The following is a 116,717-nucleotide window of genomic DNA, read 5'->3' as shown; positions in this document are numbered from 1 at the left end:
AACAGATTCAACATCCACAACCATCATAACACAAACTCAACACCCACAACCGTTATAACACGAACTCAACATTCACAACCTTCACATAAACATTAGAATAACGAAATATCCAATCAAACTGAATTAAAACAAAAAAGACCAACCAAACCCAACCGCAAATCAATCTGTTAACGCTCACCGTCCCACGGTGGTTTTGCCAACCCTTCTAGAAACTGCGTACGCAATGATTAACCTTTGCGTGGATAATGCGAACGCGTTCGCAGGACAGACAGCCACGGTGATTGTATATAACCCCTCCTAGGAAAGGTAAAAAGGATTATATCGCGAAACATTCTTTAAACACATTATCCCAACGTTACAGCTGTCTACCAAATTTTAAATACACTCAATTTCGCCAAACGCTGTTTTGCACTGTAACTCCAAACGTCTTTCTGCAACTCCGAACACACAAGAAAGAATATGTTTCTTTGGTAAATATTTTACCTATCTTATAACGTATATGACATACTATATCTTGAATGTGAACAATGCTTAAGAAACCGGAACTTAAGGCGTCCATCGTATATCCGGCCTCTCCAGCTTTAATGATCGCGGTAACACAATAGCTTTCCTTTAGTCCGTGAGCCAAGCGCTGAAATGTGATCAAACCTTGGTGCGCCCATTTGGTACCGGTAACTTGGCTGGCTCATGGACTACTTCCGGCATAGGCATGCCAAGCTAATACAGTTTTTGCGTCGCCGATCTCTGTTTTAGTAAGTTAATTGTGCATACAGTTAAAGTAAATTGAATTTCCAACTTACAATTCAGAAAACCGAGGTTACAGGCTGCTAAATTATATTGCTCTAACAGACGCTTCAATAAAACTTCAGAGGGTCGGTACAGGTAACAGTGGGGCCGATCCCATGGGGGCGGCGGGGGTGAAGCCCCCATTGGGAAAAATAAATGTGGGCTTTGCCCCCATTGGTAAAACCACCGATGTTAAAGGCCGTTTACTTTTAAGCATCCCTAACAAGAAAGTGTTGACAGCAGCCTCATTCCAAGTTTATTAGTGAGCTTCGGCCCCCGTTGGGGAAAAATGCGATCGGCGCCACTGTCAGGTAAAATCCCAAATTAAAGATTTGCCTCCGGACCACGGAACCTGAGTTAAACCGTCGGGACGTTTACCATCATCGCGCGACCGGCCCACTGGCTCCAGTTGGCACGGGACCCCGGCTGAAACAAGAGAGCGTTTCAGAATGTCGTTTACAGCGGCATGGCGAGAAAGACGGCCGGAGCTCTTTTTACAACTTAACCCGTGAGAGCCAAACGAATCGACGTGGCTGCCACACGAACAGGAATGTGGAACACAGATCGGGGCACCCAACCTGAGACCAACAGCTATCCGAAAAGAGTCGTCATCCAACAGCGTACCAAGCGAGGGGGACGGTAAAGCGTTCAGCCAACACCCGGATTCCTTCGTGCTCACGGAGAGAAGCCAGGCCTGTTCCCTGTCGTCGGAAGCGAGTTCAGATAAGAAAGCGACCGATTTATCCACGAAAGAGGTTTCCCAAGTACGCTGGTGGCGCCAAAGGTCGGGAGACGGTAAACGAGAATTAGCTCGAATCTCCCATTGGAGAAGGGCGTCGCGAAATACCGAATCTTCGGAAACGGAGATATCCACAGGGAGGATGTCGCGCACTAGATCGGAGACACTCGAAAAAGAGGAGAGGAAGGCTGGAAGGGCTAGGTCCGAAGCGTGTCGGATTCCGAGTCCACCCTTGGAAACGGGGAGCGAGGATTGCACCCACGGGGCACCGCCCAATTCTAGAAGAGTGTTGGTGACTTCCTGGAGCGCGAGGCGTTGAGTATTGTCAAAATGGTTAAGGCCAACGTCGTCCCTCCAAACCAGGGAGCTCCGGAGAAGATATAGAAGTTTAGGGATCGCCAAGGAATTCTTGAACAAGAAAAATCCGTGATGGGTGGAAACGTGTTCGAGGTTAGTGACCATAGTAGTCAAAGCTCACGTTTTGGAAGCCAGGCAGTCGGAGATAGCTTCATTCGAGAGAGGAGTGCCTAGGAGTACATATTTGTCACGCCTGATAACTGCAATACCCGGGACAACTGGTGCAAACATGGATTTGTAGTGGGCTTCGTCTAAAACGCCCGGATTAAGTATCAACAGTTCGCATTTCGACGGATTCAGCTCGAGGCCGATTTCTGTGCTCAATTCTTGAAGTACACGAAGATCAGCGAGGACGGCGTCGCGGTTGCCGCCTAGAGAGGAGTCATCCAAGTACCAGACGTTGAACTCTGATGTCATACGAGAGGCGACGCGGTTTACGATTAGGCAAAAAAGCGCTGGACCCAGGGGGTCACCCTGTTGAACGCCCCTTTCGGAGGAAATCAGAGCCTCCCCAAAGGCAAGATGGGAGGGAGCCTGATAGCATTGACGCAGATACAAATAAAGGTCTGGGAGTTCGTTGTAAACGGTTTCTAGTAGGCGATCCCGACGAACCATGTTGAATGCGTTACGAAAATTCACCTTGACTAAGACCTTAGCGTTGCCATGGGTATGGATTACGAAACGAATAGCGGCGTGGACTGCTTCGGACGTAGGAGAGGGCCCAGAGTAGGCATGATATGAGAACCGCCCAATTTCGCGACAAGCTGACGGAGGGTGCAACCAACAGCTATGGGACGGATCCCGCCATCCTTTTTCTTGAGGGCGCAAAGAGAAGCCGAATATAGAACCGGACAGATCTCGGATGGGGCACTTCCCGAGAGCAAAAGATTGCAAGTGCGGGTGAGAGATTTTAGCAGACAATCGCCAACCGGACCGGTGCCGGGCCCAATCAAATCCTTGAAGTGCTGAGGACTTAAGCAGTCCAAACCAGCCACCGAGCCTTTCGGGAAAGACATAATCGCAGAACGAACTTGAGAATCCGTCACGTTGAGAGGTTGGAGAAATGAAATATCGTCGGGTTCGTATGAGAAATCCTGATGGCCCGAGCCGGAGGGGTGCTTGCTAATAAGGATTTCTAGAGTGGATGAGTCGTTGGGAGCGAAGGAGTCCTCAGAGGACACGACCCGAACTGCACCACTGATATCCCCATCTGCCAATTTAGCTTTAACGATTTTGCCGATGTCGTTCTTCTTGGTGCGCTGCTTACGAGAAAGTTTTTTAAATAGATTTTTGATTAACTATTTAATAACGCGCACTATAAATATAATAACGATTAAACTGCCTTTACATTTAGGAAATAGTCCCAATGAACCGATCGAATGGGAATATTCCATTCCAAATAGTATGGGCGATTTCTAATTTCAATTTCAAAGGAATAAGGGTCGTAATAATGGATTCGTAAGAACTCGTAACTTTATGTTTATATTGCGACTGGTCAAAGCTTCCGTCGGAAATAGACACGATTCATGTAGAACCGGTCAGCAATTGTTTTTACATTTGAATAATTTTTCTCCAATAACATATTTTCTAGCCTAATTCCTTGAAATGAACGTGCACTTTTTTACTCGACTTTCATCCAAAATCCGCGAAGGGAAACGTACCATATTTATGGAATGGACATATTTGGATGTTTACTAGAGGGTTTTTAAAAAATATTGGGCGTCCACTCGCGCCTTTCCGTATAAAATGCGTTTAAACCTGCCTGAAAACGATGTTTCTGGACACAAAAATTGAATGTAGACCAAAAAAAACCACCCATGAACATGATTTTTATAACGCCATTCGACAATCGAATGCCACTAAAGGAAAACCTTGTACACCTAGGTTTGTTGGAACTGTCTGAAAGGTACTCGGATCTGGAATCTGAATAGGCACTAGCTGTGTTCGCTGAGTTACTCCAATGATCTCTCTGCTTTGTGGCAGCCTACTTCCAGGGGCTAGTAGGCCACACTTTGAAGCTCTCTGGCGCTCTTTTAAATCATTGTATGAAAATGGGAAAGAAACAGACATACTTCTCAACTCACCCCCTACAACTCCTTAATTTTTTTGTATCACTTTTGAAACACCCTGTATTAATCCAAGCTATAGGCTTAGTAACTTTTTCAATAATGGTTCTTTGCACCATTTCATCTTACTTGACTTTCAACGGATCCCGCAAAGCGGATGGAGTTATTTTTGGGGAAAGTTGCACTGGAATGTCTCTCCAATGGCCCTATAGCTTCAACTCGTGCTTGGCTTACTAGTAATTGATGTTAATACATCTATATGATTTTCATTAAAAATTGTCCAAAGCAATAGTGCTATTGACGTGTTTGCTGATAACAGTGGTCTCAGTCAACCTTGTAATACCTGTATTACGTTATTGCTAATTGACTACATTTCCTTTCATGAGCATCGATTTTGGAAATGGAGACCAGGGTCTGCACTATTACTATGGGTCAACCCAGCACTGGCTAATAATCAATACAAGTATTTGAGTTTCTCTTGTAAAAAAAAACTTTCAAAATGATGGGGGAACATAACAGTCACATCACCAGTTCACCATCAGCTCAGAGGCGCTCTTGCAAACACAAGATAAATTAACTAGTTTAGTTAAAGGATGTTTCGCTGCCCAACGGTAAGTAAGCGGTAGCCACAATTATGCGTGCGAAGCACTGATACTATCGTATGCAGCGATTGGATAAGACGGTGTGTTTGACGCTGATAGAACCAATATTTCCGGTTGGCCTTAGGATTCCGCTAGGTGTAGGGGTGATAATGTATTTTTTTCAAGCTTAGCCAAATCATTTATCAAAAGTTACTTTTAATATCATCAAGATATTTTTTCTTTAAAGTCGTAACCGATTTAGTAGACTTTGAAAATCTATTATACGTTCAAATCACGTACAATTCGATCTTATCAAGCAATTTCAAATCAACCATTTGCGTGATTCGTTTCAATAAATAATTTTTATATTTTATTTTCCTCGGAGTCTTTGACGTTAATCGTTTTAAGTGATGGAGGACTATTTTAATAATCGTCAAGTGCGTTATGTGACTGTCATATCATGAAAATGATTTGCGCGAAGACTTTCAATTTATGGTTAATAGTAATTATAGTTCCTCTACCTTAAAACATTTAGGACAGTAAAATACGGGTCAGAACCTGCATTTGTTTTTAAAAAATAACGGTTTAAATCGATGTTGAAAGTCGTCACTTCGACATCTTGAAGAATAGAACCAAACACGAAACAGGCGTCTTTTCTCGGGAAATCTTTCAAAATTGATAGTTTCACATTTCAACCGAAATAAAATATGATTTTCGAGACATATAAAAAGGTTTGCGAGGTAGGTCTACTTATATTCTACAACGGAGAGCTGTTAAGAAATGAATATATCTCAGGTAGGTTTATAGTAAATTTGGCATCCAATATTTTAACTCTAGAAAGAGCGGCTCAACCAGAACTCTATTAACAATTAAATCTACAACCATTGTCTAAGTAGTCGCGTGAAATTTTAACTTGATCGTGAAATATTAAATATCTTTTTAATTATTAAATTATGCCGTACGGGGTTGTTTGGTATTAGTTTAATTTGTACCAACTTGTTGATCATAGAGTTTTAACAGCCCCAAAAAATGTATCACTTTTTCCTGGCGCCTGAACTTTCAGTTGAAAAAATTGTCTCAACTCAATATTTAAGAAAATTTTTAATTAAATTTGTCTCAGGGACCAGTTATGCTCAGTTTTTTTAATAAACTCAAACTGGTTCACGCAATTTATAAAAAGGTTTTCGACAGTCTGAAGTTTAGACTCTGAACTCCCCTTATTTCCAAGCCTGTTTTGAACAATGTGAAAGATCTTCGTTTAAACAGAATATCGGACGGAAATTAATTTTACGGATTACTTCCGTAACAAACCACTAAGCAGCGCCAACGTTGGAACCCTTTGGGGGCGACAGAAACACCAAAGGTTCTATACCAATGAACGGTTACTGTTTAGTCTTTGTAAATTTAATGTAAGGGTTTTATTGTAGGTCTTAGCAGCAGGATTTTGTAGTTAACATAAATGAATAGTCAGAATTATTTAGTGTTGTACATACCTGAACGGTCTCGCCCTTATTCTGTGATCCCGAGATCGATTTGAGACCGATTTGAGACCGAGCTTAAGGAAAATACTTAGGTGTGCAGCTTTGGTGTTATATAGTTGTTCAAAGACTTATATTGTCGTCATGTTCCCTGCTCTACCAAAATAATTATCAGCCTATGTAAGAAAGTGCAGTCCATTTTTTCTTTATGCGTTGGTTGCTTTATGAAATGAAAATAATATAAGCAAAAAAATTAAGAAACCGAATGTTTCTTCGAAATATCTAGCACAAGAAAATAAACCCTGACACCACCAATGTATGACAATCAAAAATTAATCCATATAACGTTTCTTTAAAATAATAAGTGAAAAAAACCATGAAAGTTACCAATTTTATTTACATCTTCAGATTAATAAATGGTAATGATTATCGGTTTCTTAATATAATTAAGTTCAAAATTTATTTTTAAGGATAACGGCTAAACGAAGGGGTCGAATTCATGCGGAGGGGGAGGTGCTTTGTTTTGCCAACTCTGAGCCATTTTTTCGAGTAACTGGGCGATATTTTCTAAATTTTTCATGAATTAAAAAGTCATGAAATCTTCATTTTGCCAATTGGGCCTCATTTGGTCAAGTGACCAAAATTATTAGAGTCACGCCGCTACTTTGTTAACATTACATTTGAACCATAACAGATTTCATAAAATCTATTATTTGTATATACTTAAAGTGAGGAAAGATTTGTTCGTTACGTAGGTTAAGCAAAATGTTCTAGAAGTTTGGAATACGTTGATATTAAAAAAGAAAAAATCTTTAAAATCGGTTAGCGAGCATTCAGTTAGACGGATAAAGAAAATGAGTATGGTTCTTATATAATTTTTACATACTTTGGACCTTTTTCACACACAAAAAGGTAAAACGTCTTTAAATATTAATATAACTGTATACACATTTAAGTTAGCTTTCTTTAAAGGATTCTCAACTATAGGTTTTATTGACACTGTCGGAAAATGTTAAAGTGAATTTCAAATTAAACCAGTAATTAAGCTTTTGAACATGCATACTGCTAGAAAAAGAGCAAATTACCATAACTCTGTTGATTTGTTGAGCTGGAAAATTTTTACTCATTTTTGTAGTGTCAAATTTCTAGGGCGCTTTGTTTATTAAAAAAAAACATATGAAGAAACGGATAAAGGCTACAAAATACATTTTTTATGGTAGTCTTCAATTAACTTAAAAAAGGCCTTAAATATTTTTTATGGATCGTGTAAAATAAATCTAAAAAGAAATAGCCCAAAGTTTAAATTAAATAAGGGTAAATAGACGCTCAATCAAACCCAATTAGTGATTGGCTGAGTAGTTTCAATACAAAGTCTGTTTTTCTGAATGGCGTATAACAAGTCAGCCCAGTCGTAATATAAGTTCCACATCGTATTTGTTAATCTACTTCCCGAATCCCCAGGCATAAAATTTTATATCTCAAATGGGAACCAAGAATCGCCTAAAAATGCTAACAGCGCCCTTTAGTAACATACTATTTGATTTAATGTTATTAGTAATTGTACGTTACACAGCTTCACTTACAATTGTTAGTATCATACTTATGCATATGGTTAGTTATAATCGTACGTGAAACACACCACTCACAGCTTTATTCAGTGTCGTACCATCAGTAGTGGGGTTCTGCTACCCATGCAGGTTTTGCCGCCTGTCCGCGTCTGTGGACGCTGGCGTAGGGCATAATGATGACAGACCTCCGGTGGTGTAGTTTAAATCTTACCGGGTACACCGGGCTATAAATCTAACACATGTCGTACTTAAGGATATTGTTACTTATGATTGTCCTTGCTCGTTACGTGGCATTGCTAATGCAGACAGATGCTCATTAAATCCTACTTAATGGGAAACCTCATGAATGTTTAGTACGGTAAAAACCCGCTAGATGGCGATAGCGTTTCAAGATAGAAAATAATATTCCCTTAGCTTCACGCTGTACAGACTTTACTGTACCGATTGATTATTTTTATTAATATCCTGAACAGTACCAAACATAAAATTTTAATTATTATCTCCAACTTTATAGGGCGCCAATAACGAATATGACCTTACCATTGGGTACTTGCCGGTAGGTAATTGGTCCGATGTAATTTGGGAAGCGTGCATTTCTAACTCTCTTTAAATAACGAAAAGATTATTCCGTGGAGCATTAATAAAGACGCGCCCGAAGCGTTTGGAGGCATTCTGTACGATCTAGTCACTCTTCTAACTTCATCTCTGGAATATAAGTAAGCACTCTCTCCACATCTAAGGAAGGCTCTGGGCTGACGGAGTGGTTAGCACTTTCGCGTCGAAGAAAGAGTATCCGGTTCGATCCCATCTGGAAAGGAGAGTAAACGAGATGTTTTTTGCCGATTTTGGTCAAAGTCGGCCGTATTCTAGACCTATATAAGATATGAAATTTCCCAAAAGGAGACGTTGCACTACCCATTCGATTTGCTATGGCAACCGAAAATGTTTTTGACTCGGCGGCGCTGGAGTACGTCGATTTTGATGACGTATTTTCCAACCCCCCCCCCCCTCGTTTCCATTTTTTACCTAACTACTATACCGTTCTGACACTTTTTGGTCTTATGCTACTTTTGCTAATACCATATGTAACATAATCACTCATAAGTATGCCATAGAAGCATTTTCGTTAATGAAACCTTGTTCACGGGATATGACGTAAATTACGTCATTTACAACTCCGTGACGAAATATGCGTCATCAACTTTACTGATGGGAAACGGAAGTTAGTGAGAATTCCTCGTGCGTTTCTGGCTTTGCCCATGTCAAGTTTAGCTCGTGCCTCGCGATCACATGATTTCATCTCCATAGTAACCTTTTCAATAGCGCAAGGATTATAAGCATTTTTGCATTTTTGGGTCCGTTCAATGTACGTTCCGCGTGAAAAAAGGTCTCATTGAATTTTTTCTATGGAAATATTATACAGAGGCATACTTATGAGCAATTATGTTACATATGCTAATACTGATAGATCTAAAAATTAATTTACATTTTACAAATAACACGCGCAGTAATTGCGACCAGCAAATTTCGTAACAGCGATTGCAATAGTTCTCGACTTCTCATTTCTAGCCCCTGAAGTTCTTTTTGTAGTAGTTCTCCAAACCTTATTTCTACCCCTCTGTAGTTCTTACCTAATCAGATCCACCCGGATCGTTACCATAAATATCTGGCTGCAGCAGCAATGTTGAACACAGATTGTTTTATAAAGTCACAGGAGTTCCATCTGTCCGGAGAAAATACAGGGGTCTTTTCAAACAACGGATTTTTAATACCAACTTTCATTTAGACACAAACTGGTGAGAAGTGACGATTGGATGCCGGTTAAGAAGAATGGCAGTTGGACTGGCCTTTTCGGTAAACTCCAAAGAAATGTACTGGATTTTTTCATACGAGAATTACATAATGTTTATCTTACGCGAAAAGGATCCATCTTTGCTACAAAAATGAGATATGTACGGTAGTTTTCCATGGGTGTGAATTCCTCACTAAACTTCATCACGATTCAAAATTTACCGCCTGTATTACTCCACCTAACGTTGTAAAAAGAAGAAATTACACCGTGTAGGGATAGTTATTTATAAACAAAATTTGGCTTCTGTTATAATTTTAGAAAGTAACTATTTTGCTATAGTACATGGTTATGGATACTTTTCTATAAGATAAATATCATGTACTTCTGTTTAGACTGAAATTTATATAGGTTGATACCAGAAGTAGATGGGAGGTGAATTTGAAGTTGCTCCACAGTGAACCCTACTACATGAACTTTTTGTGCCACTGAATTTCCCATTGAGTTGGGAATAAATAGAGCTACAACTAAATCTGGCGGGTGCGGGACCAATTTCGTTCAATAAGGAGACTTTATCAACTTTATCGTTCTACCGTGGCGGCATCTGTCTCTAGTGGTGGCAACTATATTGCAATTGAATTTTTTCGTGAATCTGATGCGAAATTGAAATGGATGATTACTCGTAACAAACAAACCTTTGAAGTTATTTAAAAATAATTTTATTCTGTCAACACGATCCTTTTTAACTCAAGTTACGGTGAGTTAGCTAATAATTATTTATTTTTAGCCATTTAACTTTACAAAATATAGATGGCACTACCGCCTAATTATAAAGATGAATTTCTAACAGTCTTATCGGAACAGGTCCCGCGTAACCATGGCAACCGAAATCGTAATTGTAATTCTAGCAGTATTATTCCAAATTCAATGGAATTTCCCTAGCTAGTGTGCAAACGCTTCTTCCTATTCCTCTACCGGGAAAATAAAACAAGGAAAGACCTTGTTCAAAAATGACCTACGCTACGCCACAATGAACGGTATTATTTTTAATTCCAATAAGAGAAGCTACCTATCGGGATTGTTCTAAGTGATACCAAAGACTATGAAATGTTTCATAGTCTTTGGTGATACCTTCGTACACGCTCAGAGTGAGTTAGGAATTCAACACAACGATAGATTGATTATAATAAGCGTTTGTAAGTTTTAGAGCAACTGAAACGTCCACGTTAAAGTAGTCCCAGGCGCAGGCGCAGACTGGCCAGTTCGGCTGGTCGGCGATCGCCGAGGGCCCCAAATTGCTTATAATCAATTTTAATAATCAAAAGATTTGTATTCCATACTCCTACACCGCCCGGTAAAGGGGCCCCTCTTCAGTCTCTAGCCGTGGGCCCCCAAAGGAGCCAGTCCGGGCCTGCTGTCTATTGTCTATGGAAGCGGACTATTTATTAGCCGCGAAATAGGGATGTAAGCAGAACCGTTCGTAGCTAATGGCGTGACCGAGCTGAAGGTCCTCCAGGGAGACGACGCTTAAAGGGGAACGGTCAAACTAAAATTTATGGCGAAAACCTCACCAAAAAATATTAAGTGGTTATTTTTTAATAAAATAAAGAAATTTCGGGATTTTGAAAAGCGTGCGTCCGCCGCGACACCTGGCGAGAAATCGGTGAGATAGAAAAACAACGTAGAAGCGCGCGCTGCTGAAGACGCGAAAGATTTGTTTTGCACGCGCGGCGCGTTCCATTTATGTGAGACCTAAGCCTAAATTGCGAGATTTTAAAAGTTAGGATATTTCGCAAATCGCTCGCTAAGGTGCTGCTGGCGCTGGCGATAAACCTTAAGATGGCGGCGAAAATTTAGACCCATATACTTGGCGTTATTTTGCGTTTCAACTTTTTAGGAAAAAACTATTTTTTCAAGACAAAATAAAGTACGTGTAGGTATATTGAACGGCTTGTTGATCTTTATATATGCAAATCAGTCGGTATTTGGAAAAGCTTGACTCGTAGTCTTGACGACGAGTGTGTTTAAAACGACCAACATACGCCGTCTGCTAGCTTAGAAGACCTCTAAGCTCGGTGACGATACTAGTGGCGAAAATATGTTTACATCCTCACTCCCCCTATAACTTTTACAATGGAATCAGTAGAAGTATATACAAAAAAAATTACATTTTACACAGGAAATTGACATAATGATTGGGCCTTGGATAGTAACTGAAAATACATTCAACGATTTTCGAATTTTACCGCTGTACTATCTAATATCCTCGTACCTAACATTGGCATCTACCTCCAGGGGGAGTCCGAGTAGCTTTTTCTCATTCATTCTCACCTTTGAATCGGAGGTAAAGACTAATGACGGAAAGTGTTTCTCATTTCGATAGCGCTAATAGCTAATTCATTCGATTTTTTTCAGATATGGTACTGTATAATTGCTTCTGTGATCTTTATGGTGGTTGTTGGCTCTATTATTGAGTACTGGGATTCAAAGTTTATTAAAAGAAAGTCACTTAGTTTCGCTAAAGTTAGCGAATTTTACTTTTGGTCTTTTCTGGCGGCACTGTTCTACGAAGGTTCGTATTAAGTAACTATTTTCGTTCGTACGATCAAAAGTGTTTCACACCAGCCTTAAACAAATACTATTCGTCAGGATGCACTGCTACTATGGTTTTGCTAAAGTAGGGCCCGCGACGAAGAAATAGTAAGCATAGACTGCACTCCATTGCTGCCACTAACCACATGCCAGTCTTTGCCCAAGCTTACGTGAGATGATTGTAGGGGCTGAGCGCTGCCCCCCCTCCTCTCTTTTCTCTTGTACTAGATAACTGCCCACCGAACAATCGGCTCTCGAACCAGCCCATAAGAACTTGAAGCCGACGTCACATTTCGAAAACTAAAATCAGCTAGGTTCAGCTAGGATAATACCCAAGGCACCACCTTAGGCCCAAGTCATCTAGCGACTTATTAAGCCTTTAAACAGGTGGCCGGGCTACAATGCGTAGGAGGGTGGCCCTACATGCCAAAATGAGTCTTGCGATTTCTAGGCCCTTATCCAACGCATGCTAAAATATGTCTTAATATTTCTATGCCCGTATTTAATTCATAAATATGCTTACAAAGGCTTTTTCGGTCGAAAATGATTTCGAAAACTCACCAATATAGTATTATAGTGTCGCGGCCGCGGACGGACAGGACGGCGAGAGAGGGAAACGGCATTGACCATCATGGTGCAATAGGAGAGAAAAGGGAATTTCGGCACGTCGCTTCACCGGCTCTCGGTGGCAGGAGAGAGAAGAAGGAAGGAGGGGTGAAAACCCCCGAGCGGGGTATAAAAGGAGCCCCACGCAGGTCGAGAGGGCAGTCTTCTCCGCGCTCTACTCTCGGTGGGATTATTAAGGCTGAAAAGCCCAGCCTACCTAGAGGAACCGGACTGGGACGCATAAAGCTGTAAAAGCTTACCCCAGGCCACTCAACAAACGAGAGAAGCGGTATCCACGCGTGAATAATATTTTTGTATCTTGTACTGTGTAAATATTCAATAACCAATAAAAGTAATTTGTCTTACGTCCGGCTCGTTATTTCTACGCCTGACAACTGGTGGAGGCGCCGTATTCGATCGTACCACGCTCCCGCATCACCCTATGAGCTACGACCCCGCTCGCGAGTCTAACTTGCCTGCTTCTCCGGCCAACACCGAAATTTATTCCGTGTCAGGATCCCCGTCAACATCACCTACAGACGCTCCTTCCGGGAATTCACTTCGTGTCTCTCGCCGTAATCTTCAGCTTGAACCTGAATTCCGCGGCTTAAAACCACTCACTCGCCACAAATCATCACCCTCTCCCGACGCATCCCAAGAAACCATGGCTACCGCCGCCGACATATCCGCTGCCATGACGGCCGCCCTCAATGCCCTGACTCTTCAACAGGGTACGCCGAAATTTAACCCTGAGAATCAGGATGTTTACGACTTCATCACCTTATTCGAACACCATACCAACGGTAAATCAGACGCTGAGCGAATCGCTCTTCTTCCCACCGCTCTCCAAGGAAAAGCTGTTTCGTGGTATTCCACACAACTCCGTATTACGAGGGCTACCCCTCGTAATGTTTGGGAAACCTGGAACACCGCACTACTGAGCGAATGCGGCCGCTCCTCCGAGGCTATTTTCACCACACTACTCGCCAATAAACAACTACCGGGCGTCGACCCAGTGAAGTACTATCGAGACACCATGACTCTCTGCTCGCTAGCCAACCCGAATATGACTGATTCCGAGAAAGTCAACCATCTCATTCGAGGCCTCCTTCCGGGCCTTCAAGATAAATTGGTTCTCATGTATCCTACTTCACCCCAGGACTTTCTTAACAAGTTGCATATGCTTCAATCTACCACTTCTCCCGCCGTACCATCCACAGGCAGCCCCAATGAAGGAAGGATTCTAGAACTGCTTACGTTACTCACCGCCAAAACCGCTAGCACGGCTCAACCTACAGTTGCTCCGGCTCTTTATAATTCCGCCGCGGGTGAGGAGATCAACTTTCTTCGGCGAGAACTACAAGGAGTTCGTCAGGAGATCGATCAGCTTCGATCATCTTCACGACGTCGTGATCCTAGTCCTTCCACATTGTCCTGCTATAAATGTGGGCGCAGATATCATTATGCATCCTACTGCCAAGAAACATTCCGCCATCAAGACCGCAGCCGCGGGACGTCTCCTTACCGCACCACTCAATACCAGCAAGATCAAAGGGGTCGGACACCATTCCAGTCAGCCGGTAACTACGGGTCTCGTTATCGCAGCCCTTCGCCGTACTCCGCTGAATCGTCCGACTGGCGTCGGGGGCGCAGCCCATCACCCCACCCTCACGGACGCAATCCACAAAACCAGGGAAACGGGGATCGACGGTGGTAGAAGGAGGTACCACACCGTCAAACTCCACCTACTCTCTCCTCCTTAGCCCCTTCAACAAACTCGTCACCTTATCAGCTACTATTCACCACACCCCAATAGAGCTCATACTCGACTCGGGCAGTACCAAAAACATCGTCAATGGTTCTCTAACCACCAAATTGAACCTACCCATCTTATCAGCCGGGTGCGTTCAATTACGAGTGGCCGATGGCTCTCTTATCACGCCACTGGGATTGACCACTATCGACGTGCAAATCGGACGAAGGCTCCACCGCGTTAAAGCGCTGGTCATCCAGAACTTCGAGTATGATCTCTTACTAGGATTGGAGTTTTGCGACACCAATGAAGTCGAGATTAGCTTCAAATCTCGTTCCGTCACCATCGGCGAGGATTCGTTTCCGTTACCTGACACTCTATTCGAGCACTCTAGTCTTCTATGCAATAGTACCGATGTTACCATCCCAGCGTCCACTGAACTTGTTCTCGAAGTGCGAGCATCCCAGGCCAATGGCTCACTCATGGTGGATCCTCTCCAGTCCACTTACCACCGCTTTGGACTGCTCATTTGCAAAACTCTCACACACTTTTGCAATGGTCATGCCTTAATTCGAGTTGCCAATCCACATCACCGACCTATCATTCTGCCCCGGGGAGCTACACTAGCACGGGCCCATGAAGTCATCGAGATTCACTATCTCACCACCGACACCTCTGGCCACGATTCCCCCCTTCCTCGAGACTTGAATATCGGACCACAGCTTTCATATACTGAACGGGAACAGCTGCTTCCTCTCCTCAAGCAACATTCGGACGTTTTTTCCCGATTCGAAGGTGATTTGGGGCGCACGTCCTTTATAAAACATCAGATTAACACCGGCGAGTCAGCTCCAGTCCGCTCTCATCCGTACCGGAAGTCGTTGAAAGAACGGGAAGCTCTCCAACAGGAGGTTCGCCAACTTCTCGAACAAGGCACCATCAAAGAATCCTCTAGCCCTTGGGCTGCTCCCGTTATTCTCATCAAGAAACGGGACGGCACTTGGCGCTTCTGCGTCGATTGGCGTAAATTAAACGCCGTCACCAAAAAAGACGTCCATCCCCTGCCAAGGATTGACGACACCCTAGACCGTCTCGCAGGGTCCACGCTCTTTACAACCTTGGATTTGGCTTCTGGCTACTTTCAGGTTGAGCTCGAAGATTCAGCGAAAGAGAAAACAGCCTTCGTCACGCCCGACGGGCAATACGAGTTCAACGTCATGGGAATGGGTCTCTGTAATGCTCCGGCGACGTTTCAGAGGCTGATGTATAAAACGTTGGGAAATCTAATGTGGCAAATTACAATGGCATACCTTGATGACATTGTAATTTTTTCACGCTCCTTTGGGGACCACCTTGAACATCTGGGTCAAGTGTTATCCTGCTTACGTCAAGCTAACCTTAAAATTAAACCTAGCAAATGTTCGTTTGCTCAGCCACGAATCCGGTATCTTGGTCACGTCATCGACGGCCAGGGTATTTCTCCCGATCCCCGCAATCTTGAGGCCGTAGACAAATTCCGTCAACCAAAAACCGTCAAGCAAGTGCAGCGTTTCCTCGGGCTGGCCGGTTATTATCGGCGTTTCATAAAAGATTTCGCCGGGATCGCTAAACTTTTGACCGAACTCACTAAAAGGGACACCCCATTTCGCTGGGACACAGCCGCCGACGAAGCGTTCCAACATCTTCGCTCCTGTCTCGCTTCTTCCCTTGTCGTCCGTCACCCCCAATGGGAGGAGCCTTTTGAGCTACATACCGACGCGTCGGCTTATGGTATAGCTGCTATTTTAAAACAACGGATTCATAATCAGGAACGAGTCATTGCCTACGCCAGTCGTCTGCTCAACTCCGCTGAGATGAACTACAGCCCTACGGAGAGGGAATGCTTGGCCATCGTCTTTGGCGCAACCAAATTCCGACCTTACATCTATGGTCGACCGCTCAACGTCGTCACCGATCATCACGGGTTATGCTGGCTAACGTCAGTTAAAAACCCTAATGGGCGGTTGGCTCGGTGGTCATTGACTCTCCAAGAGTTCGACCTCACAGTTCGATATAAAAGCGGCCGTATACATCAGGACGCCGATGCCCTGTCCCGGGCCCCGTTCGAGCCAGCTCCACTCATTCACGACGCTCTTTGGGCCACGTCACCGCCCGACTCTTTGGACTTAACCCAATTTGACATCTCCTCCTTGCAACGGAACGACAACTTTATGGCATCCTTAATCCAGTTTCTGGAAACTAAACCACTCTCGGCACCAAAAGCCCTCATTAAATCAGCACGCTGCTTCGAGTTAATTGACGGTCTTCTCTATAGCCACATTTGGACTGACGATGGCCTGAAATCTGTTTTGGTTGCTCCTAAAGAAATCCGGTCCGCCATATTGTTTGCATTTCACGATGACGTGACCGCCAGCCACCTGGGTCTCAATCGTACATGGCAGAGGATCCGCAATAGGTTTTTCTGGCCCAAAATGCTCGCTCACACTACGAACTACGTCCAATCATGCTTGGCGTGTCAGCAACAGAAAATCAATCCGGGAAAGCCCGCAGGCCTTCTCCAGCCTATTCCGCCCACTACGAAACCCTTCGAGCGGGTCGGATTGGACAAACTTGGTCCGTTTCCTCTTTCCCAAGACGGTAACGTCCACATTGTGGTTTGCACTGATTACTGCACCCGGATGATCGTCGCCAAGGCTATTCCTCGCGGGACTGCCGAAGAAATCGCTCAATTTTTTACAAAAGATATCATGCTCAAGTACGGCGCCCCTAGGGAGCTTATCACGGACCATGGGACCGAAAATGTAAACCACCTCATGGCCGAAATCAATAAACTCTTCACCGTCCAGCACAACCGCACCACAGCTTACCACCCTCGGACAAATGGGCTGGTTGAAAGATTTAATAAGACCCTCGCCGATATGATGTCGCAATACGTATCCAACAATCACGGAGATTGGGACAGGTTTTTGCCTTTTCTCGTCTTTGCGTATAATACATCGCTGCACGCCGTCACCGGCTATAGCCCGTTCTTCCTGTTACACGACTACGAGGCCGACCTACGCCTGGACGCCGCATTAAATCTGCCATCGTCGAATGTGAAAACCCAGTTCGGCTTCGAACATATTCTCTACGCCCAGCGAGCTCGTACCCTAGCAGCCGAGCGTCACGCAATCGCTCAAGCAAAGGATAAAGAGCGCTTCGACTTGCACCGCCGGGAAGCGCACTTTCAGGAGGGCGATTTGGTATTTTTAAAGACACCCCGCCGCGTTCCAGGATTATCAGAAAAATTGCTTCATCAGTATGCTGGTCCATATCAAATCCTACGACAAACCGCCACCAATAATTTCGAAGTTCGAGCATCCGATGGAAAGAAAACCGACATCGTTTCCGTCGAGCGTTTGAAGCCGTACATCACTCGTAAGACCTATCCGGACTCCATTCGCCGCGTTCATTTCCAGGACTCTCCCTCCATTGTCGAATATTCCCCCGATGACATCCCCTCCTTCATCGTGTCCCGTGGCGATGACCGACACCCGTCCTGTTGCGATGACCGACACCCACCCCCTTTCACGCCTCCCGTCCAAAACACCATATCTCCCCCCTCGACCCCTCACCCCTGGAGGCTCCTCGACGCTCTACTCGCCGTCGTAGCAGCCCTATTCGGTTTTCCCCTTCTTAATTTTTTGTTCTCCCACAGGTAGTTCGCGTGTGTACCTTCTTGTGCTAGTCGTGATCTGTTTCGCTCTGCATTTGTTTTTTCTCTCGCCTCAAAAATTCGTCCACCATCCGCCATGAAAAGGTGTGCCATACGGAGCCAGCAGAGCTTTAAGGCTCACGTGAAACAGATGAAGCTCACTGCTCCTCTCAATCCTCATGTCCTGGGAAAGATCGCTAAACAGGAAAGACGAAACCTACGCCGGCTACAACATGCGCTTGTGTCTTCAGTGCCCGACAACCCCATTGCCGCCGACGATTTTCCATCTCTCGACGCCGATGTCATCACCGATCATATTGATGCCGACGACGAATTTCACCTTCTGGAGCAGGTTGATCGCCGAGGCGGCTCTTCTTCGGAAGGGGAGCTGTCGCGCCCGCGGACGGACAGGACGGCGAGAGAGGGAAACGGCATTGACCATCATGGTGCAATAGGAGAGAAAAGGGAATTTCGGCACGTCGCTTCACCGGCTCTCGGTGGCAGGAGAGAGAAGAAGGAAGGAGGGGTGAAAACCCCCGAGCGGGGTATAAAAGGAGCCCCACGCAGGTCGAGAGGGCAGTCTTCTCCGCGCTCTACTCTCGGTGGGATTATTAAGGCTGAAAAGCCCAGCCTACCTAGAGGAACCGGACTGGGACGCATAAAGCTGTAAAAGCTTACCCCAGGCCACTCAACAAACGAGAGAAGCGGTATCCACGCGTGAATAATATTTTTGTATCTTGTACTCTGTAAATATTCAATAACCAATAAAAGTAATTTGTCTTACGTCCGGCTCGTTATTTCTACGCCTGACAATAGCATATACTGTAATGGGGAGTTCTTGACTTTCATTTTCGACCCAAAAGCATATTTATGAACTAAATACGGGCATAGAAATATTAAGACACATCTTAGCATGTGTTTTGTTAGGATATAAATCCTAAGACACATTTTAGCATGTGTTGGATAAGGGCTTCGAAATCATTTTAGTATTCGAAATGTTACGTCGGCTCCAAGTTCTTATTGGCTGGTTCGCGAGCAGATGGTTTGGTGGGTAGTTATCTAATAATTATTGCTATAGCAATAATTTTGATCTATTAATCTCTCAGGTTCGCCGAAGAATCCATCTACATACCGAGGCAAGTACTTGATGTCTTTGTGGTTGGTGGCGATGTTGGTTCTGGTCAATTCCTTCTCGGGTCAGTTCAAAGCGCTTCTCATGATTTCCTCAAGCGGAGACATCATCGCGGGAGTCCACGATTTGGCCAACAGGCCGGAGATCATCCCCCAAATTCCGGATTACAGTTCATTCTACACCTGTTTTCGGGTCAGATAATTAATTTTGCGTTTGTGTGATGTGGAATTTTACTAAAACGCTTGGAAGGTCTGTGGTTCACTGGGTGGCGCTTAAAACTACGTCGAATGTAAGACGTCAAACAAGGGTTATCATACTTACAAATTTGACGTATAGGATTTGGAACCTCAATGTTATTTCAGAAATCTTTAAGTGATTTTTGGATTTAAGAACACCATTGATGCGGAGTTGAGAGATTTTGAAATTGATTGTCGCCAATTTTCAAGATTTTCACTTTTATCTGTGTATTGGATTTTGAGAAATACTCGACCTTTCGACGTAGCACGTGGAATAAAAATGGAAGACGTTCACTCCAAAAATAAACTTATTTTGAGTTAAAAAACACCAATTCAGAAGACACTGAAGGTCTAATGTTTTTAATAGTACTGGTCTATTTACGAATAAATTCACTTATTTAGGTAGTTAAACATATCAATTTAGGTATTGCCATGGTCATAACCATGGAAATCATCAGTGATCATCAGCGTCAATTTGGTGTGACCGCACTGCAGTTCATCTTATGACGTCAAAATACGAAAAATCTCCGTTTTAAAATCATGGGGGGGGGGGAGATATTATTTAAATCCGTGCATAGCGGTTATTGCACCCTTTGCCAATTTTCGCTATTGTTTAATAGCTTTCAATTGATTTTCAAACTCCCCTTCCCCCACCCAATATTTCTCTATTCAAGGACACTGATGTCGAGGTTTATCAGCGAGTTTGGGAAAACATTGAAAGACATAGGAAAGACATGTCTATTTTCCCAGTACCCGAATTCTTGAAAACTAAAATCTACCAGAGAGTGAAAGATGGCCAAGCGGTGTTACTGTCGGATCCGACGGTGGTGAAAATGAACTACGCCAGAATCTGTCACCAGCTGAAGGGCACTCGAGAGATTTACTTCGTCGAGGGAATCTGCCAGCCCTTTTATTTCGCCCTTTTCGTCTCGCCCGAGTTAAGCCTTGTCAAATACCAAAAATTGAGTGAAAAGTAAGCCTTTTTGGGAGTATTTTATGTGGCGCCACCCTCTTCCAAAGTAGCGAATAAGATCTAGCATCTGCTATGGTCAAAATAGAGAAAAATTCTTAAATCAAGACGTCGTAATTGTTCCATTTTATCATGGAGGAAACACAAAACTGTGTAAAATTATAAGAAAATTAAAATATTAACCTTTATCATATGGTAATCGACCGGTTAAGCCAACCCTTGAAAACGTTAGAAGAATTTGTAGGAGTGTAGTTTGTACGCAATAAAGCCAAAGTCTACGCGCCTCAGATGCGCCTCCAGACTGACATTTGGGTGAGGGTCATCGTTATTCTTTTTTAATTAAAAAAAAAACATAAATTAAACGCAAGGTATATATTAACTATTTTTGATGCCCCCATCTCTGGAACCGCGCCTGACGCGCTTACAAGTTTCCCTTAGCGCTGTCTTACAAAGACCTCACGCTTTTGACTGCGCACGCTAATAGTATCTGATATAACGCCAGTAGCGGCGCTAAGGGTGGGCTGAAGCGGGCCTTAGCCCCCCTGAATTTCTGAGAGGGGCCACATATTTATATTAAAATGGCCACATATTTGAATTTATGAATTTTCTTTATCTCTAGAAATTTGTTTTATTGCCAAGAAACGTTTTTCTAGAACAAAATCTTTCAAAATCAATTCCTTTACTCGAGTAGATAGTAGACCATAAACATATTCGGGAGGAAGGGAGCAGAAATTGAGAGAAAGTTGAATGGACAATAGAAAGAAAAGAAAAGGGCTTAAGGGAATTTAGGGAAATACCCCGAGCATTCACGTGTCCTTTCTAGGTCGGGTACAAAGTCAGTAGGTGATACAGTAAACGTGTTGAGAGCCGCAACAATAAAACGACCTTGCTCTTCTCGCTTCCCTGAAAATTTATAAGGGGTCACTAAAGTAGTAAAGTTGTAAGGGCCACAAAATAATAAGCCCACCTGTGAAAAAACCTTAGCGCCGCTACTGTATATATACAGTAGCGGCCTCTCTAACTTTCGACGGCAACCGAAAGAGGGAGTGCGATAGCTTTCGGTCGAGAGTTCCGCTTTGATTTCTACGTGAAGCATAATTCTGCGGCGGAATAGAAAAGAAGGAAGTCTTCGAACTGTCGCGGAATATTTCATCAAAATATTAGAAAAAGTTAGAAATTTCCTCTGAAGTGATTAATTGTTAAATCATATTTTCGCGATGCAATATAGTTTCAGTAAGTCTATTACTATGAGATATTTCAAGCAAATAACATTAGCACTTCAGCCTGTACAGGGCGTTTGATAACTCTCTAAGAGATACGTGATTTAGCTTTGATAATATTTACTTATTTGTTAGAATTCGGCGAATGGTAGAGGGGTACTTGGTGGACAAATGGATTGAGCTGGCGAGTAGGAATCTCTGGAAATGCTTCGTGAAGAACGAATACAACGACGCCACGGCTTTAACCATGGACAACCTGGTCGGCAGCTTCATCCTGCTCGCCTTAGTTCATCTGGCAGCCATCTTCACATTTCTACTAGAAAAAATTCACTTCTGGTGGTTTAAGTAAATTACAACCACGATTACGCAACCGCTAAAAGCCTCTTACTTTTTAAATGGAGCCAAAACTAAACCGATAAAATCGTTTGCGAGCACTCGTTACGTCGTTACGATTTCTTTCAGGTAATTAGCGTCAATAGTGGAAGAAATGTAATCTTTGTTCATCCATAATAAAAGTTTAACTTTTGGTCTTGCTTTAACTAATTTTTGTCACCTAGATTCAAAACACATTGTCAAGTTTCGAACAGATTTTTTCGCAAACCAACGGTTTGACGAAGAGTTATGAATTTATGATCGACAAAGCAGAATTATTAAGTCCAATCAGGAAACTATAGAGGTATACACTTTGAATGTCTAAGGTTCCATTGGGACGGTGATACGAAAGCGCGTCGAGAAAAGGCGGGGCTTAACTACGTCAAGTGTAAAGGTGGATGCACACATAGCCTTCGCGCGCGAAAATTCGCAGGCGAAATCGCTTGCGAACCGTATGTGTGTTTGGGACACGACATTTCAAATTCATTGGCTCGAGGTTTGACGCGAAAAGAATGCGTCGTCATGGTAACAAATAGGCGATCTTCCCATGCAAAATAGGCTTATGAAACAATGGGTTTAAAAACCTCAATTTGTTATCGTACTTAATATTTTAAAGTAATTATAATCGCGAAAGAAGTGTAGTGATACAAATTTGAAGTATTTGTATGGTTATAAAAGAGATAATCAGATAAGCTAATAATATAATAACCATGACTAGGCTTAATGACGAGTTTTCGTCGAATGAGGGTAGCGAGGCGCTAGAGTTTTTCTCGTGAGTTTTCCCGCTTTAAGACACGCCCATTTCTACGAGCTTCATCACGGCCGTAAAAATCTTCCTTAGACATTCCAAGTGTATACCTTTATAGTTTCCTGGTCCAATGGACTTCAGTCCAAGCTAGCTATTTCGTAGCTGTGTACCCTGCTGTAATAAAATACAACCGAAAGACCTTTTGTAGAATTCTAGTTGTTTTATACGGCTCGTATTAACTAGTTTAAATAGATCAAATATAATTTAGAGCCATTGATTTGGGAATGAAGTACTTCTAGAGTCATAATTTGAATTTTATGGCTTGGGGCACTTTCTGGAAATCCTGTACGAATCAAAACAGTTACCATTAGTCGGTGGTGTCATCTACTGCAAGTTCGCGATGAGAATAATTTAAGAAAGTGGCGCTATCTACGAATTTCTCTACTAACATTGGTGTGAAACGACATTTAAACAAGTTGGCAAGCCAAAATATACCTCTCCTCGGAAGTATGGTCCCTAGTGGTATTAATTTCTCGATACGACCTCCAAAGATATCTCCGCAATTCAGAGTTATTTACGAAAAACGTATTCTCGGTTCAAATCCTGCCCGGTAGAAAATTTTAATTTTAATTTAAATAATTGAGACGAAACAATCGAGTTAAATTTATTCAGAATATTATAAATTAAGTAGTTACAACAGCGAGTTAGATTCACTAAAACAATGCACAATTCAATTTAACCCTTTTTACAGTACATGTTTATCAGTTGAATATAATACTAAGCAAATTTTAATGAAAGAAACATCTACAGATGGTATTTGTTTTTTTCTCGCTTACGAAATACTTGCCGCATCTTTAACGCTCATTTTATTTCAACTTCCAGTTGACGTTGTGACACATACCGCATGAAAAAGACCAATGCCGTCCAATTTCCAATATCATATAATGACTCGCACACCCAAGAAATCATTGACTGCGTTAGAAATCGTAGATATACAAATATCCACACCAAATATATTTACAAGAAGCAAAAACCTTACCATCAACAAAGCACAGAGAGCCACTTGACTAACCGCCAGCTCTTAAAGCAATTAACGTTAAATTATCTCCTTTGAATTAACACAACTATATATAGGTCGTTAAATAACAAAAAAAAAACTAACAAAGTGGACTACCCACAGGGTCTACCCTTTAACCCTCTAATCTCGGCTGACTGCGCTAAAACAAGATTTAACCTTTAAAAAAAACCAGATTAGGCCTTCATAAATTCATTAATAAAAAAAGACTTTATTACCTATTATGCTTACGATGCGTGTCTTAATTTCAGTGAACCACAGCAGCTATCGGTGGTTCTGTGGTAGAGCGCTCGACTGCCAAGCCGAATGGTCTGGGTTCGAAACCTGGGTGGCGCATTTGTTTTTAATCAATAGAGAAACGCTAAATTAGAATTTCTTCGATGCAATCATTTCAATTTCAATTCTATTTCAATTAAACCAAAATTTCGTACTCTATTAAATACGCTTCCGATAAAGCTGAAGGTCTAATTTTCAATAAGGCGTAACAAGTGTCGGTGGTTCTGTGGTAGAACGTCCGCCTGTCAATCAGGAGGTCTCGGGTTCAAATCCCGCCCAATGCGATCGCAAATTGATACTAAGACGAATACCGTGTACAACTAGTGGAAACCCTGCCATTGGACGTTGAGAGGTAGCATTACACTCAGCACTCGGTCCGACCCAAAGTCATTAAAAAGAAGTCGGAGAGAAAACGCCCATATAAACACAACAGATTCAACATGCACAACCATCAGAACACAAACACAACAAATTCAACACTCACAACCTACGCATAAACTTAACAAAAACGTAATACACCAAACCGTCACGACGGTGAGCGAAAAAACACCATCCAAACCTAACCGCAAATGCATCCGTTAACGCTCACCGTCACACGGTGGTTTTGCCAACCCTTTGAGAAACTGCGTACGCAGTGATTACACTTTGCACCGAAAATGCGAACGCGTTCGCAGGCCTGACAGACCCACAGACCCACAGACAGACACGCTGGTTGTATAACCCCTCCTAGGGGACTTTGTCCCCTCGGAGAGGTAAAAATATATATTTTCTTTGAAAGATAGGTGACGCCACCGACATATGATAACTGTTTCGGTTCGATAGTATTTGGGGTTTTAATGGAATATGGAGTCATGACTCGTGAACTAGCGGATTTTTATTTAAGTTTCTGAAGATGATTGAAATAGCATTGTAGAGTTAAATTATTAAATAAACAAGTCTTTGAAAAATTAAGCGGAGGAATGTGGCTTAGGCTTTAAACATATTTCTGAATTTAGCGTAGACTTAGCCTTTCCTCATGTTCAATCAGATAATGTTTTTTCAGGAACCTTGATGTTTACTAAACGCACGGCTAAGCATTCAAATTTTAATTATTGATAGTTAAAATATAATTTTTAATTAAATTATACTTACACATTTAAAATAATAATAATAATAATAATAATAATTAGTACTTTTTTCACAATCAAGGTAGCGCTTGGGAATCTATAATTGCAATGGGAATAAAGGCCAGCAGAACTTAACGGTCCCCCTTCTTTCTAACCTGCGTAAATAAGCCATAGTTTTACGAACATTGGCTGAGCTGGTTAAGAAGGAGTCGGCGCGTATTATAACTGATAAAGCATTTTCTTACTATTTTGCGATACACCAGAATATACGACGACAAAAGTGCTTAGACGATACTACAATAATTAAGAAAATCCGTTGGACAGCAGTTCACATTTACTTATCCGATGTCATTTTCTGGCTTTATCAAGAACTAGAAGCATGTCACACTGACTAATGCCAGTTGCTTTCGAGCTTCATAGTATAAACGAGCATTGAAACCATATTCTATATCTAGTTTTGAACGCAGTATCAACCGAATTAAAATTGCGTTTTCTCGTTCTGCTTAATGAATTTTAGCAGGCTTATTAACTGGATTTTAAACCCTCGTGTGAACATGGCTTCCGTACCTCATGATAGCCAAATTACGCGGGGTCCGATATTCGTACAAATCCCGTACACTGTAGAAAAATTATTTTGGAAATCATCAAATCAACTTTAAAATCTCAAAATCAGCCTAAAAACCTCCCGTTCGCAAAATTTTAAAGATGTCGGACACCTCGCAGAATTATCAAATATAGGAGCAACACCGAGAACAACACACACATTAGGGGAAAACTAGCCTTACACGCCCTAGCCCTTTCTTGCATACAATATTCCTTAAACGTGCCTTTTGAAAAAGCAAGGTATTCTGAACTTTCCCCTTCCAACGTAGGGTACTCTGATGATAGACCTCCGGTGGTATGGTCTCTGTTACTAGGTACACCGGGCTATACATTCTGACACACTGCCTTAGGTTTTATCGCGTAATAATTAACATGTTTTAACAATAATGTACTTATTTATATTTAAGGAGAATGACTGTGTAGAGAATAGCCTTGCTCCCAATCCATCTTGCACTGTAACAGAAAGCTCTTTCTCCGCAAAATAAAATCATCCTATCTCTCTTTCAGAGTAAAATCAGACCATTTCCACAAGGTCTTTCTCCCCAAGTATAACAAGGCGGCCAAGGCCGTAATATTAGTTACACATCGTGAAAGCTCACGCGGGAAAGAAAGTGGGAAAAATATTTTACATCATATGCTGAAATCAACAAAATTCAAGATGAAAAATCGAATTGGAACAAGACTGCTCAAAAAACCTTTAACTTTTCCCTAAGCCTTGGCGCTAGTTAAAATTGTGAAGCATAGCGTGAGCCGTTAACTTCTTTATCTATATTCAAAGTTTGCGTTCTGTGTCTCAAATCCATTAGGAACTACGAAGAAAATCCGCATACGCTCACTAAGCCTTTTTGCGGGTTCTATAAGATTCAAGCATAGTTAACCAAAATTCTGCGAAATGCTTAGTACGAACAGACCCTTTTCATAATGAGCTAACTAAGGTTTTGGAGGATATAGCAAATGCAAACGGATGAAGCTGTTACAAAATTAATTTTAAGTTAATAAGCCTTGGTTAAATTAAAATTAAATATTGTAAAAAGTTATACCTCAAATCGCACGCAAATTGCGTTAAAATTAGCCCAAAACTTACTAAGCCTTGGTTAAATTAAAATTAAGTCTGGTAAAATATCCGCAATACCCATCCTAATAACTACATCCCGTTTCAAAGTTATACCTCAAATCGCACGCGAATTGCGGTGGCCATACATGGCTCCGATAAGTAAGTGTCACACTTATTTGTTACTTCTGGCCATACACGACTCCGATATGTAAGTCACGTATTCTGCGTAAGACAAAAACAAACCGAGGGGGAAATAACTTGAGTAATCTGGTGTACACTCGTTAGGTAATCCCAGGAGAAAATAGTAATCCCAGGTAATTTGTGTAATCTCAAGTAATATCCGTAATACCAAAATAATCTCAAGTAATATCAGTAATACCAAAATAATCTCAAGTAATATCCGTAATTCCAGAGTTATCTCAAGTAATATCCATATTTCCAAAGTAATCTCAAGTAATATCCGTAATTCCAAAGTATTATCAAGTGATATCCGTATAGCCGTCGCTAAAACCCACACTTGATTTCAATTTGTTGCAGTAGAAACTATTGTAGTCTGATCCAACATTTAGATATGCCTATGAGTTCTACTTTACGTCGTTTTATTCGTTTCACTATCACGCGAAATAATTTCACGAGACAAAAGACAACGAACCCAACCACGGCCAATACAGGAAGATTCGCCCGTTATAAATGTAAGTAAAACTGGGAATTAAACTATTTCACGAGCTATTTTCTTATTTTAATGAGAAGTTCAGCCGACATTTGGCCATTTTCATTCTAACGACGATAGCATTTTTATGATAGAACCCAATACAATATCGTATTATTATTCAGTATTTAGGCCGCTGTCAATCCTCTATAAGTTTTGTCTTTTCACGCATGAGAAAGAAAACTTAGTTTAAACTACTCTAACTATATCTACCCACCACGCCTAGTTAGAGCAATGAGGAACATAACAAGAGGCGACACTCAATGTATTATACTAATAGATTGAAATTCGGTGCTACCAAAGACTATATAAGCTATCGCTACATAGACGGGCGTCTCTGTATTATAGAAAGGTTGACAATTTAACACCTAGCGCCACGTAGTATTGGCGGAATGAACTAAAAAAGGTGCACATCCCTGCCATCTATCTTCGTTTTGGGAATTGCAAAAGCACCAAAAATAAAGCATATGTTATTTTGAAAAAAAAGGGCGACGAAATTTGAATTTATTGGATATTTCTACTGATTTTTATTTATGTCTCAAGCATTATAGCAATTTTTATGGTTATGAATCAAATAAGTTTAAGTGTTAAAAATCATTCGATTTTTAGTTTCAGTACAATATCAGTCTTTTAAATCCATGAAATGTCTGCCTTTTTTCAAATATTCACTACAATATATCTAATATCAACTCTTTAAATTCTAGTTTTATTTTAGGGCAATATAATGTAATAAAATAGCAGACAAACTTTTTAAGTTGAACCAGATGATGTATTTCCAAAATACTTGGATAATAGCAATACACTGGTCATTTATTTTGTTATTATTGTAAGACATTCAAATTCATATAAGAGTTACTGAGACAAACACGATTACTACTAGCCTGGGTTTAAAATATGTTTGAAACTATTTGCCTTGCACATAGTGTATATTATAGAGAATGAAATTATATCAGTCGGAACATCGTTAACACTATTAAAATTAATTCAATACTATTAAAAGTTCATACGAGTTGTATGAATGTCTCAAGATTTTTGGGTGTTTTCATAGTGGGGTCACCTATTTGTTCCACTTGATAGGGCTTTATCATAGCTTCAAGGCAAATTATTAATAATCAAGATAGGATTATATCCGAACAATGTAAGACCGAAGACATCTGAAGGATCAGTATATCCTTGAAATGATTGATAGAAATCAGCGTGAAAAGGAATGTTTAGTGAAAGTTCCCTCTGGCCAAAATTTTCGATGTGTTACACAGTAACTTTTTAATTTTGACATTGAAGATCACTATATCCTGGAAAACATTTGTATGTGTTCAAGCCGAGGAGTATTTAGTGAAAGTGGATTTTTGGTTCAAAACTGTCTTCCTACACATAGTGCCTAACACCCTAGATGAGTAACTTTCAACATTTTCTTATCGGGTTTCTTTCCTTTTTCTTCTTTTTATTTTTTTCCCGTTCTTCCGCTTTATCCCAATTAATAAAAATAACTTAATAGTATACGCGCATTTTTAAATATGTACGGACTATTTTGGTTTTAAAACCTGGGCACATATCAGCCCCGTCAATAGTTTCTGCTTCTTTTATGAGTTTACATAAAATTTTTGGTTCGTGCATCTTTTCATTAAAGATTTTTATGAAAACTTTTTCAATTTGAAGCATGAAAGCTGTTATTACATCAGAAGGAGATGTTAAGCCCCCAAAGTCACCTTTTTTGTAACTAAATGCCTTCAAATGTGTGAAGGTTTGATTTTGGTCTTCTAAATACTCAGATTCCGTAAAAAATCTACAAATTGTTTTATCGCTTTCACATTTATGCGAATCCCTGACCTTTTTTATGACACTACCAATGACATAGGTCAAAGCGTTCATATCTAAGGTAGTTCCAAAGGCCTCGGCAACTGCTTTTTCGTCGATTTCTTTTAGACCAGAAACTCTTTGTTTTTTAGTAGAATTTAGGGATGCTTCCTCAATAACAGCATTTGAATTTTCTGCGGGTGGTTTATTTTTAAGGGATTTTAAGGTGAGCAATATTTCTCCAAAGTCAGATTCGCAATTTTGACCTTCACTGTTTATAAGGAACGCTTGAGTAAGCAGTTGCTTGAAAGAATCACGAAACTGGGCTGCGTTCGGATTCTGTCTATTCCCTCCTTTTTGTCTAATGGTACAGAAAATTTTTTCCAGTGGGTCCTGCGTGAATCGCCTTGTGAAAATGTAATTGGCTCCTTCGGCATGCAAATCCTTCCACAACCCTTTAATAGACTCTATTGTGAGCAGCCATCCATTAACACAAAAAATACGGGTATTTTTATTAGGCAATTCGAACTTTATGGATTTCAACATCTGAAACGAATCTTCAAGAGTTTGATGATGCGCTGAATTTTTGGTCATCATTCTCCGAAGTTCTTTTGTGGAGTCATATTTAGAGCAATTTACAGAATCAAACATTCTGTCAACTCTTGCAATGAAGTCTGCTGTATAAACAGCTTCTGCATCAAGTACTCCTAAAGTTTTAACAAAAACAAATGTTATAACTGAAAAAAACATTTCCAATTTGACATACCAAATGTGACACAAGTCGACATTCCAGCTGATACGGTGTGGGAAAATATCTGTGCCGCATCTTTAACCCTCATCTTGGAGAAGGATGATGGATGAATATGCCGTTGTTTTAGTTTAGGAGCTAGACGAAGTGGTCTTGTCCGATCATATTGGAAGAACTGTTCAACATAGTGAAACCTCACAGGTTTACCAAATACTTCCATTAAGTAAGTCCTAAAGTTGTTCCTGAGGCTTTTTAGAAGATGGGGAGGATCAAACATTCCGTATATCTTTTGATCATTATGGTAAAAAAATGGATGTCCTTCAGACAACTGCAATCGGTTGTAAAGGGACCTATTTGCTGGACCTTGATCTGCTATTATTGCTCGTACATTGATGCCAATAACTTGCAATCTTGAGAGACATTCCCTAAGATATATTTCCATCTTTCCAGAATTCGTAGTGCCTCGGGCAAATGAAAAACTGATTACTTGTTTCCATGGCTGAAAAATTCCATGAAGCATAGCCACAAAAGCTTCATTCGCCAAAACTTTCTCCCTATCCACATCACCATTGTCTATAAATCCTTCAACCTGATCTTGGGATGGGTTGTAAGAGAGGCTTGCCATCAAAGCTACTTCATCGAGAAGGAGCACACAGTTTCTGTTTCTTGGCCTCATTTTCTTCACTTTCTTGCTCAAAGACTCAAAAATATTTTCATTGAACCCAGGCTCAATTACGACATCTTCAAGCCATTTTCGCAAGGTCCTTGGATTTGGCAATGCAAAAACTTTCGTCAAAAGACGGTATGTTTTTGGACTCTGATAAAATATGGATAATGCAATTTGCTTATCCATATCAGTCCAACGGCGACCTTTTTTAGAACGACTGTTGTTAAGAAGCTGAGACCTAAAGAAGATTATCTGGTCTTCTGTGAGAAACTCCTCAGCAGCCAAACTTAAGCAACGAATTTTGTCACCTCTTCTCTGGGGAATTTTGGATTTCAAATTGGCAATTCGCTTTCTACTTCGGCTGAGCAATGTGGATTTTACTTTCAGCTTCTTTTTCAATTTTATTTTGCGAGGAGTGTCATTTGGAATTTTCCCTTTTTTTCTACTTGGAGTTCCAATTTTATCTAATTTACATGTAAGGTTTTTTTATTGACTATAAATTTCAACAAATTACCCTGTATTATAAACTCACCAGAAGCAATGAAAGTTAGAGATGGAGACTTAAATTTCAGAGGTTTTGTTACGATGGGTTCATCAATAAACATTTCATCTAAAATATTTTAAAAATTAAAATAAAACTTATAAAATTAAAATATACCTATATGTATTTAAGTACCTACCAGTGACATTAATAGCTGTTTTTTTGTTTAAACTGCTTGGAGTATTCGAATCTAATAATTAAATGTTAACTAAATTAATTTAAAAAGTTAAGCAACTTTAAATATTAGGTTTTTCTTACCAGCAGAAAAATGATTAATTTTCTTAACAGGAGAAACTGTATTTTCAATTCTTGATAGAATATTACTACATTTCCATTGTGATATTCTCGGCTTTCTCAAAACTGTTAAACAAATTAAATTTAATCACTTTTATTTCAATATTAATGAGTTTAATGAGATTACAATTATCCGTGTCTGTATTACTATTTTCAAAATAGTATCCAATTATTTCCAAAAGTGTTGGTGGTCGAGGCTCCACTTCATCAACTTCTATCCAAGACTGATAATCCTTATTCGATGAAATATAAAAAAGTAGATAAATAATATATTCCGAAATATGTTTTCTTTTGTTTTTACTGGATCTTCATCCATTAACACGTTTGCTGTTGTAGCAAGACCATTCATTAGCAAATAATCTTTAATCAGACTTTTGGATAAGTTAAGTAGGTACGTGGGGCTTCTTTTGTCTATTTAAAAATAGAATTTATAAAATATTAATAGTGGTATTTAAAACACTACACTTTTTATATTACCAAGTTTAGTTCTACAAGATGGCAAAAACACTGTCAAGCAATCAGGTTTTAAACGCCTTTTACCATCGCTACTAGGAGTATCACGTGACTTATAGGGTATAAAACTGTTATTTATTGAACCTACAAAAATAGTTTTTGTTACTATTTAGTTGGTTTTTCATATTTATCTAAGTCACCTGTTAAGTCAATTGAACTTTTTAAAGGTGTTGAAGAGAGTACAGATTCTTTAGATTCCACTGAAAAACACATAGATCCTCTAGATTCTAGAGAGGAATTTATAAGTCCTTTAGTTTCCAGAGTTTTATCTAAATAACAGACAAATTGAAATTAATTTTACCAATAACTTCAATAAGCCATCATGTTTAAATTTAAATGCCTTTACCATTGTTACTATGAGGATTACACGACTCATAGGGTATAACACTGCTGACATTAAATATGTCATTTACTAAACCTACAAATATTAGACAGAAATAGATTTTGTTACTATTAAATTAGTTTAATTTTCATATTTTGCAAATTCACCTGTTAAGTCAATTGAATTTTTCAGAACTGGTGAAGAAATTACTATTCCACTAAATTCCATTGAAGAATTTATAGTTTCTCTAGATTCCAGAGTTTTATCTAAATAAGAGTCAGGTTGAAATGAAAAATAATACTTAAGTTTCTTTATTATTATTCTTTATGTAGCTTTTAAAAATACCAGTTAAATTGACAATAGATGAAACGTGATCTAAGATTGGAATGTCATCTTGAATTATTGGCCCTTTAAATAGGTAAATAAAGCATTTAAATAATACATATATATCTACAGATAAAAATTAATTTTATAATTTACTGTTTAAAGACAATTCCTCAGTTTTCAAGGTTGGAGTTGCATTCCAAACTAACTTATTTGGTTTACATTTATTCATGAAGCACTCAGCTTCAAAATGTGCCGCACAAACAGTGTAGGACTTGTAGAGTAAATCCAAAGATTTTGTTTCTAAGTCCCTGCGACCTGAATTGGAAACCCAAAGTTTACTCCTAAAAATTTGCAAGATAAATATTAGTTTGAATCATACCCCAACAAAGATATATTATACTAAACAGGTAACAGGCCTACCTTTGTTCATCTTTAGGAAATCTAAAAAAAGATATTTCTTTCGTTATCTTCCTTTCGTTATAACAATTAACAAAAGAACAGAATGAGCTGCTTTTGGCTTTTAATTTTATTTTTTTATCCATTGGAAATAAAAATTATTTAAACAAATGATAAAAAAACATGATTGAAAAAAATATAAACACGTGGCTCCCACGGTGCGGTTTTTATCAGAAAATAATGACCGCCAGATCCAACGACGCGAGTTCTTTATGAAAAGTTACTCCCGCCGACACTCGATGGCGCTGATGTTCGGAAAAAAATCGTCAACCAAAGCTCCGAAGCACAAACCAGTCTATGTAAGAATTTATATAGTCTTTGGGTGCTACCCTCGGAGTTTAAGCCGGTGAACTAACGATTTTGGCGGGTTTTTCAAAAACTACGTATGCTAATTTAATGTAATGTATTGGTTACCTAGTTTACTATATTGAATATAAGTTTGTAGAGGTTGGTAAAGGCAATTAGAGATGTAGAAATATACCGGAACATTTTAAAACGGTATTTATTTATTTTGTTTATCAATTTTACCGGATATTCCGAGGGATATTCTTCATGTGGCGCTAGTGTGGCCTCGGAAAATATTTCAGTCAAACGGCCAATCACTCACGGCCAATGCACCGTTCAATTACGTTTGTCGCTTAAAAGTTACAAATTTTCTTTTCATCATTAAAAGGCGTGTAGGTGTGAGAAAGGTTTGTTTTTGCCGTTTTGTGAACCAAATATTCAAGATTAAAAAGTGCATTAGCAAATATTTCTAGCTTTAAAAAAAAGCCAAAAAAAGTAATACAAAATAGAGCTCTGACACTGGGCGCGGTCTAGCCAAATTACGTAGGTGTGACGTCATATTCTCAATTTTAAAACGAGCCTTGGAGGGCAAACAGGGTTTTGGCGGCATATAGAGCTTACAATAAACTTACTTAATTTCTTATTAATTTCGTGAAATTATCTATTTAACATGTTAAAAATAATTAATTTTTGCGCTTCTTACGATACGCGGAAATCGAGACAGCAATAAGGTATATTTTTATCGCTTTCCATCATTAAACGAAAAGAATAAGAACCAAGGCATAGTAAAATTCAAAAATAAGGAGGCAAAGGTGGATTCAAGCTTTATAAAGGAAAGACCTCAGTAAAGACAAAATTAAAAGTGCAATAATATGTTCTCTTCATTTCATAACAGGTGAGTTTATATGTTTCTTTTAAAATTTAAGTAAATAATGGTAAATTAACAAATATTTGTTTCAGGAGCCCCTGCCAAATTGTTAGACCAAGATAAGAGATTGGATCCCAAGTTTTAATTTGGGTTACAACAAATCTCAAAATTCCAATAAACATTTTAAGATTATGGATAGAAGAGAAAGATTACTGCGAAGATTAGAAATTACTAAATCAAAGACAAACACCCATGATACGCCTAAAGAGCCAAAAGACACCCTTATGGTTTCGGAAGAAGAGGTGGTTCTTGAAGATATCGTTTCTTTACCTGAACACGAAGAGTCTTCGTCTATTGGTGCATTCAAGTTTGTCCGAATATTCAAGATGCTTCAACTCAATCGGATTCTTGTGAAAAAGATATAGTCAAAATTGAATAAGAAATCTTTAGAAACCAAAACTTAATTCCAAAAAACTACCGCGAAACTCAAAGCTACAGCAATTACGGAAGAAAACTTTTTAGATTAATTGAAAGTGAAATATTATACTGGCTTATCAAGTTGTGAAACTCTGATGATCGTATTCAACATTGTCAAACCAAATAAATCTGCTCTAGCAAAAGTTGATCAAGTTATTATTGTTCTAATGAAGTGGAGATTAAATCCGGACTTTTTAGATATAGCGTACAGGTTTAATGTTTCCAATCACACAGCATCAAGAATATTCCATTCAATTTTGGATGTATTTTCCCTTTCGACTTGGGCATCTTGTTATTTGCCCATCTAGAGATCAACTCTACAAAACTATGCCACGTTCATTTTTTAATGTGTTCGGGAATAAAGGAACTGTTAAAATTGACTGTTTCGGGATTTTCATGGAAAAGCCGTCTAATTTGTTAGTTAAAGGGCAGCTCCGGTCGCAATACAAACATCATCACACAGAAAAATTCTTAATTGGAGTAACCACTCTATGCTGTTTTTTTTGTCCAAATCATGGGGTGGAAGAGTGTCTGATAAACACTTGACTGAAAATTGTGGTATATTAAAAAATCTGGGGCCTGGACATTTAATACTTGCTGGTAAAACATAAATATTATACTTCAAAATATCATTTAAAACATTATATTTAATTATTCATAGATACGAGGATTCAGTAGGTTTCCATTGTGCTGAGGGGAAATTGCTTGCATTTAAAAATGGGAAAAAAACAGTTGTCAAAATAAAAATTGTACGCTTCTAAACTTTTAAAAGCTTTCAATTCATCAAGTGTGTATGCACTTTTACGTAAAATTAAGTATGTAAATAAATCTAAATATGTAATTGGAAGCCACAGTCTGATATCAGTTATGTTGTCATTGGGCCTAACCCCAACTAAATATGTAACTTCACCATCTATTAAAGTAATTTTATTAGCATACCGCTTCCCCGCTGCTACGTCCGTAATACACGGACTTTTAAAATATTCACTTATTAGTAACTTTCGACTTATAACCAATTTAAAAACTGAAATAAATTAAAAATGACTAGCTATCTTCCATAGTGCGGCGGCCCCATGGCAAAACCTTCTAACCAACAAATTTGTGAAAAAATAGATTTTTACGCATCAGTATTACTAAGGCATGTACAAAAATACTGTAAAAGTTTCAGGTAAAAGTCATAAATATTTAACTATTTATGACTTAAAAAATGGTTTTGGATTTTATAATTTTTGCATTAAAAACCACGTTAAAATCTTATAACTTAGGTTTAGAAAAAGTCAAAAATCTCAAATTTACGACCGTGTTAGTTAAAAGGTTTTGCCATGGGAAAGCTGAGTTTTTCCCGCTGTAAAACCGTGCTGGTCCTCCAAGAGTTTGAAAAGTCGTCTGCTACAGTGGTTGTCATGGAAACGGAGGCGGAGCTTACGGCCAGTGTCAGAGCTCTGTATCTGTTCTAAAGCGATATCAGTAACATCTAGTAATCCTAAAGCAAAACACAGACTTTATAATCGTCAATCGTCGAATTTTACTTTATTCCAAGTTAATTATATTTATACTAGTCGGAGAGATACAATTGTAATACCAATCAAAGTATTCGGTTTTTAGTATAGTTTAAAGCGTATCTTTTTGACGTCACGTAACCTTTTTTAGCCCCGTATTTCAATTTAACTAAAAATATTGGGAATACGTGCCACATTTGATTGGTCCCGCCCCGAAGCACTTGCTCAACTTCTCATTATGTCATACGGAAATCGAGTTATACTGGAGCCGCGTGTTGCTTTACTTACTCAATCTCGCTTGCGATAACGTCATCTCGACGAATCTCAGGTAATAACAGAAATCTCTAGTAATCCCAATGAATCCCGTGTAATATCAGTAATATCCAGTAATCATAATAAATCAAACGTAATATCAGTAATATTAATGAATCTCGCGTAATATCAGTTATCTCTAGTTATCTTCAGTAATCTCTAGTTATCTTCAGTAATCTCTAGTTATCTTCAGTAATCTCTAGTTATCTTCAGTAATCTCTAGTTATCTTCAGTAATCTCTAGTTATCTTCAGTAATCTCTAGTTATCTTCAGTAATCTCTAGTTATCTTCAGTAATCTCTAGTTATCTTCAGTAATCTCTAGTTATCTTCAGTAATCTCTAGTTATCTTCAGTAATCTCTAGTTATCTTCAGTAATCTCTAGTTATCTTCAGTAATCTCTAGTTATCTTCAGTAATCTCTAGTTATCTTCAGTAATCTCTAGTTATCTTCAGTAATCTCTAGTTATCTTCAGTAATCTCTAGTTATCTTCAGTAATCTCTAGTTATCTTCAGTAATCTCTAGTTATCTTCAGTAATCTCTAGTTATCTTCAGTAATCTCTAGTTATCTTCAGTAATCTCTAGTTATCTTCAGTAATCTCTAGTTATCTTCAGTAATCTCTAGTTATCTTCAGTAATCTCTAGTTATCTTCAGTAATCTCTAGTTATCTTCAGTAATCTCTAGTTATCTTCAGTAATCTCTAGTTATCTTCAGTAATCTCTAGTTATCTTCAGTAATCTCTAGTTATCTTCAGTAATCTCTAGTTATCTTCAGTAATCTCTAGTTATCTTCAGTAATCTCTAGTTATCTTCAGTAATCTCTAGTTATCTTCAGTAATCTCTAGTTATCTTCAGTAATCTCTAGTTATCTTCAGTAATCTCTAGTTATCTTCAGTAATCTCTAGTTATCTTCAGTAATCTCTAGTTATCTTCAGTAATCTCTAGTTATCTTCAGTAATCTCTAGTTATCTTCAGTAATCTCTAGTTATCTTCAGTAATCTCTAGTTATCTTCAGTAATCTCTAGTTATCTTCAGTAATCTCTAGTTATCTTCAGTAATCTCTAGTTATCTTCAGTAATCTCTAGTTATCTTCAGTAATCTCTAGTTATCTTCAGTAATCTCTAGTTATCTTCAGTAATCTCTAGTTATCTTCAGTAATCTCTAGTTATCTTCAGTAATCTCTAGTTATCTTCAGTAATCTCTAGTTATCTTCAGTAATCTCTAGTTATCTTCAGTAATCTCTAGTTATCTTCAGTAATCTCTAGTTATCTTCAGTAATCTCTAGTTATCTTCAGTAATCTCTAGTTATCTTCAGTAATCTCTAGTTATCTTCAGTAATCTCTAGTTATCTTCAGTAATCTCTAGTTATCTTCAGTAATCTCTAGTTATCTTCAGTAATCTCTAGTTATCTTCAGTAATCTCTAGTTATCTTCAGTAATCTCTAGTTATCTTCAGTAATCTCTAGTTATCTTCAGTAATCTCTAGTTATCTTCAGTAATCTCTAGTTATCTTCAGTAATCTCTAGTTATCTTCAGTAATCTCTAGTTATCTTCAGTAATCTCTAGTTATCTTCAGTAATCTCTAGTTATCTTCAGTAATCTCTAGTTATCTTCAGTAATCTCTAGTTATCTTCAGTAATCTCTAGTTATCTTCAGTAATCTCTAGTTATCTTCAGTAATCTCTAGTTATCTTCAGTAATCTCTAGTTATCTTCAGTAATCTCTAGTTATCTTCAGTAATCTCTAGTTATCTTCAGTAATCTCTAGTTATCTTCAGTAATCTCTAGTTATCTTCAGTAATCTCTAGTTATCTTCAGTAATCTCTAGTTATCTTCAGTAATCTCTAGTTATCTTCAGTAATCTCTAGTTATCTTCAGTAATCTCTAGTTATCTTCAGTAATCTCTAGTTATCTTCAGTAATCTCTAGTTATCTTCAGTAATCTCTAGTAATCTTATAATAATCTCTGATAATATTCTTTGGATTACTTGGAGTAATCCCGCGTAATTTTTGGTAATCCGTAATTTTTTTTAAGTAATCTGGTGTACACTTTTTCAGCGAGTTATTTCCCCCTCGAAACAAACGCCAGCGGAAATACGGTTCAGTAGCGCCCAAGGCCCTCTAATTATTCTAGGGCGCCATAACCTGGCACACCATTAAAAACAAGATAAATAAGTATTTTAAAACAGAAATAAATTTTTTATATCACTCAGTTCCGTAATAATTAGAGTGCGTAAATCAACGCTCAAAATCAGAAAAGGGAGGACGTAGCGCCCCCCGTTTAATTTACAGGGTTGAAACTTGCACACAATGTAGAGCTATAGCAGTAATATAGATTAAAAATGAAACTGAATTTAAAGGTCAATCTTATCCTAAATTGTTAGACTTCGTATTTTTTTTTAAAGTGTTAAAGGGGGGTCGGATAGAAGGGGCTGGCAAATCGCCGTTAACTACTTTTAAGAGGCGGAACTTGATTGTGCAGATAGTGGAAACCCTATGAAGTATTCTTAGAAAAACGGCCAGGTTATTTCACCCCGTTAAAAAGATATGGAAGGTGACAGGTGTACGTTGCAAATGTGAACGATGACGACGACACTTCACAACATTCTAAGGAAAACAATAGTCCCACTCGATATATATATATATATATATATATATATATATATATATATATATATATATATATATATATATATATATATATATATATATATATATATATATATATATATATATATATATATATATATAAATAAATAAATATATATATATAATGTGGAACTAAAAATGCATTCATGGTTTTAAGGAAAAATAACAGACACTGACGACTGGTGCATTAAGTCCCTCCCCGAAAGAAGGGGTTAAAATAAGAATCTAGTTCTCATTCGCAAAGAGATGGCGCTAAAGGTATTAGAGCCTCTTTCGGGTCTTTTGCCGCCTAACGGCCACTGATTAAACCACTCAAACAAAATGCGCGCGTTTGTTTACTCTTGTATCTTGCTTTATTTTTAAGTTTTAATAACAGGGTCCTAGCAATAGGTATTTCCATAAAACAAAAGAAAAAATTAACTGTTTTCCCTGCGTTTCAGATCGTAGTACTCAATTGGCCAATGAGTTTCGCACGTCGACTTCAAATTTGTATGCCATGTTGGTATACAATTTCTTGAAGGAAAAGACAGGAGTGACGCTCTATGACGTCATTGTACCAATCGCTATAGGTGTGAGATATTGCGAGTTTAGAATTAAATTGCCAATAGATTACGATTAATTAGTGAATTATGTTAAATGAAGAGATTAGTTTAATATTTAAGAACAAGCTATTTTAATTTTGGTAAAAAATAAATAAAGACATTAAATTGTATAAATTTTATACAATGTATATAAACAAAAAGCTTGCTTTTAACTCTTAATAGTTTGAACTTTACTTTTCAATATCATATAACGAATAAAGGCGTTTTAAGCATTTTTGTGCAAAACATAAAAATGAATTTTACATTAAGATTTATTCGACCTTCTGGCCTTGTTGAATTTTTGACATTTCTCTGGCCTTATGTTCTTCAATTTCATCATTTCAAATTGTCGCTTCTCGTTGTATTTTCGGGTGAAGCTGGACCTATCAAGCACTAATCTAATTTCGTTTGGACGGTAGAAACTATCCACTTTGGCCATTATAATGTATTCCTGGCCTTTTCGTAGTTTTGGACATTTGCAAGTACTTCTAGTCCACACATACTCTCTGGGATTTAGGACCAAAGATGTTTTGAAGGATTCTTTAATGTAGATGTCGTATTTGAGTTCTTTCCCAACCAAGTCTACTCTCAGTATTTGGCCTCTAACCACTGTAATAACCAAAAAACACACACTGGTTGATATGATTTCACAAGTTGTTCAAATTAAACACAGCGGCGGCGATCGGAAAATATTTCCGTGGGGGCACGAGCAATTATTTTTTTATCCAAAAATCCATATACTTAAAACTTAAGCAAGAAAATGTACAGCTCTAAATTTGTATTACTATATATATATTTTTTAGAGTTTTCCTTCTAAAATCTCATCAGTCAATGAATACATTAATAATAAAAGTTAAGTCGATATCTTTAGAAAAATATCTGTGTACATGGTATTTTAGGTAAAAAAGGGCACACGACGGGGCGATTTTTTGTTTGGACGAATCTATCGAAATCAATTTTACGGTTATATCATCTTAATGATACTCGCATCTGCAATCTCAAAATAACTCCTGTAGAGACTGAATTCGGACCCAAGTAAAGGCAGTGAGATAATAAATTTTTTCCTGATTGCTATTTTCCTCAATTTTATTTCTGTGGCCCACGGGTGCTCTGCCCCCGTTGGTTTTTCCCTGTGGGGGCTTGAGCCCCAGAGCCCCCACGGGATCGCCGTCACTGATTAAACACACTGGAGTACTTTATATAATTTTTCCTTATCACAGACTCAAATGGTGTTATGTTTCTAATCATAGTAATTAAGCGTACTAAATGTTAACCGATTTGAATGAAATTTTGAACATATCTAGCCGAGGAACTGCAGCCTGAAGTTAAATTTATATCTGTGATCCAAGATTATAACATGCAAGTCTATGGAAACCCGCGTCTACGTGAAAGAACATTGAGTACAAGCGGGGGAGAACGCTGGAGGATTGGCCATGCCAGGGACCCGGGTGCGCACGATTTTCCCACTTGGAAACAAAACTTAAGTAACCCCGAGATCCCCTGAAAAAAATGGTTTCCATTCTTAATTCAAATCTCTCCTCTTTCCCTTTCATGTAACGCCCTCTCTCTGATTTGATTCACACCACAGAAGGCCACGAGTCGCACTGTGTCGCCATTTCCGGCCTTGGTGAATTAATATCGTTGAGCAAGTCCTAGGAATGTATTCGTTACCCCAACCCGACAAGAGAAGCGTTAGGAACTATTTCGAGAGGTTGCATTTCTTTCTGCGTATAGTTTGCAGGTTATCTCCTCACTGATTGAAAGGGGTTTTCCCCTTCCCATAAAAACTTGTCGAGGTTAACGGTAATAGTAAGTGTAGGGCGCTGTTGGCTCGCGTGGCATGAAGGGCTTACCGCCACCCTCCTAGACAAATTAACCCGGCCACCAAATTAAAAAAAATCAAAAAAACGTTGCTAGATGACTTGGGTATTAGCCTAACTAATTATTATTAGTATTATTAGTTGTTTAAGTCTAACGAATATCCGTATCTTACCAAAATCGCTTGTGCAAAAACTTTTCAATCGGTTTTTGACTTTCTCACAAGGTTGACACGTACCTGAATCAAACAAGTGGTTGAAATCTTTTGATAGCAAAGGCCTATGAACAGATACAAATGCTTACTCGCGTTCTGCGGTTTCTGTTTTCCTGATACATCATTCGAAGTCGAAGGTTCCTTAGGGCGTCTGCCACGATTCCTATCGTAATCGTAACGAGGTCCGCTACGAGATGGAGTCACTCCCTGAGTCGACGGCCTAGCAGTAGTCGAACTGTAGATACCAGGGGGCGGAGTTAAACGGTAAGTTCGGTCGTAAGCGGTTTGGTACCCTGGTGTAGGAGTTGGACGACGAGCTTGGCTCCTGAAAATAATTTAAAATATTACCTTAATAAGCGTTTCCCTAAATGAAAACCAAAAATTAAAAGTATAACATGTTTTTCTCTGCGTCACGAGCTTAAGCTTTTTAGTACTTAATTGGCAAGGGCGTATTTAAGGGGGGGTTTGGGGGTTCAAATGCTGATGACGGGGGGGGGGGGTACCCAATAAAAATCAGTTAAACTCCCGTCAGCACCCCCCCTTTAAATTTTCTCTCAAAACCCCCCCCTGAAATAAAATCCTGGATACGTCCTTGTTAATTGGCACGCGCGTTTCGCACGTGGACTTCAAATTCCAAAATCTACATCGACTTGAGCTCTTCATCTTCAATAACTATAGCTAGTGACGCGGAAAAAATATTTACACATGACCTCCCGTATTTTATAGAAACGCCTATTAATATTATAACAAAAAAAGTTCTCCGAACTGAAAAAACTGCTTAGAGCTCTTACCAGTTAAAGCCTTAAAGTTGCAAATATTACTTTCAATCCAATTTTATATCTTCATTTATATAGTATTGTAGTCAACCATACTACCAAATGACAAATACCTTATTTCTGGGACCGATGTCTATTTTTAACCGAAAAGGGTCTATGAATGAAATTTTTATTCCTGTACCTCTCCTAACATTTACAATTTTACTCTTATTGTTCATGGAGGCGTATATTTTTTGTGAGCTTATTTGAAGTAATTAAGAGTTATATTTTTCAAAATCGAAAATATTTTCGTTTTGAGCATAACTATTTGGTGAAAAATTATTATCGAACTAATTTTCAGTTATTGCGCAGATCGCCATCATGGTTTAGTTCTCAACACAGAGACCCTAGTGTTTAACAATGCCAGAAGCGAAATCCAGTACTACTAAGGACGATATTATACTGCACACTTCGGTTGTGAGTCCAAGTCGGAGTCAGTGTCGAAAAACCGTTCGGTTAGAAAATTAGCATTAAAGTAATAGGAAATTTCTTACTTTTTGCAATTATGTTACTTATGGTTTAGCTAAACTTAGCAGCTGTTCCCATTTTCATTGATTGAAAATAAAAGCATTTTCATTAAGCAATCCCAAAGCCGATGACTTATTCAAAAGCTAATAGAGTTTCAGCAAACTCATTTCTAGGCGTTTACGCGAACGTCTACCAATCTCCAGAACGTTGCAGACGTTCGCGTGAACTCCTAGAAATGGGTTTGCTGAAACTCACTAATGAAATCGGAAACCGTTACTATGATTAGTCGCTTTAGTCGATGTAGTGATAAACTTCAACTTTAAGTAAAATTTCAATATATTCCGGCCAGTTAAATTTTCACATAAATAAAGCTGGACTAAAGACATTAGTGATTTTTTTAAGTGATTGGTCGAATATTATTTAATTTACAAAATTTTTTCATGTAAACACGATGTGAAAATAACAATTTACCAACCTGTTTGTCGTAGGTCCGCTGGGAATATTGTTACTAACTTCGTTGTAAAACGGCGAAATATCATTGGTATCGGGCTTCGGACCTGGTTTCGCGTGCGGTCGTAAGACGGGATAACTTCTTCCTCCTCTAGATCCATTTCGGTACTAGTCAAATACGCGTCAATAGTGTAAGAATCCTATTTTATATTATATTATAGAGTACCACACCGTAGTTTTGACCACGGCCACTATTTCAGGGGAAAACATTTAATATATGGCAAAAGCATCATTCCTGAATTTGATGAATACTTGGGTGACACCGATTTATCTACATGGTTCTTTACCACGTAACTGTTTGAATAACGCGAGAATTCGCGGGGATCAAATATATTAATTTTAAGTTAGGGAATGGGAGGGCATTGGTTTTATCTTTGGCAGCAATACTTGGAAATGGTAATGAGAAGATTTATGTAAAATGGAATGAGAATGGTTACAATACAAATATTTGTATGGTAAAATGGACGGATATGGATATTGTTTTAATGGAAATGGTAACATTTCTGCTTCAAACGCAGTGCTATAGTGATACCAACAAGCCCCTATATTTCCATCGCGATGTTAAGGCAAAGAATATGAAGCCCCAGGAATGGAAGGATTGATATTATTGGCCGCGTGTTTTGGCTGCGCTATAAACTTCCAGCAAAGCAAATCAGAGTGACCGGAAAAGGTTAACGCAACCCGGTCTCTCTTTAAAAACGAGAGGCGCAAAGGTTCCACTAGACTGAGCTACACCTTCCATTCCTGGGGCTTTATATTCTTTGGTTACGGTCAGATCAATGTCTCATCCCGACATATTTACGCTGGATATGGCCTAAAAAACACGGGTGACTATATGAAAAGATCTCTGTACAGTACCTGTTTGTACCTGTACTTGGGCACAGAATATTGATACTTGATCCCTGGATTCTTGTCGACCATTAACGCCATAATTTTGATGTTCCTTTTCAGTGGCCCTTTGATGAAGAACTTCTCGTCGTGGGATACTCGACTGTAATTGGCAATTGTACCGTCGATGTCGTAAGTACCGGGCCATCCGAAGATTTTACGTCCATTAATCACGTATTTACCGTCGCTGTTCTGTAACGCTGAAATCGCGGTAAATTAAATAGAGCTTTAACAACATGAAGAGGTCTCCGTGTCCTTACACGTTTTCAAACTACCTTACGAAAGTCTCAAAGGGCATGCATTAATAATGCTATTGCTACATTTACTAAACCTATTTGATAATTTAAATAAAATCTGAGAAAAATTATCACTATTTACTCAAACAAGTTCTTCACATCTAGCCCTATGTACGTAAAAATCGTAAAATATTGCTTATGTGATAAAGCCGGGTACGCGAAAAGAAATATTTTGATTTTAACAATAGTATGGACGCAATAGCAAGAAGAAAAATTGTTTGAAAAACTGCGAATAGGGCACAACCAGGTACCTGACAAAAACCGTGCATTTAGAATAATAATAGTAATAATCAGCTAGGCTAATACCCAAGGCACCACCTTAGGCCTAAAACATCAAGCGACTTTTAAAGCCATTAATTCAGGTGGCCGGCTTACAATGCGTAGGAGGGTGGTAGCAAGCCCTTCTTGCCACGCGAGCCAACAGCTCCTTACCCTAACTACTAAGTTTTCATGGAAGGGGAAACCGAAGAACTCGAGGGAAAACCCCATGAAACCAGTGGGGAGAGAACGTGCAAACTGTAGCGGCCCTAGCAAGTTTTTCAGGTGGCTCGAGATCTCATTGTGGCCCCCAATAGGCAATCGCTTATTATTGACAGCGTGAGGTCAGGCTTTTCGCCCCCCCTCCCCCTATGACGGCACCCGGTGCGGTCACACCGTTCGCACCACCCTAGGGCCGGCACTACTTGCCAACTCAATGCAGGAGTTGTTCCGAGTTTTCACCCAGTGCCACAAGCTGGGATCGAACCCGGCTCCTCTTGCTGCGAGGCGAAAGTGCTAACCACTCCACCACCCCACTTTGAACAATATTAATTAACTATTGAATTTCACAACACTAAAAGCATGAAATCGTACCTTTTGCCAAGAGCTAACACCTATTAATAATTAAATCGAAAATAATATTGTAGAAATACACGCATTTCATGGTCGGGTACCTGGTTTTACATTGAGGTAGAAGTCTAGAACAGCCTAAAGATTTCCAAGTTGTTTTAAATACACTAAAACACCGAAACCAAAATACGAAAGACATTGAACTTACGAGCTACGTTTATTGTATACTTTTCCGAACGAAAATCGTAAGACCTACCGTACCTAGATGATTTCCGCTATGGTCTTCGACGATAATGTTGAAGGCGTCGGCCGGGATTTCGACTACTTCTTGATAATCCTCGTCTGTAAAGAAACGGACTAGCGGCCATTACGCAAGACGTGCGTATAAAAAGCATGCACCCAGAAAAAGCAGACGAAAAAACATGCGAGACTCCTACCGGAAGTCCATCTTTTGTGTTTCTCCTTTTTGTAGACGCCTTTGACTATTGTGCACGTGCTGTTATGGCCCCCACAAACACCGCAACCGTCGAAGACCCGCGTCGACCCGATCATCGAATCGCATCCGACGGCCTGCGAAAGGTTCACACGAGGAATATTTAACCTATTAGTTTTCGTACACATCCTTTTGATTAGACAAGATTAAGTAAAAATATTAATATAAAATAATTTTATTAATAGAAAATAGCCTTTGCAATTTAAACACCCACCTCGGCAAAATATCATATCAACACACCAACGCATGTCGCGAAGATATTAATTTTGTAAAATTAAAGATTTTAGCGTTACCTTTTACCAAAATTCGGCCTGCTTCATTGTTTTAGGTGAAGTAGGATACGCGATTTGCTTAAAAGAAATAAATATGCAATAAAAGTAAAGCATTGTCCAACTTTTATTTGAGGAAATGGATCAACTGGGCTTAACGTTTTACATGGCCACGCTCCTCTATAAAATTTTGTTGAACTGCCCGCGTGCCCTCTGCAAATTTTGGAAAAGCACCCATCTCCCGATTCTTGCTAATCGCGACCTAGAGGTCATATTACCAATAAGAAATTGAAAATACTTTGTCCCCGCCCAATATTGCACAAAACGGAAAATTTCGTGTACCCTACTACACCACAAACGGAAAAGTAACGCTAGTAAACGTTAATTTTGGTTAATTTTCCAAAATTAATATCAGCGAATTTCCATTTCCACAAAATAATTTGGACACAAATGTTCAGTATCGTCTAAAGTATACAACAAAAAGTAAATTATATTGGACATGCTTTGGTGTGTTGATATTCACCCGCCGCCACCTCGAGAAGTTAAATAGGCGAACGAAAACGCAACCTTTTGACTTTAGGGAATAAGCCTTTACACAATTATGTCCTATATTTTCAACTAACCCCGCGAATAGTCTTAGTCGATAATTGCAGAAGAAAATGAACCGAAGTTATCAGATTACTATGCTCCCCATGTTGAAGTTACATTTTTACTTCGAATTTGAAATTTTGCGCGCTCCCAGGCCGAAAAAACGTTTTGTTTTTAAGAAACCATTTTTAATGTAAATAGCTATACCAACAATTCCCAAATGCAATTTCATAAGGAAAACACCCACCGATTCTGAGCGCTATTTCAATAACTTCGGTTCATTTACTTCTGATAATTGGAAATAGCCGTCGACCACCTTGGGATAAAGTTCGTCGGAACAAACGTCAGCCATTTTAAGAAACAGTTTCTCAGAAAAAAAACAGCTGCCAGATTAAGATTTTTTTGTATAAAACACACTGAAAATGGAGACATTTTGTAGGAATGAATATTTGTGTTGCAGTATTCACTTGGATTTTAGGCTTCGCGCTTAAAAAATTGTAACGAAAAATATGCCCCACTTGTTGAATTTTAATGGCAGGTAAATTTCGTCAGCTACGTTTGACCAAAAGAACAAGCCTTAATTTAAAATGGCAGATAAATTTGATAAAGACAAAGGCTTATTTTCTAACGAAATCTAAATTTTATCAAAATTAAAAGTCGTAATTTACACCTTCGCTTATAAGTTTGATCAAAAACAAAGGCTTACCGAGCATCTTCCGTTTAAACACACATGGTCTCCTTCCATTTTGCATTTGGTACCGTCTTCAGCTTTTCCGAATATGTAGGTTTTCCCAAGATCGACTGATTTGCACTTGAGTTCGCATGTTGTATGCCCTGTCGGTTTACCAGAAATTATAGAATAAATATATTACTTAAATCATTATCATCACCTGGCAGAGGAATCCATTTCTGACTTGTACGACCGGCTGTCAGTCTTCCATTCCTCCTAGAACATTGCTCGCTTCGAAAATCCCCGTCAACATGAAGACAAGGCTTAAGAAATCAAATGCACTTCCTTAGCACATTTCAAAACGACTAGACGTACAAGTAGCAACGGTTCACAAAATCATTAGCAGTGGTTTATTGTCGGGTTCGCGATTGCTTCATAAATAAAAAATTTAATTTGCATTTGTTGCGTGTGGATTTATAACCATTAAAAATTGAGAACCGCTGCTACCTTTAGTCACACGAATTGGGCAACCGTCACAATATCGATTAAAACCAGTTTTTATAGCTAGTTTTTCCATGATAATGAGACCTATTTAATCCAGTTTTAAGGTCCTAGTGTCACGTGTGACCATAGTTTTAAAACTTGATCGAACTTACTTTTTCATTACAAACGCTAAATTGCTGGGTCGCTCCGTTGCAATTTCTGAAATATTGGAACGTGAATTTTCTTGTGATTGCACGGACAGAGTGAGACACAAACTGACCTTCCGCGACAGACGCGCATGCGGCTACTGATACCGCCACCGCAATGCCGGCTGCATCGGGACCAGTGCGACCACGGATGGTGGTCGGACTGATGAGATGTCCTGGCCTCTTGGAGGGAGCTCCGTCCCTCAAGGACGTGCTCGTACGGCCTGCTGTACGTCACACGTCTGTGGGTCGCCAGTGAAGAGTTGCTCTGACTCGATACCTAACAGTGGGTGGAAGAACATATTAAGGACAAGATGCATACTTCTCTCGTTTCCGGTTATTAACTTCTGGTATTATAAACACTGCTGAAAGCACATTTTAACTATTTGCTAATTGCTGTACCTCAACGCGAAAATACGCGTAGCTTTTCGCTTTGAAAGCCACCTATAGGAATATGTGGTTTTCGGATCTCAACAAAATCATCACCATGGTTACGAACAGAAGTCCCCTTCCGTTACTTGAAACAAAACACCCAGGCTAATTTATCGTTTAAGAAATATTGGTACGAGTAATTCGCAATTTTTGTAATTATTTAAAATTTAATTAAGGTTTAGTTTTTCATTTTGGACTTTTCTACATTTTCGTATGATTTAGCATTCTTTGCATTAGTCCATAGGTGATTCTTATTAACTTAAGCTGGTACTAGTTCTGCACGTAAGAGAATGCATTTAAGGATAAATAAATCGAAGATGGTGGTACTATCTTATCCCTTTCATAGGGTCCCATGAGAGGCCTTAACTCAAGCCTGTCCTGGTAACATGAGGTTTTTAACAAGAATAAGGGCGGCTAACGGGTTGATAACAAGAATAAGGGCGGCTAACGGGTTGATAACAAGAATAAGGGCGGCTAACGGGTTGATAACAAGAATAAGGGCGGCTAACGGGTTGATAACCAGAATAAGGGCGGCTAACGGGTTGATAACCAGAATAAGGGCGGCTAACGGGTTGATAACCAGAATAAGGGCGGCTAACGGGTTGATAACCAGAATTAGGGCGGCTAACGGGTTGATAACCAGAATTAGGGCGGCTAACGGGTTGATAACCAGAATAAGGGCGGCTAACGGGTTGATAACCAGAATAAGGGCGGCTAACGGGTTGATAACCAGAATAAGGGCGGCTAACGGGTTGATAACCAGAATAAGGGCGGCTAACGGGTTGATAACCAGAATAAGGGCGGCTAACGGGTTGATAACCAGAATTAGGGCGGCTAACGGGTTGATAACCAGAATTAGGGCGGCTAACGGGTTGATAACCAGAATTAGGGCGGCTAACGGGTTGATAACCAGAATTAGGGCGGCTAACGGGTTGATAACCAGAATAAGGGCGGCTAACGGGTTGATAACCAGAATAAGGGCGGCTAACGGGTTGATAACCAGAATAAGGGCGGCTAACGGGTTGATAACCAGAATAAGGGCGGCTAACGGGTTGATAACCAGAATAAGGGCGGCTAACTGGTTGATAACCAGAATAAGGGCGGCTAACTGGTTGATAACCAGAATAAGGGCGGCTAACTGGTTGATAACCAGAATAAGGGCGGCTAACGGGTTGATAACCAGAATAAGGGCGGCTAACGGGTTGATAACCAGAATAAGGGCGGCTAACGGGTTGATAACCAGAATAAGGGCGGCTAACGGGTTGATAACCAGAATAAGGGCGGCTAACGGGTTGATAACCAGAATAAGGGCGGCTAACGGGTTGATAACCAGAATAAGGGCGGCTAACGGGTTGATAACCAGAATAAGGGCGGCTAACGGGTTGATAACAAGAATAAGGGCGGCTAACGGGTTGATAACAAGAATAAGGGCGGCTAACGGGTTGATAACAAGAATAAGGGCGGCTAACGGGTTGATAACAAGAATAAGGGCGGCTAACGGGTTGATAACAAGAATAAGGGCGGCTAACGGGTTGATAACAAGAATAAGGGCGGCTAACGGGTTGATAACAAGGATAAGGGCGGCTAACGGGTTGATAACAAGGATAAGGGCGGCTAACGGGTTGATAACAAGGATAAGGGCGGCTAACGGGTTGATAACAAGGATAAGGGCGGCTAACGGGTTGATAACAAGGATAAGGATTGCTAACACGTTTAAAACTAGGAGAAATAGTTTAAAACTGGATTACAATATTTTTCAAAATATGGCAATACTATTTCAAATAAAAGACTTGTTCGGGTATTAACATCTTTGGAAAGTGGGCTCAGTTGGGCTGAGTTATACCTTCTCAATTATCCTAAAGAAGCTCTTAATTTATTCGTCACACCTTTCAAGTATTTTCAGTTGGAGAAAAAAATGGTATGACTTACCAGAATCAGTTGCAGGATAATAATGACACAAGACGGTGAATATGTGACCAAATACCAAAGAAACCTCTCCAGCATGGCAAACTCCAACTGAATATCTGTGAATCAATGAAATTGAACTGCAATTTTAGCAAGTGATCTTTATATGTAAAATGTTTTAAGAGAGCTTTTCGCGAGCAAGCTTCGTCGCGAAAGAATGGTGACCACCCAGTTTAAATTTTAACGGTTTCTCCGTGATTTACACTGAACAGTAACGGAAACCAATACCATAGCTGAGAAATTTCCTTGCCCTAGACGTTTTCAAAAGCCGTCACTTAAGGCCTATGCCAGGCATGATCGTAATCAGCTTAGTAAAATATTAATGGCTTACAATAATACCAGAGGTTTTATAATACCCCTTCATGGTTTCTTAGTTACCACTTTTGGGCATTCTGTGATTTGTACATGCGCAAATTTGTAACGACCTAAAATTGGCCAAATATTAGTCGTTTATGGGCACTTTACGTTTACTCAGCGCGTACGTGTGCTCCATAAAAAGGGATTCAGACAATATTGCAGACGACAGGAGTACATTACACCAGAATTATTAAAACCATTCTCGTGAAGTTGATTATTTAGTTTGTAGTAAAAAGGATTACACGTTTTCAACACAGGTGGAATAAGAAGTTGGAAACTGCCTTAACTCCGAATTGAAGGGCTACTTCGCTTCTGATCAAAAGTTTATAATAAACACGCTTCGAGGTGCATTATCTAATTAAACCTTTTCCTTGTAACATTCATTTGGGTGATATGCACATTTGAACACACCGAAAACCCGCCAGGAGAAAATGAGTAATTGACTGAAAAATCAAGAATTGGCAAAATAGAAGACGACACAAGGTTCTAGGTTTTCAAAGCGAACCAAAAATTATTACCAAGTTACTTCTTTAGTCATTGCTTTAAAAATTATATTACACGTTTATATCATAACGTACAAGAAAGGAAATTGGATATTTAGTTACCCCACCAGAGGTTTATTATTATCTGAGAATACCAGGAGTATATATTATATCTTAAAGAGAAAAATTAAACTTGTACCTTCACAGGTTCTTGACAGTTTCCAATAGGATAAAAGTTTCCACATAACCACGAAAGCAAACACCACAACATCTGAAAACTACTCCGCCTATCATGTAAAATAATCACAATTCTGAATTAACTAATTTCGACACCCCATTTTCGCGATGTAATAGTTTTATAAAATCTTTATTCGGTGTATTTCATCCTGAACTATTTCTTCTTAAAAACGGAATCAGCGTGAGTTTGCGAAGGGTAAATGGTTCAAGCAAAAACACCAAAATTATAGGGATACTTCTGATAATATTTATGTCAATTTGACTTTTCAGTTTACCAACGATTTGTCAGTTTAAAACGTGAAGCGTTTAATTAACAAAAATATCAATCAGACTAGAAACTTCCCGCGTTGTCAGCTAGATGGCTCTATATTACGGGGCCTAAAATACAATAACACCTTTAAAACTACACGTTTACAGCCGAAATACGATACAAATGTTAGTCGACCCATTAAAAATCGAGGTGAAGAAGAAATAGTAGAAACAAAATAAAAGTAATGTTGATTTATGGTAACAGAGTTCTTGACTTTTGAACGATCCCGGTTTTCGAAACCTCTTCGTTTACGCGGAAATTGAAGCAAGTAGGTCGAAAGACAGAAAACGAGAAGCGTAAATATGACCATAAAGATTTCGAGTGGAAATATCCATTTTCCTCTCGAAAAGGCGTAAAAACGAGGCCCTATGAAAGAATCATCTTGTTTTGTTTCTAAAGCGGAACTCACGATTTTTATTAAGTAAACATCGCTGTTTGGAGGGATATAAAGTTTCAATCGCGGGAATTAACCAGACGGAGCACGTAGGCTTTCGTAACGTATCGCCATCGCGAAGGATACGTTACTATCCAAGCTTTGTACATAAATATTAACGTGTCAAATAAAGTTCGAAGTACCTTAATAAAATTTTACGCGGTAACGTTAGTGATAAAACCATATTTTAGCTAAAACTGATTTATACATTTTTCAATCTGGGTGAAGTTTATAAAACGGATTCTGGTAAAGGCTTAAATCCTTTTTACACACTTACACACCATGCTAAGGGATTTGCGTGTAATAGTTTCACGTATGGTGTCCGCCGCACAACATCTCGCGGTACAAAGACAGGTGATACGGCAATAAAATTGCAAATATGTCCTCGCCGACATTGGTAACATTTGTGAGGTCGGAGCCCCGGAAGTGGGGCATTTGCCCATTTTAGTAATTGTTGGCAATTTGATTTCTCGCGATTTTCGACTTAAAATGTAGATCCCTTTATTAAATTAAATCCAACTTTGTTGTAAATTATATTTTCAGTTAGTACTGATTATTTGTGAACTACGTTTACGGTTGCATTAATAAATATTAAATTTAAGTGATATTTCTGGCTAATTCGTGGGACCCAAACGACTCGCGTATGCGCTATTGTAACATTTAAATTTCGTAGCAATTGGTTCAGGCGCCATCTAACTCCAAAATAGTTCGTCTTTCGCAAACTTATTTCCAAAACCAGGTAACTCGAAAAATTCGGTTTGTCTAAAAATAATTTAAATTAACTTGTTCACGTTTCGCTACCTTTATTTCCAAAACAAGGCAACTCAAAAAAAAACCCTTTTCGATAAAATTCCTCTTGGGTTAAGTTAAAGTTGTTCAAATTTAAATATAATATTTAAAATATAGTTAATTGTGTGTACTTAAATATCCGTAACATCTTTTTTAATCATATTACAAAGGTGTCAATTCCGCACGAGAGTTATCTTACTTTTGAAGTTGTAACATTTCGTCTACAACTCGAAAGAAAATGCAAAATTTGGTCTACAATTTCCATCGTATTTTAAGTTGCGGATTAAAGTTTTAGCCTAAGCTCAAGATTTCGAACGGATTTGAAGTGGCCGAAAGTTTTTTGGGTTTCAGAATCGGTGTTTAGAATTTTTGTCGAGGTAAATCCTGAGGGTTTGTTTTTTAAAAACTAGTATTTTTTTACATAAGGAATATATTTTATAATCGTCAAGCACAAACCAACAAAATGCCTTTCAAACTTTATAAAACGCAGTTCGAGAAAAATGAACAATTGAAGTGAACTATCAAAATAAATTTAAGCGCAAAAAATCCAAAAATAGTAAAAATGAAGAGGTGGGCTAAAAGTGGTGTGCTTCAGATCAGTCACCGCCAAAATATAGCTGAAAAGAACTCTTCTGTAGCCGGCTAATAAATAAGGGACAGAAACCCAGTAAGCCTTGAAAAGGCTTATTTCAGGGTAGAAACAGCTGTAAACACCGTTATTTCCCGATTTTAACAAGACTATAAAAATTCGACAGCCAATATCCGTTTTTAAAAAAGGTAGTAAAACCTATAGTGCCACTTAAAACTCATGAAATACTAAATTAGAGTTTTCACATTTTAACTAAAAACGTTTCACTGAGAATATTCGACGAAAAATTGGAGTGCGCCGATAAACGTAAGTGTTATTGCGTTTAAGTTACAATCGCCATCTTTAGCCGAGTTACGAAACTAACACTATCATGGAATCTTTTCGCGTGGTTTCAGTTAAACATTAGATTTAATTTGAAATTTTAGACCCTAAACTTTCTTTAAAGTTTGAACCCCTTTGATTTGTTTTTTGGTTTGTCTGCTGTGTTTTGTTTGTTTTCTTTAACTTATCTTTTTAAGTACATAGTTACCCTCGCAGCCGTAAGGTATAAAAAGTAGTCTGCCCTTTTCACCAACTGAAGTCTTGGTGGTTTTGCAAAAAATCGTTTTCTCGCGTGTTTACGTTAAGGCTAGGATCGCGAAGATGTTTATTCGACGGCGGATATTTTTAGTTTCAACTCCATCTCGCGCGTAAATCTGCACGTGCGCTCCTAACAACCACATGCTGTTGCCCGAAATTTTGCTTATCTCAGATTTTCCCGCGTCGACTGAAGATTTTACGACGATACCTTTAAATGGTCTTGTCCTACATTTTAAATTAAACACCAAAATATATTAACTCTACCTACGACTGAATATATTTCAAAAATTGGTAGTGAACAAAAATATAAAAACGTTGATTAAACTTGACCCTAATTGTGAACAAAAATCTAAAAATGTTGATTAAACTTGACCCTAATTGTGAACAAAAATCTAAAAATGTTGATTAAACTTGACCCTAATTGCGATCAAAAATCTAAAGACGTTGATTAAAATCGACCGTAATTGCGATCAAAAATCTAAATATTTTGATTAAACTCGACCCTAATTGTGAACAAAAATCTAAAAACGTTGATTAAACTTGACCCTAATTGTGAACAAAAATCTAAAAATGTTGATTAAACTCGACCCTAATTGTGTGTAAATCAAATTAGGTTAAGGATTTTACCCGAACTGGTTGCTAAAAAACACCAAAATCGTCATAAAATTGGGTATTTGTGATAATTTGAACGTACCAAACTAAGCAGAAATACCCTCTAAAATAAACCACGTACTACCTCTAGATACGAAGAGAGGGTCTCTAATTTGACCTTCGTATTCAATATTACATCAATACTTTGGCGAAGTTATTGTTAGCTTTCATTTATGAAGAAATTTAAAATTAACTTAGCCTGGGCCTCAAATGGTTAAAAGGGCGAATAAACACCAGTTTCGATTTTTTCGACGTTACTGCGAAGAGAGGAGGTAGAACATTAACTCAAGTGTTTTACTTACAGTAAATTATGTAGCGGCGCCAGCAACAGACCGCGGTAGGCCTGGGCCTACTTGAAATTTTAGTAGGGGCCTCTAAAAGTCGTCTTAAGGGCCTCCAAATTATTTAATATAAGAAAATTCTGTAATTTGTTTGCGAAATAGTTTATTTATTTATTAATTTTCCAATATTCAATGCGAGTGATTCGCTTAACGACACTGCGGTTTTTATTCCTTTCAAATTTTTCGCGAGCGCTACTATATCCCAATTGTATCTTTAATTTTAACTTTACAAAAAAATGGTTATTAAACTTCCTTGTTAGTGTACCAACGTACATACATTTTCGTAAAGTTGTAAGTTCTGATGTGAGGGATGTACACGCGAAGTACCGAAGGAATGAATGTAAATTGATAGACTGGAATTGAGTCGTAGGAGTAAGTAAATAACCACTCATTGCTTAAATGTTATCGGTACACAAAAAAGGATCAACACACACTGTTTAAAGTAATGTTTAAATTACTAATTAGTTCTAATTTGGCGTCGCGTACCCATTTTACCAAAAAATTGAACCAGGTGCTTAAAAAAATTAATCCACGTGGACGGATTTGAAAACTTGGTAAGGGAGCCTCCAGAATTTGGGGGGGGGGGGGGGCTCCAAACGGTTGGCCTATCTCCCCAAAAATCCTGGCGCCGCTACTGAGTAAATATTGTTACTTATGCTTTTTTTTCATCTCCGCTAAGGGTAAAAAGAATTTGGAACGGTAAGAGACTCAAGCTTTGGCCACCGACGGTGCTGTCATCTCAGTTTTAATATTTTCCCTTTATCTTAAGCCGCTTATAAGGTTACAATAGAGAGGTTAAATAAAGGAGCTTTAGACGTTTGAACGACAACGTCGGGAGTATGCGGGACGTTCGTGACGAAATATTATTTGAAATCGGTTGACAGTGCTTCACGGAAAATTACTAAGATTCCAAATGAACTTTGACACATTTTAGATTTACTAAACCGGGGAAACACGATTAAAAAACAAATGACAACTTTACTAAGATGCGCCTTACGGTAAACTGAGCATTGTCATGGATGTACTCATTTCAACCATGAATATCGAACTGCAATAGGCAGTCTGGCCTCAGTCGCTAGGATGGGAGGTGCTTAGTTATTATGACGTTGGTCACGCGCCGACACTCAAAAATTGTATTGAAGCGAATCGTTTTAAAACTTGACTATAGCTTCAGTGCCAAGGCTTAGGACGAAATTTAATTTCTAACATTTTATTACAGATCTTTTTGTTAGAACGAAAATAAATAAGAATATTTTTAAAAAATTCCTTTATTTATGATTATTAAATAATTTGGTTAAAGTACAGGAATTTTCTAAGAATCACCAGTCATTTTCGTAGCCGGTTAAATCGTGCAATTCCTGAAACGTTTTGTGGATCGAATCAACGACAAACGCCGGCCTCCTAAGTTCTGATTGGGTGAAGTGATTACGTAAAGCGCAGAAAGGCTCCACCCATCTGAGCCGCAGATGTTAGAAAGGGTAATGATATAGTTAGATATTCATGGTTGAAATGAATACATTCATGGTATTGTCTAATCACTAAATGGTTTTGGTGTACCCTGATTTACCATCAATGTCTCTTCTCCTGGTCTATTCTTACAGATTTAGAGTTACTTTTTACAATTCTTAGGCGCATTTTAACATAATTTAAGATTTGCAGGTAAACAACTACTCACCAACCCACCTATAAAATTGCCGCGAATTGGATAAGACAAGAGTACTCAACTTTGGTGATTGGCACAATGTGTTTGTATTAATGTTTTCATAACTCCTTTTCTCACTTCGCAAAATCACGAATAGGAAGTAGTATTGCCTAACCATCTCGAACAATGCATTTCGTCGTCGGGTACACGTTATACATCGGGGCAGACGAGTATTATAGCCCAGCAATATTCAGTATTTTTATTTAAACACTAAATATGAGGAGCACGATATACACCCTACAAAAAAAATGTATATTATAGGTAAAAATACATAAATTGCAGAGTATGAAGAAAATGCTCTCCGTTCAAATTTCCAAAGAGCTCTGCTTAACCTCCGAGTTGGTGTCGTGAAATCTTTCGGGAATCCTATTAAAACGAAGCGCGTCGACCTAAACATCATTTCAGCGTCGTTAATTCAGATTAGAGCTCCCCCGTTTTCAAAGATCTTGCCGCTTTTCGAAAGTTAAAGATGTTTAAAAGATGGGGCTGGAATAAAGCCAAGAAAGATACATCTCTAGGATTGTAACGTCGCTAAACAATTTCCAAATCTTCAGAATCAAATTATTTCTGTAGAGTTACGGAAATACATAAATATATTTTAAATTCCATTTAATTCCCTTAAGGCGGCTTAAAAGGTTTCAAAAGGGGCTATAATAAAGAATAGTACCTAAAAAGAAGTAATCGTGTAATTTTACTTTTGATAAAAGTTTTAAATATCAACACGGCTTGGCTTCAAGAAAAAATTCCTCGAGGGCCTTACCTAGATGTTACACGTGGCGCCAAGTTCGTTCACGGCGTACGTGGGAACTTCAAAGATACGTGTTTAAAGGGAATATAACCTCTGGTATTTCTGTCGCCCTCCAAGGGTTCCAATATCGTCCGCTGCCTCTCAGGGCTTTTCACACCGGCGGCGCTGATAATCGCTGATTGTGAAGGGAATAAAGGAAATTGATGGGGTCCAGTGGCACCGATCGCTTTTTTTCCCAATGGGGGCTTCGGCCCCGCCGCCCCCATGGGATCGGCGCCACTGATGGGGTCTTCCATAAAGAACGCGTTGGAGGTTCTATTCCCTTTAACATATGATAACCATATCGATGTAAGCCTCTTTAAAGATAATATATTCTTAAAGGCCTAGGTTTTTTTCTGCCTGTCCCCCTTTAAATTAACTTAGTGGAGCACAAATACCCTGGTGGTAGGCCAACCGCGGAACATGTTGGCCTAATTTAAAGGGGGACAGGCAGAAGAAAACCTAGGCCTTTTAGATAAAAATCTTCGGATAAACACACGCTTGTTTTTAAAGCAGCAAGTGGGGTTGCGGAGAGGCTAACACTTTCAGCTCGCAGCTTGTGGAACCGGGTTCAGACTTTAAACAACTCACGCGTTGAGTTCTCAAGTTATCTCCCCACTGGTTAAAGGAGTTTTCGCAGAGTTCTTCGGTTTCCATTTCCCATAAAAATGTGTAAAGGGTTGACGGCAATAGTTAGTGTAGGGAGCTGTTGGCTCGCGTGGACACGTCGGTCATCCGGGATAGCGGAATGAATGTCGATAGCTGACTTGGTGGTGACTTGATTATGAGCCTAACCATTAATCCATACCTCTACTTGGAATGCTTATCCTGCCGTATCACGTATAGTAAGATCACTCTGACAGCTTTGGCCCCGCCTACGACAGAAAATATCCCCTCCGCGCGCGCTCCCCTCTCACGTTGTTGTTTGTTAAGTTAACATAGTGACGTCAAAAACACCGTCTGCCACATTGAGACGAAAATCTGCCGCGATAAGCATTTAAAGTAGAGCTATGGATTCCTGGCCTAGCTATTAGATTAATTATTATAACTAATTGGCAGAAATCCGAAATTAGATGTTTCTGGATCATCTTAAAAAATGAGCTTTAACGTTCCCTTTAAGAATTTCTTTTATTTGGACTAAATTTTAATATTCTGATGCTATCGGCGTTGCATACGACATTTGCACTTCCGAAAATCTTATCACCCGAGTTCATGACCACCACACTTTTTGTTTATGAAAAATCGTAACCAGATATTGTAGAAATCGTTTGAACTCAATATTATTTTGAATCTCAGGTTTACGCTTGGCGTTGTTTAGCGGAATGTACTTCGAACAAATCCTCCTTCACCGAATATGTAGGAACGTCTGAGGGAATTGCATAATAGTAAAGGAAATTAAGGTTTCCCTTCGGAAAAAATGCAACTAGATGAATTTGGCAATCAAATACTCCAAAGACTTTCTATATATAACACCCAAAATATCCCTCAGACTTTCATAGTCTGTGGGATATTTTGGGTATAACCTATAGCAAAAGTGACAATTACCAATCGGACCAGAATTAGATTAGAGGAAGAGAGCCATAGAGCAGCCTGTGGGCGCATTTGACTTGCCAGAGAGAAGGGGAAGACTGGGCGGGATGACAATTTTGCTCCCCCCCCCATCACGGGAGTAAGACCGAGATCGGTACCTGGTGGAAATTTATTGAAACACGGGAAAATGGCCGCCGATATAACCGCTGAAACGTCTTTGCGATCAATTATGGATAATTAACCAAATATTATCTCAAAATATCCCACAGACTTTATAGGTAATCCTCAAAATATCCCATTGACTTTCTATAGGTAATATACCAAGAATCTATTTAACCCATGAATATTCAACTATCATTAGCCAAGGTATACTCCGAGAGAACGGGGGGCGGAGCCTATTTTGGCCCCAAACGAGTGATTAATTTATTAGCCAATAAGAACGAATTCGGATATGTCATTTTCGCGCCAAATAGTTTTCGAAAGTCATAATTACGAGCCGTATTATTATTAAATAATAAATGTTATAATTTCATTATAATAATAACTATTCTAATAATATTAAATAAATACATGAATCTAATGAAATAGATCGATGATAAATACTGCAAAAAGAAACCATAACGCGCCGTTTTAGGAACTAACTCACCGACTGCTTATAAATAAAAGCCGAGTTCTACAAGTTCTACTTCGACTACGTAAATTTAAATGGCTCCGCCCCACGCTTCGCCGGAGTTGACCCAGGGTATTTCCACTTGAATATTCATGGCTTAAATAGATTCATGATAATACCCAAAATATTCCAAAAACGGTATTCTTAAATAACGTTCACCGGTGAAGTGCTAAAATAATAAAAATTTAAACTGATAAGTAGTGAAACGTACCTTTATAATTTTAAAACCCTGCATTACTTTTACCAAATATTATTAATTCTTACCACATCAAACAAGTCCACTTGAAAAAAGTTGACGTCTAAATAACGTATATTAGGGGGTAGATATAATTTCTATAATTAAGATTAAAGGACCCCACCGTCAACTACCCCTGCAAAACCAATACCACTATTTTAAAAAGCAACAATTTCGAAAACCGCCTCGAGGCAGTACTTTTCTATCTAGCCATCAGTTAACAAACTCAATCGTCTAAAGACATTCTGAGGATACCGGTCTGTAGTTATAAATAAAGCGTTATCATTCAAAAGGACCACTTTCCACGCCTTCAGGGTTACGAGGAAAACGCGTTTAACCCGCCCCAAAAATTCGGAAAACGATAATTGAAATTTCTCATTGAAGGGACCCCACGAAATTCCAAGAATAAAAAAACGAGCTATGAATATAATTTGATCTCGAAGAGATTAATGCTTTCGGCATATAGATGACAATCGTGTCTTGGGTCTAGCTAATTTAAAGCAGTCGCTTTGAAACCGTAAGCGAGTTGCAATCTTTTCCCACTAGAGGGCCTCCGTAGAAATCTTCCGCTCATTAATACATCGCCCGGTTTACCCAGCCATCGTCATTACGACGAGATCTTGATCATTTGACGTACGGTGACATTTAGTTTAGTTTAGAGCCAGTTACTTCCGAACGGGGGCGCTCCCGAGTGCAAAGCCGGAGGGGTTCGCGTTCGCGACCACCTTCGCTTGAAGGAAAATAAGTAAGTAGAGGGCATACCAGAGCCATTGCACAGTCGACGAAATCTATTTATGGTACGTTTATCTCCAGAGTGAACGGCGTCCATTTTTATTGGTGACGGCGGTAAGATTTATCGCTGAGATTTTCCGTGAGCCTTTGGCTCAAATAAGAGTAAAAGATAAAATTTATGAAGACTATTAAAATACGGTAAACCACTTCGTGAAGAAATTTAGTTTTAATGGCGGACGTAGCGATATGTTTAACAGCTGATACACTTCGATTTTACCCAAACGATGATTAAGTTTTAATCAAAAATATTTTAACGAAAATAATTTTTGTACAAAACTATATTTAAATGTTTAAAAACATTATGTTACATAATTGTATCAAAAGTTTGATCGACATCGAATAAGGGAAAGCCATTTCTTCTAATATGCAGGGAAACGTTTAGCTGAATATAGACTGTACAAAATGAAGTTAGGTCTACTCAGCTACAACTTTCGCCTACACGTTGTCTAGCGCTGGCTTAAACAGTGTTTTGCAGTTAGCTTTAAAATAAGTTCACCGCAATTCATTATTCCAAACGAAAATTTTGTGAAAGATGTAATATATAACAGAGGCCCATATATAGTAGTTTCTGCAGCTGTTAAATTTCAGGTGCAGGAGAAAATAAACACGAAGTTGAAGAGCAATTCTCGGCGCGTATCGGTATCCCGGCGAGGGTTAAAAGAAGCCGTTATCGTTAATAGGAGCCGTGGTCCTCTCGCGAGGCGTATAGGCAGGGAAATACCGAAAGTCGCGTGTCAAAACCAGATATGCGTGGGCCCTGAACCGCATCACAAGCGACTGAGAGAGAAGCCAACGAACGAACGCCGAGTAGAGAACCCTTCTCAACGAAACAAGTCGGGCAAGCCAAAAATGCTTCGTCGAATGCTCCGGGATCAAAACGACATCCTCCAGTTCTTAGGGCTAAAGGGAACTACATTTATTCATAAGCTAAGGTTCTGAAAATACAATATAAAACTTAATGGCTTTTAGCGAGAGGCGCTACCAGCGCGCTAACGGCGTTTAGCGAGAGGCGCTACCAGCGCGCTAACGGCGTTTAGCGAGAGGCGCTACCAGCGCGCTAACGGCGTTTAGCGAGAGGCGCTACCAGCGCGCTAACGGCGTTTAGCGAGAGGCGCTACCAGCGCGCTAACGGCGTTTAGCGAGAGGCGCTACTAGCGCGCTAACGGCGTTTAGCGAGAGGCGCTACTAGCGCGCTAACGGCGTTTAGCGAGAGGCGCTACTAGCGCGCTAACGGCGTTTAGCGAGAGGCGCTACTAGCGCGCTAACGGCGTTTAGCGAGAGGCGCTACTAGCGCGCTAACGGCGTTTAGCGAGAGGCGCTACTAGCGCGCTAACGGCGTTTAGCGAGAGGCGCTACTAGCGCGCTAACGGCGTTTAGCGAGAGGCGCTACTAGCGCGCTAACGGCGTTTAGCGAGAGGCGCTACTAGCGCGCTAACGGCGTTTAGCGAGAGGCGCTACTAGCGCGCTAACGGCGTTTAGCGAGAGGCGCTACTAGCGCGCTAACGGCGTTTAGCGAGAGGCGCTACTAGCGCGCTAACGGCGTTTAGCGAGAGGCGCTACTAGCGCGCTAACGGCGTTTAGCGAGAGGCGCTACTAGCGCGCTAACGGCGTTTAGCGAGAGGCGCTACTAGCGCGCTAACGGCGTTTAGCGAGAGGCGCTACTAGCGCGCTAATGGCGTTTAGCGAGAGGCGCTACTAGCGCGCTAATGGCGTTTAGCGAGAGGCGCTACTAGCGCGCTAACGGCGTTTAGCGAGGGGCGCTACCAGCGCGCTAACGGCGTTTAAAACATAGCTTTTAAGTGTTAGGAGCGTTTCTCGAAGTGAAGTATTTATTCCCTTCCCGCCAAAACGGTCAAAATGACCCCATCTAGTTTAACTTAAAATAAAATCTTGCCAATAAGGGCTTCCCTGTAAGTAATTTGTGAAACAGATCTGTTTGAGCAGATGACGTTCAATCACTCAATAGTTTCGATGAGAAGCACAGAGGAAGAAATGAACAGATACGTCGTAGAAGAAATAACACATTCTGGACGAAGCAAAAAGCGCGCGTGCATTAGCGTGAGAGAGAGACTTAAGGGCTCAAATTATTTAAAGAAATTTTCGAGCTGGGGTCATCTCGAACGACTCCCCCACCCTCCTCCGAAAAAACGGAGTTCGCAAAAACTTCAGAAGAAAGCGAACCCGAACATTAAGATTGGTGGTTGAAAGTACTTTCTCATTTGGAGGAGCTCGTTTCCGAATGGGTTGGTATCCTTCCAAACACTCGAAACGACAGATAAAAAAAGAGTCCAAATGGATTTTTTAATACTGTCTCTTAGCGGGTTGTCAAAAATGTCGATTCATGCGAAATTTTATATCAGGTTTCCCGTATAAACTAATCCAAGGTTTTTTTACTATTTTAGTTTCTATTTTTTTTACGATTTGTAGTTCTAATTTGAAAAAAAAAAAGTGGATACATTGCCGAAATTGTCTCTGAACTTCATGGATTTCATTCTGTTGGCAATTTGAATGCATCTAATGATTTAGTTGAAATAGTATATTATAATTAAGCTAATGATCGATATCTTAAAAGTTAGTGAAATTAAAGAATAAAAATCAGTTATTAAAATTGCGAACCAAATTAACTAATTTGCTTAGTTAATATTATTATTAATAATTTATTGATGTCATAGTGATAGTATAATAATATAAATTAAATATTACATCCCCCTCAGTCCACCAGAGTAAAATACTCGTGCGTGGGAGGGGTAAAACATTCATATTAAACCCAAATTGCCTTCGGCACGGTGGCCATCGAGGGGCTGATCACTCCGCGTAATCTGTGTACAGAGCCATACCTTTGACTGTACTAATGGGATTACGCGTAATCTTTGAAGTCCCTGCCTTTGGCAGTGCTAATCTAAGCGTAATCCGGTGTACAGACTTTCTAAGAGTGGTTAGCCCCTCGGTGGCCATACGACAAAAACAAAAACTTTCCATTTTGTTTTTTACTAAAGTTAATCAAAGTGTAAAAAACTTTACAATTCTTGATAACCCAAGTCTAAGCCATTTACAAATTCTTTTCTTAAAATGAGTACAATAGACCTATTTTTAATATCAATATCCAATAAATTGTGCATGTTTTGGCTTAAAGATTTTTACATTTTATTTATTTGTCATAAAAATTATCATGTGTTATCGAATCTCTAATTTTAAAGGTATAAATTAAAATACACTGACTGTAAATACTGCAAAAATTTTGAACAAATTTATTCGAGGCTGAAGTCCATCTTTCTTTGAACAAAGGTAACTAATTATATTGGCACCGAGGAGCAACAAACACAGCACCCCACACACGGAGAACGCAACCCGTCGAAAGTCGTGCATTTTCTCGCGTACAGTTTTCATTCGCTAGACGCTTTAGCGCCTGCTGCCGTCGGAAGGGGAAAATTCTGAAATTGTCTTTCCCTCCGCCCGTAAAACGTTCAGCGTAAAGGCTCGTCCAATGAAATTTGTACACAACACTGCGTTTGCGTTTTAAAAAGCTAGCTGCGTTCTACTTGTGTTTGTTACTCCTAGTTGGCACCAAGTTACTAAGCTTTTCTGCGCTAAAAGAACCATTACCAACGAAAATTTGTTTATTCTTCCCACCTTACTTACAGATAAGTCAGCTGTTTCAAGAACTCATCCCGGAATATATGAAAGAAATCGACCCGTAAGATTGCATCAACCTTTCATAAATCCAATCTATTATATCAAATCAAATCAAAATCAAATTTTATTGCTGTTAGTATATTCGTTATTTGTAAAGATATTTGGGCTAAGTCAACAGTGTGACTTGTGAGCCCTACAACATTTTAAAACAGTTCATAAAAAGATACCAATTTTATAAATTGAAAAATTCACAAAAGCAATCAACATCTTAAATTATACATTTAAAAATAAACATTCATATAGATAGATACATTCAAAAATACTTTCAAAGATATAGAACCAACATTATACCAAAAAATTATACAATAAAAATCACTGCTATACCCTATGATTATCCTTTTGATTATCCTATTGTTAGTTTCCATTTTTGGACGTAAATAAGAAAATAGTTTAATTTTAGATTTCATTATTCAGAATCAGCGATTTCAATTTACACTTAAAAATATTTTCTTTTTCTCTGATATCTATATATTGCCCGACCTCGTTTAGTAATTTAATTCCGTAATAAAATAACGATGTTATTTTTTTTTATATTCCTTTCAACGTTGCGTCACATTTTCATACCAGACGCCATTGTAGATGGAATCATCTAACTGGTTTTAAATGAAGTTTATGGAACCGTAGTAGCTCGCTGTCATCACTCTTCTAAATAGAAAACGGCCAAAAGGAAAAGAATCCATTTGAAAGACAATAACGGTAAGTTAGTCAATTGAGAGAGGACACATTCAAACTTCGCGACGAGTCGGAAGAACAAAAAGGAGCCCCCGCTGCGAGAAGCGAAATGTTTCCGTCCAAAACAACTATTCATTTTATTCAACAGCATAAACATCCAAATGGGCCCAAGGGCGACACGAATTTTAACTATGTTTAATTTAAATGTTTTGTCCGCAGCTTATCTAAATTCAAAACATGGATGAATTTAAATTGTATATTTAAAATATCTAGCAATTAATAATGAAATTTGAAGTGTATAATTTTCTTTAACAGAATCCATGTCACGTTTCTCAGAGAAAATCTCTTAATTTTACTAGCGCCATCTTTCTAAACGAAGCCGAATTACAGTAGCAAATGACAGTATTTTTACTTCTGTTTCCAAATTTTTTTTTTCCAAATATAAATAAAATTCATATGATTATTCTATTTGATGAGGACGAGCTGCTACACCGGCCCTACCCTTAAAGGGATCAACTAATTCCACATTTCAGCCACCAGTCTTAACTTATGCTAGGCACTACTGGCGCTCTTTGTACGTAAAAACAATTTTAAAGGGTGTTAGCAGACGAATTTTCAATTAAGTTGTTACTCCATTGGCACGTCTCGGAAAACGAATACATTTCGAAATAGCATTAATTTCCATATTTAGATGTGTACTAGCCGAAAACCACGTTAGATGATTGTACGATTTATTTATTAATATCTGCTAACCAGTCGACGACCACATTGCCACATTTTGAAATATTTGCGTGTTGCCTTCTAATCCTTAAATTGTATTTTTCATATTGAAAGTTGCTACAATTATTCTAGCCCACTTTACGAACATCAGTTTTCACGTGACGTCATCACTTAAGCGTACGGCCAATCTCATCCCTCGCTCGAGCCATCTCGAATAAACGTCTCGTTAGACCTCCCTCAAGCCACTAATCGGTTCAGTGCTGAATTTAAAACTAGCTATTAAAAATGGTTACAATGCTAGTTTTCACAAAGCAGTTCACGAGCGTTTTATTATTAATAGTAGGGGTTGGGTCAAACCCAGATTCGTACTTAACACGAGCCTTAGAAAAAAACTGATATATGTCTTCCTTTTTTGGTAAATAAAGGTTAACGACAATGCATGGGATCTTTTGTAGTAACGTCCAATTACTTATATTCTTCGTAGTGGGAAAAAGATTTGTCTATTATCTTTCGCGTTGCTTTCCCATCCAGATCAATGAAATCGGGTTTACAACAAGTACCTTAGCAAATGGTTTCGATCACACCGAATGAAATAGGTAAATAACTAGTTTATTATTGGCTTACACTGTCGTGCGCCTGTTGTTTTTGATTTGACAAAGAAAAAGTGTACGCAATAATGGTGAACTGCCATGGGCGTAATCCGGACTGTCTCGAAATAGTTCTTAGTTCGCGGGTCAAAAGGAGAGAAATTCCAAAAAATCGCGATTCGGAAAAAAGTGTTTTTACTGGTTTTTCCGGCCCCGGACTCTCTTAGTTTCCTTTCTAGACAGTTAAATCCGAGATAACACTCACGCGGAATGTAGTTTTCTCGAAATTAACCCGAAAATAAAGATTTTCAAGGGGAGGCAGTGAAACATTTCCTATTCCCTTAACGACGTTATTGATGGGTTAGTAGAAAACGAACTTGAGTCTTTCAAGGGGCCCGTTTACTTTTTAAAATTAAGCAAACTTAGTAAATTAGTCTGTTTTCATTTAGCCTTTCTCAGAGCCCTTTCAGATCACCGTAATAACACCATCAGTATTAGAATTCATATGCGAAATCACTCTGACAAGAAGTTAGTTAATAAAAGTAAATAACCCGACTATAATTATGAATATTTTGGAAATAATTTTCATCGTTGGGTCATCAAAAGATAAAAAATGTCCCCCTAATGTATATAATATTTTATTATTATACAAGTTTATAATATATATCAGTATGATAAATTTTACCTATTAGGATTACTATATTATAATATGCAAAATACCGATGGCACAAAACGGTTAATGACAATTTATCGTAAAACTTGCGTAATCAGTTTCTCGGATTGATCAATATTTACGGACAACTTCAGAGTATTCTTTTTAAATCCTGAAATCAACTCGCCACTAAGCAAGTTTTTAAATAAAATCGCGTATTGAACAGTCATTTAAATAACATTTAAATTCTTTCAGAGGTTTATCGGTAAAAGTAAGTGTAGGGAGAAGAGGGCTGTAGTGGAATGAAAAGCTACGTAATCCAACCCGGTCACGTGGGATAAAAAGTTTGGCGTAACTGGCACCGCGCTGTAAGAAGTTATCACCAGCAGCAGTCATGTTTCAAAACCATTGCCGTTAATCCTTTTTCCAGTTATGGCTTGTGCCGAGTTACGCCTTTCGTAGTTGGGAAAAGTGTGTTTAAAGGAGAACTGTCACCAAAACCAAAATTTACGACTTTTTTTACAGAAAGATAGAAAATATATTAATGATAATGTCCCTGAAATTTTAGAGTTATTGGAAATTTATCATATAAATGGGAAATTTATCATATAAATGGGAAATTTATCATAGAAATGGGAAATTTATCATAGAAATGGGAAATTTATCATAGAAATGGGAAATTTATCATAGAAATGGGAAATTTATCATAGAAATGGGAAATTTATCATAGAAATGGGAAATTTATCATAGAAATGGGAAATTTATCATAGAAATGGGAAATTTATCATAGAAATGGGAAATTTATCATAGAAATGGGAAATTTATCATAGAAATGGGAAATTTATCATAGAAATGGGAAATTTATCATATAAATGGGAAATTTATCATATAAATGGGAAATTTATCATAGAAATGGGAAATTTATCATAGAAATGGGAAATTTATCATAGAAATGGGAAATTTATCATAGAAATGGGAAATTTATCATAGAATTGGGAAAATATAGGAAGAAAATTGAGAAAAATGGAAAAATAATAGGAAATGTATTATGCAATAAGAGAAAACGGTTCTCAAAATTGTTTAAATTGGGAATAACATTCAAAATGAAGTTGATAACCGAAAGAAAGTCAAACTACCAGCGAACAGTGTTGGAAATAAGCATCTTTCAAAACTAGGACGTTTTAAGACTACCAATTGTAAAATAATTGTTTTTAATTTTACAAACTTTTTAGTTCAAATATAGGGTATTATAGGAAATTTTATTAAATTATAGGAGAAAAAAGGAAGGTTGTAAAATTATTTTAAAAAAATTAGGAAATGTAGGAACTATAGTTTATTAATATTAAAAATAGCCCTAATGTTTTAACTTTAAAAAAAAATTGTAAATGGCTTGTAGATTTGGGATACAAAGAACTATACAATCTCTTACACTTTAATTAAACTTAAATTGTGGTATTTTATTTTTAATTTTTGTTATTACCATTATGTTTTTATTGTATGGCCACTGTGCCGAAGGCGAATTTGATCCGATTTAAAATAATTGTTTGGCCCCTCCCACGCAAGAGTATATTTACTCTTGTGGATTGAGGGGGATGTACTACTTATTTTTTTCATCATTGTATCACCTTATGGCATCAATAAATAAATCAGAAATAAATAAATAAATAGTTGGGGGACCATTATGCTGGCGGCGCTATTGAAACCGTAGGACGTGTCATACTTCACTAGTGTATTACTTCTGTCTCAACTAAGAGAGACTTCTAATGGCAATAATGGCAGAGGTAAAGAACTGCCAAACCTGGGTAACGCTACTTTACTTTAGAAGCACGCGTCGATAAGAATAAATGCCCTAAGAAAACAGAACGTCTGCGAGGGGTGCAGGAAACCACTAATTAGATTTTAAGTAGTTTAATTAGCGCGCGCTCTTTTTCGAACCCAGCTTTGGCACTAATACTCTAATAACGTTCGTTTTTTCTCGCGCGTGGACCATGGCAATAATGAAACCTTTCTTGACATGGCAGCACCCACACGGCTCCTTCCACTAATTACACTTTCACCCCCGGAACAAAAAACCCGAGAGGAACCCCTCCCACCGTTACTCTGGTAGCCGAAAATCGCCTTTATTTTCATTCGCAACGCGTCCAAGAGTGCCAAGAACTATATCGACAAAAAAGGGAGTATTAAAGATTCGACTAATGACTCGAAATAGCTGATAACAAGCAGAGAAAAAAATTTCGTTTGATGGAGTTAGTAAAATATGCTCAACTTAAACGGGGCTGACCATTTAGATAACAGTACCCAAGTTTCATAACCAGGTAAATCGATTTACGCGTAATTGCTTTTTTGGAAAAAAAACTAATTTTTAACTATCATTACAGTTTTAAATATTTTAATTTTAACAGTATACTACTGATATTATTTGTTATTTATATATATTTTTTTAAAAATTTAAATACTTTATCTCGGAGACAAAACTATGTAAGATTTATATAAAGAAATATCAGATTCTCAAAATCGGGTATGCCGACTTACGCGTATTTGCAATTTTGGTGTTTCACTTTACAAAAATATTAAAAAAGGTGATAATTTCAAAATTACCAATTTTTGAGAAAAGTAGAAATGGCAAATTGGACGATACTATATCCTTAGTAAAAAGACCATAGTTTCACAGTCCACGCTTACTAATACTTCGTCGTGTACCCTGCTGTAGCAAAACATTAGTAAATACCATCTTGAAGAATATCAATTGACTCGAGTGTTCTACTTGGCATAAACTAACAAACATTGTTTTAAACGCGGCTTACAGACGTTTTCAGCCACTCGTGTGACCGCAGCTCCAAAGTTTACGATTTAGTGTAGGTAGAATAATTTTTTTTTTTTTTTTAAATTTAAAAATGTGCTGCTAGCTCCGAAGGGTGTACACGTATGTACACTTCGGAGCTAGCAGCGCATTTTTAATTTTTTCCATGTAGTTTAGGGGATAACTGGTTTGGCGTCAAAGTTATTAAAATTACGATGATTAATTTAAATACCTTAGCTTTTCGTTTAAATTCCTAAAATGGTAATACAAATTTAAATCAAATAGGCCAATACCCACAGATTGTGTACTAATTTCGATTTATAATACAAACCCTTGATAATTAATTAAGAAATCCACTGATTCATTAACATTATCTGGTCCTCCCACATTTGAAATTACATGTACCGAAATTTTTCAAATATCAAAAACCCGTTGCTACACCCCATAATTGGCGAGTAAAGGGTTACCAATAAATTAACCATTTTGTGAAATCGTGGTGATCATAAACCAAATTTGGTTTGAGTTCAATTATAAATTTCCATGAAACCCACGTCTCGACGGGGTAAACTAATCTTAGAAAGACGTCTTGAAGGAAATTTTGGCGAACAAAAAATGTGACTAATTTGAAATAACTTTGTACTTAATAGTCACGCTTTTTAAACATTTTTTCGCGCTCTGATAAGATGGGCAACTAACCAACTTTAATTTCAAAGGTTGAGCAAACATTCGAAGGTTTGAGCGGTAACGTGGGTGGTTTTAATTGGTTACGAGTATATTTAGTTTGACAGCTAACCAAAACGAGTACGGATAAAAAACAATTCCACACAGCTTATACCTTTTAGCTAAACCTGGGTACACGAAGACTGAATTGGTTTGAACAATACTAAATAAACGTATTTGTATTACTGAGAATTATCCAAACACATTAGTAATAATAATTACGATACGTAGGAGCAGCTCCCTACACTAACTTTCACCGTTAACCTCTACAAGTTTTTATGGAAGGAGAAACCGAAGAGCTCGGGGAAATCCCCTTAAACTAGTAGAGAGAGAACTTGCAAATTCAACGCGGAAGGAGTGGCACCGAGTTTTCACTCGGTGCCACAAGCTGGGATCGAACCCCGCTCCTCTTGCTGCGAGGCGAAAGTGCTAACCACTCCGCCACCAACTATAGATAAGACCAGCGCGTCATCAAAGTGGGCTGTGATAGGATTATGGAGCCCGATTTTTCGGAGGTCACGTGCCGGACGTAGGTAAACGCTTCGTTACAAAAACGTTTATCAGGAAGCTCTGGGGATTCGAATTTAGGGTGCGGAATTCTATATTATATTTGATATAGTTAAGATAACTTACGTGAAGAAAGTAGTTTTTTAATATAGCAATGCTATAAAGGAAATATTTACACATTTTTTTTCGATGTTTTACTGTATAGACTTTCAAGATATGAAAAATTCATAGTCAACGGGAGCTAGCATTCAAGCAGCCGTCTGTATAGGATGACTGAAATAGCTTGGGAACAATTTTCCAAAATCCTCACCATTAGATAAATCTGCCTAAATCTGCTTGTAAAATTATAATAAAATGGAAATTACAAGCTTTTACACAGCTTCTATAGCATTCCTATATTTTGTGGCGTCACCGCAAAAATGAAAAGATACATTTAGACACTAACCCAATAGCCGTATTTAGGGTTATTATGTTACTTCTACTTTAGTTAATGCAACTCCTACGTGAAACCGTCTGGCGACGATATTGCTAGACAGGAACAATTAATCATCTCTTTGAAGAAACAATCAATAGTTACAATCCAATTCGATTCGCCGAGTCTATAAAACGCTAATAAGAGAAAAGCGACCATTAGTTCCGGGTGTTTTTTGTATTCGTTCAGCGATGTTTTACGAGACCTTTGACGCGTCGTTATTTGGCGAGCTCAGGGGCCAAAAGATCAGCCCGGCATATTTCTCACTCTTTTCATTATAAGGAATATAAAAATTCTCCGGCTGTTTAGCGCGCCTACGGATATTCACCCTCGAGTAATAAATTATCCGGCAGTTGCCTCGGAAGAATATCGTCGCAACTCTTCGCATCATCGTTTGCCACGAGAAATTATGATACATGTCATTTGTAAGGAAAATTCGGATTTAGCGACGTTATGAAAATCGAATTACTAGCGACATTAAAATAATAAATCGGATTATTGGCCATATTAAAATAAAAACATTTTTAATATGGCCATTAATCCGAATTTATTATTTTAAATTTAAATTAAAAATTAGCATTATTGGCCACATTATTTTAAAGATAATAAAAATGTTAATATGGCCAATAATCCGAATTTGTATTATAATTTAAAATAATAAATTCGGATTATTGCCCATATTGAAATAAATTCGGATTATTGGCCATATTAAAATAAAAATTTCGGATTATTTGCCATATTAAAATTTTTAATATGGTCAATAATCCGAATTTATTATTTTAAATTTAAATAAATAAAAAAATAGCATTATTGGCCATATTAAAATAAAGATAATTAAGATTATTGGCGTTATTAAAATAAAGATAATTAAGATTATTGGCAATATTAAAATAATCCGAATTTATTATTTTAAATAATACAATTTCGGATTATTGGCCATATTAACATTTTTATTGTGGCCAATAATCTGAATTTTATTGCCCATATTGAAATAAAAACAAATCGGATTATTGGCCATATTGAAATTAAAATAAATTCGGATTATTGGCCATATTAAAATAAATTCGGATTATTGGCCATATTAAAATAAATTCGGATTATTGGCCATATTAAAATAAATTCGGATTATTTGCCATATTAAAATTTTTAATATGTTCAATAATCCGAATTTATTATTTTAAATTTAAATAAAAAAATAGCATTATTGCCCATATTGAAATAAAAACAAATCGGATTATTGGCCATATTAAAATAAATTCGGATTATTGGCCATATTAAAATAAATTCGGATTATTGGCCATATTAAAATAAATTCGGATTATTGGCCATATTAAAATAAATTCGGATTATTGACCATATTAAAATAAATTCGGATTATTGGCCATATTAAAATAAATTCGGATTATTGGCCATATTAAAATAAATTCGGATTATTGGCCATATTAAAATAAATTCGGATTATTTGCCATATTAAAATTTTTAATATGTTCAATAATCCGAATTTATTATTTTAAATTTAAATAAATAAAAAAATAGCATTATTGCCCATATTGAAATAAAAACAAATCGGATTATTGGCCATATTAAAATAAATTCGGATTATTGGCCATATTAAAATAAATTCGGATTATTGGCCATATTAAAATAAATTCGGATTATTGGCCATATTAAAATAAATTCGGATTATTGGCCATATTAAAATAAATTCGGATTATTGGCCATATTAAAATAAATTCGGATTATTGGCCATATTAAAATAAATTCGGATTATTTGCCATATTAAAATTTTTAATATGTTCAATAATCCGAATTTATTATTTTAAATTTAAATAAAAAAATAGCATTATTGGCCATATTAAAATGAAGATAATTAAGATTATTGGCGTTATTAAAATAAAGATAATTAAGATTATTGGCAATATTAAAATAAAATTAAGATTATTGGCCACAATAAAAATGTTAATATGGCCAATAATCCGAATTGTATTATAATTTATTATAATAAATTCTGATTATTGGCCATATGAAAATCTAGAAAATCGGATCATTGGCTATAATAAAATGTAAAAATCGGATTATTGGTGATGTTGAGAAAATAGTATTTTGCCCATTAATTTGATGATTACTCCCATGTTCTTACAATTCTAATACGGCTACTTCTAGAGTACATTTATTATTTGGAAATAATGTCAAATTAAATGTAAAATAACTAAAACGATATTTGTATGAGAAGTATTCAACGGAAAACTAGCCAGTTTAGGAAACTACGAATGTTCTTCAAGATGGCTTTCCTAGAATTTGTTCACTACAACGGAATATGATGAGTTTTACCATTCCTGTAGTATCGTTTAATAACGGATTTCCTTCGCGTATTCTATTTACTAAAAATGTAGCAAACACGTGCTTAATTACGAATCAGGTTTGAAATTGTAACTATTTTTGCAACCGGTTTTTGATCCCACGATGAGATAAATCGGCTTAGTTACAATCCCTAAAATTATTATGAATTCCTGATTTGCCCGAAAGTGTACAAAAACTTCAAGGATAATTTTATCAAAACTAGATTTTCCTAGTTACCACGTTTTAAAAGTCAGTTTGAGTTCGGAGGTTGCCAAAACAGGCATGCCTTGTTAACGGCTTGATACGAAATTCTACGCTCGTAATCATTAAATTTCGGGCACCCCCGCAACCTTCCTTCAAATTTATGGGCCATTGATGTGTTTTTTTACCGCGTTATATTTAGATAAATGATATCATCGCATCGGGGAGAGCTTTTTCATTCCCCCTTTAAACATCTCTCGATACATCTGAACTAGAATTAAATCCCGGTTGAGAGAATATGAAACCTCAACTATAGCATCGTTTTCACACGATTCCCGTAGTTATAACCCTCCTACACGCGGATAGAGAACCTGCGATCGAACCGCAGTATCCCCCCCCCCTTTGGCGGAAGAAAGCTTACACGAGGAAAGGCCAAAGGGGCGTGGCTTATCTTCGGGGAATCACGAGGCGACCAGGATGAAAATTCTCCGTTAACCCCAATATATTCTTGTTACAAATTATTAATCTATTCAAAATTGTTCGAATTATTGTCGCTACCGTAAATTGATCGTTTCACGGCTTTTAAAAAAATGACGCGTTAAATAAATATTAATGACGCGAGTAGGTTTGAAGCGAGAAGTGAAACTCATTTTGTTAAGCCAGGGGTCAATTACCCCATGTGGGTTTTCAAGGAATTTATAATTTTCGCGTCTTCCGCTCAAACCAATTTTGGGCAACTCGTATCGCCGCGTGACCACAAATATTTTTTATATAAAATTCCAGGAGTGGATTTCATTTATGGATAACTCGCTTTTTGGCTGGATTGGATGAAATTTCGGTGGTTCATATCAGAATGTCAGAAGTTAAATAACAACAGAAGTATATAGTATATAAATATACTTAGAGATTTACATTGATTGATATACTTTATGGATGTTGGAAATGGTGAAACGTCACAGCTGTAGCTTTAATGGTGGGCGCCGAGCCTTTTTGTATTTGGAAAATAACATTGGTGACGTCATTAAATCTTCTCTTAAGTAATTCATTATATTATATTTTGTTTGAAAAGTGCTTTCCTTAAGTGGTCGGGCATTCAGAAACACATAATTTTGCCGTGGATTTCTGATGATTTTGAAAAATTCCCCTGAATATGTACCGGTTCTCATAAAAATTCCCCTGAATATGTACCGGTTCTCATAAAAATTCCCCTGAATATGTACCGGTTCTCATAAAAATTCCCCTGAATATGTACCGGTTCTCATAAAAATTTCCCTGGATATATATTTATTTAGTGTAATGTGTAGAATTTTAAAAAAATCCGCGGCTATTTATATATGGTCGATTTCTAAATTATTTCAGCGTATTGTGTAGGTGTTAAATATCCAGGATTTCCAAAATGAAATGAATTGCTGGGTTTTCTTTTCACGGATTTTTAGTACATTTTTAAGGTGTATTTTTAAGTAACATTTATTTTGACAAATCTGTAGATTTCAAAATTTCAAAATTTTTAAAAAAGCTATGGAATCATAGGATTTTTCGCAGATTTTAGATTTTTGTTAATTTTTATGATCCGAATGCGATAGCTAGTTTTTGTAATAAATCAGCAGAAATGGGCTTCCCCTAGCAGTAACAAAAGCATTAAAATAGAACTTGTTGAGTATTTAGTGATTCGGTCTTCGGGTTTATGATGCAAATTTAGAAAAGGGAAAAATGATTTTGTTCACTGTAAAGTGGTACGGGACAATATACGCAAGAATCTCAACGCCATCAAACCACATCAGCGGCACCTTTGAACTCCCTGTTAACGTGACGGATTCTCTAATTTGCGAAAGCGGGTTCCCAGTCTTTACTCTTTCAAATGAGGGGTGTGTGGAAACCAAAATATTTGCCACAGGCCGACAGTCGAACGAAATTACAATACCTGCTAGGAATCAAAGTTCACGTGTGAACAACGCCCATTTTAAGTTTTCAGCTTTCATCCCATTTTGTTAGTCTTTGCTAAGGAAACCATCGCGATAGCTAGGAGCAACAAACACAAGGAGAACGCAGCTAGCCTCTAAACACGCTAACGAAGGGTTGTGTACGAATTTCATTGGACGAGCGTCACGAGCATTTACGCTGAACGTTTTACGGGCGGGGGGGGGGGGAAGACAATTTCCGAATTTTCCCCTTCCGACGGCAGCAGGCGCTAAAGCGTTTAACCAATGAAAAATGTACACAAGAAAATCCACGACTTTTGACGGGTTGCGTTCTCCTTGTGTGGGGTGCTGTGTTTGTTGCTCTTAGGTGATAGCAACGTATAGTACGACATTTAAGTATGTCACAATGATCGTCGGTCTCGGAGTCACGGCGTTGTTGGAAGTTTCGTTGATAAAATTAATGTAACATTAGTGTGATAAATATGAGTGAAATAGATTGTAGGTTTCAAATTCTAAAATATTTACCTACGGATACGCAGTTAATTTTCGTTTCGACTCCATAATTAATCATTAATTTCCTAAAGTGCGCTTTAATTTTACTTTTGAAAAGGTTCAGTAAGCCTTGGCTAGCCCGTTAAATAGATTGGAAACCAATATTTTCCCGGGAATCGTTACCTGGAAGTTCCAAAGAACTCTCAGTAATTAGCTAATTAATTATATGGTCGTTGGTAGCACAAAATATATATATTTAAGTTCAGCTTGTTACTGATGATAGTAGTTTTAACGGCAACTTCAGAATGCTTCGACAGCTTTGCCAAATTAACGAAACGGCTCCAGAGTTGTGGAAGGTACCAATTTCCGGTTATAACAAACTCGAAATCGCTGCCTGTTTCGCATTTTCGAAAGACTACTGCAACCTTCATTCAAACCACCAAATATTTCCAGCAGACAATTTACAAGTTAACACATTTTCCAATTTTTTAAATGTATGGCGTAATAAGATTTTATTTTTATTATTACGCAGGAATTAATATAATTCGAAGTTTCATTTAAATCAAGGAATACCTCTGTTTATTGTTCCATATTGAAACAATACGCAGAGGTATTCCTTGATTTAAATGAAACTTCGAATTATATTAATTCCTGCGTAATAATAAAAATAAAATCTCTATGTTATGACTACAGGCTATCAAGGTCCTGTTATAAATTAGTTGACGTAAAATGCTACGGCACCGTCAACAACGGGTTAAATGTGTCCCGTCAACAATGTGAACCAGATCGAGTCATTCTTAAATTGGATGTCCGAGGCCTGATTATTCGTGGCCTCGGTAGTCCAATGGTAGTGGCGTTGGGACGGTAACCCGAAGCTCATAGGTTCGATTCCTGCCCGAGGTGATATGATTTTTCTCAGTCAGAGAACAATACGCAGAGGTATTCTTTGATTTAAATGAAACTTCGAATTATGGCGTAACAAGTTTTATTTATTTTATTTTACAAATATTTTTCGGCCGTTTTGGCATTATAAAAGCATACTTCTGTAATTTAAATCCGTAAATGCGACAGATAATCGATATGACAACCGTTAGCTGCGTGGAATTGACGTTCTATCCAAAAGGTAAGCGCCTCTAGCGACTAAAATACGCAACTTGAAACCAAATGTCTCGCGCTCACCATGACGACGGTACGAAGATAAAGTAATGATTTAGCCGTCCGAAGTCCACCAAAAATATGTGGTCATTCTTGAAATGCTCTTAGTCAACAATTACACGGAAAAGATTTGTTAAATGACGCACTTATGTGAACGTAATTATAAACTCATGATTATAAGTTAGAACCGTCAAAGATACAAAACCTGGCCACAAGGGCACAAGGGCAAATCTCTAGTCACACGACGCAGATTTGCCTCCACAATTTTGGAAAAGAAACATTTTGTGTACTAAGAAAAATATGTAACGATACGCTATAACCTCAGGGGTTTTTAAAGCGTGGGTCACGACCCCCGAGGGAAAACCGAGGGGCAGGTCACTTCCATTTTGGGTGCGTCTTAATCATAGTAAAATGATTAAATCAGGGTAATCGTGATTAAATCAGGGTAATCAAGGTTAGAAAATCTAATCACGATTTAAACGAGATTTAATCATTCTAATCATGATCTAATCTTTTTAATCAGGATTTAATCATTTAAACGCGATTTAAACATTCAAATCATGATTGAACGTGATTTAATCAACTTAATCGTGATTAAATTGAATTTAATCAAAATAATCACGATTAAATCGGATTTAATCTTTTGAGGGGTGCGTCGTTAATCAAGGAAGTGGCCTGCCCCTCGGGGAAAACCAAGGACACAGCGAAACCCTTCTTTCCATGTCAGAATTGAATATTATTTCAAGTTTTTAACCAAAACACAGCGAAAATATAAATATTTCTTTTGTTTCGTTTTACCTAAACTAAAAAAATCTACCCTTTTTTTAACATATTTTTTACCTTAAAAAACTGATTATTGAAGGCACTTTCAGTAGATACTCTCTAATTCGTCTATTGAAAATGTATCGCAGAATAGAGGTGAGGGTTTAGACCGAGGGTAAATGGTTTTTATGGGCTCCCAGGGACGATACTCGATCGGAAACGTGCGAAAACGGCTGCGATAGCTAAATCCTAGTACTTTTTCGACGTTACAAAAAAAACATTAATCGCGCTTATCAAATATCAATAAAAAACATATCTACTGCAACTGTTTAATGGCCTGGGTGGCCTCTGCATACACGTACACACATTTACATCTTACATTAATATTATAACAATTATAGTACTAATATAATATGTATATAATAAAGATAGTAAAATAATAACCTACACTTAATAATCATTCCTTTAAGACTTCATATACGTAATTAAAAGCCATTTAAAATAAATACCTATAATTTTAATGGCTTCTCGCGCATTTTCGGTAATTATGCAATTAATTTCATTATTTTGTTTTTAGGTTTTCTGATAACTCTTAGTACGCTGTCAAAAAAATTGTTTTTGATGAAATGTAACTGGTTGTATCAGACATTCGGGAGGCGAAAGGCCAAGTAATCGAACGGAAATAATCCATGTTTTTTCAAGTCAAGATAGCCGTTCTAATTTATTCAAGGCGGTTTGATAATTGATAGAAGCAGATTTGATTCCTTTTAACATAAGCTGGCTTAAAAATTTAATTACGATAATACGTGTTGTAATGTTTAAATTGTCACAGTTAAAATACTTAGTAATTTTAATTACCTAAATTCGTTATTTCTAAAATATAATATCACCCGTTGAAATAAACTAGATTGGTAAAATATTTTGGTATTACGTTAAAATTACAAAATTAAATTATTTAGGCCAATTAACTAAATACGATAAGTGTAAAATAATTGTTTTTATTTTTAGCCCTTAAATATATGCGTTTTAATTTTCAATTTACATAAATTTTAATATTTCAGCTTACTAGTTTATTGCATAGCTAATTTCATTAGATATTTTTAAATAAACACCAACCTTTTAGATGTTATTTACGTTTTCCGATTAGCCCTTTAATTTACAATTTTTTATCTAACCAAATTTAGACAAGTTGAAGTTTTGTTATTGAATTTATTTCACATTAGGTATTAAAAAACGAATAAAATATCGGTAAATATAAATTTATGAAAACTGCGATACGATCCAGCCTTGTCTCTACTCTCACTGCGAAATTAATCCAATATCATCGAAAGATATATTGAACAGATTAAACCAGCGCTAGAAATCGCGTGGGTTTAACTTGTAGGGAAAACAGTTTGTGCGCAATAAGATTGCGTTTGAAATTCTACAGGGCTTTTACTAAAACGGGCTTAAACTCCAATTCGATAATTTCTTCTGTCATTTTTTATGGCGAAATATACTTACACAAATTAATCGTAATAAAATGATTAAATAAAATTATTTCAATTATTAAATTAAAAAATAAAATTAATTAAGCTATTAAATTCTGAATCCACATTTTAATTGATGGAGCTAAAACTCAATTTATCGGAAATGTAGAATTACACTGCTACGAGTAGACTAACGTAAGTTTACCAGTTTATTTTTCCATCAAAAGATGGCACTCTTAGCCAATACAACAATTGAAATACCTTTCATAAAAAAACCCGCAATAATCAAAACGACAACAGCTCACCGATTTAGAAATGAGATTGTGTGGTCCCTTCAAAAACGTCCTTGTCGGATGTCAAAACGATTCACTCCGAAGAAAAACGCGGGTACAAATTGTCACTCGCGATTCTCCGTCACAAATCTGGTTTCGAGAGGCCTGCTTTGATCAGGAAACCAATTCCAAATTTCTTCTCCAATATCCTAAACTCTGATTTCTTAAACACGGCCAATATTAGCGATGCTGGAAATCAGGCGAAACTTCGGATCTGGCACGTGTCGGAGTCGCGCTCGCGAACGACTTAGTACGCTTCCATCGGAAGACGAAATGCCAAACTGGTTGGCTCGCGCAAAAAACTCAAACACAACGCGGCACTATTGAAGCGAGCGCGATCGAAGCGCCACCCCACAAAAAATACTCTTTCTTTGAACTTGTCTTGGATTTTTTAGATTTTTTTCGGCGTATTTCTTTCGGGGGTAAATAATTTGATAGTTTTGACCTTTGAAACGCGGCCTAAGAAAACTTTGTTTCACTCTATAAATACAGTTTCCGAAAAGGGAGAATAATAGGCCCTTTTGAGTTTTTAAGAAACCCGAATTTGAAATGAAACTTTGGAAATTTTTAAGAACTACCGAAAAGCTTCGCATTTGCTTATTTCTATAAATTTATTAGTTTGTTTATAAATGACCTCTCGATTAAATGGGATATACATGTATAAGCGATTAAGTGTGTGATATTTTTTTTAACGTAACTAGCGATAGTAACCTTTAGCCTCTTAAACCGGGGGGCAGAAATGACAAATTAGGTGATACTACTTAAGTTATACTCCCTTTTAACTTCTCTGACGTTATGACCAAAAATTTCCTTCGAATTATGAACAGTGGTGGAGTCCTAAAAAATAAGACCCGGGGCGCTACCTGGGTACGGCCAACTTCGATTTTACGCGTAATCGAAGTTGGCTGTACCGGCCGCTATAAATTATTTACGAAATAGAAGGAAAAAACGGAAAAATGTAAAAAGCACCGGGGCGATGCCGTGGCCCGACTACACCACTGATTATGAAGTTCCACTAAACACCGCAAACGAACTTGGCGCTGTGTGTTATTGTTAGGTAACGATGGCGCGGAATCTCCTTAGCCAGCTTATTTTTTCTTGAGACGAAGGGTTATTGAAAATTAAAACCTCTTGAAAATTAAAATATAGTACTAACGACGCTAAGAAATCTTCGAAGGTAGGCTACAAACTTGGTCATCCCTGCAGGCTTCTAAAATCTTGGGCGCGTTCTGGAAGATCCATCAGCCTCTCGTTTGTAACGTTGCGGCAAGAGCCACTGAACGCATTTTTATAAATCTCAAACAGTGGATGATCGGATTTTAGTCTGCTGAATAGTCCGATACAATGCTGGTGTACCTGCTCTTGCGTTATTGAATACGCCGCTCGCTCCGTTTACATGATTTACAAAACTTGGTTCGCCGCCATATTTTTAATCAAATAAACCTGCTCGACGAGGCGATTGGTTTATTGTCAATCGGTTGAACCTTGGATTAAAGTTCTCTCCCCACTGGTTTAAGGGGTTTTCCCCGAGCTCTTCGGTTTCCCCTTCCATAAAAACTTGTTTAGGTTAACGGTAATAGTTAGTGTAGGGAGCTGTTGGCTCGCGTGGCATACAGGGCTTGCCACCACCCTCCTACGCGTTGTAACCCGGCCACCTGAATTAAAGGCTTCAAAATTTGCTTGATGACTTAGGCCTAAGGTGGTGGCTTGGGTATTAGCCTAGCTGATTATTATTATTATTATTATTATTAACAATAGTAGTGCCTACCTGGATATATCACTCTAGAGTTCCGCGTGCATTTGCTAAGTGTTTGTTACGGGTTCTGCCTTGTAGAAGGCTACGTGTTACTCGAGTTTCGGAAATTCTCCGTTAACTTCGCCGAAGCGGCGCTGCTGTCGCAAAAGTCATTTGCTTCTCAGGTTTATTCCAAGTGATATATCCAGGTAGGCACTACTATTGTTAATCCAAGGTTGAACAGCGCAACGTCATACCTGGTATAGAAAAAAAATGTTTCTGAATAGTGCAACGTTGAATTTATTTGAAGGTTACTGAACGTACCCAATATCTTTCATATTAAGATTAATTTTGACTTAAAAATTTGCAAATTAACCTTAAATGCTGATAATCATACTTAGTTTTTAAAATATTTGTTGTTGTACCTAAGCAAATTTCAAAAAAAAGTGGACAATTTTGTCAAATATGAGCCGTTTCGTAAATTTCAGGTAGACATAGTCTACCTTAGTGGCGCTACTGCCAAAAACGCGCTATGGTTGATAATGTTTCCTATTTATAGCCATAACGTACCGTAACGTGACGGTTATTCTATTCTAGCCGTTAAAGAGAGCAGGAAAATCCGTTTTAATAGTTCAAATTTCTGCCACCAGAATTAACAGACGATTGAGGTAACTGACGCTAGTTACGTTAAAAACAAGTAATATTGCGAAGCACACATTAATCAAAGTTAAAGGCCTACGAAGGAGCTATTTGATTCTACTACATTTTTAACAATACATTCCGATCAAAAGCTCCTATGGTCTACGAACACTAAAATGCGTCGCTTATTAGCGTAATTGTATAATATTGTTACATAAGTGTGACACTTCCTATCCTTATGGAACAATATTATAGACTTATGGTATTAGCAAACGATTTTTTAACTTTTAATCAACCAAACCGGCGTTGGCAAGTTTTAGATGCATTTTGTGTAGCTCCTCGGAATGCATAAATCTGAGAGTTCGTGGTCGGAGGTTGAAACCGATAATAATAATAATCAGCTAGGCTAATACCCAAGGCACCACCTTAGGCCTAAGTCATCAAGCGACTTTTGAAGCCATTTATTCAGATGGCCGGGTTACAATGCGTATTATTTCTGCATTGATCACGCCATTCCACCAAACAATGTGTTTATATTCAATTTTTGTGGCCAGCAATAGTACGACAATTGTCCACACGAGGGCTCATGATTTTAGTTCCTCCAATGAAATTATCCGCATTTGGTTATTATCGTCGACTCTAATGTTTCCTGTATGAAAGTATTTATGTCTGCTATTTCTACGATAGCAATATTAGATATAAAGACGACGAGTCAAAGACTCCAAAGCAGTGTGAGAAATAAGGCACTATCACAGGCCAATCGCCAGTTTAAAAATTACCTGCGCCTGTTTAAAAATTAAATGCTTGGGGTGTTAATGGCCCTGGTGACCACTTAATTAATTCAAAGTTTTTTCCCTTCAAGATTTTAGTTCATTAAAAAAATTTATATTAATCCCTAAAAATGTTTGGTCTTTGCTTCTATGCTGTGTGCTTGGCCTTGTGCCAATTGTGTGTATGGGTGGGTGACTAGGGGAGTCTGTCTACTCTACAAAAAGAAGAAGTGAATTTAGCAGTTAGCAAAAAGAAATATAAATAGTCTCTCTCTCAGTAGGCTTGTTCGGGTCGGGTCTATAGCACATATTGTCAAGAATAGGTAATTTGACCATAAATTATGAAAGCATGAATTTGAAGGTTAAAAGTGGTAAGTGTCCAGTGGCGATTTTTTAATTTAACTACCTAGGGTAACTGGCCACAGGTCCAGTTTTTAAAAAAAACGTTATTTATCACCCTGCTCCAAAGCTCTCGTCAGTTACGCAACGGAATAGATTAATTTAATTGTCAAAATTTCAAATAGTTGAGTGTCTCAAATAAATTTTGCACCCAAAAATGTGTCACCGAACCGAAAATAATCGCTTGTTATTCCCCAAAAAGTGTATCAAAGTTTGCTGTTAACACTGCTTAATTCACTGCCAACCAGTTGGACGGACAAATTCGATGACCAAACTAGGCTAACTGACTTTTTAAAGTTTTATAGCCTATTCTGAACGCCCTTGATTGTTTGAAATTTGCTACGGGATACGCGGCATCGACTACAAGTTCTATTCTACAGTAAAGCTCTCGTTATATTTGGCAAATAAGAATAAACATCTTTTCGATTGATCAAAAATAAGTTCAAGTATGAAAATCTAGACAGTAGACACCTACATTACGTTTATCAACCGTAGATTGTTTAAAGATTAAAAGAAATTTTTATGCCGGTTGAATCGACGGCAAACTTTGTGTTCGCTTCTCTTCGGGTGATCAAATTAAATTATTTCTTGTTCTTGAAACTACATGGGGGGCCATTTAGGTGTAATACGGAAAAGCATGCAAGGGGTTTTCTTTGGAGCCACTACTCGCTTTAAATTAAATTGCTTTACTTATGTGGAAAAACATCGAAGGCAAGTTAGAGTTCCAAACCTTTTAGTAAAGATCGAAAACAAAGGTCAATTTTTGATTCTTAAGAGGCAAAACGTTTAAAGGAACAGGCGCGAAATTAAATCCAAAAATCCCTTTTATCCGAATCAATGGAAATTAAGGCCTCATCAAGATACGTCTGAAAAAGCGCGAACCAATTCGGGCTTTTTCTAGGAATTTCTGAAGCCTAAACGTTTCTAACTCTATACGAGTTAGGCTTAGAATTTTCAATAGAAAAAGCCTGATATTCCCCATGACCTTTCCAGAGGCATTCGCTTCCGCCTAACTTCTCTATTATTAAACCATTCGTGATAATGGCATCGTTACCGTTAGCCAGGCCGTTACCGCCATGTTATAGTTCTTCCCCGTTTTGGAAACAAACGCATTAGAAGCGAGCTAAAAAGCAAAGTGCGGTCGTTTGTTTTCGTTAGCAACTTAGCGGCAGAAAAGGCGGAATACCGGAAAACATTCCTTCCCAACTTCTCTGATTCAATTATGAAAACGTTGCGTTCACACTCGACGCCAAATTTAATTTTTCTTGTTGTCTAATATGACTATTTTAAGACCATTCTGAGTGTTAATCCCAAACCCCTCGTGCTCGGGAATATAGCTCCTTTCCCCCTCAAAACAAATCAGATCAGCGCCGTATCCCCATCCCGTGGCTGGGGGAAATTTCACCATGACACTCACGGATAGTCTCAACGTAGTCATTCTCCCTAAAGTATAAATAAATATGTTAGTGATTGTTATTGGAATTATTAGAAATATAAAGCAAAAATAATTTTACTATAAATGGGTTTTTACTGACTTAATTCGTTTGTGCTCTAAAGTAGAGAACCGCTTTCTGTTTCGCGTTATTCCGCCGTCATTCTTGATATCGATTCAAAACGTTTCGGAGGAGTTGTGTGAACCAGGCTAAATCGTTCTAAACCGAGTCAAACCGTTTTCTACCGCTTACACGTGAACGAAGCTTTTGTTCATTCCGAGCTTTAAATGGAGTATAAAGTAGAGCTTTGATCAACGAATGTAATATTTTCACCACTGGGTGCGCTGTTTCTTAGACGTTTAGGGTGACAAGTCTCGTACCTACCTCCGCGCTCGATTTTGAAGTGAAGTGTTTTTCCAGTTCAAGATAATTCGCACATGGAAGATTTCACGAGTTAAGATGACGATTGAAATGGAAATTATCCCAGAAATTGATTTTCCCCAATTTTACAAACTCTTTATGGTCCCTTTAAGACCGGGTTTCACTAGATCGCCATTTTTAAGGTTGAAATCGTCCTGATTATAACATTTTTAAGTTTTAATATATTTCATAAACATTTTGAAGGTCGATATTTCCATTTGGGCACCATCTCTTTTAAATATTTAATAGCGTTTTCCATTTGATTGCAACGAGATTTGCTCCGAATATGTCTCTGACGTCAAAGATCTCGCCCCAATCGACTAGAGTAAAACCGCCAATGGAACATATTCACGAGCTTTGTTGTTTTTCGTCTGCTAGTAATTTGAATTTTCGCGTCTTGGTCTACCATTTTGCCAAAAAATCTAAATGGAACACCCAAAAATTTGCTCCGATCTCGATCTCGATTCGTTGATCTGTCGAAATCGGCCGATCGGTTTTAGGCGATCTCGTAGCATCCGAGAGCGGGAAATGGAACGCAAGAAACCCTTTCGGAGCAGATCCAAGCACGCAAATGGAACATAAAATGTTCATCAGAGCGATCTAGAGCGCTTGAGAGCAGTCAAATGGAAAACGCTATTAGTTTCATAGTTATTGTTATTATGCTTCTTTTGCAATAGATTTACACCGGGTTTGTTTAAACTATGGCTGAAATCCTTCGACCGGACTGAAGTGGTTTTTAAAACTTTTATTCGTATTTCAACTCTAGTATTTAAACTAATAATCCGCACTATATAAGAAACCCAAAAAGTAAATAAAGTTGGTAGCTTTCATTTAAGAAAATTTTGGGTAACTTGTAACGTTTCTAACAACAAGTCAGTAAAAGCTCTTCCTTCCTCAGTCAGGTGACGCAGCCGTCGGCAATAAAGTGTAAAACACATTTTATTGAGATAATATAGTAAAGGAAATGCCAATCGAGCAATTTTTCATATGAGGTATCAACGTTCACATAATCTTATGAATTGTTTTTTGAATTATATATATTAACCGGAAATACCCCTAGCAAACACCTATACTTAGAACCTCCAGTTACATTTGAAAGATTAGGCATAGCTACAGTTACTATTGCTCTTGTATATTTTCTGTGATATAAATGCAGAAACCCTGGTCGATGTAAAATAAAACATTAGAATTGTTAAATTTCATGAAAACCAATGAATGATTTTTTGAAGCGAAGCTTCTTTATTCCCAAATGTTTGTCACAGCCTTTGCCCTAGGGAAGGTTATTCGATTTGGATAATATTTAAAACGTAGCAAGGAACTGTGTCGTATCTTAAAATTTGCATCTGTGGTCTGAGGTATTAGAGGTTCAAATTTATAACACGCGAGTCTATGCGAACCAATAATAGCCTAAATAAACACGATGTGTAAGTTTGTTCGCTTCAGACCGTTAAGTTACTTACGAAAATACCCTTGTTTTATGATCAAGGAAATTATTCGAAAATATATTTATTTTAAATATGTATCAACATATCCAATTTTTCTGCCGTTGAGGTCTTGAACTGGCCGAATGTTGCCCGCCATCGTGTGTCCGCATTTGTCCCAAAGTTGACGAAATTGATCCAGCTAACAGGGAAAAGAGTTAATAGTAGGTGTAAGGAGCTGATGGCTCACGTGGCATTAAATTCTCGCCCCCACCCTCCTGCTTAGCATAACCCGGTAACTTAAATCAATGACATTAAAAGTCGCTCGCTTATTAAAAAAAGCGTACATTAATTTCCTACTATTCTGATATATCTCTGAACATTTGGCTTGGGTATTAGCCTAGTTTATTATTATTATCATTATTAAAGACATTCGGTCCAAGTATTTTATAAAACAGCGGTGTAAAAATTTCCAATTTAAAAGGTTGCCATTTTCACGGTCGAAATTGCCCTTTTTTAGGAGTTATTTTTAATTGCAACATTTTAGTTTATTTCTAAAGTCAAGATCGACATTTACTAAAGATCGACAAAAAAACTAGTAAACGTCATTTTTTCAAATTCGGTATAAATAAGAAATTTTTAATTTCAATTAATATTATGGGTATGTTTATGTAGCTGTATATTTCATCGACGAATGCTTTTGGGGGATTTAAAATTTTTACAGCAGAATGATGTACAATTTGAGTTTATGCTAGAATTTATTACTAATTCGAAATTTTAAAAATTGTCGTTTACTAGGTTTTGCCCAGAGTTCAGCTTCGGAATATGATATGTTGGACCAACTCATCGGCAAATTTTGTTTAAAGGGGAATTGTCACAACCCTAAAATTAGTTAAAACCATTTAAATGGATAGAGGACGTCCGTAAATGGTTGTTCAAAAAATTTCATGTTAATATTTCCAGTATTTGATTTATTATTAGCAACCACATTTCGTATTTTATCCCCCTGACTCGAGAATCTCAGAACCGCTTGGTTGAACCTACCTGCAGTGCCATCTCGTGAACGAAATATTATTTTCCCCTGTTTTATCGTTTTTCGGTCGGAACTGTCGTCTGCTACGACATTCTCCTTGGCTTTTTAACCGAGTTATATTCGTAGATTGTAGTTTATCGTGTTTTTAAAATGCCTTACACGCCACCCTTTCTCAAATTTTTGCCGCTTCACTTTTTTGGCGCTGCACGTAGGTTCAATAGCGATTTCTGAAATTTTTGGAGCCGTTTGATGTAGGTTGCGGAAAAAGTAGCGTAACTTTTTAAATACTTTTCCAATAACTATAAAATTTCAGGGACATAATCATTAATATATTTTCTATCATTCTGTTAAAAAACCTCGTACATTTAGGTTTTGGTGACAATTCCCCTTTAAGAATTTTTCACGCTGTGTAAATAGCCATTACCAGCAAACGTTTACCGACCGAAGAAGCGATTTTAATCTTCCGACTTCAAGAAATCGAATTATTTTGGCCCTCCAAGCCAGCCAATGAGAAGGGTTTATCGCCAAAGGTGACCTGTAAAATTGTTTTTCATTTTGTTAGCCCATTGCCACTTGCCGATTTGGAGGAATATAGCACATTTTTTAAGTCGTTAGATTAAAATCTCAACTTCAACCGACAAAATCTTTCCATAAATTTTCAAAGGTTTCCCGACGAATCGGATGACAAAGCGCCCCTTAAGTGTGAAAATGGGGATTTGAAATTAAGCTACAAGGATTACTACCGCCCTTTCCAACAAACCTTATACTCTCTTTAAATACAGTTTTGACCGCGAGAATAAAGATATTTTTAAATAACCTGATTTTTGCTAATCCAAAGTGGTCTGGACGTGATGACCCAAGTGACGGCTTCTTGGCAGAGAGGTGTCGTCAATGAGCCGAAGTAGGTGAAATAGGCCTCAGGAGCCCCTTTTCCAGGCAGTAACTGCGACAGGTTCACGGGTCCTTGAACCTTGGTGGTGTTTCTAATTTTAGGATCGGCGATGCGGTACAGATTGTCCGTGATGAAATTCAGGCTCGACAGATCGTGACCGTTAGGGTACGCCTGAAAACAGAAGATATGTGGTATTAAGAAGAATGAAAGAGCCATGCTACAGAAGAAATGTTGTATTAAGAAGAATGAACGAGCCATGCTACAAACGATACATGTATTTTAGAAGAATAAACGAGCCATGTTACAGAAGATGAACGAGCCGTGATAAAAAATATATGTGGTAATAATAATAATTAACGAGCCATGCTACAGAAGATAGATGATTGAAGAAGAATGAACGAGCCGTGATAAAAAATATATGTGGTAATAATAATAATTAACGACCCATGCTACAGAAGATAGATGATTGAAGAAGAATGAACGAGCCATGCTACAGAAGATGAACGAGCTGCGATAAAGAATAAATGTGGTATTAAGAATAATGAACGAGCCATGCTACAGAAGATAGATGATTTTTAGAAGAATAAACGAGCCATGCTACAAAAGATAGATGATTGTTAGAAGAATGAACGAGCCATGCTACAGAAGATGAACGAGCTGCGATAAAGAATATATGTGGTATTAAGAATAATGAACGAGCCATGCTACAGAAGATATATGATTTTTAGAAGAATAAACGAGCCATGCTACAGAATTTAGATGATTGTTAGAAGAATGAACGAGCCATGCTACAGAAGATGAACGAGCTGCGATTAAGAATATATGTGGTATTAAGAATAATGAACGAGCCATTCTACAGAAGATAGATGATTTTTAGAAGAATAAACGAGCCATGTTACAGAAGATGAACGAGCCGTGATAAAAAAGATATGTGGTATTAAGAATAATGAACGAGCGATGCTACCGAAGATAGATGATTGTTAGAAGAATGAACGAGCCATGCTACAGAAGATAGATGATTTTTAGAAGAATGAACGAGCCATGCTACAGAAGATAAACGAGCCGTGCTAAAGAATATATGTGGTATTAAGAAGAATGAACGAGCTATACTACAGAATGTAGATGGTATTCAGAAGAATGAGCGAGCCATGCTACATACGATAAGGGGTATTAAGAAGAATGAACGAGCCATGCTACAAACGATAAGGGTATTAAGAAGAATGAGCGAGACATGCAACAGAAGATATGTGGTATTAAGGAAACAAATTAACAAGCCATGCCAGCTTGTGGTTAAATTATCTTGTCGTCGCTTAAGCTCGAGAGAGTAGGAGAGCAAACGAAGGAACGGACGACGATATGACGATATGACGCTGAGACATGTTTTTCAATTTTCATGATAAAGTAGGGATAAATTTAAAAATATTTACTACATTGACATAGTACCTAATAATTTATGCGTTTAAATTGTTTGAACTTGGATCACTCAAAAAGCCGTATTCTAAATCTATTTTTACAAAGTCCCCTAGGAGGGGTATTACAATCACCGTGTCTGTCGGTGTGTGTGTCTGTCTGTGTGTGTGTCTGTCTGTCCGGGCGGCGAACGCGTTCGCATTTTCGGAGCAAAGTGTAATCGCTGCGTTCGCAGTTTCTTGGAATTAGGGATAAGGTTTTTCCAAACCGCCCTCTTTTGTCATTGGGTGTATTATAATTTTCGTTTGCGAATTGTGAGTGTACGTGAATAATCTTCGACGGACCGAGGGCTGAGGATTACGGTAAACGTCTCAACGTCTAAATGGCAGGTTTTCCACCAAATGTTCACGGTATTTTTTTTCGCACACAGCAGTGGGATGAAGAGTGGATGCTGTAGCAACTCCAGCCGACACCCTACCTACGTAGGTAAAGAGTCAAACCCTTTGGAGAGAGCTCCCAAAGGGGAACGACGGGCACACAGTGGTCCACATAACCCGGCACAGCTGGCACCAGAGATCCCGGTGTGCTCCAAAAGGCCCTCTCCGTTAGCCTGAGCTGAAGCTCAGTTTCCAGCCCAAACTTGACTAAAGTCGGAGGTGGATATAAGACCATTTGATCAGAGCTAACATCTCCCAGTGCGCCAGGCACCACCCTAGGCCTAAGTCATCAAGCGACTTTCAGGCGGCCACGTTACAATGTGTAGGAGGGTGGTGGCGAGCCAACCGCTCCTTGCACTAACTATTACCGTTAACCTCGACAAGTTTTTATGGGAAGGGGAAACCGAAGAACTCGGGGGAAAACACCTTTAACCAGTGGGGAGATAACTTGCAAACTCGACGCAGAAGGAGTAATCTTATTATCAATTTCCGATAGTATCGGGCGGAAATTGAACCCGAGCCCTCCTGCATGACAGGCGAGCGTTCTACCACAGAACCACCGATACACCTTACGTTTCATTGAAAATTATAAACTCAGCTTAGCGGAAGAGTATATTAATACTTCTTAAAGTGTACATTATTTACGTATGAAATTTTAAAGGTCAAATCTTGTTTTAGCGCAGTCAGCAGAGATAAGGTAGTTAAAGGGTGGTCCACTTAGTTAGTTTTTTGTAATTTATTTACGGGTTTTATTATCGACTTAGATATAGTTGTATTAATGTGGTGGCGTTGGTTTAACGTTTATTGATATACGAGCTGTCGTTTAGTCAAGTGACTTTCTGTGCTTTGTTAATGGTAAGGTTTTTTCTTGTTGTTAATACAAGAAAGGGTGGATATTTGAATATCTACGATTCCTAATGTTGTCATTGATTTCTTGGGTGTGCGAGTCATTATATGACATTGGAAATTGGACGGCATTGGTCTTTTTTACGCGGTATGTGTCACAAAGTCAACAGGAAGTCTACGAGTCGTCCACTACCAGATGTCGGATATAGCTATTCTACGGTATGTTAATCAAGGGCTAGTGTTGAAATAACATGCGCGTTAAAGATGCGGCAAGTATTTCGTTAGCGAGACAAATTCAAATACCCTCTGTAGATATTTCTTCCATTAAAATTGGCTTCGTATTTTATATAACTGATAAACTTGTACTATAAATAGAATTAAATTCAATTGTGCATTGCTTTAGTACGTCTAACTCATTGTTGTAACTACTTAATTTATAATATTCAGAATAAATTGAACTTGGTTGTTTCGTCTCAATTATTTTTATTAAAATTAAAATTTTATACCGGGCGGGATAGAACCGGGATTACGTATTTAGTAAATAACTCTGAATTGCGGAGATATATCTTTAAAGATCATCTCGAGAAATTAATACCACTAGGGACGATTCTTCCGAGGAGAGGTATATTTTGGCTTGCCAGCTTGTTAATTTATTCTGATTCCCAGCGCACAATTTACCAAAATCAATAAAAATCGCAAAATATATTATTGTTCCCCTGAGGATGGCTTAAATAAAACGAAACTATAGTCGGTTTAAAATCTGATTTTTAAATAAAGTGCAAAATAAAAACCGTTGATTAAAAATAAAATTATTGTAATTTATGCACAAGTAGCTAAAAACCAATTTTATTGGTATATTATTTTAGTTTCAGATATTTTTTTAATCTTCGAAGATGGTTGCATATTTCCGGATTACCCTTAATACGGCATATGTTACAATGAGTGGAAGTATTTACCGATGGGGAAGCGCAGAAGTCGCGAACTCCAAACTTATGTTCTACGGTTAATTTATAATTATCACCGCACTACACGGAAAACTATATTTTCAGATTCTTACCTTCTTTCAATGACCATCGGTTTTTCAAAACCTCTCAGAACCTCGCCTGACCATTTCGGATATTAGCCCACGTAGAAACTACGTCATGGGTATATATTCCACTTTCCCTTTAATACCTTAACCGAGAGTTTGGGAACTTTTTCGGGAAAATACTAAACAACTAACAATAGTCTTAGTCAATCAATAGCTACGCCGCAAAATTTTCGTTTTGAAAACGAAAACATTTGAGAGAGTTGGCCGTTTTCAGTCTATCGAAATCTGGCAGCCTTGCCTGCCTTCCGGCCTGTATCTCCATACCGAAAATGGCCAACGATTACGCCGCCGAAAATATTTTACTAAACTGATCGGCGGCGTTTTTGACCGTTATTTTGAATTATCGACTAAGACTATACAACAAATAGTTGCAAAGGGGCCTATAAACCTCACCAGGCTGCGGACATTTCTCCCGTGGAAAACCAGTTAGCTTAATTCCTATTTATGATACTTTCATCAATAACTAAAATATACTTGAAAGTAGTCAATAATTTGTCACAACTTTTCGTGCTTTGATTGATGAGGTCAACAAAACTCTTTCACGGCATTTAGATTATTCAGACGAGTCAACATTTTTGTAAAACCGTGTTGGAAACACGGTTCCCCAACCAAGTTGCTCCGTGTGGTTGGAGCAACTCTTCAACTACATGTCGCTTGAATCAATCGTATTGTGAAACGAAACAAATTTAACAATGATTCGTAAGAAAAGATTTAGGATGTTAAAATATAAATTAAATAAATTGATATTGTGAATTATAATCGTTTTTTACGTCTTATTATTAATTTTTTACATGTTGGTTACACAAACGCTTTTGTTGTCCAAGTTTAGAAGTACAGTCCAGAGGTTGTGATTGAGGTTCATTTTTCAACTTTAATAGATCGATTCCGAAAGTCAGTTGGTGAACATTTTGTTTGACTCACTTCCCACACGAAATCACATCGTCTTCCCTTTAAAGTTTAGGAAAGCGGGAAAGATACGACGTGATGAAATTGGGAAGTCAGTCTTCATAAGGCGGAGGAAATGTTTGACCTACTGACCTTTGGAATCGTTCTATTTTTATGTCTGTTAGGAATAATCTATTTTATGCATTGAATAACGGGCAATAAGAGAAAGAAATTGGATTGGCAATTTTTTACGCGAATTGTAATTAAAAATGAGTGAAGTAAACTTAACGATAAATTAATTAATGTTAATTTGAATTTATACATGTATATGAAATTTAAAATTTAGTGAAATTCATTTGCCTTATATTGAGATATTTAAAACATAATTTCAAATTCGAATCAGAAATGACGTGGCTAAATTTAAGCGACAGACCTGGCCAATTTGTGGAAATATCGGCGCTACGACTTTCAAACTAGCTCACGTTCCTTTCAAAGAAAACGTCTGCCGAAATGTCAACATTGCCCTGACAAAACAAACATCTGTCGTTTTCACCGATATTTTCATTAATTACGAGTAGTTATGTAAACCTTTATCGTTCATCCGCCATTTATGAACGACAAAATAAAAGCGATGACTCAGACTAGAGCGCAAAGTTTGAAAGCTTGACGTTCAGTTTGCGTTTCAAACTTAATAAAATAGGGATCTCTTCCAAATGGAATATAACGCTCAGGGTAATGGGCCTCGCTAGTGGACTGTCTACTCACTATTAATTAAACGAGACTCTTAATAAAAACAACAATTGGGCTGAAAATATTAAATTTAGTTATTTGTATAAACATTTTGAAATTAAAATCTAATAAAAATAATATCTTTACCGTTTATTAAAATAAGAAAAATTATGTTTTACCGTAATACGTGTGAGTTAAAATAGAAATTTAATGTAGTAGTTTTATTGTTAAGACGTTGAAATATAAGCATTGCTCTAAAAATTTACAAATATTGGGCAAATTTAGATCCAGTGTATTTAGAATAGGGCTACATAAATGCATTTCTTCCCTGTTATTCCACATTTTTAACTATAACACTCATCAAATTCGACTTTAATAATTATAATGATTGATAAAGAAAACTTTATTATATTTGATGATCATAAGTTAAGCCTCTCAAATTCGGTCAGATTAATGTTCTAAGGTTGTAGTTTGTTCAAATATATTTTCAGAGGTGTTGAAATTCAGAAATTTAATTACACAGAAGTTTTTATCAATCATTACACTTAACATTTAAGCTTCATTAATTTTTAAAAAATAAATTGATTTTTGCAGAAGAATAGCTGTGATAGTTCTGTTTGCCATATAATTAGAAGGCCATGTACGGAATAGGACGCCAATTCGATCTTAAGAGCAAAGCCCTTACAAAATTTAGAGGTTGCAATATGGATACAGTCAGCCAGTAAACAGATTTATAATTCACTTAAAATCTGCAGTTTAGCTGATATAAATCTGTTTTTGCGCTGAAAAGGGTTAAATTTCAGCCATTTTGCAGAACTTGAAAGATGTATTTATAACGAAAACAGCGGGAAAAATCAGACAACTTACAGCCTAATTGGTGTGGTTTTTCAGACCCATTACAGTCTTAAGGCAAACTATTTATAGAACTCATTTAAATTTTGCAGTACAGTTTAAGCTAGATAACAGCCCCGTTTAAGCTAGATAACGGCCCCGTTTCAGCTACATAACTATTACATAATTACTATTTTGTAGTATCATTAGAGCCCTAGTACAGCATAACTTGGGTATTAGCCTAGCTGATGATTATTATTATTATTACTTTGCAGGCACATTGTAGCCCCACTACAGTTACTTCGCAGGCACATTGTAGCCCCACTACATTTACTTTACAGGCACATTTTGGCAACACTACAGTTACTTTGCAGGAACATTGTAGCCCCACTACATTTACTTTGCAGACACATTGTAGCCCCACTACATTTACTTTGCAGACACATTGTAGCCCCACTACAGTTACTTTGCAGGCACATTGTCGCCCCACTACAGTTACTTTGCAGGCACATTGTCGCCCCACTACAGTTACTTTGCAGACACATTGTAGCCCCACTACAGTTACTTTGCAGGCACATCGTAGCCGCACTACAGTTACTTTGCAGGCACATTGTAGCCCCACTAAAGTGACTTTGCAGGAACATTGTAGCCCCACTAAAGTGACTTTGCAGGAACATTGTAGCCCCACTAAAGTGACTTTCCAGGAACATTGTGGCCCCACTAAAGTGACTTTGCAGGAACATTGTAGCCCCACTAAAGCGACTTGGCAGGCCCATTGTAGCCCCACTAAAGTGACTTTGCAGGAACATTGTAGCCCCACTAAAGTGACTTTGCAGGAACATTGTAGCCCCACTAAAGTGACTTTCCAGGAACATTGTAGCCCCACTAAAGTGACTTTGCAGGAACATTGTAGCCCTACTAAAGCGACTTGGCAGGCCCATTTCAGCCCCACTAAAGTGACTTTGCAGGAACATTGTAGCCCTACTAAAGTGACTTTGCAGGAACATTGTAGCCCCACTAAAGTGACTTTCCAGGAACATTGTAGCCCCTCTAAAGTGACTTTGCAGGAACATTGTAGCCCCACTAAAGCGACTTGGCAGGCCCATTGTAGCCCCACTAAAGTGACTTTGCAGGAACATTGTAGCCCCACTAAAGCGACTTGGCAGGCCCATTGTAGCCCCACTAAAGTGACTTTGCAGGAACATTGTAGCCCCACTAAAGTGACTTTGCAGGAACATTGTTGCCCCACTAAAGTTACTTTGCAGGAACATTGTAGCCCCACTAAAGTGACTTTCCAGGAACATTGTAGCCCCCCTAAAGTGACTTTGCAGGAACATTGTAGCCCCACTAAAGCGACTTTGCAGGAACATTGTAGCCCCACTAAAGTGACTTTCCAGGAACATTGTAGCCCCTCTAAAGTGACTTTGCAGGAACATTGTAGCCCCACTAAAGCGACTTGGCAGGCCCATTGTAGCCCCACTAAAGTGACTTTGCAGGAACATTGTAGCCCCACTAAAGCGACTTGGCAGGCCCATTGTAGCCCCACTAAAGTGACTTTGCAGGAACATTGTAGCCCCACTAAAGTGACTTTGCAGGAACATTGTAGCCCCACTAAAGTTACTTTGCAGGAACATTGTAGCCCCACTAAAGTGACTTTCCAGGAACATTGTAGCCCCCCTAAAGTGACTTTGCAGGAACATTGTAGCCCCACTAAAGCGACTTGGCAGGCCCATTGTAGCCCCACTAAAGTGACTTTGCAGGTACATTGTAGCCCCACTAAAGTGACTTTGCAGGAACATTGTAGCCCCACTTAAGTTACTTGGCAGGCCCATTGTAGCCACACTAAAGTTACTTTGCAGGCACATTGTAGCCTCACTAAAGTGACTTTGCAGGAACATTGTAGCCCCACTAAAGTTACTTGGCAGGCCCATTGTAGACCCAGTATAGTTTTATTCGAATCGTGCTAGATGATTTGTTTTGCATCTTCATATTACAAAAATTTTGATCCTAATTTGACGGGTTAGGCGACCTCTCGAAAACGTGTACCGTTAACATGTAGGAAAATTGATGTTTACGTCCAACAAGAGTCAAAATAATGACTAGGTTATTAAAAGCTGAACACAAATCGAGATACTTATAGCAGTTGGACAAAAACCCAAGAGAGCTTAGTAAAATATTAACTGAATGATCCCATGTTGTAGAAATTATAATATTAAAGGGCTCTTATTGAACATTACTATTTTCCTTATTTTAATTATAATAGCAGGATCGCAAGGTTATTCGAAAACCAGCTAACCCAAAAATATCAATTTGAATACTCATTATTTTTAAATTTTAAAGTGTCATGCAAAGATTTTTAGGTATGGAAAAAAACTTGTTTACAAGGTGAAATGAAAACAAAGGTATTTACAGGCAAAATACAGAAACAATTAGCTGCAGTCTATAGTCTGCAATTGTAGCTTCTAGGCACCCTAGGCCCAAGTCATCTAGCGATTTTTATTGCCCTTTAATCAGGTGGCTGGTGTAAATTGCGTAGGAGGGTGGTGGCAGGCCCTTTATGCCACGCGAGCCAACAGCTCCCTACTCTAGCTATTACCGTTAACCTCTATAAGTTTTTATGGAAAGGGGAAACCGGAGAACTCGGTTAAAAATCCGTTCATTTCAGTATGTTCATAATTTTCAAAAATAAATAAATAAATGGACTGCAAGTGCATCAATATTACCGCTTATATTAAGGCTAAAATTGTAGACTAAATGCAGTCTAGTTGCATCTTTATCAAAGAGATGTTTTTTAGCCACAGTACAGGATTTTTGTAGTCAAACTTCATTCACTTAGCAGTCTATAAATTCCATGCCACTAAATTTCCGTCTTCATGTTTAAGACTAAAATTTTACTGAAATTCACTGCAGTTCAGTGCAGCCAAATTGTAGCTTCATTTCACACCAGCAGCCAAAAACATCCCAAGTGAAGACAAATTGTAGCTTCTAATTTTTGAAAGGGTGGCTAAATGTGGCGAACTTTATATTATGCTCGTTAAAATCAGCTTAAGGGATTGGGAACCCGTTATAAAAATCCAATATGGGGTCTGACTGGCAAGTGAATGTTCTATTGAATGGGAATAAATTTATAATACAAAGCATTTTGAGATCAAAATGATTCGATTCGTACAATTGAATTTCAAGCAGTCTTGTAATAATAATCAGCTAGGCTAATACCCGAGGCACCACTTTAAGCCTAAGTCATCAAGCGACTTTTAAAGCCATTGATTCAGGTGGCCGGGTTACAATGCGTAGGAGGGTGGTGGCAAGCCCTTAATGCCACGCGAGCCAACAGCTATCTACACCAGTGCCGTATTTCCGCCTAGGCCAACCTAGGCCGTGGCCTAGGGGCCCATCCTTGGAAGGGGCCCTCCAGTGACCGTAATTACTGTATTCGAAGGCATAAATCTATAATATCAATCGTAATTTATATTGGAGAAATTCCTAGGTAGAAGATTTTGTTTTAAAATTACCAAAATTTCTCCCTGGGAGGTTACGGACGCAGCCTTAAATCTCAATGTTGCATAATTATTGCATATTTAGTCGACGATTGTTAAGAGCTTTTATTTAGTAATATAACCGTAGAGCTCAGATTTCTACGCTGAATCAGGGAAATTCAGGCACAGCCTAGTTCCAGGGATAAGAGTAAATGCAGCGCGTGAAAAGGGGGCCCAGACTCCTTATCTGCCTATGGGCCCAGGATCTCCAAGTCCGGCCCTGACTATTACCGTTAACCTGGCTCCTCTTGCTGCCAGGCGTAAGTGCTAACCACTACGCCACCCCACCTTTTGTGTCACCATATTGAATTCAGAACCCTATAGCGACGTAACCACACTAATTACACATTTTTTTATTTATTTTTCATATCAAGGTTTTTTTTCCTACAAATTTACAATTAAACTATTTATTATATAACTTTTAAAACTCTCATTGATAGAGCATTAACCATAGAAAACTGTCAGACTGGGGTTCGATTGAATATTTAATTCTTAAATAAATTAATTTAAATTATTTACACGCAGATAAACTAGTAGAAAGGAGTCAATTATCTTATTGTTGATATTAGTTAATGTATGGAACTGTTGGGTCGCGTGGAATTAAGGGCTTGCCACCACCCTCCTAGGTATTGTAACCCGGCCACCTGTTTTAAAGGCATTAAAAGTCTTGGGTATTAGCCTAGCTGATTAAAAAACGGCCAAAAAAATTAATTTTTGCTCTTTTCATTTGTTGTAGTTCGTTATTTTACCAAGGCTATACTATAATGTTATGAAATAATAAAGTAAATTGTCATGAAAAAATTACAATTTACCGCAACCAAAACGGCGAGCACCAAGATTCCGTCTTTATTGCTGGCCGCTTCGTCCATGTTGGCGTACTTGCTATTTATATGCACGAAGTGTATCTGAGGAAGATACAAATCGAAAAATGTTATCGCAAATTTTTCAATTACATACATTGAAATAAATATTAATTTAATGTTATTAATTATATCAAATTATACTTCAAAGCGAAAACAATATAAACAATTTTTGAGTATATTATAATTTTTATTGCTTCTAAACATTTCGAAAAAGACTATATAATTGGAAGTTTGGGATATTTTTGGCTTTCAAAATAAAGATCCCCTGAACCCTAAGGTTTGAGTGACCTTGCCCACACCAACTTCCACTTACCCGAGGGGCCAAACACAGTTATTTAGTGACATTTTCCTCGCTAATTGTACATTTGTACGCAAGGTTATTTAAATGGTTAGCCCCTCACACGCTCCTGTATTTACCGATGTGATGGGTTATCGTGGAAAATTGTCTAGGGGAACTGTCTGGGGCTTTTAAGAATAGACCGTGATAAAATGAAATACTGGCCTCCATGGAGTAAGACACGCCGTTGATCGTGTGTTCCGTTCCATCGTCGTAAGTTTCGCCAAAATGAAAATGGAATGAGTCCAAGCGAAAGCGGTTTTCTCGGGCGGCTCCACCCGAAATGAAAATGTCTTTAGGTACAGTGACCACAACTGTTAAAATTTAAAATGTGATAATTTAAAGAAACATCTTGCAATTTTTATCGCATTTGGCTGTAAATAGTTCAGTTGGATGAATTCGATGGCTTTTTGTTGGGAGATTTAGAAGAAAAATCTTTGAAATAGGCCTTTGACTGTTTATGTCTAGCAAGTAAGCCCGTCATATTGGATGCGGTTTAAAAACCCCTATCTGTTTATGGAGAGGTCAGTGTTTTCCTGTCTCATACGAGGAAGTGCAACCCGTTCATGACAAGAGCAATAAAGAACGCAAAATAAATATATTAGTACCGTAAAATATTTTTTAGTATAATTTATTGTGTATCATTAGAGAAAAAGCTGAGAGTGCGCTGATCTCTCAATAAAACGATCGTGGTTGAACTATTTTCGTTTGTCTTTAATGTCTTAGAAGTGGTTCATTTAGTTTTTGTTTAATGTCCATCTCACAATACCTTTAACTCAAGCTCATGAATAAAAATCGTCATGTTATTTTACATTAGCAAAGTAAGTCCAATTTTGGTCTGTGTGACATGTATTATTACTGAAAAACAGGATTATAAGTCTACATTCTACAAACTACAACAATACTTGCAATAAGAATGTGTTATTTAAAATTTATTTCCTAAGTAAGCGAATTTATTTGCTGTTTTACCCCTAGAAAAATAATCGTGATAAAAATAAATATTAAATTGCTAGTGACCTTAAAATAGTTTACAATTTTGGTTTCGGTTTATAATTATGCTATTTGTCACGTAACATTTGAACGATAACTTCTCTCAACTTGTAAGATTTAGAAACGCTGGTACCAAACCCCCTTACTGCGTTACGTCATTTGTGAACGGCCCTTTATATTGGTTACGCTATTTATGAAATTAGGATTTGTCATACCGCCTTTCCAAGGCCAATCATCATCAGTGATCTAAGTACCTGTGTGTCCGTCGTTTTGCAGCGTGGCCCTCTCTAGTTGCGTCCTGAACCCCGAGAGGTCGAGCTGAGTAGGGAACCACTGGTAGCGCACTTTGTCGCTGTTCAAGTCAATGTCGATCGGGGATTGAAAATCACCCGCGCAAAATTTCGGGTACAGCTCCGGCCACTCGAAACGCTCTGAAAAATTACGCGAGACAGGAATAACTGTTCATTCCATTTCTAGTATTAAGCTTCAAGGGTAGGGAGGTTTAATTAAAAAGTACTACTAAAAAATTGCGATTTGAAATGCGGTATAGTATATCGAAAATTCACTACTTTGAACGAAATCAAAATAGTGAGACACCATGACATGGAATAAGACAAAATAGAGACACAACATGACTTGGAATAAGACAAAATAGAGACACAACATGACTTGGAATAAGACAAAATAGAGACACAACATGACTTGGAATAAGACCAAATAGAGACACAACACGACTTGGAAGAAGGCAAATAGCGAGACACCACGACTTGGAATAAGACAAATAAGAGACACAACATGACTTGGAATAAGGCAAATAGCGAGACTTTATGACTTGGAATAAAACAAAATAAAAAAAAGGTGTTAAAGCGAGAAATCATAACTTGAAAGTGGCTAACAAAGCGAGTATTAACAACTTGTAAGAGCCTATCATAGCGAGAAACCACGATGTGAAAAAGGCTAAGACTGAGAAAAATGGCGATTGAAAGAGAGAGCTAGAATCCGCGACTTGAAAGAGGCAAACGTAGTGAGAAGCAAAAACTAAAATTAGCTATTACAGTGATAAACTCTTAGAGGCGGTAATTATTCGCATTAAAACGCTACCAAATCATTTAAAAGCTATTCTTACGTTCATACGAAAACTCTCCAGCGGTTACATCGATTTCGCAATGGTCATCTGTGTCCGAATGGTCATTTTTGTCTGAATAGTCATCTGTGTCCGAATGGTCATTTTTGTCTGAATAGTCATCTGTGTCCGAATGGTCATTTTTGTCTGAATAGTCATCTGTGTCCGAATTTAAAATATTATCATCATAAAAATTCCAGAAATAATAAAATATGAAACCTTAAGTAATTTTCAGGGTTGCCTCAAAAATCCCTATAATTAGAAATGTGGAAAAACTCGCCCAGAAGATTGTCCTCTTCGAAACTCCAGGCCAACGAGCCCAAAAATAAAACCGAGAAAACGAGCACTTTGGTAAGGAAGCTCGTGTTAACGTTCATTTCGAATACGTGACGATCGAATGACATCGTCGTAACGATTAAATCGCCGCGTCGCTAATTAATTTGTCGACTTCATTTCCGTTAACCCATATTATTGGTTAGGACATGTTAACATTCAGCGCAAATTAACATGTAGGTCGACTAGTTGACTAGGCGCTGAAAACTGCGTAATGAGGTTGTTGACGCGGATCTGTAGCCCCGAACAAGCGCTAATTTCAGTGACAATCACGAATTGCTTACGCGTAATCCAACGCTCAAATTTTAGTTTACATGTTTCGTTAAAAATAAAATCGTTTGACAAACAAATTTTTTCGAAAACTAACCCGATTTCTTGATTTTGTTCACGTAAGGGATAGTAAACGTTTTTTTACACGTGGTTAACTATATTTCCTAAAACAAAAGAGTGCTGAGTTCTCACACTCTTTTCGGTGATTTTACTAATTTTCTTAAGTGGCAATTGTAATGACAATTTGTACAACTAATTACTTGAATATGATATAGCCTCCAACAACCACTAATATTGGAACCCTTTGGTGGCTTCAGAAATACGAGAGGCCGTTTTATTTTTTAAGAAAAGTTATGTTAGTTACAAAGGCTGTTAAAATTAGTAACAATTGCAATTACATTTATGTCCCTATCTATAATAACAAAACGTTATAAGTAATAAACATTCAGAGTGCCCTATAATTTTTTTTTACTTTTGACGTTATAAGTAATTTATGTTTTAGAAAAATTGAAAAAATTTTCAACGGCGTTTTTAACAAAAATATTTTTTTCTCAGAGTGTAATTTTACTTATAGTGACTAATGCTTTCACGTATTCTGAAATCAAAGGTTTTTAAAACCAGCGCGGCGGTAACGAATACGATGACCTCACTAACAACTAAGACCGAAGCTAAGGGAAAATTTTAATACAGACACCCATTATTAAATTATTAAAATTTAATTTTTTTAATGTATTTATTAGCTTTGCAATAGCATTTGAAGTGAGTCGATAAATAAAATTGGAAGCCGCTTGACCGGAAGCGATTTCTAAAATCGGAAGCAGTTTGGCATGATGTGAATCAATTACTAAATTCAGAAGCACCGAGCCCGGAAGCGATTACCAAAATCGGAAACAGTTTGGCATGATGTGAATCAATTACTAAATTCAGAAGCACCGTGCCCGGAAGCGATTACTAAATTCGGCAGCAGTTTGGCATGATGTGAATCAATTACTAAATTCAGAAGCACCGTGCCGGGAAGCGATTACCAAAATCGGAAACAGTTTGGCATGATGTGAATCAATTACTAAATTCAGAAGCTCCTTGACCGGAAGTAAATCGTTTTCTAAAATCACCGTCAATTTGACCGCGTTTAAATAAAACTAATTAAATAAGAGAAACCAACAACCGTTCTTACGCAGCAACAAAATTCGTTAACTCATCTGACCTTCATTTTAATTTTAGTCTCATTTCTATAATAATTGCTACTCATTCTAACCTAAATGTCGTTGTTTTGTACTATATGAAAAGTATTTTACTCTTAATTATATTCGAAAATTGATGGTTAAATCAACTAACGAAATTCGAATCCACAACACTAAACGTACAGCCAGAATATAATTTGACTATACTGCTTATGTCATTCGCTTTAGATCTGTTCCTTTGCAAAATCACTCTGTTTCTTAAAATGAAATGGTTTGAAAAATCGACAACAAACAGTTTTACTGCCGATTTTCTAAAACTATTACATCGAAAAATACGATTTATAATTTTGAACGTTAGACTGTGTAATATATTATTTATTTTGAGTTCTGACTGCGCAGACTTTCACAGATTCGAAAACTATGTAGGTGTTTCGCTTTTTTTTGTCTACAGATAGATACTTCTCTCGTTAGATATATTCTATATACTTTTGGTATCAGTGTTTTAGATTTGGTCTATTATTGATCATTATGATCACCCCAGTCTACCTTAAGTAACCGAAATTTACTCATTTACACGAAATAATATCATTTGAAATTTGACCCGACGAACGTTTGTAAGTCCCTATAATCAGTGGTGTAGTCCTAAAAAAAAAACCAGCGCTACCAGGAAACAGCCAACTTCGATTTCGCGCGTAATCGAAGTTGGCTGTACTGGAAGTTATAAATGTACGTTCAACTTCGATTTCACGCGTAATCGAAGCTAGCCGTACGTGGGTAACTATTTGAAATTTTTATGGTATTATCCTGCTGGCAAAATGTTTAATAAATTTACACACCCTTTATTCGAGAAAATTACTAATTAAAAATAAAAGCAAGGCGCGCCCTGGCAAGTTGAAAAAAAGAGGCAGGGTGCGCCCGGGTAAAATGGAAAAACCAAGCCGGGGCGGCGCCCTGCCTTTGAAAAAAGCACCCGGGTGACGCCCTGGCCCGACTACACCACTACCTATAATCCTTGTAGACAACCAAAAACCTATCGGCCTGATTATGAAGCTCTCACATACGTCGGAAGCGAACTTGACATTGTGTGTAACTTCCGGGAAACGATGACGAGGAATCTCCTTCGCCAGATAATTTTGACTTGAGACAGAGAGGCCTATTGGAAATTGATACGCTTTTCATAATGAGAATTGACGCTTACCTATAAGCAGGTTCGTAGGAACGTTCTGGAAGTTGGAGGGGGCAAAGAGAAACGAAAAGAGGTCTAGAGAATGGTTTTGAATTTTTAAAGGAGCACTTGTAGCTTCTCCGAATTACTACTAGGTAAATTGGCGGGAAAAGACTGAAATTTAAACACAGTCTAGGTTCTAGAAGTTTTTTTATGCTTTTAAAATGAGAATTTGAGCCTTTCGAAGATTGGAGGGGGCAATAACATTAGTTGCCCCTCCCAGCAAAATTCTTGCCCCCCTTGCCCCCCTGGTTCATACGCCCCTGCCTATAAGGTATAATGACGAACTGTTGAATCAAAGGGTAATATAGACTATTTTAAGCCCCCACTTCGTTTCTAAAAGTACTTAGTTTGAAATTTTAGATCAAAAACGCGTTTTCATTGATATTTGTCGTCGTCAGCGAAGCCTACTAGACGCCAACAAAAAAGTATTTCGTCTATGTAGACCAGGTTTAACAAGTTCGCCGAGAAAGCGATTTTATTATTTTGTCGGTACTGATGAGTTCCAACTAGGACGAAACCGGTCTACCGTTGGAAATTCTGGCTATTTTATTTATTTTTAATTTAGTATTTCACTCGAAGATCTATTGGTCCGAGTTTCGCATCTTTTTGTTTGCTCGAAGACCTATCGGTACGAGCTATGTAAGTTTTTAAATTTTCTCCAAATGTTTTTAGGGTTTAGCTTTTTTATCCCTTTTTATAATGGGCTAATCTACTAATTCGCTAATTTTATCATCCTTTGCATTACAGTCCATGGGTGGTTCCTTTAACGTTACATTATTATTTTGTGCCCGTATTCCATTTTAGCAGGTAGCATAAAATTGATATGAATTAACAATAAACCTTAAATTTGGGTGAAATTTTACTTCTGGCCATACACGGCGTCGATAAGTAAGTGCCAAACATGGCTTCGACACAGCTCCGATTACGCGTCAACCCAGCTACACGAGTTACGTGGTTTGAGCTTGCCAAACTTATTTATTACTCCTAGCTTCGATATTTAGCTCCCAAACATACAACCTAATTACACGAGCTACGTTATGTGGTTTTAGTTCTCAAACCCGTGAACGGCTCGCGGATTCCAGTGGGAAGGGTGGGGGGAATAGTCTGATTAATTTCAAGGACCTCACACACTCAAAAACACTCAAAATTGTTAAACTAGCCCCAAATCTCGCCCAAACAACTATTCCTCTCTCTTCGATACAGCCCAATTTCAGTGCAAGGAAATCGCTGTTAGTTGATGATTAAAGCAATAAATTACGAAGGCACTTTAGCCTTTGGTAGTGCACAGTGTTTCAAAGAGCCCAAATTTTGGCGAAAATTTAAAAAATAGTCTGTTACAAATAATATGGACATTTTTATAATATGGAAATAACGGAGAGTGACGCAGCACCAAACGTTTTTAGCTGCGACCCCTAGCGGTGAAGTTACTTTACCTGAAGAAGCACAGGGTTTTCGCTGGTGTCATTCGATATATCGTATCGAAATTAGAACATGGAATAAAATTCACAGTCATAAGTTATTTCAAACAATAGTTACAACTAGTTTAAGGGTTGGAACAAGGCCATTTTGGAGCATGTTAACACGCGATTTATTTCGAAAGAGGCGTGTAGATAACTATATTTTTTTCAACGTGTATTAGTAAACTTTACAATTAGTACATTTAATAATTTTATTAAGTTTCCCTTCGCAACCAAATATAAAAATTCCTAGCGAAAATTTGGCTAGAAATAATTGTAGCAGAATAGTGCTACCTTTGCGCAAATTAGTGTTACCACTTGATAAAACTAATTTGCACACATAATGATATTAGAAACAATATTAACTTAATCTAATTTGTACCTGTAATCGCTACAGTACAGTAACAAGACTTAATTATCAGATAAATACCATCAATAAGTGTAAAAATTTATAGCTTTGACTGTACCTCGGACTGTACTAAACTGATTACGTAACTGATTACAGAATTAGCATTGCCAAAGGCTGTATTCAGTTTCATATGCCTATAACCGGTGTACATAAATTTAGGAAGCCCCTTGATACCTAAACTGATACTAGTTAAAAACCGTGTATAATAGCAACAGTCGGCTCTAATATTGCCCCTGTATTATGAAAAGGCCACAGTTAGTGATGGCCATGAGTCAGATTTTGTTTTAAAAAATACGTTTTTATTGGTGAGCGTGGTGCCATCCATTAATGGCAAATGAAGCTAAAATTCAAAATAGCGAAAGGATAACGTCGTCAGAGAGCCATTGTAGAGTATTATAATTAGACTTTTACTTTATTTAGAGGACTTTAACCTAAATTATGTATTCCGTGTAAAAACTAATGTTTAAAATTAATTTAGGTAATAGACCAATTTACAAACGATCCAATGAACGCGATGGTTAACTCATAACATGAGTCCGTTTTTCCGCTCTACTGCCAGTTCGAACTAACTCAGCAAATTGTTGTTTGTTAACCGAATTATCATTGGATTTTCCCACATGTATTCCAACATGAGTCATAATAAAGAGTTTCTTAAAAAAAAAAACCTATAAGTACCGCTTTTGGATTTCGAAAAAAGAGTTACTTCACGTCGATCCGACAATTGCTTTAAAACCTTTCGAACAAAAAGCAATATTTCTCAATAAAGATAAAATTACATTTAAGATTATCAAATTAAATTAAATTATTTTATTTCTGCTCTCTTTTTTAAGAAAAGTCTTTCATTAAAAAGATAATATACGTTTAAAAATATTGAAACCTTTTTTCTAGAGGATTTCGGAAAGGGGGTAGGAAGGGGTAGTAAGTCTGTGACGTATGTTCAACAGCAGTGCCATCTATGTACATATATCAAAACTATAAAAAACGTTAAAATAAAATTTTGTCTGTTGCAGTATTTTTGTGGGAAACATAAGCCTTAGCAAGAATCGTAGCCTTACGCGAACGTTTCTTATGATTAACACGTCAAGTTGTGAAGCCTGGAAATTGTTGGCTTATGTCTAAACCATGTACGAGAGTTAAACTATAGAATACCCTTTATTATTAATAATATATACATATTTACCAAATATTACAAGGCATGGCAAACAACTAAACTTTCTCTAGAAGAGAGAATATACAAGATGTGACTGGTTAGGTCGGAGTCCGTAACCAAGAGCGCTAATCCATTGTCCCGACGTCCCTTATATAGCGGTCCCCTCGGATGACGCTACCGGTCTCCAACCTAATTGGCTGGAGAAGTAAGCCCGCCAAGAAATCTTGCGGACTCACTGTGGTGCAATAGTAAGCGTCACCGGTAACTTTACCCCGCTCTTAACCCTTCGGGTCAGAGGTCGCCACTTTCGGAGAATTCCGAAGGTGGACGGCGCGAGCGAGGATGAGTCATCCCTACCTTCCCGAGCAGCGTTGGCCCAAAACAACGAGATAACTCTCTGAAGTAAAGGGAAAGACTGTTAGGGACAAAGCCTACATTTGCGGATGCAAATGCGGGCTTTACACACCCCCACCCAAAAATTAGGCGTCGGGTGTGAGGTTAAGGTGGTCCATAGCGTCGAGAAAGTGCTCGTCGCCGCTATCGAGGGGAGAGACGTCGTTATCCCCCAATAACAAAGTGTCCAGATCCATCGTGACGGCGGATCCTGGCACTCGTGGGGGTAAGACTGGGGTAGGGGCAGCGCCAAGCTCAGCGACCGGAATCGGCTCGACTGACTTGACAACGGTAACCCCTTGCACCATAGGGACAGCCACCGAAGGGTACACCCTCGGAGCTACTTTCCCCACAGTACACCCCTGGAAGACATGGGGAGTGGGGCGTCCCACTACCCCAAGCATTTGCTGCTTGGGCCACCGGGCGGCACTGAAATAGATCAACAGGCCAAGGTCCATCGGCGCCACCCAAGTAGCCACGGTCCTCGACATCCGTTGAGGGTGCGTATGCCTCGCCTCAATGGACGCCGGTGATGCTGTTGCGGAGGAGGCGGACTGCCCCCTTGTTCCTTTGGCGGTATGCCTTAAGGGTCCTCCTAAGGCCGTCTGCCTTGTAATTTGGGCTGGTTGCCCTCCTCTCGACAGGGCGGTCTGCCCCGGCGTTCCTTGGGCCGTCTGCCCATCCTGACGTCCACGGGTCGCGAGGCCTCTGGTGGAGGCGGCTGCTCCCCGCCCCGACCGGCGAGAACGGGATCGACCTCCCCGATCCTGGTTACAATTGCTAAAAGATGGCGCGAATGCGCAACAATCTTCAGCCAAAATTACGTACAATTCAAGGTATCTCAAATTCAACGCAATAAGTTAGACCCCCACTCAAAAAGTGTTACTAGGCATTTGCTTTTGAACGCAGATTGTAGCGATGCTTAGGGGGGTCTACAGTGCTCTCACCCCTTCTACACCGTCTCTTCCTCTTGGGACGAGAGAGGGTTTCCTTCTTCTCGTCCGGTGTTTCCGCCCCCCTACCGGTTTCGTCACACGGAGGGTCATCTCCTTGCCACGGCGGGGTGAAAGTCTTCAGCTGGGACACGTGCGTTACTCCGATGAAATCACCGGAGTTCGGGTCCCCCAGCCGATATGTTAAAGGAGTGGTCCTTTCCTGCACTACAAACGGCCCCTCAAACTTATCTCCCAACGAAGCCGTGATACCACGACTCGCGTCGGAAAGAAGATGAGTTTTGCGCAATACGAGGTCTCCGCGTTTGTAGAAAACAGCTCGATGACGCTTGTCGTAGTGCAGTTTTTGCGTGAGCTTCGAATCCTGCAAATTCAAGCGTGCATGGTCGATTGCATCATGCAGCCTAATTTTCAGTTTCTCGGCGTACGTGCCTGCGCTTCGATTACCGGAAGTATTTCCTGGTATCAACTCCCAATCCAGGGGTGCGCGAAGCTCTCGGCCTAAGTTCAAAGCGGCGGGCGAATACCCTGTCGCTTTGCTCTCGCCTGAACGCAAAGCAAAGCCTAATTCTGGGAGACGGGCGTCCCAGTCCTTATGTCGTTCGACATAAGAAATTATCATTGGCTTTATAGTTCTATTCATCCGCTCAGTCAGATTTGCCTGAGCGTGATAAGGGGCCGTCGTCTTAGGGCGAATGCCGAAATCCGAACAGGCCCTTTTGAACTTTTTACTAGAAAATACGGATGCATTATCAGTTATAACCTGTCGTGGGAATCCATATCGACAGAAAACTTCATACATTTTCTCCCATATTTTCTCAGTAGTCATTCTCTTAAGCGGGTAGAGTTCTGCCCACTTTGTAAAATGATCTACTATGACGAGTAGGTACTGATTTCCCTTGGCACTTCGAGTGTAGGGACCCATTAAATCAGCGGTTACCAATTCAAAAGGCCTTTCACTGGGGACGCTAGAAAGTAACCCGGGGGTTAACTGCTGGGATGGCTTACTTTTCTGGCACACCCCGCAACCCCTCACATACTTGATAACGTCCCGCTTCATCCCCGACCACGTGACTCTGATTTTCAAACGTTTAAACGTCTTGTAAACCCCCTGGTGGCCGGCAAGCGCATCGTCATGAAAATACTTAATGAATGGTACTCTAAGTCTCTTAGGTACCACCACTTTCCAAGCATTTTCAAGCCCATCTTCATCCTCCTCGTCCCAAGGAGCGAAATACCTAAACAATAGGTCATCTTTGTCCATTATATACTGATCTAGTACTGTCCCGGCTTCCAATGCCGTAATCGGACTCCCAGAGCTTCTAACCCGCTCTAACTCAGCGATAACCCTCGCTAACCCTAGATCAGTAACTTGCGAACTTATGATGGCTTTCCTGTCGAAAGGAAGCCCCCACTCCTTGGAAGAGTTTTCTCCCTCCACGGAGTCAGAAGAGTTTTCCTCTGAAACCGCCAACGTCACCGCCGCTTCTCCCTGACCATTCTCGGAATCGAGAGGGGCCCTGGATAAAGCATCCGCTACAACGTTCAATTTCCCTGGGCGGTATCGCACCTCGAAATTATACGGCTGTAGCTCCAAGGCCCAGCGGGCAAGTCTGCCCACCGGCTCCTTAAGGTGTCGTAACCACTTCAACGCTTGGTGATCGGTTTCGATCACAAAGTCCGTACCCTCGATGTACATTCGGAATTTCTTGAGGGCATATACCACAGCAAGACATTCCAATTCCGTCGTCGAGTAGTTGCGCTCCGCCGATACGAGTCCCCGGCTTACAAAGGCTATAGGGGTCATCCCTTTCCCGCCTTTCTGCTCTAACACAGCGCCTAAGCCCTTTAAACTCGCATCGCATTTAATGAGAAAGCTCCCATTTAAATCCGGGAGCGCCAACTCCGCCGTGTCTCTAACCTGCCTACTTAGTTCCCGCATAGCATTGGTATGGGTATCCTCCCAATGCCATTTTGCATCGTTTTTCAGCAAGTAGTACAACGGCCTGGCAGCTCCCGCCATATTTGGGATGAACTGCCGATAATACACGCTCGTAAAAAAAGGTATAAACTAATACCCTAAAGGTGATATTAAAATTTCCCCAAATTTAAACCTTTTCGGGAATATTTATGTACTAATTCTATTCCGTTTGTTTTCCTATTTTTGTGTTTGTTAAGTACTTATTTATCCCCTTTTAAGCTCTTCTTTATCCCCTTTTAAGCTCTTCTTTATCCCCTTTTAAGCTCTTCTTTATCCCCTTTTAAGCTCTTCTTTATCCCCTTTTAAGCTCTTCTTTATCCCCTTTTAAGCTCTTCTTTATCCCCTTTTAAGCTCTTCTTTATCCCCTTTTAAGCTCTTCTTTATCCCCTTTTAAGCTCTTCTTTATCCCCTTTTAAGCTCTTCTTTATCCCCTTTTAAGCTCTTCTTTAAACCCTTTTAAGCTCTTCTTTAAACCCTTTTAAGCTCTTCTTTAAACCCTATAAATAACGTCTTTAACCCCTGTTAAACACTTCTTTATCTGTTTTTAAGGATTTATACATGCCCTTTTAAGCTCTTCTTTAAACCCTTTAAATAACGTCTTTAAACCCTGTTAAGCACTTCTTTATCTGTTTTTAAGGATTTATACATGCCCTTTTAAGTATTTATACATGCCCTTTTAAGCTCTTCTTTAAACCCTTTAAATAACGTCTTTAACCCCTGTTAAACACTTCTTTGTCTGTTTTTAAGGATTTATACATGCCCTTTTAAGTATTCATACATGCCCATTTAAGTATTCATACATGCCCTTTTAAGTATTTATACATGCCCTTTTAAGTATTTATACATGCCCTTTTAAGTATTTAGGCATTCCCTTTTAAGTATTCCAATAAAATAATTTCTTAATACATTTTTATGACTAAAAAATTTACCTTTATTAAATCTAATAGTTAATTTCTGGGTTTCAAATATTGATTTATAACAGTTTGAACTGTTTTTAAAATTGACGTGTAATTAAGGCCCAACAGTCCATTTTCAATAAAAACTAATGTTTTTTTTAGCATGCCATTGTACACAATATTAAAAATCCAATAGCATTCGAAATATGCTGTCAAAGCTGATGTGAGGTCTGTAGTATCTCCGACGGTAACCCCGTCCACAGAAATTTCAAAAATTTCGCTCTTAACGAAGTGTTGGCCTTTATATTTAATTACGGGTCCATTGGGGATTTCGTCATTTCCATTTACATCATAAAACATCCTCTGAATTTTTTCTTTAAAAAAAGATGGCATCAAAAGCAATGTTGAGATATTTTTTATTCCTAAAAAATTAAATATAGTATCATAACGCTAAAATTATCCATTTTAAAATTACTTTTTTGTGCATCCGCATTTTTTTCTATTTTTACAAGCGTCATTATGTTAGCTTTCAATTCTGTCACAACCGATGTCTTAGGGGCGCCATTCCAAATTTTATCACCATTTTCGTCAAGTATTTCGCAAATTTTGAGATCAGTTCGGAATTTAGCTATTCTTTTAAATTCTACATGAATCTAAGAAATGGTTAAAATTGTTATTAAATTATGTATAACACTTGGTTAAAGTTAAAATTGATTTTAGTTACTTGATTAATATCTCTAAGAGCAGGATATTCTTGAAGAATGTCCTCAATTGTTTTTTTCTCTCTAATCGCCATAGTCCTATGTCGAAAAGTTCTGTCCATTTTTGAATTTATTTGAACCCAATCAGTCTCGTTTCTTTTCATCATATCCCACATGTCTTTTTTGTGTCTTTCAATTGAAATTTCATCTTCAAAATCAAAGTTTTGATTTTCAACTGAAGGTTCATCGACCTAAAAAACATCAACTTAACTAAGTTGTTTAAAAAAATATTTTTAATTGATCATAGTACTCACTTCAAATCTTAAACAAGTAACTTCTTCATTCGGTGCCTGGTTTTTGGCTTTTGATGCAAATGTTTCTCTGGCTTTTAACGTTTCCTCATTATCTACATGGGCTCTACTGTTTTTAAATTTAATTCTTAGGCAAATCCACCAAAGATTCTAGGAAAATATTATTTGGTTAATATATTATAGCTAAAAATTAAAAACTTAATGACGATAAAAATTAAAAACTTAGTTATTATCGATAAAAATTAAACACCTAGTTATTATCGATAAAAATTAAAAACTTAATTATTATCGATAAAAATAAAAATAATTCATTACATAGCCAGGCTCGTCTCCACATTTTAAATGTTTATATTGACGTACAAGTTTTTGCGCTACGAAGAGGTGATTTCCAGGATAACTAATTTTAAAGGTATATTAATTAATAAATATTGAATGCGCAAAATGTACTAAATAACAATTTAGTTTTTTAACAATGTTATTTTTTTTGAAAAAACGTCACATTACTTAAAATCATTAGTTATATACTCTATTTTCATTAAAAAAATATATAGACCAAGAGCCCATGACAAAGGGAAATTTGGCATATTAAAAATAAATTTTATTTTAAATATCTTAAATGTTTAATAGGTGTTATTTCGAAATTACCCAATGAATTTTCAAGGACAATCCAATAATAAATCCATGGAATTTTCGGTCAATTTTTATTTATTTTCTTTAAATGTTTATCTAAAAGTCAAGAAAGAAATCTCCAAATTGATTGACGATTTTCCAAGCCCTACTCTTGCATCTGCCCTGACTGTTATCAGAATAATCATTTAAAAATATATTAACCCATTATGTACGTTATCACTCCTTTTAATTTTTTCTTGGGCTCTCGGACTAATATATAGACAAAACAGTATCATTGTCAAAAGCTATTCTTAAAGCCAATGGTGCATATTTTACATGCTTGTTTAAAGAAGTAATATAAATTGACGATTTTTAATAACTTACTATGAATATTTATCCTTGAGATCATTGTATAAAATATTTATAATTTCTCTCTTAACTCTCTCTTTCTCCTTTTGGGAAACAGAGCAGGCTTTTGCATAAAGATCGGCGTCTGTAACGTGATTAGGAAAGCTGGGCAAAACATATTCGTGCTTCATCTCGGATCTGGACAGTTTTGGCTTCAAAATTTCTTTATCATTATGAATTAACCTTGGTTATATAAGAAAGGGCTTATTAGATTCAAATTTACGGATTTCGTCAGAAGTAAATGAAAATAATTTATAGAATATTCCTTAAATGTTATGTGAAATTTTGGTATTGACGGGTGGGGACAGTTGATTTCTAGCGCCAGCTGCTGTCACTACCCACTTTCGTCTCACGTAAAGCGGTATGAGGCTCGCAAGCGTTTAGCGTGGCGATAGAAAAGAACACCCCAGAGCACCATTGCGTAAAATACTATTTTTTTACATGGCATGCAATAACTACATTTACAGGTACTGAAATCCGATAATTTCGATTCATTTACTTCTGATTTTGTTAAATAAATTTACAAAATTCGATCATTTTGTTCATTTACTCCACTGGTTGAGGTAACTACGGTTATTTCCTATTAAAAATATATTTTGTCATCGTTAATCTAAAAACATTTTTAGAGAACCAAAAAAACTAACCGCATTTTCTGGCGAAAGTGCACTGGTGTCTTCAGATTTGGATTTTTTTGTGGTATTATCGTTTATACTTTCATCGTCATCTATAACTCGTTTCTACGAATTAAAATTAAATTTGGGTAAAACCTAAATTAAGCTATGTTACTATTTTTTATATAATTTTCTCGTTACTTTGCGTTTGATGTGAATAACATCGCCATCATTGATAACGTCATTCATTTCCAAGTTTACCAAAATTTTTAAAAACTCATCATGTATCTATAGATTAATACAAAATTTTATTAAAAAAAACACAATATTGTTTTCATATAAATAGAAATTCGTAGTAATGGTTAGAATAACCACCAATTTTAATGAAGATTACTTCATTAATTATACAGAATTAACGCTTAAAATACATAATCTAATTGACTGTTAGGATTCTAATAGGTAATGTAAACTGATATTTCTGAGCCCATATAAAAATATTTTTACCTGATATATAATATCTCCCTGTTGATAAACGTCCTTTAAAAATTCAACATTTTCAGTTTCATCTCTTAAGGTTTTGATTGTTGATCCTTTTTTTAAGGGTACTCTTTTTGCGTTGTCTTCATATTTTATACCGCACACAATGGTATCGATACCATTCATATTTATAACGCTCGCAAAAAACTATTTATTCAATTATAAACCCGCGTGAGACTAAATACTTTGAAAAGGGTGATCGCGAACTCGTACACGTAGAGCCGATTGCAACGAAAGTCTGCTTCTTCTAACGAGAAAATTTGACGAAAAACGGGTAGGGCGAATGGATTGGTCCAGTTGAGAATGTTTTAGGAATGTAGTCCGACTGTCCGACACACAGGTGCGTCCCCTCTCTGGACAAAAAGTCCCTGACCCTAGGGGTAAATTTTCCTGGAATCACCCGCTGCGTTTTCTCTGTTATTAGTGAGGCAGGTTTTCTAGCTAACATTTCCAGCTTGAAAATATGAAATATTTTTTATACCATTGAATAGTCACAATATACCAAAATATTAATAAAAACGAGAGAGTAATGCATTTTGATACGCTGTCAACGTTGTACTTTTTTTGCAAGAACGTTTAATCGCCTTATAACTCATACGAAAAATGTACATGAAAGTGAAAAAGATTTTAAAATGTTTTGTGGTTTGAACGGATGCGGTAGAATGTTTAAGAAAATGGATACATACCGTCGGCACGTGCATAGCAAACACGAA

General features: G+C 37.9%; 1 protein-coding gene across 2 annotated transcripts; it reads right to left on the bottom strand.

The window, feature by feature from the left end:
• Positions 1-39,955: 39,955 nt before the first annotated feature.
• Positions 39,956-80,987, bottom strand: LOC149921107 (ADAMTS-like protein 5). Of its 2 annotated transcripts, none has more exons than XM_090163825.1 (13): positions 80,731-80,987; positions 50,745-50,839; positions 48,458-48,663; positions 48,351-48,396; positions 47,915-48,017; positions 47,731-47,858; positions 46,112-46,244; positions 45,936-46,016; positions 44,521-44,750; positions 43,628-43,770; positions 41,959-42,104; positions 41,831-41,893; positions 39,956-40,446 (listed from the first exon to the last, which is right to left on the bottom strand). In XM_090163825.1, the coding sequence occupies exons 2-13, from the start codon at positions 50,817-50,819 to the stop codon at positions 40,103-40,105; spliced, it is 1,698 nt and encodes a 565-aa protein (XP_090019951.1). In that variant the 5' UTR covers positions 50,820-50,839; positions 80,731-80,987; the 3' UTR covers positions 39,956-40,102. The 2 variants fall into 2 exon arrangements, with proteins under 2 accessions (XP_090019951.1, XP_090019950.1); XM_090163824.1 differs by having other exon boundaries at positions 39,963-40,446; positions 45,936-46,031; positions 80,731-80,984.
• Between the last annotated feature and the right edge of the window lie 35,730 nt (positions 80,988-116,717).

This window comes from Leiobunum rupestre, chromosome 11 (genome assembly GCF_980474605.1).
Source record: "Leiobunum rupestre chromosome 11, qqLeiRupe1.1.hap1, whole genome shotgun sequence".
Classification (NCBI taxonomy): Eukaryota; Metazoa; Arthropoda; class Arachnida; order Opiliones; family Sclerosomatidae; genus Leiobunum; species Leiobunum rupestre.
This window is presented reverse-complemented; position numbering and strand designations above follow the sequence as displayed.

Bases quoted from the DNA above. Each gene is read 5' to 3' on its own strand.
- LOC149921107 (XM_090163824.1), bottom strand. From the start codon at position 50,819: ATGCTGGAGAGGTTTCTTTGGTATTTGGTCACATATTCACCGTCTTGT. The intron at 48,397-48,457 runs GTCAGTTTGTGT...CCAATATTTCAG, and splicing joins ATGCGCGTCTGTCGCGGAAG to AAATTGCAACGGAGCGACCC. The intron at 41,894-41,958 runs GTAAGCATTTGT...TGTTTGATTCAG, and splicing joins ACAGAAACCGCAGAACGCGA to GTACGTGTCAACCTTGTGAG.